General features: G+C 45.8%; 2 protein-coding genes and 1 pseudogene across 6 annotated transcripts in view; 2 read left to right on the forward strand and 1 right to left on the reverse strand.

Annotated features, from left to right (window-relative positions):
- Positions 1–25,232: 25,232 nt before the first annotated feature.
- Positions 25,233–89,370, forward strand: Ncapg2 (non-SMC condensin II complex subunit G2). 3 transcript variants are annotated; one of them, XM_021653071.2, is made up of 29 exons: positions 25,265–25,360; positions 26,609–26,733; positions 26,960–27,080; positions 33,219–33,407; positions 33,880–33,994; positions 35,554–35,708; positions 36,570–36,704; positions 39,503–39,597; positions 41,157–41,226; positions 43,258–43,344; positions 44,811–44,903; positions 45,961–46,086; positions 46,615–46,794; positions 47,628–47,780; positions 49,825–50,047; positions 50,241–50,344; positions 53,358–53,531; positions 55,670–55,740; positions 56,476–56,629; positions 56,742–56,915; positions 57,569–57,685; positions 57,769–57,909; positions 58,290–58,389; positions 62,144–62,331; positions 63,709–63,849; positions 66,143–66,246; positions 69,458–69,558; positions 71,098–71,197; positions 82,452–89,370. In XM_021653071.2, exons 3-29 carry the CDS (start codon positions 27,003–27,005, stop codon positions 82,501–82,503), a joined length of 3,420 nt encoding a protein of 1,139 aa, XP_021508746.1. In that variant the 5' UTR covers positions 25,265–25,360; positions 26,609–26,733; positions 26,960–27,002; the 3' UTR covers positions 82,504–89,370. The 3 variants fall into 3 exon arrangements, with proteins under 3 accessions (XP_021508748.1, XP_021508746.1, XP_021508747.1); XM_021653072.2 differs by lacking the exon at positions 25,265–25,360 and adding an exon at positions 25,377–25,743; XM_021653073.2 differs by lacking the exon at positions 26,609–26,733 and having other exon boundaries at positions 25,233–25,360.
- Positions 89,371–95,733: 6,363 nt separating this feature from the next.
- Positions 95,734–95,856, reverse strand: LOC132655521 (U6 spliceosomal RNA; annotated as a pseudogene).
- A 7,603-nt stretch (positions 95,857–103,459) lies between these two features.
- Ptprn2 (protein tyrosine phosphatase receptor type N2) overlaps positions 103,460–143,121 on the forward strand; it is a 695,760-nt gene continuing 656,098 nt past the window's right edge. For all 3 annotated transcript variants that reach the window (XM_060388289.1, XM_060388288.1, XM_060388285.1), the window contains exon 1: positions 103,460–103,702. In XM_060388289.1, the coding sequence (XP_060244272.1) occupies positions 103,594–103,702 (109 nt within the window). In that variant the 5' untranslated portion in view covers positions 103,460–103,593. The remainder of the gene's footprint in view (positions 103,703–143,121) is intronic.

Consider the following 143,121-nt stretch of genomic DNA (forward strand, 5'->3'; position numbering starts at 1 on the left):
TACTGTACACACAGTATGCAATGTGTCCATGCGCGGTATTCAGAATGTGCACATTAGCCAGTACACAACACTCCAAATATAACACACAGCATATACATAGCATAACATACCAAACACTTCAATTCAGCATACGTACAACACAGCATAGATATAATACATAGCAGAGATGCAGCCACACATAGTTACTGCTGCACGCACCACGCCACAATGAAGCTGAGCATTTTGACATCTGAGACCTCAAGCTTGACCTATGATGTTAGCATGCTACATGTTAGAACCAATATCAGCCTTAGCCCTTTCCCACTCATCCATAGGTGCTGCTCATGCATTTAGTGGTCTATGACTTTTTTACATCGAGTATTTGCATTTGCATAGCCAAGGTCTCTATCAACCCCTGTGCTGCATAAGCTGTTTACTGCTGAGACTAGTATCTTTGTTTTTTGTTTTTGTTTTGTTTTTTGTTTAAAAAAAAAAAAAAGTGAAGGCCTCTCCAGAGCCTTGTATAGTCTTTATAAATGAGGTGGATTCCACCACCACTACCCCCTTCCCGGGCTCCTCAAGCTCTTAAAGCCACTAAATGACATTGTTTTATAGTGGCATCAGTTTTTGTATAACAGCGTAACCTTAACCCAGCAACCGATCTTTTATATTCATTCGCCTCACACTATTTCTCTTAAATATTCATGGCTTCTTCCCGCCACCATGTTAACCACTGCAACTGCAGACTGGCCTCTAGTACAGCTGTTGGGAATAATTCTGTTTTGAGTATCCCAGTTATTTATGGTTTGTTTCACATAAGCAAGTGCATCCATATGAAACCATGCCCTCTTTAAAACGCCTCAGATGGATGATTTTTCTAGGACTCCATCCTATCTCCTCATTACCATGTTCCACATCATCAGCGAGCTTACGCTGTAGGACTGTGGGAAAGCTGATGGTGATGATCTCATGACCAGGCCGCCCTCTTCCCACTTGGATGGCACAGCTGGCTTACTATTAACCCTTTCTCTAAAAATGGGCTGATTCATTCGATTGTTCTGTTTTTTCAGCTTTTCTCGGACCCGACTCTCCAGTGCAGTTTCTTTCCCTCTTCCTCCTGAGACAAACTCCTGCTGTCTTGCTCATTCACCGGGACTGCACCTTTTTGTTCTGTTTTCCAGTGTTCCTTGCCTCCTCCATGCAACCTCTCTAGTTGCACTGAAAACTCTGCAACTCTTTCAGAAAAGAGAGTAGTGTGACCCTTCTCTACTTTAGCCATTTTCCTCCCTTAGGCCCCTCCATTTCCACCAGCAATTTTCCAGCTGCTCAGCAAGTCTTTCAAACTTTTTTGAAACAAAATATACAAAGAAGAAAAAGAAAAAAACAGAAAACCCCTTCTGGAAGCAAAGCAGGGGCTACCCCAGCAGTAGCAGCTGTTGGGGAGTCATGCTGACTCAAGCAGCCAGGAAAGCCTTCCCTGCCTTGCACTCCCTCTGTAAACTTTGTATACTTTGCAGGAAAATGTTCAGGTCCCCACCTGAGGAGCCAGGCTAGGCTGCTTCAAGTTTTGCCCCGGGGCACCCCGTCCATCTTTCCCAGGGCTCTTCAGCCATTTTGGGTGACACCTCCCTGTAGTCCCGGAGAGGGGTGCTTGAATCTTCAGCCTATGCTGCTGGCCACCACAGAGAAGGGACTGCACCTCCCTCCCCCTGAGTTTCCTGTCAGCGGCCACAACTTGGTTTCTCCGGGCATCTGATCTCAGGTCCCAGGGCTGTGGAGACCTGAGCTCACCTTAGCTCAGCTGCTCTGTAGTCTGAGGTGTTGCTGTCTGGAGCTACCAATCCCTGAGCAGAAAAACATACCAAGCTCAGGACTTGAAATCCCACCAATCCTCGCCCTGGAAATCGCTGCCCTAGAAAGCTCCGCCCACTAAGAAATTCTATATAATGGCTGTGCCTGCTCAGTTGTGTGCTGACTCCTCCCAAGAACAGAGGCAGCCAACTTGGGGTTCAACCATGCACTCCCTGAACAATAAACCCTTTATTTATGGTGTGACTCATTGGAAGAAGTCAGGAGCAATGGAAAGAAAGAAGTGGAATGTGGCTGGGGCTCCTGAACTTCTTACCTCAGCCTGTGTAGCACCTCTGCTGAGGCCTTCCCTCAGAGCTGTGTGGTTCCTGGGCCCCTGTGTCTCAGGTGCCCTTCCACTGGGACAGCTGCTCATCTCAGAGCTGCATGGTTCCTGGGTTTCCCAAACACCTTCCCATCGAAGCAGGAAGGTCAACAACAGCCACAGTAAAGTTTTTGCTGGGCTCGAAAAAGAAAATATTCCTGTGTGCCCTGCCATTTCCTCTACAGCATTTGAAATCAAAATTTCCATTTTTATTCTTAAACTTTTGAGCCCCACATTGGGCACCTCTTTGGTTCTTTTTCCCATCCTTGACCTCCTCCCCACACTCCAGTTCCTGCCCCTATCACTAGACAGAGAATGGATAGAGGTAGGGAGAAAAAGAGATCTGAATTTAATTTCTTGTTTCTTCTTTGCTTATAGCTAGCTTTGCTTATAGTGGGTTCTTCTCTTTCTCACCCTTTATCCCCCTCCTGTTTCAACCCCCATCACTAAATAGGAGAGAAAGAAGAATAGAGGGGAGAAAAAGAAAGCTAGAGATCTGTGAGTCTAGTTTTTTCTTTTTGTTTCTTTTGAGCGTGACTACCAAAACCCGCAGCCAACCTCCTGAACAACCACCGACAGCCAGCCCCGCCCATGGGGCTCCAGCATTCAGACCACCTCCAGAGCGTTCCCAGAGCTTTAGACATTTCACAGCCACAGAGACTCTGCGGCTCTGGAGAAAACAAAGCCCAAATACCTCTCAGAGAGCACAAGGCAAACCATAGCCAGTGGCTAAAGTCGTCCCATATCCCCGTACCTGGGATTAAAACAGATACTTTTATAATAGTCCTGTGGGCTTTTTTTTTTTTTTTTTTTTTTTTTTTTTTTTTTTTTTTTTGTCTGGTTGGTTTGAGGTTGTTGTGTTATATTTTTTAATTTTTTTGTTTTGTTTTGTTTTAGTTTTTTGAGACAGGGTATCTCTGCATAGCCTTGGTTGTCCTGAACTCTCTGTAGACTAGGCTGGCCTCAAACTCACAGAGATCCACCTGCCTCTGCCTCTGCCTCTGTGAGGGCTGGGAATACAGGTGTGCATCACCGTGCCCGTCTTATTTCTGTGTTTTTTTTAACAAAACCAGAATTCCAGAATTATCACTACCCCTATCTCAGCCATGACTGTGGCTTCTGCTGGACCAACTTTATTTATGACCATCTCAAGCCTCAGTGAAACTCAGGCCAGGTTGGGAATCACCTCCCCTGGAGGCCCATCAGAAAGTCTATGAGTGATATTCACACAGTTCCTCATTTGTGTGAAGAACTTGTCACTTTTCCCCTCTGGTATATAATCAGGCTGTTCAGTTTACTTTCCAAGTCCCTTTGTGCCACCGCCACTGTCACATTAGATAGGCTTCTCCAAGTGGGCTTTTCTTGCCTGCTTTTGAGCTTCTTCATTAGTGTGGGCTGAGCTGGTAACACAAAGAGATGTCTGAAGTGGAAGTAAAGAGGTAGCAGTGGTGGAGGTGATAAAAGCTGAAGCCACAGAATGCCTGAAGAGTTCCGAAGAGTTCGGGGACAGAGATAAAGGGGAGCAGAAGCAATAGAGACAATAAGGGATAGTGAAAGTAGAGAAGGTTAGAGCGAATAGAGAGCCAAAACTGACAAAAGGTTAGAAGGCTATGAGAAGGCACCAAAAAAACAACAAACAAACAAACAAATTCTGCAGGCCTTAGTCTTTGGGTGAGTGCCAGAAAATCACCAAGGGCCTTAGACACTCATGACCCTAAAACTGTGACACTGGTTGTCCTGAGATAACATGCCCCAAGGTCTATCCTGAGTTGCAACACTACCAAACACCTGCTGCTGCTGCTGCCCCTGAAAACCATGGGTTACAGCTGCTGCCAGATGCTACGGCTTCCAGTAGATGCAACAGAGAGCAATGTTCCTCCAGCCTGAAGATCAAAAGTTTCTAACTCTAAAGCCTGGAACATTGGGCTCGTACCCTTGAGGCTTAACTCTGTAAGCCTCTGTGGGTCTTCTCATCCAGCCCATAGGCCTTAGTCACCCAAGAACATGGGCCGCCAATACCACAATACTCTTGTGCCTACTCAAAATTTCTAACCAGGGAGAGTAGGACTCCAGCTTACTCGTTATATATCCATTCCACTGGCGTTCCATGGGGCTCAGCTGTACCTTTCTGCTTCTCTGTCTCATCTTTCATGCTGATTGGAGCCAAAGAAATGAGTAGAAGCAACATCTCCACTCATGGTGAGCAGCTTCCTCTCATAGACATTGATACATGATCTGCAACACTTCCAACTTTAGCTCCGACTCTCATTTTCCAGGTGAGGCTCCTACAAAAACGGATTCTATCAAAAGTCTCATGACTTCTTATAGAATAGAAGAATCTGTTAATTCTATGTGTTTTAGGGCCCTATTGGAATGAAACAATGACCTAGTAATATAAGTTATATACTGTAGGCACAATCATATCTAAATGTAGTTGCAGCAAAGTTAACCCTCTTGTGTAACAGTTTCCTCCCAGAATGAAATAGTCTATCCTTCGGGGAAGCTCTTTAAGCAGGAAAGTAGACAACTCAAAATAGCATCAGGAAGTCCATGAAACTGACTTGATTCACTAGGCCCCTCTCTGCCAGAATAAGCAATAAAAGCTTCAAAGAAGACTCAAACAAGCCAAGCTGCAAAGAAAAAGTCTCTTGAGACCAGACCAACTGTTTGAAAGAAGTGGAAACCAGTTGAGTGATTTAAACCTGAGAGTGATTTAAACCAACTGACTCATTTGGAAAAGACACTCCAGCCCATTGCGCGGCCTACAGGCTGTGGAGTGTAAGTCCAGGCTCCCAGCTGCCACCTGTGCTCCATGGGCTTTGGTGACTCAGCTGTCCTTGAAGCATTTCTGCTTCTGTAATCCCTCACCCATATTTCTGTTAAGTAACCCAAATAAAACTCATTGGTTCACCAAGTTGAACTTCGGTGGTATATATACTTTGTTCTGTCGTGGACCCCCTAGCTGGGGTAAGTGGATGTGTGTTGTGTCTCCCCAGAAAAAGTTTTGTCACACAATGATCTACTCACTCATCTGCTTCAGTAAGGATGTCAAATGATGTCTCAATATTATGAGACTATTTGGTCATGCCTACAATTTACTTATTCAGTAACTACCAATAATGATAGTTTCTGTACTGTTTCATAAAAAAAAATATGAAATGGGAAAAAGAATGTAGGAACAAGACAATATGTATTATAAAATTGTAATTGAGAAAAGATGGTACTTTTTATTTTGAAGCAATCTCTGACATGCAGATGAAATACACTTCTAAGATGCACATTCCTGAAAATGGTAGAAAAGGCACACTTTGCTTTTAATTAGAGAATACCATTGAAGGAGTGCTGGTACCTTCAAGTGGTGTAAAAAGATCAGGAGTTTAAGGCCAGCCTCAAGGAATTAGTTTGAGTCCACAATTAGTTTGAGGCTAGCCTGGACTACATGAGATCCTGTCAAAAAAAAAAAAAAGCATATAGTGACACTAAATTACAAGTCATGTTCTCCTACAGCTTCTTTCTGGCCTCCCCTCAGCCCAGTACTGGGCTGTAATCCGACATCTTCTTTTAGACAACTGAATGACTCAGTTCTGTGAGCCTGATTGAATCCTGGGGGCTTTCAAGAAGAAACAGAGACTAAAGAGATGTGCACAGATGTGCACACACTGCTTGCCTCTTGACGTTTGCTACCCTGGGCTACTTCAGGACTTGGCTTGCAAGCGAGAAAATATTGTTGGGGAAGTGGAGAGCCATCTCAGCAGGTGCAGACGCCTGCTGCCAAGACTAGTGATCTGATCCCCAGAACGCACATGGGAGAGGGAGGCAGCCGCTCTCGCCAGTGGTCCTCTCAACTCCACATGCACATGGGTGGTGTTGCGCTCTCTGCCTGTCTGTCTCTCTGTCTCTGTGCGTCTGTCTCTCTGTTTCTGTGTGTGTCTCTCTGTCTCTGGCTCCCTCTGTCTCTCTGCTTCTCTCTCTGTCTCTGTGTGTCTCTGTCTTTCCGTTTCTGTGTGTGTCTGCCTATCTCTGTCTGTCTGTCTCTGTGTCTCTGTCTGTCTCTCAGTGTCTGTCTCTGTCTGTGTCTCTCTGTCTCTCTCTAGAATAAAAATTAATCAGTGCTAGATGTAGAACCTTAAACCTCTTTTCAAGTTAACCCACCTGAGAAGTATTTTGTTACAGTAAATTCAGACTAATAATACATGTGAGCTAAAAGGAAAAGGAGGATGTGAAAGGAGAAAGAAAGGAGAAAGGAACATGAATTTTTGTAGCACATGGTAGGGGGATTCTGAGGTCCTGGAGTGGTGGTACACACCTTTAATCTCAGCACTCAGGAGACAGAGGTATGCAGATCTCTGAGTTCTGCTTAGTTCTGTTCAGGCAGTTCTGAAGTTGAGTCAGTGAGTTGTGAGCCAGGCTGGAGTTTGTTCATGTGTTCAGTGCAGGTCAGCATAGGTAGTTGAAGGCAAAGAGCAGCACAGAGAGAAAGAGGAGGCAGTTTTTTACCAGGGGAGTTTTACAGAGAGAGATTGAAAAAAGAACAAGCTAGACAAAGGTGAAGACAGAACAAGCCAGAGAATGAAGATCTAGAAGATTAGAACATATTTCTAGAGTTAGTTTGAGGCCAAGAATAGTAAATCAGTGAAAAACAGAGAGAGAAGCCAGATTGAATCAATCAGTTTGGAGAGGAGTTTAAGCCAGAATAGCTGAGTTGAACCAGCCAGCCAGAGTTCCGAAAGAGCTAGAAAGGGTGAGCTTATTCAGCAGTAAGTCTCAGAGGTTGACAACATCCTAGGCCTAGATTAGATTGTTCTGAGGCTAGAAGCTTCCAGGACTAGGATGGATGAGCAGACAGTCCCATTCCCCATTATAGGTTCAGATAACATTGGCGCATCAGTATGTTCAAGCTTCCCTCATCCACATTTTCTAAGATGGTTCTCTGTTACTTGAGATTAGAGCGTCCTACCTCTCCCTGGAAGCTGTGGGTAGGACAGAAGTCAAATATTGCTCAGACACTGTTAAATACTGTTGCGTCACTGTTAATGTTAGCAATATCCCTTTATTCTAATTATCCTTTTTTATATTTATTTTTCTCTAAATATCTAAGATGTTGGGGGCCGGCTAGATGTTGGGGCTAGTTAACAGCTGTAGATCCTTCCTTGGTGCCCTGGCTGCCCAGCCAAGAAGCCATGTAAACACTATCATGTACTATCTGCTTTGAATATACCATAAACACCTTGAGGAGGCCACACTGCTACCACTGATAAGAGTAAAATTCTGGCTCCCAAAAACACAACCTGACTTTTTGCCATCACATTGCAGATATCCTACTAGTATTTTCTGCCAGGTCACTCTTCTTCATGGTCCAGGAATTGGACTGTTGCTACTGCAAACAGTTCTTCATTTGCATAAAAAAATGTGATTGGTGGAAGCACAGCAATCATTTGCATAAGGAACTCCTCCATCATTGGCACAAACACTGTTCATTTTTTACAAGACAGTCTGCAATAATTGGTATAAAACATGCTCAGCCTTTCTGACTCTATAACCAGGCTGCTTGGTTCGCCCTTTCAGTACCTGAAGCTGGAGCTGCTGCTGTTGCAACGTTAGGCCAAAGATAAGGCTTCGCATGCCTGCTTTCGATCACCACCATTAGCAGAGCAGGGTGACCTCTTTGACAGCTGCAAGGAGTGTTGCTAAGTTACAGCCACCAAACAGGCCTCGCAGGTTGGGATTTCCTGACAGCTTCCAATGTTTCAGCTGTAACAGCTGGCTGCCGTCTTTGTTTTCCCTTTCTTCACCAAGGCAAGAGTAGTGTCGCTGGCAGAACAGCAGTAGTGGCAGGGGAATCACTGTGAGTGGTGATAGCAGTGAGAGAGGCAACAGAGACAAGGAGGGGTGGTGGAAGTGGACAGAAGACACTGGATACATACCCTGCAAGCTTTTGTCTGTAGGCTCAGGGCCTACAACAGAGTGTCAACACTCTTTTTTTGAAGACAGGGTTTCTCTATGGCGCCTGGACTCGCTTTGTAGACCAGGCTGGCCTTGAACCCACAGAGATCCCCCTGCCTCTTGCTCCCTGTGTGCTGGGATTACAGGCATGAGCTACTATGCTCAGCTTGAGCTGCAACACTTTTGCCACCTCCTGTTGCTGTGGACACAGACATTCATAACATAAGCACTTGTTCCTCCTAAAGACAGAGGCCTCATCATCTGAAGTACAAGTCTTTCTCCAATAAGCTAGTTCTGACAAGCCTCAGGACACTTGGCAGTACTGTTTGTGGGCTTTATGAATATCAGATACCAGGAGACAACAGGGAAGACAGGCATTGTTGTGGAAACCAGGTATGAGAGACAGACATAGAGTTTGATATTCAGTGCTGGACCTGATAGGTCTGTCTTCACAGAAGGGGGAGAAGTTAATTTAGGAGGATCCCACGACTGATGGGTTTTGTGGCTTTGTTGGTTCTGTGGTGGGGTCTAATCCAAATGAGCTAGGAGGATCTGGATGACTTAGACTGGCATGTAAACAAGGTTTTTTAAGTTGCTGAAGCACTTAGGAAGGACTGGAAAATGGAAAAAACAAGTGACAGTTCCCTTTACTTTTTTAAGGCAAGGTCTCATGTAGCCAGGTTGGCAGAAAGCTACGTAGCAGAGGCTGACGTCAGTTTCTGACTCTCGTGCTGGGGTTATACGCGTGCCCCGCCACCTCCAGTTTGATTCTAGGCCATCCCTAGTATCAAAGTACCCCAGGGCTTCGTTCATTGTAGGCAAACACTCCGCCACCCAGGCTACATCGCTAGCACCCTGACAGCGTTGGCGTGGAGGACGATGATAAGAAGCCAAATCCAGTGCTTGGGAGCCTCTGGAGAGCTTTAAGTCTGGCCTGCCGGTCCACTGATGGCGTGAGTGATGGAGCAGTGCAGGTGGAAAGTCCTGACAGTAGGAAAACGTCCTCCCCACGTAGACTGTACCGTGTGTGTTTCTTGAAAGGAAGTGGACTGCTGGTGAAGACTGCTCACCCAGGCCCCTTCAGAAGCTGGTGGCTGCAGCATGAGCTGAAGAGTGTCACACTGAGGGGGCGGGGGGAGAAGGAGCAAAGCAAGCAATAGCCTAGGTTGTCAGGCTTGGTGGCAAGTGCCTCTTCCTGCCAAGCCACCCTGCTGACCCCCAGTGATCTTAGTCAGTCAGTACAAAATCATGGTTTCAGATTTTTTGTAAGAAGTTCATATATTCTTGTGTACAGTACTGACTGATTTTTTTCCCCTTAGGCTGTCTTCTCCTTAGAGCTAACCTCTTGTGAACACAATGCCTTAGCTTTGAAGCGGTCTCCACAAAAGACCAGGAAGAACCTGAGTAAATGCAGGCTCATCGTTCCTCATGAGCCTTTCAGGCCATTTCTAGGAAGGTCAAGAACAAGAGAAACCACAACATGAAGAGGAAAGGATGGGACTTATTTGTGTGGCCACATTTGAACCTCAGCACTCAGCCCTTCCCCATCTCCCTATTCCTCTCAGCTGAGAAGTGGGTAGTCTCATCCATTCTTGTACTCTGAGGATCTGTTCTCCATATTTACATTTTCCAAGATCAGTTTTATTCTCTGAAACAGTATAGCATGAAACCACCAAAGGGAAAGAATGTTTCTCTGAGGATTTCCTGATTGGGCAGGAGTTAGGAGCCTTTCTCAGAATCGATGACTCATCATTTCCAGGGTTCTGTTCAGCTCTGGATTCTCATAGAAGGCAGGCACCCTTGACAGCCACCCCACACTTCCAGGTTCTGTCCAGAACGGCTTTGAAGGACTCACTTTGATTAGGATTTATTGGCTCCTACCTGTTACTAGGTTATGGTTTTAGCCATTTCCCCAGGCACAATTATGATGAGACTGTAAATTTTGTATTTTTCTTTCTTTAAATCTTTTTTTTTTTTTTTTACAAGGTAAGTTCCCTGTATGTAGCTGAGGCTTACTTGAAAATAGCTACCTTCCTGCCTCAGCTCCCGAGTGCTGGAATTAGTCATATGTTACCATATAGTTCAGTGAGAATTTTGGTGTCTTTAAAGACTTGGTTTTGTTATGTGAATATGTTTTTGTTTTAATCCCAGGTGTGGAATTTGGGGCAGCTTTAGGTTTCCACAGCTGCTTCACAGCCGGTGACTGATTTGCCTCATCATCTCCTTGCCACCTGCAGATAGTTTTTGAGTGTGTGATGTTTGGAATTCTTGTATTTGAATTTCAGAGGGGATAAATGCCAGACCTCTGCCCGCCCCCGGAGGGGCTGGAGGTGCTCTGAAGAAAGAGCTGCTGCCCCCGCAGCTGCTGTTTGCTGCCCTGCCGTTGTGAAGTGGTCTCTCACAAAGAGTAAAGGAAATTGGATACCCTGTCAGTGAAGATCAACCCTGACCCAAATAACTTGATGTCTCTAATCATCAGAGAGTGGTATAAAGAGATCTATGTCCCTTTTTCCCTCTAACCTTCTTTCTCAACTAGCATTGAGGGTTGGGAGGGATTGAGATAGAGAACCGTGGCTTTGTATTTCACTTTTGGTTCATTATTAAAGATGTTGCCGTTATCAAAGCTATTACTTTAGTCAATTTCAACTCTTTCAGTCTGTTTTGTAATTATTTGCTGAGGTCTGATTTTAACTCTGCCCGTTCTCGTTAGTCACTTTGTGAGGTTTTTAAGAACAGAGGAGACTGTATACATTCTTTCAGAAGGCTGTTTTATAGTCTGAAGTGTGCTGGGCCTTGAGCTGTGGCTTAAATGAAAGAAGGACTGCGGGGATCACTGAGGGGAAGGGTGGTGAGTGGCGACGGAGCCCACACAGAATCCCGGGAATCAGACTAGGAGACCAGACTCAAAGGTGCGGGTCTAATTTTATTGTCCAGTGTAACAGCCTTTAAATGATTGACCAGCCAGTCAGACCATCCCATGCTCGCCTCAAGCACCAAACCAGTCAGGTTGGTACAACTATAAGGAAATGGGGGGGGTCACCCTAGAAGGGGGAGGCTGTCACCGTCCTGGCCTCGGATCCATTTTGAGGCTTCACTGGTGTGTTGGGAGTTCCTAATGGATCAGCACTGTGTGCCGTGGATCAGGACTTATCGAGGAGCCTTAGAGTGGCTGACGCTGAGGATGCTCCCAAGCTCCCAACCCCCACGCAGGAGTTGGTGAAAACGGCTTTTAAAGTCTAACACCTAACAGGAGTCTTCCCAACAGGCCCGACTGCAGGAGAGCCAAGCTCCAAGCCCCAGCCTCAGCTACTTCCCTGAGGGAGCTGTTTCAAATTCCCAAGGCACGCCCTGCCGGCTGCCCGCACCCTGGCCACCGGAAGCCCATGCGGGCTTGTCCTCCGTGCCCAGTCCTGGAGGCCCCGCCCCGCCTGCACAGGCACCGCTGACCCTTCCAGCCCTCGAGCTCGTTATCCTGGAGGACTGAAGGCTCCCAGAGGCAGCGACCTCTTTCACCCTTGCCGAGCCCAGGGTAACGCTGCAGGTAGCAGGAAAGTCCATCTCCTTTCTGATGGACACTGGGCTACCTTCTCTGTTTCAACCTCACGCTGGGGTCCCACGGGCCCATCGCCAACTTTTATCACGGCAGGGTGGGCTGGGGGTTGGACAGAACTTCCTTTCCACCTAAGACCGTGCCGCTCCCCTCCATTCTTACAGGATGGTTGTGCTCACCTTCTTTTCTGGTCATGCCTGTCTGCCTGGTTCCTCTACTCGGCCGGGATAGTCTCAGCTGCTTGGGGGCTACCCTCTCCCTGGTCCCCATGACCTCTCATCACTGCCATCTTTTTCTTTCCTTAGTGGCCTTACAATCCCCATCCCAGGCTGCCCTACCAGTTGACACCAGGTGTGAGATCTCCTCACACCACTGATGGCTAACCCGCCACTAGCAGGTCCCCATCCGCCTTAAGCACCCCTCTTCCTTTCCCTCCAGACCCCAGTTTGCCACCTCTGAAGCCCACCGCTAAGGTCTGAGGCCTGTCATTTCCCACCTCCTATCGCAGGGACCCCTAATTCCTAGGACTAGCCTTGCAACACTCCCGTTCTCCCAGTTCATGAGCCTTCCAAGGCCTCCTGATTAGTACGGGACTTCTGTCTCATTAAAGAGGCAGTCTCCCCACCCCACCCCACAGTTAGCAACAGTTACACCCTCCTCTGTAACATTCCTCCTACAACCTTCTGCTTTGCCATCCTGGACCTAAAGGATGTCTCCTTGCTGTCCCCGACACCCTGACTCGTATTTTCTCTTTGCTTTCACCTGGAAGGACCCTGATACTGCAGATCAGCTCACATGGAGTTCTCCCTCATTCCTCTGGGCTCAGTCCTCATTCTTTGGCCAAGCCTTGGCTATGGACCTCTCCTCCATAGACCTGAATCCTATGTCTTACTCTGCAGCCCTCCCCAGTCTCTGCCTCAGAAAAACACGCTTCACTCCTCAACTGTTCTGATTCCCTGGGTTTCTCCCTCTAAAGCTCAGCTGTGTTCTCCTACTGTCGTGTACTTGGCCATCTGACTCAGCCCAGGGTCTGAGACCCTTACCTCCGACCAGGTGCAGGCTCTGAACAGATCTACAGCCCTCAACTATAGCAGACCAGATTCTTGGGCCTGGTGGGGTTCTTCAGACATAGGATCCTCTATTTTACTGTTACAGCTAAGCCACTGTACCAGGCGACCAGAGAGACACCCCCCTCACCCCCCTCACCCCCGTCCATGGTCCGCTGTCACTTCTTTTTACTTTGGGATGCCCTCTTAGTGGCCCCTGCCCCGGCAATTCCCAGACTCCTACCACCCCTACCACCTCTTTACAGACAAGAGGATGGGGTGGCCACAGGTGTTTTAGCTTAACTTGTTGGGCCCTCCCACTGGGCGGTAGCGTTGTTCTCCCACTGTATGTGATGGCAGCTCTAGCTGTCTGAGAGCCCTAGCAGCAGCAGGACTCACCTGGGAAGCTCCCAAGATCACCCTCTTCCAGCCTATCACTGTATACCCGACCTGCCGCCTCTTGAAGAGCCTTCTGGGCCTTTCCTCCCTTTCCCTCCTTGGGCCCTCATGGGTCTAGGCCTTTCATCTTCTGTTTCTAGAAAACCAGCAAATTACCCTAACCTCTAGTCCTGCCCTACAGCCTGCAATCCTTCTTACCCCATCTCACTCCTACCCAGACGCTGTGGGGGCTCTATACCCACCCTAGCCCGGGGTTCTAGACCAGCCCCTCACAGACTCCAGCTCTCCCTCTTTGAGGATGGGAGCTCTCTCACAGATAGATCGGGAAACCAGCGTCAACGGACGGCCTACGCTATAGTCACCTCCACTGAAACAGTTGAGGCAAACCACCTCTCAGGGGGCCCCTTCACAGAAGGCTGAGTCAATCACCTTAACTAGGGTGCTTGAAATAGCCAAGGACCAATGGGCTCACATCTACACTGATTCTAAGTATGCTTTTTACTAGCTCAGACCCACTCCTTTGGAAGGAAAACGGTGTTGTGCCCAATTTTTGAGACCCCCAAAAGACCACCAGGAGACAAGTCCATTGCAAAACACACAAGAATCTTATTTGCAGCTCCACCTGAGACTCTCACAGACACTAAGGCACTGGTATCCAACTGAGAACCTGAAGGTGATTTATAGGTATCAGACCCTCCCAGGGCACCCAAAGCAGGGGAATTCCAGCCTGGCAAGTGTCTATTGGTTGAAACACAAAAGAGGATGTTGCACTTTAAAACTGCCTGCAGTGGGAAGCCACAAAAACGTTAAAGGTTCCGGCTTCCTTTGCTTGGCTGTTGCTAGGGGAGAGGGGTGATCTGGGTCACTTTCCTTGCAACAGTATCTCTAGTGGGTGGGAAGAAATGCAGCAAGGCTGGCTCCTCCCCACAGCTGGCCAGACAGGTCTCCAGTGCCTGACCGTTGTTCAAGCAACATTCATCTCTAAGGGCTTCTAAGCTGTTTTTACAGGGCACTGCTGTAAAAACAACAGATCCAAGCCCCTTCTGTTTGCAAGACTACTTCTGCCAGGGAATTAAAATTTTCTAAATGGGTGATTGAGTTTTCAAGGCATTGAATATCTTTATCAATATCTGCCTTTAAGCTGTTATAATTCTGGTTTGTATGGCCAGTGCTGCAATACCAGTTCCTGTTCCAGCTAAGCAGGTCCCCAAGATAATAGCTAATGTCACAGAGCCTCTTTTGACTTAGCATTTCAGCCTGTTAGGTAGGATAAAAGCTGATGAATTTCTCTTTTTTTGTAACTTAAGGCTGACATTGGGGTGGAGATATCGGGGACCTAGGAAGGCTGAAAGGCTAGTCAAAAGCTAGGCAACGGAACACCACCTAATTAGCGATCCAGTTGACGAGACAGGGAGGTATCACATTGGCTGGACTGGACTGCTTCAGCTTTCAGCAAGTCCAGGTTTCACTTGCAGTCCATAGCTGAACCCTGAATGGAGTCTGTCAGCCAGGTGAAAATTTGCTGAGACAAATTCAGAATAGACAGAAGTTAAAATTTGTCTAGTAAATAGGGGAAGTGAGGAATCCCAAGACCAAGGGAAAAACTCACGCGGGGTCTGTTTGAGCTATGGCAGATCCAGGTCTTCTGACTTTTTCATTTCCTGAGATTCATATGAATTTTACTTTATAAATGGAAGTTGATTAATATCACCATTGTATTGAGAGCCATACTTTAGAAAAAGCAGGTAACAAGTGTCTACAAGACACCAGGAGTAGACTCATGTGGAGAGCCAAACTCTGCCGCGCCCTAAAAATGGTGCTGGCTTCTGCCTCTGGTAGGTAAAAGCTCTCGGTAATCAACTCCTTAATTGGTTGTGTATAGGCTATTTAATTGGCGGGTTGGGCTTCCCGAGAGTCAGAAGATTGTTCAAGGTTCCTGAATAAACTGCACTGAGAAGAGTCCAGTGTTGCGTCTTCCTTGCTGGTCGAGGCGGTCGCGACAGACTCATGCCATTAAGACCTAGTAAAAGCTATGGCTTTTGGGTGAGAGATACATAATGGACAGAGATGGTTTTAGCATAATCAGAAGAACCTTTAAGTCTATCTCTAGAAGACAACCAAAGAGAAGTTAAAATCTTGAGCTTGTGACTGGATAATAAGCAGTGATCCATCAGCTTATCAGAACTATATTGATCAATGTCATAACTCTGAACCTTTGAAATCTTATAACAATATAAGCACAACAATAGACTAGAAGGGGGAGAAATCTGAACTATCTCCCATTTTCAATATGCCTTAAATTACTTTCTTATATCATTACAACTTGTAGCCACATACCTTAAAACACCTTTTTAGACCCACAAACATTTTACAACTTGCACTTACCAACCTTAAAATACCTATTATGTAGTCGCCGGCGACCACCAATAGTAACCACCTGCACAAGGGGCTGGGAATTAAAAGACAGAGAACACAAAGGAGTGACACCAAGACAGTGCTCTGATCAAGGTGCCATCTTTATTACAGAGTAAGCCACTTACATAGGTAAACCACAAGGAACTTTCCAAGTAAACATAGCCAAGCCAAACAGGAGGCTTAACCAAGCCAAACAGGAGGCGTCTGCTGGAAACAACAATAGCAAGCCAGCAGGACTTGCACGCACGTGACCACCTCAGGTCCAGTGGGATGGCTACCACCTCATATTTAGACTCTCCAATCTTCCTTGCATTTACCAACTTCGAAGCATCTTCCTAGACCCTCAATTTTTTAGATGCTTACAAGTTAAACTTTCATATCCTCAAACCTGACATAAACTTTATATCTTTCTATCTAATTATTCACCATAAGACACAGGCAATTAACATGAAGCCTATGAGCAAGGCAAACCTGTTTGCCTTTCTAAATAAGAGACCTAGTACCTAGTGGTTCTAACTAGCTAATGAATCGACCAATGAACGAACAGTGGATCTAATTGTCTGCTCTTTAGCTGCAAAACTAAACTCTAGCTTAGCTTGGCCATCAATGTGATCAGAGACCTGAGAAGGATAAATTAAAAGCTAAATAAATGTACCAATCTATGTACTAATCAAAATGACAGATGACTAGTCAGTCCACAACCTGGGCAGTTGTCCTTCGCTTCTGTGGTCTCATGGCATCACGAGCAGAGGAAAAAGAACATGAGAGACTGAGCCCACCTTGCCCTCAGCAATGTGAAACAATGACTCTCCAGGTATCCACAGTTTTGTCCACAGTTTAGGCTGAGCCCTAGTGGTGGGCCAGTTGGGGCAGCTTTGCCCAGTGGTTAGCATGCCACAATCCAGAGCTGAAGTCATCTGTCGTTGTGCTCAAATCTTCTCGGAGACCTTAGGAAGCTACTGCCAGGATTTTGGGACTCTCTGTCATAATAAAACCTACATACATTAGATGCCATATTCATCAGATCTCTGACAAGCTTGAGAGCCAGCATATCTGGGTTAGTCTTTGTCTTTAGTTATCTGCTCTAAACTGCATCCTGTAAAATGAGAATGTTATAATCTCTAATTCTGGCATATTCCTTAGATAAGTGTTTTAGGACCGTATCTATTTCAAGTAGATCTATATAGGCAGTCTTGTAGCTACCCATCATAGGCTTAACCTTGAAAACCTAAAGCTCAATCTTGAAACCAACTGCAGTCATTAGCATAACTTTAATTTTATTTCTGAACTAAAATCAAAGCAAAAGGAGGGAGGATGGGATTGAGAGGGGATGGGGAGGGGGCTACAGCTAGGATACAAAGTGAATAAACTGTAATTAATAAAATAAAATAAACAACTTTCAATCAGATACAGTTCATAGAGGGGCTAGCAAATCTTGCTAATCCTACCACACTGGCCTGTCATTCCGCCAGACCAGAGACTGGAGCAGCAACATGTCTGTCGAGTTCAGCCAGACCAGAGGCCAGAGAGCAGTGGCCAAGCTCTGCCAGACCAGAGGCCAGAGAGCAGTGGCAGTGGGGTTCTGCATACTGTAGTCATCCTTTGTGCCTCCCTGCCTCTGTCACCGGAACCTGTGGAGCATGGCTGGCCTCCCTGAAATGGGCAAGAATTAAGTCTAGAAAGTTAGAAGCAGTCTAGCCCATGTCTTTTTGTTGTCTGAGTCCCGTCCAAAGAAATGAGAACAGTCACCACAGACAGCCAGACAAACACAACGCCAAACAACAGATTCCACCAGGCAAGGGGGGAGGAACCCAAAACCAGTAGTTAACAGCACTTCTTGTCTCTGTGGGAGAGACCCACTTTCTTCTAGGTCTATCAACCCGACGGGACCCCAGGTCCCTCACAGTGATTTTGGTAATCCCTGTCCCCACGTCCCCTGGACGTCTCCCAGATCCCCATGGCGGGAGGGAGGGGGTTGTCTTCCAGCTCACCAGCTAGAGTACTACCAGCACGACCACTCACTGTGTACCACCTCCGACGTACTTTCTCTGTACTTTCAGCGGAAGCCACCCTCACCTCTTGCCCCTCTGACGATTGCTCTCGCCAGTCCATCTACGACAAACCTACGCGAGCAAGCTGTCTGCACTTCTCCCTCCCTATCTTGCGCTGCCCACCGCCGCTCAGAAGCACGCTCGGTGCCACCACTGCTGCCGCCACACACTCTGGGCAGGGGGTCGGGGATGGGGCAACGCTGGGCTACCCCGCCCCCACTGGCGCCTTGGCAGGGGCCAGACCTGCTGTGGATGCGAGCGGGAGGAGACAGGTTCTGCTCCAGCACCTCCACCGGCGGGTCCCGCCGCTCCTGAGGTGTCTCTGTTAAATTTGATCAGAAATTCTGCTCTTCTTTCCACGAGGAGCAGCTCATGGCCTCTCACTCCTCCCCACTCCAGAAGCTGCAGGAGCCCATGAGCACGCTGCAGGGCCCTCTGTTAAGAAAAACCTAGCCACGTACAAATGGTTCTCCTAATACCTAATCCCTACTCCTATCTCTAAAACTATACTTTCCAACTCTTGAAAACAAAAAAATTCTCTCTCATTTCTTTCTCTGCTCTCAAAAAATGTCTTAATATTAAACTGTAAACTTTAAGATGACTATATGATATGAAAACATTTTAAAACTTCTTAACCATAATTAACTCTTATTTTATCTCCTTTTAGACTGAGAAAGCAGCAAGTCACATTTTAAATTGGTACGGATTTTTATATAAGCTGCAGACCTTTTTATAAACTAATACATACAGGAAAGTATTATATTCTCTTTATGGACTGTGCTTATGATTTTAAGGCTCCATCTTAATAGGGACGAAACTTAAAATCGTAGTCTTTAATGCAGATATATTTGAGATAGACATGGTCCTCAAACACCTATTTGGAGAATATGGTGTAAATATAGATCATGGTGTTCTGTTTTATGTTTATACGGTGTAGTTTAGAGCGGATATAATACAGAGAGAGTTGCTTGACTGAAATATACTGGCCTTCAAACCTGTCAAAGATCTGCTGAATCTGGCATCTAACATGCATAAGCTTATGAGAGACAGAGAGTCCCATATCCTAACAGTGACTCCCAAGGTGGTCTTTGAGGAGATTTGGACACACCAACAGATGACTTCAGCTCTGGATTGTGGTATGCCAACCACTGGACAAGACTGACCCAACTGCCCAGCTGCTAAGGCCCAGCCTGAACTATGGACAAACTGGAACCGGACAGTTATCGTCTCACATTGCAGAAAACAAGGTGACATCCATTTTCCACACGTTCTCCTTCCACAGGAAAAACTTCTGTACCTAGTGCGCAGACTGTCTGCCCGCGTTGCCATGGAGACCTGGGACCACCGTCTAGGTGGTGGACTATGACTGACTAGTCATCTCTGTCACTTTGATAAATACATAGATTCATTTAGATTATAATTTATCCTTCTTTGGGCTCCTGTTATGTTGACAGCTAAGACCAGGCCTTAAGCCTCACTCCTAGAGCTGTTACTGTCAGGTCTAGATAGACCCATTACCAGACTCAAAATGGGCCTCAGATGTAACCTTTTACCATTCCTTTAGCTAAAGGACAACAAATGCTCACAGCAGTCTCACCTACGTCTCGTGTTAAATAGGAAAATATCTAAAGATGCACAAGTTTAAGTTATAAGGAAAAGCTTCTAAGAAAATTTCTGAGGCTATAAGAAGGCGTTTAAAGGTTGGGTAAGTGCAAGTTATGAAGTTGGAAGGTCTAAGGTGATTTAAAGTACCCTAAGTAGATAAAAAAAACACTTTGTATTTCTTCCTATTGCTATGCTATTATGGCTTTAACTGTCCAGGGCTTTGACATTTATCACTAGATCTCTGATTTATTAATCTAACTCCTGTTAAAAACAAAACAAAAGGGGCTGGAGAGATGGCTCAGTGGTTGGGAGCACTGTCTGCTCTTCCAAGGGACCCGGGTTCAATTCCCAGCACCCACATGGCAGAGTACAACTGTCTGTAACCCCAGTTCCAGGGAATCTGACACCTTCACACTAATGCACATAAAATAAAAAAATTAAAAAACAAAACAAAACAAAACAAAAACATTCCACTATATGATCCACTATCATGGTTCAAGATTTTAAATCTCCTTTGCTTTGTCTTTCAAGTATAGACTTAAAAATTGTCTCTCATTGTGTTAAACTTCTGGGTAGAGGGATGAAGTCCTTCTTTCATGATGTGTACTCATGCTAAAAATTAAGATCAAGTGAGCTTTTGCCCTTTTGGAGGTTGGTCTAATGCAAATTACTGGCCCTCAAGATCTGGTTACTGCCCACCCAATACACCTATCCTTGTTTGTGTAAACCTGCCTAAAACATTATACCTGATTGGTTCATTAAATTACCTAGACCTGGGCAGGGCAGAGTGGAGGAGGTTTGGCTAAGGTTCCCAGGGCTTTGGAGGATGGAAGAATCAAGAGAGAATCACGGGACGGATATGGATTGGAAGAGAGGAAGAAGGACAGCACAATGGGTTAGCCTGGAGGTTAGTCTACATTCTCCTCTGGGATGTCTTCTGAAGATCTTCAGGTTCCTACACCTAGCTCCTCCTGCTTTAAGAGCTTCTAAATGTATACGCCTCTGCAACTGAACTTGGCCTCAATATCCCATAGATGACAGATCCAAAATGAAACTTCTTAAATTATTGCCAACGATCGGGTAAATGGAGGTTCACCGTGTTTAAGCTTCTTCTCTTCTTCATTCCAAACTTTTTCTTTCTTCTTGCTCTCCCAAAAGTTCCAATTCCCCCAGTTTCTCTCACTAAACTATTTAACTTTGTCTTTGCCTGTGTGTGTGTGTGTGTGTCTGTGTGTATTTCCATGTCTTGCCAGGTGTCTTCTACGTCCGTGACAGTCAAAGCAGCTACTCACAGGTGCTCTAGTCTGATCTCACAGGCTGTGTCAAGCCAGGCCTGCACTTTTCTCACACATCCTAGACAGCAAATACAGCTCTTCCTGGACTTGGCTAACAGTTCAGCCTTTTGGCTTCCCTGCCCCGGTGTCAGTAGCCAAAGATGATTGATTTCTTTACCTGTTATCCATTTATCATCAACAAAAGGATGGAATGGTGTGCTTCGGATCTAGGACAAACAGTTCCAGGTCCTCCCAACATTCCTCAGACCCTACCTGCTGCTGGGCACAGCTGGCAAACCCCATCCTCTACCCTGAACTTTCCAGGGAAGGGACTTCCCCTTCACCATATAACCTGGACATCTTGCTCCCTCTCTTTCTCTGCCCCTTGTATGTGAAGAACTTCTTCCATTTATATACTTTATATACCTTAACTTGCCTTGCATAAGAAGCAGTCCAATGTCTTCATTCCTGCCTCACCACCCCTCCGTAGCTCGTTTTTTAATTATAGGAAAAGGGAGGAATGTTAGCATATAGGCAGCCCACCTCTAGGTTGCTAAGCAACCTGTGACATCCTCAGCTGTTACCGAGGGGGAACCAGAATAAAAGACCCCCCTCTTTAACCCTAACCCTAACTCCATCTCTTCAAGGTCATTCTCTCCACTCCTAGGGCAGTAAAGATAGCTGTTGTCACACCATGGATCTTGGTCACCCAGATTAAGAAAGGAGAAGTTCAATAAAGATGTTGCTGCCAAATGGATTGTCTCTGGACTATGGACCGATTGAAATCAAGATTTTATTGAGCTGGCTCTTCCACTTCCTGCCCCTTTACATCCTACTGAGGCTTTGTTTTGCACTATATGGGTGAAGAAAGGATGTGGTTCCACCATGCTTGCCCACAGGCATGGGCTGGAAACTGAGGAAGACAGATGCAGGGAAAGTATTAGCTAGTGTGACTACAGACTAGCAATCCACACTCCACCTTTACCTTTACTCCTAGTGCCCACTTAGGACAATTGTGGCAATTTATCTTTTGAGATAGGAATACAGAGTTAACAATTCTATGCATGTCCTGTAGCTGGGCCCCTAACTGCCAGAAATCCACTGCAAAAATTGGGTTTGTAAAACTGAGTAAGAGGTTTTGTCCTCTAACAAAATGAGCCAGTTCAAATCAAAGCATAAAGGCAGGTTTATTGGGGGCAACTCTTGGGGGGGACTGGTCCCAAGGAACCAAGGAAGTCATGCAGAGGGAGACAGAGAAGAGCAGGGAGAGAGAGAAAGCATGTGCACACACAGAAAATGCAGAGAGGAGGGGAACCAAAATGACAGGATTCTATAGGGCAGTCCCGCCCCTGAGCTGGAGAACTCAAGGTAGAGGGCGGTGTATACCAGTCATGCCCTGTAACGTGTAGGGACAGAGGGATGCTGGGAAAAACAGGAGGCCAGGTCCACTTAAGTATGTTGAAGAGGCACCTCGGCTGCTTGTCCTGGGTCTGAAAAGGAATGCTCAGGCTTTCTGAAATTTTTCTTTAAGAAGATTCTGGCCTTCTTCTTGGCCAGAAAATGGGAAAAAACCTGGGAATCAGTCTTTATGCCACAGGAAGAGACCCCTGGGGAAAGAGTTGATCATTTTCAGCCAAAAATCAACCTGGATTGCTGGTTATGCTTAAACACCTGCTATCCCCCCCCATTACATAAAAGGAACAAAGGAACTAAACAGACTGTCAGCTCTTTGAAAACAGTGTGACTGGAGCCACCCCCAATTAACGCTAGAGGACTTAGAAAAGACTACGACTTGTCTAATGTGTAAAATCTTTAGGCCAGACACTTCCCCTTATTCTGACACCTGCTGTTCTTTTTATGGACTAATTCATATAACAGTAATACTATCAAGTCCCCGAGACTACTTGGAGGGCATGTACTAATGGTTTGACTAAATATGCCTGTTTTGATGCTTCCAAAATAACTAGTCTGGTTGATCAGGACCTAGGAATATTAAAAGTTTGTTTCTGAAAACAACAGATTTTCTTGCAGAAATGACTTTACAAAATTGGAGAGGCTTAGACTTACTTCCCATGAGATAAAGGACACTAGGTCTGGCTTTGGGAAAAACCTTTCATTTCTAAGTGATCAGGAGTAATTAAACAGGAATATTACTGTGGTTGGGAGGGGGGGAAAAACCTCAAAAACTGAAAGAGACAAAGCCATTAATCAGATAATTGGTACAGTCTGTTCTTTTGGTCCCCTGGCTAACTAGTCTATCAGCAATGGATGGAACTTCCCATTCTGACTGAATTTGGCCAATTATGTATCAGTTCAATAAAACTACTGGTCCTTAGGACCAGCTATACCTTTTTAAATTTTTTATTTATTTAATGTATGTGTGCTCTTTCTGCATGTACACCTGTATGCCAGAAGAGGTCATCAGACTCCAGTGTAGATGGTGTATGCCAGAAGAGGTCATCAGACTCCAGTGTAGATGGTTGTGAGCCACCCTGTGGTTACTGGGAATTGAACTTAGGACCTCTGGAAGAGCAGACAATGCTCTTAACCACTGAGCCATCTCTCCAGTCCCAGCTATATCTCTTGAGAATAGAATGAGCTCACAATTTGACTCATTGACCAAGACCAGTGGAATACTGAGCAGGTCCCCAGACCTTAGCACAACTGACTCCATGATGGAAGTGCCATTCTGGCTATAAAACTTAGCAGGTAGACAGCACCATCTGCATAAACTAAAACAAAGACCTAATCCATCAAAGTCTATAGTTCTAGGAAAATTTCTTAAATGTGCCAACCTAGCTTTTTGGTTTTATACTTTTGCTTCTACCTGTTCTTGTTAACTAAATTATGTCAACACAGGACATGAGAAAGGCTCAGGGCTACACCAGGATCCAGTTTTAGTATAGACCCAGGCTAGCTAGTAAAGATTTTCTATTGGCTTAAGCTCATGTCTGAGGAGTCTTCTCTGGTGGATCCTGCACATTAGAGGATGAGCAGATACTATTACATTTCTTATTTTTGAGAAAGGATCTCATTTATCTCAGGCAGGCCTTGAACTATGTAGCCAATAATGACCTTTTTTCTCGTTTCCAGTCGTGGAGTATTGGGATTTCAGGTGTGTTCCATTTGTTTACGTAGTGCTTATCATTGAAGCTAGGGCATCGTACAAGCTAGGAAAACATTGTACAAACTGAGCCACTTCACTAGCTGAGGTCTCACTTTGTTGTTATTTGCTTTGGGGGGAGGGGTGTTTTTGAACACATTGCAAACCAGGGAAGCACAGAGTTGTTACTGGCATAAGTCACTAGCTGTGAATATTCAGAACTCACTGCTAAACTCATGTTTTTCTGTGTCTTAGCATGAAGCATACCAGTCAGTAATGGCAAAGTGTGTGAAGGAGACTGAGACAGAGGAAAATGGGACTTCTTTTGGACAAGAGTCAGATCTGAATGGGATGGGCAGGAAGCTCAGAATAGCACATGGCAAGTCTGAATGTGGGAGTCCAGCCTCAAGCTGTTTATTCATACCTTGTAGATGGAACAGAGGGTGCTAAGGTGGGTAGGGACAAGGGGCTGGAGAGGGAGGCAGTCAGGAATGGGAAGTGATTCAAAAGGTGGCTGGCTGTAGGTGGGGCTAGGTGGGCTGCCCCTGCCTCTGCGCTCTTACACCTCAGAGTTCCAAACTGACCCCACTATCATTTTATACTGTTGAGATTGTATCTTTGCTGTATCAGGCTAAATACAAATTATTAAAATCATTTTGACCTTCCTGGCTGCCTTTTGTTTCATAGTCAATAGACATCCTGTCCTATGTTGGGTAAGGTAAACATCTAACATTCAATACAGGCAACAGAACTCATTCTGGACACTTTGACCATGACAAAGAAATAGTGAAGGAAATACTCGTGAAGGGATTTTCCAAGAACTGACAACAGTGACTTCATTTGGAGGAAAGCTGGACAGGGAATGGGTATTGGCTGAGGGAGACAGTGGCCAGCAGGGTGGAAAGAGGCCAGAAATAGGGGTAGGGATGTGGGCTGGAAGAAGGGCTGGCTTTGGTTTCCACGTGCAGGAAACCCCAAAGGCCACGAATGACTATGACCAGGCTGGGGAGGGCTGCCCAGTCCTGGCCATGGGCCTGAGCACCATCTGCTGTTGAATCTTGGGAAAGGACAGGCTAGGAGCTGCCATCTTCCTCAGCAGGCTCCTCCCATGTCTTCATCTGTTTTGTACGGTAAGAAAGCTCCACAGATGGGTGACTTGTAAGCAACATACACCTATCTTTTCTCATTTCTGAAGCTGGGAACTCTAAGCTCATGACAAGGTTCCTGTAATGAACCTTGGGGTGCCTTAGCATCACACTCCTTCGTCCCTCCTCGGCCTTCTGCCTCCTGTCTTACTGTGTAGCTCTGCTCAACACGCCCCAGTCTCTTCCTAACCCTCCACTTCCCTTTCCCGTTTCTTTAGTTTTCCTCCCCTCCCCTCCTCCTGCCTCCCCGTTTTCTCTTCAGCGCCTCCATCTCTCTCTCCTTCCTCTCCTCCTTTACTTCTCCGGCTCTTCATAGTCTCCCCTTCTTTCTCTCCCTCCTCCGTCTGCTCCGCGACCTTACGCGGAGAAGCGGGTAAATCGCACAGAAGCAACGGCAGCACTGACACAGAAGAACGGGGTAGGAAACAGCGCCGACAGCTCTGCGCGTGCGCGTTCCGTGGCGCGCGGAAACGACTTCCGCCCGAGGCTGAGTTCCGCCCAGGAGGCGGTGCTTGGCCGGTGGGGGTGGAGCCTGCCGCTTGGGGGCGTGGCCCGGAAAGCGTCAGATCTCGTGAGAGGGGCGACTGGTGACGGGTTGGAGGGCGGGTGCGTCCTGGGCGCGCGCGCAAGTGTTTGAATCTGGTCCGAGCGCGGGAAACTGTGGGTCCCCTGGTGAGGTGAGCGCGGCGCGCCCGGGTCGGACGGGTGTGAGTGGGATCCGGCGGCGAGCGGGGCGCTCAGCCCGCCGAGGCTCTCCTGTCCGCGGCCGCCGTCGGTGTCGGGCGCTCGTGCAGTGGGCGAGGTGCGGCGGGAGGACGGAGCGGGACCCTCTAGGTCCCCGAGCAAGACAAGGGCTCATCAGCCAGCATGTCAGCCTGGGACGCGGCCTCTCGGGGAGGAGCGCAGGCCAGGACCTCGTTCTGACGAGGGAGGACTCCGGAAGAGGGCCCGGGTGTGACTGGAGAGCACCCCAGAACAGGACCTGGGCTCACCAGGGAGGGTGGCAGAAGGATCTGAGGCAAAGACCCGCGTCAGACCGACAGGGATCCAGGTGGAGTAGGTAGGACCAAAGGTCCACACCCGGGCTGACGAGGGAGAACCCTGGCCCAGAATGTGACACTTGGGGAGGTCTCCGGGCATGGCCAGAGAATGACGTGGAAGATCCTGGCACAGGGCCAGGGAGCTGTCTAGGGAGGGTCCCAGTCTTGACCCTTGTCTGGGGGCCTGTCGAAGTGAAGGCGCTGGACTTGTGCTTGGGCTGACTATACGGAGGACCCCGAAGCTACGCCTAGGACTGATCTAGGGAGGACAAACCCAGAAATGGAGTAACAGTTTGTAAGTCCAGCAGATGTAGACATTATATGGCAGACGAAGTTGACAAAGGCATGTACTTGAGTAAACACAGTGTTTTTAAAAACAGAATTTAAAAAGTGTTCCCATTGCTCGCGTGCCTTTCCCTCTCCATTTTTTTTTAACAGAAAAAAGTTAGGTTTCACTGTTCAGCCATTTGAATTGGGGAGTGAAGTGGCTGTATTTAAATGTACTTGTGTGAAGGGCTGTCAAATGGAGATTTTCTACTTTTATGCAATTTGGAATAGGAATATATATTTACTGTGACTCACTGTATAGTTACTGGCAGTAATTTTACACATTGCTGTATTTTAAAGGCGTGGAGGAATTTGCTCTATCACTTGCTGTAACTGTGTTGCTGGGGTTATGTTTTGAACATGTCCTGGCGGCAGGTGTGAGGAAAACTGGGTTTCCTAGGAGATGCGGGGGGGGGGGGGGGAGTGAGCCAGGTCTCCTGAGCGCTCATTAACCTGAAGGTGTGGAGAGGAGGGTGCGAAAGTGGGAGCTCCCGGGTGACCTCAGGGCTGTTGTTGAGGTTTTCACTCCCAGTAACAGTCCTTCATTTGAAAAACAAGGGAGGATCGATGAGTGGGATCTTCTTGGAGGAATGGCCCCTTAGAAGTGGAGTCTGCTGAATTCAGCTGTGGGGATCTGCCTGAACCTGCTGCTGAAGTCAGACCTTCCCAAGGCAGCAGTGCAAGTAAGATTAGAGGAATTTGAAGTTTCATTGAAAATTGGTAATAATATGGATATTTTGTTTATAACGTCAGTAAATATTTTTTCAGATTATTACAGTTTTGTGTCAGAATGTTGTTAGAAACTTATAGTGGTATAAGCATTTCTCACTCTTCTTGAATATTTGTATCAAATGAAAACTTACCGGAAAACGTGCACATTTAGATTCTGGTCTGATTGTATCCTACCAGGGTTATAAAGCAAGCCCCCTTAGAACAGTCTCATCTGTCTGTCATGGAAAAACGTGAGGCTTTCGTCCAAGCAGTATCTAAGGAGCTGGTTGAAGAGTTTCTGCGGTTTGTTCGACTTGATGTAAGTTGTGTGTTTGAATTTTATTGTATTTTTTACTCTGGATATAAATAATATTCTAAAATCATGTCACTAAGTGAAATACAATTCTCTTGGTGAGTCCTTGGGGGTGAATGTTTATTTTTAAAAGGATAAGTAAATTCTTTAGAATTGAATGGACCCGCTTTTTGGCTGAGTTAAAAAGTAGAAAATACAAAAAGTTAACCAAAGAGCCCATTGAACTGAAGCAGATCCCTAAGGACTGGAGAAGGCAGGTTGTGTTTTAACCTGAAGAGGTTTGTTGGGGCCAGAATGCAGTGACAGACACAAGGGGGGAAAGGCAGTGGGGGGGGGGGGAAAAAAGGGAAACTATTACTTTTCTATTGCTGTGATAAAACATGACCAAAGCAATTTATGTAAGACCTTATTTCTGGCTTTATGCGTCCAGAGGGATAAGAGTCCATCATGGCGGGGAGGCATCAGCGGGAGCAGGAAGCTGAGAACCGGCATCCTTAACTGTAAGCACACACATAGCAGGCTAGAAGGGGGTTACCTGACTACTGACATACTTCCTCCATCAAGACTGTACCACTTAAAGCTCTCAAAACAGTGCTGCCCACTGGGGACCAAATGTTTAGATACCCAGTTCCATAGGGGGCATTTCTCATGCAGATGACTGCAGAGACCTTCTTTGCGATTTTAGAAAGCTCAGAGTTTTCCAGTGGGTAGAGAGTGGCCAGCATGTAGACAGGAGAGGAACCTCAGTGGAAGAAAACTAGAACAGAAGACAGTGAGAAGACGGAAGCAAGATTCGCCTCTGGGAATGCTTGTGTGCCTGCATGCATGGAGCGGGTTGGGGGACCAAGCCTGGTAGCTGGAGAGTAAGGTACTGCTTATCATTGGTAGTGGATTTAGGTGAAGTTGGAAGCCTTCAACTACAGGGACAGCAGTGCAGTTGGGTTACATATGATGACGATGACACGGCCTCGGTGTAGGGAAAAGATGACCATCAGGAGGATGTGTTCAGGGTGGTGGCCATGAGGCAGTTTGACAGTCTGTCTGTCTAGGCTGGAGCTAGAAAAGGAGCCATTAGCTGTAGGTGGGATCTTCTACTTTGGGAGTGTACGGTAGTGGATGGTTATGTATGGTAGTATAAGGTATGGGAACAGTGGAGAGAGCTAGAGTGGAGCTCTGCACTGCTGTTTTGATAGTAGTTAATGCTAGGTCAAGAGGTAGAGCAAGAAACCAGCTGACAGGGATTAAAGGGTAGGAGGGACTTTGAGTTGAGGGTTTTTTAACACAGCATGGGGAAGTATGAGGAGCTTTAGCTGTCTGGCTTTTTGGGCCTAAAGATGTGTGCTGGAGTTGGCTGAACCACACCATATTCACCTGTTTACAATAAACAAAGTTCTTGGAGTAAAGGTGTGTGATAGGGCTCAGCCACACCTACCAAGAAGCAGGGTTTTACAGTTGCAATTTTGGGGTTTGCAATGGTATCAAGTTCCTGCAACAGGAAGAGATGTGCATTTTGCTATGACACATTCAAGATAGGAATCTAATAGAACACCATGACACAAATTGAGTCACTAAGATACACAAATGCTATAGGAAGTGTGATTCGTCCCCTTGAGAAAGAATGGGAGTTTATAGTTAGAAGTCAATGGTCAGCTTGCACAGCCCCTGCCATTCTTGTGGGGAAGGGAAAAGAACAAGAGAGCAGAAAAAGAAAAAGATAAACTAGCTCCAGACACATGGAGCATTAGTGCTTAAGTGTGCAGTGTAGTGGTTAGTGGGTTTGGGAGGTAAGGAGTTGTGGTCCATAGGGGGGTGGAGCTAATTAATTAATTAGTTAATTTTTTAAGAAAGTACGTTTGTGTTAGGAAAGTGTACCCTGATAGAGTCACATGCCTATAACTCTTGAATGATTCCAAAATAACGAATGATTCTAGGACAAAGAATACAGCCACTGAAGCTGGGCACAGTGGTGAATGCCTGTAATCCCAGCACTTGGGGAGGCAGAGGCAGACAGATCTCTGTGAGTTGGAGGCCAGCCTGGTCTACAAGTCGAATCCAGGACGGTCAAGACTACACAGAGAAACCCTGTCTCAAAATACAAATAAACAAAATGCAGCAGTTGGTAAGCACTAAGTCTACACTGAATTATTCTGTGTGTGCTTGACCTTGTGTGTGCGCATTAATGTTGGTGCACATGTGGGGTCAGACGGCGGTCTCAGGTGCAGGTCTTCGGTTGCCTCCACCTGTTGTTTGAGACAGGGCATCTTGTGAGTCTGGAACTGTGGCATTGAAACTCTTGTACTAGCCAACAGCTTCCAGAGATCCTCTCGTCACCCACCTCAGAAGGTGGGAGTGCAGTCAGGCTGCCATGCCCAGCTTCTTCAGGGAGTTCTGGGACCCAAGCTTGGATCTTTACAAGCACTTGACCAAATGAGCTCTCTCTCCACCCAGTGTTCTCTTGAAACTTGTACTTAAGCATGCAGTTAGGTTTCATTATGCTTTTTTTTTTTTTTTACCTTAGTTTCTTGTTTGTTTTTTTGTAATTTTCTCTCCTCTCTTTCCCATCTCTGTGCCCCACTCCCATATGCTTCTACTCTTTTTGCATACACATCACACTTTTACTTTTGTGGTGCTCTCTGTTACTCCCCACACTGCTTTTTGCCCTTTCATGGTCTTTGTAGTTTAACAACCTATACCCACTTTCACACCCACTTAAATATGCATAATACATATTGGCATTAAAAGTTAGGATCTGCATGAGGAAGGATAGGCAGTGTCTGATGAAGCTGGGTCACCTTCATTAATGCAGTGCTATGTAGGTTTTCCTTCAGGTTTCATTTTTCTTTACAACTAACTGAAATTACATTGTGGGTGTGTTAATGTATGCATTAAGATCCTCAAGACATGAAAGTTTAACCATTGTTGTCAGTACATGCTTATGTTTTATTTCATGTGTATTGGTGTTTTGCCTGCAATGTATATCTGTGTGAGAGTGTCGGATCCTATGGAACTGGTCTTCTAGACAGTTGTGAGCTGCTTTGTGGTGCTGGGAATTGAACCCAGGTCCCCTGGAGAGCAGACAGTGTTCTTAAAAACTGAGCCATCTCTCCAGCTCCCACATTCACGTTTTAACAGTTATCACAATATTATCCTTTATAGTCATGCTTTTCCTGATCCAGGATGCAGCCAGGAACAGACTTTGTCTTTAGTTGTCACATCTTTTCAGAGCTCTTTACTCTGGGAGGTATTCCAGCCTTCCTGTGCTTGTCACAGCCCTGGCAGGTCGAGTGTCTCCTTTTCAGCAGGAGCTGCTTGGAAATGCCTTTCAGGATGGCCTTGTTACATGGGGGTCACTAGGTGGGTGCTTGCACTCACCCTAGTAACTTACTGCTTTCTCTTTGTAACCATGGGCTGCCTGAAGAAAACATAACTGTGCATGAAAAGTGTACTTTTCAGAACACTTCCACCAGCTTGTTTTAAGATCTGTGGAGAGTTCTTACCAGAGTCTTTTACTATGATGGCTATAAAATTGTTATTTGTGAACTCTATACTTCAGGATTTATTCATTGGTGCCCTCAGCATGCCAGTGCTACTAATGAATGATTTGTTATTTATTATTTATTTGTTATTTATCGAAGCTGTGAGCTATAATCTGTTTTTGTCACTATACCTGAGCGTAGGTTGTTCCAGCACAGCTGCAGGAAAGTCCCTCGGATTGGGTTTTGTACCTTTTTGATAATACCTGTTTTTACTCTGTCAGAAAGATGCGGTCAGTCTGCCCAAAGTGAGAAGACAGTCTAGCAAGTGGGAGTGGGACTTGGGGGATTGGGAAAGGACTCTGATTCAGGAAGAGGTTGCGTCAGGGCTGAGAAGCGGTCGTTGGTAGCATGAAGAACTGGATGGGAGGGAATCTGACCCTTTCCAGTATTTGTCTCCAATATAGTTTTATTTCTGATGACAGGACATTTGAATTGATAATGGACATTTGAATTGATTTTAGGGTTGAGTACATGAAATTTTAATCTTTAAAGATCTGGTCCTTAAGGGAAAAGAAGTAGAAGAGAGATTTGATGCTTTTTGTTTGGTAATTTTGTACCTTTTCCATGTTAGGAAAGGATTTAAAAAATAAGTCAAATACTTTGCTTTGCAGAAGTTTTTCAGTTTCATGAGGTCCCATTTACTGATTGTTGATCTTAGAGCCTGTGCTGTTGGTGTTCTGTTCAGGAAGTTGTCTCCTGTATCAATGAGTTCAAGGCTTTTCCCTACTTTTTCTTCTAACAGGTTTAGTGAATCTGGTTTTATATTGAGGTCTTTGTTCCACTTAGACTTTAGTTTTGTGCAGGGTGATAAGTATGGATCTAATTGCATTTTTCTACATATAGCTATCCAGTTAGACCAGCACCATTTGTTGAAGATGCTATCTTTTTCCATTGTATGATTTTGGCATCTTTGTTAAAAATTAGGTGTCCATAAGTGTGTGGGTTTATTTCTGGGTCTTCTGTTTGATTCCATTGATCCACCATTCTGTTTCTATGCTATACCATGCAGTTTTTATTACTGTTGCTTTGTCATCTGAGCAAAACGACATCCTACAGATTGGGAAAGGATCTTCACCAGCCCTATATCTGACAGAGGGCTAATATCCAGAATATATAAAGAACTCAAGAAGTTAAACAGCAACAAAGCAAGTAATCCAGTTAAATCCAGAGCTAAACAGAGAATTCTCAATAGAGGATTGTGTCAATAGAATTCTCAATAGAGGATTTAAGTGTCAGAGAAACACTTAAAGAAATGCTCAGCATCCTTAGTCATCAGGGAAATGCAAATCAAAATGACCCTAAGATTTTATCTTACACACATCAGAATGGCTAAGATGAAAAACTTAAATGACATACATGCTGAAGAGGATGTGGAGAAAGGGGAACCCTCCTCCATTGCCAATGTACAACCCTCCTCCATTGTACAACCACTTTGGAAATCAATCTGGTTCTTTCTCAGACAATTAGGAATAGTGCTACCTCAAGATCCAGCTACCACTCCTGGGCGTATATCCAAAAGATTCTCAAGTATACAACAAGGACATTTGCTCAACCATGTTTGTAGCAGCTTTATTTGTAATAGCCAGAAGCTGGAAATAACCCAGATGTCCTTCAATTGAGGAATGGATACAGAAATTGTGGTACATTTACACAATGGAATACTCCTCAGCAATTAAAGACAAGGAAATCTTGAAATTTGCAGGCAGATGGTGGGAACTAGAAAAGACCATCCTGAGTGAGGTGTCCCAGAAGCAGAAAGACACACATGGTATATACTCACTTGTAAGTGGATATTAAACATATAGGATAATCATACTAAAATCTGTACACCTAAAGAAGCTAATCAAGAAGGAGCATTCTGGGTAAGATGCTCAGTCTTTATTCAGAAAGGCAAATGGGATGGACTTCGGAAGAAGGAAATAACAGAGAATAGAACAGGAGCCTACCACAGAGGGCCTCTAAAAGACTCTACCCAGCAGAGAATCAAAGTAGATGCTGAGGCTCATAACCAAACTTTGGACAGAATGCAGGGAATCTTATGAAAGAAGGGGGAGATAGAAAGACCTGGAGGGGACAGGAGCTCCATAGGGGAGAAAAAAATTGGGACACAGGGATCTTTTCTCAGACTGATACTCCAGCCAAGGACCATGCATGGAGATAACCTAGAACCCCAGCACAGATGTAGCCCATGGCAGCTCAGTGTCCAAGAGGGTGCCCTAGTAATAGGAACAGGGACTGTCTCTGACATGAACTCAGTGGCTGGCTCTTTAATCACCTTCCCCTAAGGGGAAAGCAGTGTTACCAGGCCACAGAGGAAGACAATGCAGCCAGTCCTGATGAGACTTGATAGAAAAGGGTCAAATGGAAGGGGAGGAGGACCTCCTCTATCAGTGGACTGGGGGCAGTGGCATAAGAGAAGAAGAGGGAGGGAAGGTGGGATTGGGAGTGAGTGAGTGAGGGGGCTGCAGCTGGAATACAAAATGAATAAAGTGTAATTAATTAATTAATTAATTAAAAATATCTAATTTATTAAGCTTTTCTATTAATACCAGTATGAAAAGAATACAATTAATTTTTCATATTTTGTGTTTTGTTTTTTATTTTACAGAAAAATTCTTCTGATCCTTTTAGCTTAAGTGAGTTACTAGATGAATTATCAAGGAAACAGAAAGAAGAATTATGGCAAAGGCTGAAGGATTTACTCACAGAAACGTTGTTGGAGAGTCCTGTGGATGGGTGGCAGACAGTAGAAGTCCTGGGTGAAACTGAAATGGAGTCAGAGCACAGTCCAAAGATGGTATTTGCCTTCCAGAAATAAAAATAGTTCCTCTTTACTGTCTTAAGAGATTGTTTATTTGAATAATAGAACTTTCTTTTTGAGACAGTCTCACTGTTTGTCATGGCTGTCCTGGAATTCACATGAATGCCAGGCTGGCCTCAAACTCAGATCACCTACCTCAGCTTCCTCAGTGCTGGGATAAAAGGTGTTCACCATCATGCCCAGCTTAAATATTTGAACTTTTAAATTGAGAAAATGTGTAATATGCTAGTTCTGTTGATTGTAATTTTACCTGCTGCCCAGCCGTGCTGCTGCGGTTCTACTTACTCCTCAGTGTTACAGTTCTTTTAGGGCATTTGACTTATATTAAGTTTGAATCTACCTTTTAGAGGTGGCTTCATTTTGGAAATTTAGACTATTTGATTTTTTTTAAAAAACAAGTTGAGTGTTAAGTTCCTTACCGCATTATCTTCTGATGTTTAATTTCTAGAAAAAGAGCACAGAGATAACATACGCAGTTGCAACTGTAACTCTCGCTTCTGTCTCTGTAATAAGTGAACATGAGGACTATGGGGCCCTCCTGGAGTGTGCTGTTATATTGAACGGTAAGTGTATATTTGCTAGTGGCCACCAGCATGGCATGTTTTAAAAAGAGATCACCTATGCTCGCCAGCAGGGTGGCAATCTGAAACAGAAATTTAAAGACATGTCTTTGCACTTAAGTTCTCTTCTGTCAGGGCACTCTGAGTAATTCAGTTGCCCAGGCTCCGTTTCAGTGTTTCAGAGGATGAACTGGTTGTGAGCTGCTACTGCTGCTGCTGCTTGCAGCTGTTTTAGGACAGTTTACCTGGGTTCACAGGACTAATGATAATAAGTGCTTGTTTGAAAGGACATCTCTGACCACAGATTTCTCAGTTTGTGCTATTGCCACAGAGCCCAAGAGTCAGTGTCATTGGATTTTTTCTTGCGGGATGACCATGTGGAGTTGTTGATTCCCATGATTCTTGTTAACTTTTAACTGAACCTGTAAAGGTGTTTTTATTAAACAGGTATAATAGTCTGAATTAAAGACAAATCAAGTTATAAAGTATTTATACAAAATTATTTTATAGATATAACAACAGTTTTATTTTACAGATCTTTTAAAAATTATTATGTACACAATGTTCTGTGCGCATGTGCAGAAGAGGGCGCCAGATCTCATTATGGATAGTTGTGAGTCACCATGTGGTTTCTGGGACTTGAACTCAGGACCTTTGGAAGCGCAGCCAGCGCTCTCAACCTCCGAGCCATCTGTGCAGACCCTATGTGACGGGTTTTAAAGAGCTACCATTTGAGTACTTGGCCCACGTGGGCACTGGGCAGCTTCCTATCAGGTTCTTAGTTTTTGCACCACTTGGATCTTTTATGTCTTTAGGATGCTGCTTTAGTCTGATTTCTTGAAATTAGTGTAGTTTTCACTTTTTAATATTTTACACTTTTAGTATGTTTTAAATCGAGATAGAATTACATCTCTAATCCCTTCCAGCTACCCTCTCTCCAACCTCTGTCTTTGTTACCACCCCAGTTAGTAGTGTCTTTTCTTTGATTATCTTAAATTACATCAGTTTCCAAGTGCTTTTTGAATTTTACTACCAGTTTATTGATCTTCTCCAAATACCTGGTAAAATGAGTGCTGTTGTAGTTGCTTCCAGACTTCCAATGCCTCTAAAAACTTTATATGTATATAATGGTGTTCAGGTACCTGTGGGTAATTATGAGCACACTATTATTTAATCATTGAGCCTTTTTGTTTCTAAAAGCAATAGTTCTTATATTCACTGTTATTTGCTTTGATTGTCTTCCACCTTTGAGCCTAGACCTGAGGCTAGTGTGTGGAAATTGTGGTGGATTGTGGTCTGGACCTGTCCTACTGGTGGTGATCTTGTAGTGATATATTGGTCTGAGGCTTCTAGGTCTAAAGTTCTCTGTTTTGTTGTATATATTTTTATAACACATGTCTTCTTTTGGCTAAGTCCATAAATGATGTTTATTTGGCAAATTAAACTAATATTTGCTTAGCAAGGCCTTGTACCAAGTCATAATACTCTATAGTTTTGAGTTTGAATTGGTAATAATCTTCTTAATTACAGAAATTAAGAAATTAATTTATGCTGTGTTTTAGGCATTTTATATGCATTACCTGAATCTGAACAGAAACTCCAGAACTCTATTCAGGATCTGTGTGTCAGATGGTGGGAAAAGGGCCTGCCCGCCAAGGAGGACATGGGAAAGACTGCGTTTATCATGCTGCTAAAGAGAAGTCTGGAGACAAAAACAGTATGTTTGCTTCCCTCAGGCCATGCTTAGTGAGGGGTGGATTCGGTGGAAAGGATTTGGACTCTAGCTTCCCAGTTTATGGGCGTTTCTTACAGGGATGTATAGAGGTCAAGGGGGATGCACAGTCCACAGCCAGATTTAAATTTGGCTTTTGTTCTTTCCTCATGCAGTGGCTGCTGTCCTCTTTGTCACTTCATGATGCCCCACCTCCAAGTCTTGATACTAGTTCTGCAGTGGAAAGAAAGCAGGGGTCCAGGAGGGCCAAGCTTTCTCAGACTAGCTGTGCTGGTCGATTTTCTGAGTTGTTGATGGAGGGTGGAAGGAGGTGCCTGTGACTCTGGTTTTCCGAGAGCAAGACCAAGCAAGTAGTCAGGGAGTGTGAGTAAAAGGCAGGGGTGCTTCAGGATTCCTACGGGAATAATTTCATTTACTGTGGAGCCTTAGGGAAGGTGTGGCTGGGATAAGAGAAACAATTTTGAAGTTTGAGGCCAGCCTGGGCTGTGTAAAGCCCTATTAAAAAACAAAGAAATAAGTGAAAAACCAGAAAAAAAAGGTAAAAACTATTTTGTGAAACTAGACAGAGATTTTGCAGGGTTTCACTGTGTAACCTTGGCTGTCCTGTAACTAGTTCTGTAGACCAGGCTGGCCTCGCACTCACAGAGGTCCTTCTGCCTCTGCCTCCTGACTGCTGGGATTAGAAGCATCACTATTTTCATTTGTTACTAATTTTTGATGATTCTATAATCTTCATTATTTATGATATAAAATAATTTTTTAGATTGAAATACAACTTCACAGAAAACAAAACAAAACCAAATAAGTTTGACATTGTTCTCTCTTGTGTCATTGTGTCGTTTCCAGGGTGCGGATGTGTGTCGGTTATGGCGCATCCATCAGGCTTTATACTGCTTTGATTATGATTTGGAGGAAAATAGAGGAATTAAAGACATGCTACTTGAGTGCTTCATAAATGTTAATTACATTAAGAAGGAAGAGGTAAGTAGGTTTTCTTTTTGTTGGAAGCTCTCCTCAAGTTCATGTGGCTGTTGTTTGTACTGTGCTGTCTGAGGAAAGCCAGCATACTTGGTAAGAGCTGGACCTGGTGGCACATACCTTTAATCCTAGCACTGTCCAAGCAGAGGTAGGCAGGTAGATCTTTGAGAGTTTGAGGCCAGCGTGGCCTGCAAAGTGAGTTCTAGGATAGCCAGGGCTGTTATACAGAGAAACTGTATCTCGGGGGGTCGGGAGAGCTATGAACTTACTCCCATCAGCTCACTTCGATGGCCCCAATGGAGCATGTACATCACAGGTTGTGCCTTTTATTTATCGTTACACTGGATAGGAATTAGCTCAGTTGTACAGTCCTGGGGGAAGCAGAACTTCACAATTCCACCCAAAGATGAGTACTATATATAATCCATATATAGTATCATCTATATTACACATACATAGACACACGTAAATGTGAGAAAGCATATTCCTGTGGCTGAGATCTGTCTGTCTCTTACTTCTACAGGTTGTTTTGTGGGTGTGGGTGTGGGTGTGGGTGTGGGTGTGGGTGTCCTAGAGTTTCTGTTGCTGTGATAAAATACCATGTCCAAAAATAGCTTGAGGAGGAGAAGGTTTATTTTACCTTACAACTGTCTGGTCACACTCCATCACTGAAGGAGATCAGGGCAGAGACTCAAAGCAGGAACCTGGAGACCAGAACTAAAGCAGAGACCATGACGGAATGCTGTTTTCTAGATTGTTTCCCATTGACTGCTCAGCCTGCTTTTATTTTATTTTATTTTTTTTTTGGTCGTTGCTGCTGTTGTTGTTTTGTTCTTTATTTTTGGAGATGGGTCTCTAGTTTGTAGCCCTGGCTGTCCAGGCCTCAGGTTATTCTTGCTTGAAATGTCTCTCTCTCTCTCTCTCTCTCTTTTTTTTTTTAATGGAGAAGGGTTTTTTTGCTGGCCTGCACCTCTTTGTAAACCAAGCTGGTCTTTAACTCTCTGAGATCTGCCTGCCCTGCATCCCAGGCATTGGAATTAAAGTCATGCACCACCAAGCCCCCTCATCCTGCTCTCTTAAACCACCCAGGACTACTTGTCTGTGAGTGTCACCACTAGCAGTGGGTTGGGCCCCCACATCACCTGTTAATAAAGAAAGTGCCCCACTGGCTTGCCTGTAGGCCAGTCTTATGGAGATATTTTCTCAGTTGAGGTTCCCTCTCCTCAGATAACTCTAGATTGTATCAGTTGACAGAGTACCACCGCATGGGGCAAGGAGGGGTGTATATGCTGAGACTTGAACTCAGAGCTGCATGTATGCTACGTAAATGCTCTACTACTGAGCCTCCCCTGGCCACATAATTGTGTTTTACTGACATATACACAGAACTATCATACACCTCCATTTCTCTTTTCACTTTTCAGAAAATGAGGGGCTTCTGGCCTGTTGGACTGCTCATGGTGGGCCATTCCCATGAGTGAACTGAGCAAGTTCAATTCAGATAGCCAATTCCATTTCAGATGTGTCTTAAGTGTAAAGTGCCATGGACTAGAGAACTTAGCATGAAAAAAAAGAATGTGTACTGCCTTAATAACTTTTTGTGTATTTCTTATACTTAATATAAAAGATATTAATATAAATGATATTTTGTAAATACTCCTTTGTACAAAATATTTTTAGTAGGGCTGGCTGGGGCTATAGGTAAGTGGTAGAGAGCTTGGGTAGCATACATGAGGTCATAGATTCAATCCCCAGTTCTGGCAGGTTTAAAAACATGTAAATAAACATAATCTTTTATCAGTGTCGTTTGTAGAGAGTAGTCCTGCTCTGTGAGCTCATGATGTAACCTCATGAGCTCAGGTTATTGAGTATGGACTGTGTGCCCTTGCTGGGGTGCAAAGTGACCATAAGGCAGTGTGTTTGGGACATGTCTCTGCAGCCATTTCTCATGAAGCAGTATAGAAGGCTTCCCAAGAGCTTTCCCTAGGGTGTAAGCTCTTAGAAAGTCTGGTCCCATGGTAGTCTCCAGTCCCCAGCCTATAGAGCCTATGTGATTAGCCCCAAATTCTTTGGCTTCACCAGAAAAGTTGGCCTGTAACCCTGCCGATTGTAGGGAGGGCCGGCACTCTGAAATGTCAGTGTTTTTTCCATAGCCGCAGTAGCAGGTGCTCTTTCAGACTTCTGGGAGGAGCACATGGTCTTGAGTGAGGCAGATCTCTGAGTTCAAGGCCAGTCTGGTCTACATAGTTCCAGGATAGTCAGGGTTCCACAGAGAAATCCTATCTTGAAACACCATACAAACAAACAAACAAACAAACAAAAAGAACTTATGATGGGTCAGACAAAGATTTTAGGGTTTTTTGTTTGTTTGTTTTTGTTTTTATTTTTACATTATTCACTGTCGAAGGTAGCCAGATTAAACTGTTTATGGACTTGTGGTGGAGATCTGTATGGCTTTGTCTCTGAGCTCCTTGAAGATAGATGCTCAGTGCAGCCTCTGCTCTACCCAAGGGGGGGGATGTCTGTAGCCCCACAGGTCTCTGCTGTTAGAAGGGCCCCTATGCAAACATGCTAGCGTTAGGAACATGGGCTTCATTTATATGAGTAGTTAACGCTGGATCTGTTAAATGCTTAACTAATTGTATTAGAACAGTTTCATTTAGTTGCAGTTTATTTATTATCTGAGATGATGTCTGTGTGGCCAGGTTGACCTTGACTTATATTCTGTCTCAGCCTCCCAATTACCTGGGATACAGGTGTGTGCTACCATGAATGGCTTATCCTCAGTTTTTCATTTACAGGGAAGAAGATTTCTTAGTTTTCTCTTCAGTTGGAATACAGACTTTATTAAAATGATCCATGAAACCATTAAAAATCAGTTATCTGGATTACAAAGGTAAGTATTGCAGGTCTTAGTCTGACTTTGAGAGGTTCTACTACTTATTGTAAAAGGTGTCTGTGTGTGTTGTGACAGGGTCTTTCTGTGTAGCCCATCTGGCGTCTCATTCCACAGCAGTCTGACTGCCTCAGCTTCCAAGCCACAGTTGTGGGCTGCCACCTGTTTATCCAATGAACACTGTAGAAATGACATCTTTTGGTTTGCTGCTGCATCATTAGCTAGTTGTCTTCTACTAATCGTTTCTGCAGCCTGAGACTGAGATTTTAACTTGGAGTTCTCTTTATTTCCCGTGGGGTGCAGAGTTTGCTGCCAGGTTGCTCTGTAGTCCCTGGACTCACGGGCTGCTACTTCCTCAGTCTCTGCAGGAGCTGGAACAAAAAGCAGGTGGTGGTTCTGTAGTCAGATGTATGACAGTTGTGGCTTTGTCTCACTTGCGACAAAGCCTGTTCCATTAGTATTCAGGGGACATTTTGAGTATAATTGAGTGTGGGCTGAACTGTGTGGTTGCTGTGAGCAGCCCTGTGGTATAAGGAAAAGCCAGAGGTATGAGGTTCTAGCCCTGGTACTTTATTTATCAGTCAAAGCTGACATGCAAAAATTTCGTAGCTATTTTATTTTTGAAGTTATTCCTTACTGCTGAGGTAGGCTACAGTTACTAAATTTCTTAATGTCAGGTATCTATGGAAGCACCAAGTGGGGATTTGATTCTACTCTGAATATAAAGCTCTCACTATATTCTTTTTTTATTTTAATTTTGATTAATTACAATTTATTCACTTTGTATCCCCCCATAAACCCCTCCCTCCTCCCTTCCTAATCCCACCTTCCCTCCCCCTTCTCCATCCATGCCCCTCCCCAAGTCCAGTGATAGGGGAGGTCCCCCTCTCCTTCCTTCTGATCCTAGTCTATCAGACCTCATCAGGAATGGCTGCATTGTCATCTTCTGTGGCCTGGTAAGGCTGCTCCCCCTCAGGGGGAGGTGATCAAAGAGCAGCCAATCAGATTATGTCAGAGGCTCTCACTATATTCTTGATTGCTTTCTCAGATTTTCTTGTTTTTAAAATGCTTATGCTGAACTAATTTTAATTTCTAAACTTAGATGATTGTAAAGTTGAAGCTATTGTACGTTTTCCTCTATGAAAGCAATTAGTGTTTAAAGTGTCTGGAATCTTTTTACTGTGTGTGTGGGGTAGGCGTTGGTCTGGGCATGCCACGGCACATCTGAGGAGTGAGAGGACAACTTGCAAGAGTGAGCTCTCCTCCACCAATTTGAGTCATTGGACTTGACAGCTAAGCCATCGGAGCACTCTACATTTAAAGTTTTTGACTTGAACTTAATTCTGGCCCTATGTTGTTAGGGTCAGGGTTTCTGGTGACATTAACCAAGGAGGAGTCTTTATTCCAGCTCCTGTCTCCAGTTTTGTCACCTTCCTCTTTCCATTTCAGGTAGGTAATATTGCAGTTTCCTCTTCCTGAGGCAGGAGAGTAACTGAAGTGTGGTATATGGTAAAGGTGTAATTATTTAAATATGTATTAACATCTTTTTTTTTTAATAGGTCTTTGATGGTACACATTGCAGAAATTTATTTCAGAGCTTGGAAAAAGGCTTCAGGGAAAATGTTGGAGGTATTTTCATTTTATTCAACAACCACTATATTCTGGTTATTTAAGTGTCCAAGGGTAGGCTAATAAACTTGCGAGTAGTCAATCTGAAAATAAAGCTAATTAATCTTGCTGATAGAAATGTGACAGGCTGCCTCATTGTGGCCCATGTGTTGAGGCACAACTCCAGGTGTCACCTTGCTGGGATGTGCATTTTCAGAGAATTTAGGGGTTTTGTGTTCCTCATTTTGTTGTCTCTGGGCCTAGACTGTCCAGTTACCTTGGGCTGTTGTGATGTGGCTAGTCAAAGGGAGACGAGTTGCAAGCTGGATGTACTGGTCTGAACAAAAACATGTACAGGTCACATGTACCTGTCAGCTGTCTGTCACCCCATTGTCTGTTCCTCATTCTACATTTTCCAAGAGTAAAACCTTTACTCGTCAATCCAAAAGTATTCTGGCCTGACTTTGCTTTGGAGAACTGTGGTGGCTGGTGCCTGTGGGCAGACTTCCACAGGGCAGGTGGACTGCAGGTGCTGGTGTTCCTGCAGTTTCTGTCCACACTGCCTTCCTGCCTACTTACACTTGCTCTTTATTGCTAGTGTTTGCCATTTTCTTCCACATCTAGACATCAAAAGTCTCTGTATTCCCCTGTGCACAGTTTATAAACTAGTTTTTTTTTTTTTTTTTTTTGTCTGTGCAAGGGTCTCTGTGTGGGCTCATTTACATTGACTTTCAGGCCCATGGAGGCAGGAGGCATTGAATCCCCTGGAGCTAGAGTTACAAGAAGTTGTGAGCTGCCTGCCTGACATGTGTTCTAGGAATCAAACTTGAGTCCTGGAAGAGCAGTACTTATTCTTAGCTACTGAGCCATTTCTCCACTTCCCCCTACCTCCCTTTTGTCTTTTGAGTTTAGGTCGGCCTTGAAGTCATGGCTCTCCTGCCTCAGCCCTCTTAAGTGCTTAAATTACAAGTTTGTTTTAGTGTGCCTGACTTTTAATATATGTGTGTATATATATATATATATATACCATTTTTTAAATTCATACAGACACGTGTGTGTGTGTGTGTGTGTGTGTGTGTGTGTGTTTGTGTGTGTATTTAAATATTTTGTATTGTAGGTGTACGTGTGCTGGTCAGAGGAGGTCAGAGGACAGCTTTCAGGAGTCACTTCTGCTGCCATGTGGATTTTAGATATGAAACTCAGGTTGACTAGCTTGGCAGCCAGTGCCTTTTAATCATATATACAGAGTTGCCTCATGGCTTTGCTTATTGCCTCCTCTTAAGTCTGTGCCATTGGTGTGTTGGAGGGACCTGTAGAAGGGAATGTCATATTCTGATAGTTGTAGCTCTTTGTGGCACGTGTAACTTCTAGGACTGTGGCAGAGCTCCTGTCTCATCATTTGTCAGGTAGCGTGTTCATTCAGAGACTTAGGGCTCTAAGGAATGTACAGTCTCAAGATGACATTGACAGCAATACCTGTCTTCTTCTTAAAAGCCATGCAATCCTGTGCCCTGGTGTAGGGTAACACATAGTCTGTAAGGCATAGCATTTATTTGTCTGACCTTATGGCTCTTTAGCATTGTGGGTTGTCAGGGAGGTTCTCACACATTTCCTCTCCAGCACTTGTCAGAGGTAGCCCTCCATATTTCATTCAAATGTCAAGTTCTGGTCTCCACTGTAGAGGTCATTCCACTGCATTTTTGGGAAGGTTCTTGAAACAGGTTCAAGCTTGTGATGCTCAGCCAGGCCTCTGTTTGTCCTAGTGCCCTTCTTTTTCCAGGGTCTGTGTTTTGTCTGTGAGCTGGCTTCTAATGATCGTGGGAGCTTATCTCACTACATTGTTCAAATTCATTCTTCCTAGATGAACTCGAGGTAGGTAGGTGTGCTCTTTGCTATGGAAACTAAAAAGAGTGAGGGGAATGGATACAGAGCAGCTCTGACACAGTAGTGGAGGTTCTCTGAACCAGTGGAGCAGAGTAGGTGCTGGATCAGGAGTCTTGCCTGCCTCACTGCGTGTGGGATGGATGCCTGTCATTGCCCTTATTGTTTCAGGCCATTGAAAATGACTGCATCCAGGACTTCATGTTCCATGGCATCCACCTTCCACGGAAGTCTCCAGTGCACTCCAAAGTACGAGAGGTGAGTAAGGCAGCTGTAATCCACCAACTGTGAGCAGTTGTTGTTGAGGTCCTGTTTTAGCCTTTCTGTTTGTAGGTAATTGTTTTTGCTACATTTAAAAATTGATACTTTCACCCTATCAGTCAAAAGGAATTTCCTGGAATCTTGACATTTGGTGTCTTGGCAGTTTGTTTCTGTACCAGCTTTGTGATGAGGAAAGAAAAGGTACACTGTCATTAGGCAGCTGGGACTGTGTGCTTGAATAGTCATTTTATGGCAGTGAATTGTGCTTCTCTTTTATGCTGCTTAAAGTCTTTCTATGAAGTGACAACATCACCCATTCCAAAACATGATAACGTTGTGTGCAAAAAGAAAACTCCACCACCTCGTTAAAAATAAATAATCAAACTGAGTGTGATGTTACCTAATTCCATTGATCTGGAGGATCATGAGTTGAAGGCTAGCCCAAGATACATAGTATGAGACATTTTCAAAGATTTAAAAAGAGAATGAAATCCTCTATCAGAAAACCTTATCCATGCTGTAGCTCATTCAGTGTTTTCAGTAATAAATTTTCTGGAGGAGTGGATTCCAGTAATGAGACAAAATTGAATGTTGCTGGGTTCAAGCGTTTATACAGAATTGTGAGGCAATTCTGACTATCAATGAAAAGGGAAGGTCTATTTCTAACTAATCATAAGTTTGGAGAGAAATGTATCTCAGGTAAGCTAGTGTTCTAAAGATCATTGAGTAGAAGCCTGTTCACTATGCAGTCTTAAGATAGAAGCTGAAGCCTGGCAGTATTATGCAGCAAAGGGCTGAAGCCGGTCTCTGGTGGGCAGCAGAGAGTTGAAGCCTGTTCCTATTGGGCAGTAAAAGGCTGAGCAGCAGAGCCACCAGTAGGTTTAATGAACATTTGAGCCAAAATGAATCGGGCAAAGTCCTGTTCATGCTCCCCACTTCCATTTTACCTTTGTAGTCAGAGCTCTGTGGAGGTTGTGGCTCTTGGTAGACTAGTAAGACTATAATTTTTATATTATTTGTTTTTTGAGGTAGGGTCTTGAGAGTTGTCCTAGATGGCCTAGAGTTCCTGGGCTTAGGTTTCTCAGCTCCTCAGCTTCTCCCTGTGACAGCAGCATTTATCACTGGATTGGGGACATTAGAACCCAGGTGCTATTAGAATTCAGGGCTGGTGATCGTTATTTTGGCTGAGGTTTCTTTTCTGTGGTTTGTTGTATTCAAGGTTGTCTTATGTCTGTTGTAGGTCTTGCCAAAGAATATTGCAAGTGTCACAGAGGTGGGATGGGGCAGAGTAGCCTTTCTTCCTGTTCCTGTAGTGTGGGTTTCTTTTGAGATGTGCTGTTAAGTAGCCCAGGCTGGTTGACTCACCACCCTCAGCCTCCTGAGGGTGCACTACTACATTTGACCCAAATGCTTTACAAGTAACTCTGGACCCTTTATTTTCTTCCTCTTTGTTTGGCCTTTAGGTGCTGAGTTACTTTCACCAACAGAGAGTGCGTCAGGGAGTGGAAGAGATGCTGTGTAGGTTGTACAAGCCCATCCTGTGGCGAGGACTGAAGGTAATGCCTCACTGTGTTTCCTAGTGCAGGGTGTGCTCGGAGCTGAGCTGTGCTCATTCAGACATGCACCACGCAGCTGAAAGAAGCCTGCAGACAGTGCCTTTTGGGATTTCAGAGCACAATTTCTTATGTTTTGAGCTGTGCTCTCACTGTGCTGCTCATCCTAGCCACCTGGGCCCAAGTGATTCCCCTGCCTCAGCCTCACATATAGATGGGACAGACATGTGCCACTGTTCCTGGCCCTCAGTTTTTGACGCTTATGAAGAACATTTCTTTGATCCACTTAACTGAAGGGAGATCAGTTTTGTACTGAGTAAACAGTTACTGCGAAAACCAGTCCAGAGGGTCACTGGGGGTGTGCACAGATGTCAGTGAGGCTGGGTAGAGCAGCAGCTGTGCTGCGTGCTTGTTCTCATACTCGTGCCTGTGATGAGGGTGGACGGCACAGGCGCTCTGGGTAACTTTCTGGTGAGCACCTAGTTCTGCACAAACAACTCTGGTGTGAATAGAAGGCAGTAACATCTCTTAATAATAAGAGTTTTCCCTCTTTCTCTCTAATAGTCCCAAAATTGAAAAGTTTAAGTGCATCTTTGAAGTGAAAAAACTGATCTTTTATCTGTTGACATTGAACTTAGAGTTTGGTTTATTTTTAGGATATCCTTATAAAGCTTGACTATTTACTTTTATGATGCCAAGGCCAGAGCCTAGGCCTCCACACATGCTAAGCGTGTACTTTGCCACTAAGTTACACCCACAGCCTGGTTTTGCCAACATAGAGGTTAAATTTACCTTTTTATTTTTATTGCAATTTATTTATGAATTAGGCAGTTGGAATATATGTGGAGGCACAGTACAGCGTGTAGAGTCAGTTCTCTCTACCATGTGTATTTCTGGAATTGAACTCAGGTTGTCAAGTTCAGGGGCACATGCCCTTGTCCTCTGAGCCTTCTTGCCAGCCCCCAAAGTTGTCTTAATTTAATAATATTTAGGAAATTGTGGAAGTATTGATCTGGGAACACCGGTCTCTGGATATCTAACAGTACACATGTTTTTATAGGCCAGAAATTCTGAAGTTCGATCAAATGCTGCATTGCTGTTTGTTGAAGCATTTCCTATCAGAGATCCAAACTTCACTGCCATTGAAATGGACAGTGAAATTCAGAAGCAGTTTGAAGAACTATATGTACGTATTACGTGGAGGGCATTTTTCTAGTCACTCTTGAAACATTCTACTTTGTATTCAGGTAGTTTTTCAGGGGTGTAGCTGGGCATGCTGTGTAACCGGTAGACATGCGTTAGCACTTTGACTTACAGACTTGACTCTACTGAACTCCCACTTGATAGCTTTGTGGCTTTGGGAAAATCATTGACCTTTTCAAATGTCTTTATCTGTGACATTTATACGGACTGAAAATATTCAGAACAGAAATGTGCAGGTTTTGTTCCATGCTGTCAGTCCATAAACAATACAGTAGAACAGCTACTATTGTAAACCTTCTGTGGGAAGCACGGGTTGAGGCTTTATTTATATGAGCAGCTGCAGTTTGAATCCTGGAGCTGGTTTCCTTCGGAGTACCTAGGGACGTGGACTATAAGGCTAGTATCTGCAACTTTTAAGTATGTTATTAAGGTTTAAATTCCCAGAGGATTTAATATGTAACACAAATAATAATTTAAAAGGTGTAACCTTTTTCTTCTCTCCTACTTTTAGAGCCTTTTAGAAGATCCTTACCCACAGGTCCGTTCCACAGGCATCCTTGGTGTTTGTAAAATAACTTCTAAGTACTGGGAAATGATGCCCCCCACCATTCTTGTTGACCTCTTGAAGAAAGTCACAGGGGAGCTGGTATTTGATGCAAGCTCAGCTGATGTTCGTTGTTCTGTTTTTAAGGTAGGGTTTTTAAAGGTATAAAAAGAGCATTCTCTTGTAGGATAGTAGAACTATAAGGATTTCATAGAAAAAAGAAGAAAATTATTAGAAAATTACATATTATCCTACTCAGAAGGGAAAAATGTGACTGATACTATGGCTGTTTTTCTATATTAAAACTATACATTTTTGGTAATTTTTTTCTATTTTTAAAATACAAAAATTATTTTATGTGTATGGATGTTTTGGCTATATGCTATGTGTGTGCCTGGTGCCCATGGGTGCCAGGAGAGCGTATTGGATTCTATGGAACTAGAGTTACAGATGGTTGTGAGCCTTCGCTAGGACGTGAACCAAGCTCCTCTGCTAGAGCAGCCAGAGGCTCCGGGACCTGGTGTTGAAGGCAGTTTGTGAGGTCCTTCTCATAGTTGGTGGAAACTAAAGTTGGGTCCTCTGCAATATATAGCCAAGACCTATAATAGCAGAAATGCTCAGGAGGCTGAGGCAGGAGGATTTTGAGTTTGAAATGTGCACGAGTTACTTAAAGACCCCGTTTCAAAGAACTGTGTTTTCTCTATAAAATGTTTTGTTGCCTTAGTACTAGTTTTGGGTTGGGTGTACTAGTTTTGGGTTGGTTAGTACTAGTTTTGGGTTGGTCACCAGCTCTCTACAAGTCCTCCTGTTTGTCTGTGTGGAATGTCTTGCTGAGCTGTCTCACCAACCCCAAAGCATGCCTTTAATGTGCAGTTTCACCTTTCAATGGCAAGAGTAGACTCAGCATCATCTAAGATGCCTCCTGCCTAAAAGTGTTATTGATGTGTTCTGATTTTGGGATGCTTTCTCTCTCTCTGTAGTGTTTGCCGATTATTTTGGATAATAAACTGAGCCACCCATTATTAGAACAGCTTTTGCCACCACTCAGGTATAGTCTCCACGATAATTCAGAGAAAGTGAGGGTGGCTTTTGTTGATTTGTTGCTGAAAATCAAAGCTGTGAGAGCTGCAAAGGTAAGTAGCACATTCTTAGAGAATACTGAAATACATAAAGTACATTTGTTACTACCCAACAGAAAGACTTAGTTTTAATTCTAGGAACCTTTACAATTAAATTTTTTTTTGAGTTTTAGAAACATGTTTATTTATATACATATACATTATATGAACTAAGCATCCACTGTATCATTTTTTTTATTAATTACACTTTATTCACTTTGTATACCCCCATAAGTCCCTCCCTCCTCCCCTCCCGGTCCCACCTACCCTCCCCCTTCTTTACGCATGCCCCTCCCCAAGTCCCACTGTTAGGGGAGGTCCTCCTCTCCCTCCTTCTGATCTTAGTCTATCAGATCACATCAGGAGTGGCTGCATTGTCATCTTCTGTGGCCTGGTAAGGCTGCTCTCCTGATAACTAATGTATTTGCTAGATTTCATAAAACTTTGTTTTGTGATTTTCATGGAAGGTTCTAGAAATAATTTGTGCTTTTTTGGAAAGACTAATTTAAGAAATCAACTTTACATGTTTTTAAATGTTATTTCTTGTGTGGTGGGGCTTGTGTCCATAGTCTATTTGTGGAGGTCAGAGGAGAACTTGAGAAAGTTGGTTCTTTCTTTCTACTCTGTAGGTCCCAGGGATTGAACTCAGGTTGTCAGGCTTGGTGACAAGGACCTTTATCTGCTAAGATGTCTTGCAGGTCATTCCCCCCCACCTTTTTTTAAAGATTTATTTATTTTATAGATAGTGTTCTTTCTCCATGTATACCTGTACGCCATTCCTGTGTAGATGGTTGGGAGCCACCGTGTGGTTGCTGGGAATTAAACTCAGGACCTCTGGAGGAGCAGCCAGTGTTCTTAACCTCTGAGCCAAAAAGTAAATATTTGATGCATCTATGCATATTTACCACTTAGTAAGAAGTTAAATAGTCCTTGCAAAGGTTAGCTGAAAGCCATACTGCTTTAAAAAAAAAAAAAAAAAAAAGGCAGTGAATTGCTTGTAACATGGTAAGTATGCATTGGGCATGAGCCAATTTATTGGCATAATCAAGAAGACATAAAAGTTGCCCTCTTCCCAGCTCCAGTTCAGGGTCCTTCTTCCCCACCCCCTGCCCCTCTGATACTGGAGATTGGACTCAGGGCCTCGTGAATGTTGGGCAGGTGCTCTGCTATTGAGAAGGAGTTCAAGGCTAGCTTAGGCAATTGATCACACGTAGTGCCTGACCGTGTGCCTTGAACTCACGTAGAACTTATCTGGACTTGGGTTAAGGAGGGTGTGTGTGAGTTGGTAGGGATGGACTCCTGTGTGGAGGAGTTTCCCAGGTGCGAGAAGCCTGTGCTTGATTTGGGGCTGTAGCTTAGTTGGTAACCTGGGCTCATTCCCTGGCACAAATACATGTGGTGCTGTATGCCTACAGTTCTACCATTCAGGAGGTAGAGGCAAGAAGACCAGAAGTTTAAGTTAATCTTCAGCTACAAAGTGGGTTTGAGGCTGGCCAGGCCACTTGAGTCCCTGACTTAACACAGAGAAAACAAACTGCCACTAAATACAGTGCTTGTGTCTGTCTCTGGTGGAGTGTGTGGTTATGGGAACTTCTGAGCTGGACAAGGGGTGCCCACAGTAGAAGCAACAAGCCAGCCGTCCTAGCATGTTAAGGAGGAGTGCTCTGGCTCTCTTAAGAGAGATGGGTAAGGTGACCACGTCAAAACTATTAACCGATTTAAAAGCGTCTTCCAGGTAATAGATCAGTTATTGGATCTACAAATGTAGAAATGATCAGCTTGATTAATTGGAGCTATCATTTGTGCATTAGTCATGCATAAGCACTCATAGTTGACTTTTCCACAGCCTTGTGCCATATCTTACATGTTACATTTCTTCAAAATGTAGATTTGTTACTTTTGTTCACAGAAAAGTCAGATTCTGATAGAGCTATTTGAAATGATTTTTCTTGAAGTAAAAAATTAGTTCTTTGGTTATGTTCTGGAAACTTCAGCAGTTTTCAAGATTATAGGAGCCACTGATTATTTCCTTTTGCCTGTTTCCATTCCAACCCCCTAGTTTTGGAAAATATGCCCCATGGAGGACATTTTGGTTCGCCTGGAAATGGATTCTCGGCCTGTGTCTCGGCGCCTGGTGAACCTCATCTTCAATTCTTTTCTGCCTGTGAACCAGCCGGAGGAGGTGTGGTGTGAGCGCTGTGTCACACTGATCCAGATGAATCGTGCAGCTGCCAGGAAGTTCTATCAATATGCCCATGAGCATACTGCCAGCGCCAACATAGGTCTGAATCCTTGCTCCCCTGTGTTCTGCCTCTCACTTAGCAAAGTGTATGCTATAGATGCTCAGTACCTGTCACTTTAGTAAGCCTGGGGTTCTCCTGCATCTTTTACAGTGCCCTTTAACTGTATTTGAGATTATAGTTTTCTAATTTTATAGAAGACACATGTGTTTGTTGCCTATCTTAATCACTTTAGCCAAGCTCATCCACGTCATCCGTCACTGCTTGAATGCCTGTATCCAGAGGACTCTGAGAGAGGAACCCGAGGACCACAAGGAGTGCGAGAAGGAAAACGTCAGCGTGAGTGCCTCTCTTATTTCACGCTAATGACAAGGAGGGTTTGTTTTGGTATTATTTCTATTTGTTACATTTTTGTATTTCCCACTTGTTTCAGTAAAGATACTTCAGTTTTCAAAAAGTCATGAATTACATTTTTAAAAAATTGTGTTATTTCTTTTTCACTTAAATTTTACAGTCTGGTAGGATATTGTAAAAATAATATTGTTACTGGTGACATTTTGCCCTGGGCCTCTCTGTGTTTGATTCCTCTTGGGTGTAACACTGTTGAGCCAGAATCCGGACGTGGGGCTGGTGTCTGTCTGAGGCACTGACATGATGCTCTCTAGAAACATTTGGCGGTGAACTTCTGGATGCAGACTTTCTGTAGAATTGTCTTTAATCGGCTGCTCTTTCATTAAAACCCAAAGTGCCCCATAATGGCCAGTTAAGACTCAACACACCCACTGCTGACACACAGTGTCCTACGCTTGTGGGATCACCTCCATAGATTGCCCCCTTCCGTCTTGACAGGGAACTAGCTCCGCCCCTGAGTAGATGCCCTTCTCTCTTCGTCCCTGATTTGGCTGGTCTGTCTGAAGTTGGTCTGTAGGAGCTAGTGAGGAGATATAAGGAAGCAGATGTGCAGTGGAGGGAGACAGTAGATAGAGCATGGTGACTTTACCTTCCTCCCTTGGCTGAGCACTGCCTTGTCCTGTGCCCAGAGCTATCTCAATGGTAAGTCTCTACTCCTCTTCCTGCACTGGAGATAGTGTGTAGGAGGCTTTTCAAGGCGACGTAGGTGGGTTGTCATGTAGCTTTTGTGCTGTGATCAGTAGGTGAAGTACTTAACAGCCTGGCACTTGAGGTAGTTGGCATTAGCAGAAGTGGGTAAACACCCTGCTGTGGGTCACTGTGCCCTTATACTGGCATTGAAAATGACTTTGCAAAAGAGAACATGGATTTGTTAATGTACTAGTTGAGAATTTGTTACATTTTCTAAATATTGAAGACATTTCTTAAAAATTATTTGTTTTTTTTGTTGTTGTTGTTTATTACGTATACAGTGTTCTGTCGGCACGCCAGACGATGGCACCAGATCTCATTAGAGATGGTTGGTTGTGAGCCACCATGTGGTTGCTGTGAATTGAACTCAGGACCTTTGGAAGAACAGCCAGTACTCTTAATCTTTGAGCCATCGCTCCAGCCCTTTAACCTGATTATTAGTAGCTTATTATTAGTATCTAGATTACTTTATGGTGAAAGCCTGCAGTATCTTTTAGGTTAAGTATTGTATCATTAGAAGAGAATGATTTTCATTGTACCCTGTGTACAACATACGTAATTTGCTAGGTTGACAGGGGTTCAGAATGCATAACTCTACTGGAACCCATGTTAGGAAAAAAAAAACCACGTAACTTGCATATAGGTATTCTAAGATCACATATGTATCTAAAATGTTTTATTGTTGCGATAATCTCACTATGTAGCCTTGGCTGTCTTGGAAGTCCAACTGTGGCTTTGAACTTAGGGCGTGTCTTTCTATTGCCTTTCTGTTGCCTCCTGACTGCTGAGATTACAGGTTCTACCATGCCCAAGTTTTTAAAGAAGTCTTTTAAGATTTTCTCATGTTTGGCAGACATGGAGGCATACAACTTTAATCCAGGACTCAGGTGGTAGAGGCAGATGGATCTCTGTGTGTTCAGGGGCAGCCTGGTCTACATAGTGAGTTCCAGGACAGCCAGGGCTATATAGAAAGACCTTTCTCAAACAAACAAAACAAACACTTTCTCCTGGCTATCCGTTAACATCCTAAGATGTTCTTCACGAAAATAAAATACTAGAAGTGTTACTTATAAGCCTAGCGATGCTGAAGTGTTGTAGCTACCCTCCTAACGTAAGGAGCCATTACTTAAGAAGCCAGTACATTACTCAAGCGTTACTCCAGGGACCTGTGGTTCTTGTACATTTTAATGAGTCTGCTGTGCTAAGAGACTGAGCCTCTGTGGCTTACTTTACAGTGAATAAACCTACTTAGGTTTCTAGGCTGGTAAAACATTGTGATCACCTGCTGGAACGCTCAGTGTGTCTAAGTGCGCTCCATCCAGTAACTTGCTTTTCTGTTCAGAGTTAGAGCACAGAAAAGGGAAGGCAGACTTGGATCAGTTTGTCACATTATTCTTCTGGTAGCGTCCAAGCCACCAGCAGGTTGCTTTATCAATCTGACTGGCCTCGTTACATTCCAGAGTATTTTGTACATGCTGACATAGCTTCTAAGGAGGAACTATGCTTGCCTCTTTGTGTTTTTATTAATCAAAATGAGTTTCGTACTCACAGTTGACGGTTAAATCTACACAGAGTCCTCCTCACCTCAGCGCTAGGAAGTTACTTCATCGTGTGTGTCTGTTCAGCTCCAAGGGTCAGCCACCAATGTGCAGGTCACAAGCCAGGTCTAGTCTCCAGCTCTGGAGGGAGGGATTTTGGAATACACATTTGATTTGCACTGAGCATTCTGCTGTGGGGTCATTGTGTACTCCCGGCATAATAGGAAAATATAAACAGGTTTGTTTTTCAACAAACCAAAGGAACCTATGATTTTAGTGGTTGTTGGCTATCGTTAATCACTATGCATCGGTGGGTTGTACCCTGCTGGATGCAGTGTCTAGCAGCAGTGCCTGCTGGGACAGACCAGTGTTGTACAGCCATGCTTAGCAGTTGCCTTGTAGTGCAGTGTGAACCCGTTTGCATGGTGTATGTGGTGAAGATGGCTCGTTTCTGATTTTACAAAAGTCTTAATTTCACATAGATGGTTTCATTACATGGGGCTAATGTAGAGTTTATTTCCTTGGATGGAATTTGGAAATAAAGCTACATTCCTGATAGAGATAGGTTCTAAAGTAGTGAAGAAAGTTCTATTGGACCGTAAAAGTTGACGTTCCATAATTTATGTGGTTTTGTGTCTGCAATTCTGAGACAGTGCTTCTGTCTTTAACACTTGTTACTGGATCCTTTCACAGTAGCATTATTTGTGTCCTAGGTACTCGACAACACCTTGTCAGTGAATGACACCGCGTCCATGGCAGGGTTACTGGAAATCATTGTGATCCTCTGGAGGAGCATCCATAGGAGTTTGGAGAACAACAAAGAAGCCAGAGCTTACACCATCAGTAAGTTTGCATCTGTGCTTCCGGAGTACCTGAAGGTGTTCAAGGTAAGTCTGGCCGCTCTTATAAGTAAGGTGCTTTGGGATGACAGCGGTGTCATCTTCAGTGGAAGCTTGGCAGCATACCCATTTAGCAAAAGCGAAAGCAGGGGCTTTCGACCTAGGACTTGTACCTGCACCATGGTTGTGGGCCAGTTGTATAGGACGAGGAATGAAATCAGTTCCGTGCAGTAGGCCTTAATGCAGTTTTTCAAAGTGATTGGTTATCTCCACAGCAGTCATGCTGCTATTGTGCCAGTGGGGACATCCTGTCTGGCTTATACGTAGGAACTGTTCTTTCAGCATCTGCTGCAGGGAAAGACCATCAGTTACTTCGTCTCTAACGGCTTGCAGAGGAGGCTGTTCTGAAAGAGGAAGTGTTTAGCTCAGTCCCCACTGGATTTCTCTTTGACCCTCAATCAGAGCTCGTAGTGTGTTCAGCGACTATAGATCTTACCATCTATGTGTGGTAGGCAGCAAGAGCTGCCTGTGTTATTTTACTTTCCTCTGGGGGCTCCCTTGTTGAGAACTCAGGAATTCTAGGCTTGGCACTAGGATTTTCTAGGAGTAGCATTAGCCACCTCTATTCAATCACCATTAAAAAGAAACATTATATTTTAAATTAGTTTACAAAGTAGTGAGTTTCTATAAGGCTTTTAAATACATTCTTGATTTTAGTTAACCCTCTTCTTTATTTCCTTCTCCCTTTCTTCCCCCTCCTCCCACCTACACTAAACCTTTCTACCCTCAATATTCTCCCTGTTTGCTTTTGTGAAACATGCACAAAAAAGATATTTTTAGTTGATAGATACAAATTTTATACTGTTTTTAAAACATTTTTTGCAGTATGTGTAACTTGTAGGATGGTGAAATTGAGCTACTAAGTGCATTGCCCACATATTTATCACATTTATACTCTGTTCAGGATTTTCAAGAATATTTCCTGGTTATTTAATCTTGCCATCATGTTTACTATAGATATTAGGGAGTTAGGGTAGAGTTAGCCACAAAATTGAATGCAGGTGAATAATACATCTCACTTGAATTTTTGTTCTTCATTCTGTGTTCACGTGTATTTTTAGGAAAATTATTTTTTTTTTTGGGATCCTCATTCTCTTAGCAAAGAATTTTGTTGTGTTTTGTTTTTGTGTGTGTCTGTATGGTATGTATATGCATGATTGCACGCTTATCTGTGTGTGTGTGTGTGCATATTATATGTATATATGTTTGTACGTTTGTGTGTGCGCGTGTGCCTGTGTGCATGTGTATGTGTGTGTTATTCATTGAGGAATGGTCTGTTAGCTCAGTCTATGACGCATCAATATGGCTAGTTTAGCTAGCCAGCTTGCTCTGGGGATCATTGTCTCTATTCTCTGACCACTGGAATAACAGATAGGCTGCCACCTTCACCAAAAAGTCTATGTGGCTTCTGGGAATCCTAACTCAAGTCTTCAGACTTGCATAGCAAGGACTTTTGAGCTGAGCCACATTCCCAGCCTTTATGTGGCACTCCTGATGGAGTCGGAGTAATTAAAATCTGCTCAGTTTACTTTACAGTTGCAGTACTAATACCAATTAAGCTTCAGTTTATTGCACTAGGCGCACTTTAGGTTCCCCCGTACCCACTGTCTTGTGGTTTGGTTCTTTCAGTCTTTAATAGCACTCTGCCTTTTAGGAGGAAGCTGACTGCGTTTAAGCCCTTTCCTCTGTTTTACTTGGTTCAAGCTCTTAAGTATAGGATCCAATTAGACTGAGATTTATTTTGTAGCTGCAAAACTATAATTCACACCATCTGATTCATCTTTATAATACTATCTGAATAGCATAGTCCTCTTAAGAGTTATGTTCAAGATAAGTAATTAGTCAGCTTTTTCCTGTCATCCTTGTTTTGAAAGTAAGTACAGCTCCAAGACTAGACTTCCTGCTGCTAGTGTTTGCTCAGTAGCGACGGTGGTATAGAAAAGTCAGGATACATGATTCAGGTAATCTCAATTTTAAATTGAAGGGAACCTTTAGATTTGATTTTTTTTCTAAGTAGTGAAAGAATTACTGGAGTACATTTTGAGCAATTATGGAAATAGGTTATTAGAGAAAATATCCTATTGTCAAGTCCTGTGTTAGCTTGATGTTCCTTTCTTTGTTCACAGGATGAGCGCTGCAAGATTCCTTTGTTTATGCTAATGTCCTTCTTGCCAGCCTCTGCTGTCCCTGTGTTCAGGTATGCTGCCACAGAGCAAGAATCTATCCTTGACTGGGGTTTGCTGTCACCTACTCTGTGTTTCTCCTCTCTGCCTTCCCCTCTATATGGAAAGATTAGGATGGGATATCAGTGGGCTCTGAAGTTGTTAAAGAGAGACCATGAGGATCTCAGCTATGATGTCATCTGCTGTCTGGGTGTTACTCTAATATCCAGAGCAGTAAGCTTTAGAGCCTGTGGTTACTGCTGACCACACATGGCTCCATGTACTTAGAATGTGCTGTAAGCACAAAATACACACATGAAAGGAAGCATGTCAAATACTGAATACATGATAAAGTGTTTTGAAGAGGAGGATTAAGTAAGTTGTTGAGGGCTGGACGGATGGCTCAGTGCTTAAGAGTATTGACTGCTCTTCCAGAGGACCTGGGTTCAGTTACCAGTACCCATATGGCATCTCACAGTCACCTGCTTCTCCAGTATCGGGGGATCTGATGCTCTCTTCTGTCCTCTTCGGCACCAGGCATGCAAATTAGGCAGTAATCTGACAGCTGGCTTTAGAAACAGAAGGAGGTGTGGGCCATGTCCTTTTGCAGCTGTAGGCTAAGGCTTTCATGGTGAACAAGTACCAGTGGAGCTGTGAGGCCTGTGTCCCCTTGATGCAGTCAAATCATGTCTTGGTTTTCCTCACCTTGTGGGAAAGTAGGGGCTTTCTGTAGAAATCCTAACCTAGTTTTCTGCACTTGGCTTTTTCAGCTGTGGTGTGATTTCTGTCCTGAGAAATCAGGAGGAGAGTGTTACAGGCAGGAGCTACTGTACCTTGTTGGACTGTCTGTGTTCCTGGGGCCACGTGGGCCATGTCTTGGAGCTCATTGTGGACTGGCTGCCTCCAGGGCCACTGCAGGCCAAGGTGCGTATGCGGCCATGCCTCTGCAGTGTGTAGAACAAGGGCCTCTGGGAACAGTGCAGCCTTCTGGGACCTAAAGCTCTGACTACCTCTTTGTTTCACTCTTCTCCTTCAGAGTAATTTGGCCTCTAAACGTAAAGTGCAAATCAGTGATGTGTGCCCAGTGAAGCCCGAGTTAGCACTGTTGTACATGGAGTACTTGCTGACCCATCCAAAGAACCGGGAGTGTCTGCTCTCTGAGTCCAAGAAGAAGCTTAACCAGCTTTTAAAGGCACTTGAGAGATCCAAGGTAACTACATATTCTGGGAGTTAGCATGGCCTCATGTGGTAGGAACCATGGTACAGTGAAGCCCACGCTTGTCACGCTGTGTTGCTTGTAATGTTTTCGACCTGGAAAAGAACTGACAGTGAACTCTAGACTCTAGTGGACAGCTGAGGCAGGAGCAGAGCCACTTCCAGGACCTGTCTGCTCACAAGGTCCTCACAAGCAGTGTTTAGAGCCCACCTTTCTCCATGGTTTCATGTGTCAGGGCTCCACTTTCTCTACTCCAAGACCAGGTGTCAGTGAAGAAGTACTAGCTCTCGTAGGTCTTGGGCAGTGTTTTCTAGGAATTCGTTGTTCCCCAACTGGCCCTGGCTGCCTCCTGCAGGGTTCTCCACTGAGCAGTCCTTCTTGATACCACCCAGGATGGAGGTTCAGCAGAGCCTGCCCTGAGGGAACAAACCGTGGTCCTTGTGTGTGGTAGTCCTGGGGCCCTGTGCACCTGCTGACTATGCTGTGTGTGTGTAGAGCCCGCTCAGCAGGGCGTGTCAGGTGCAAGGCTGGCAGCAGGAGCCGCACTGCTGTTCACCTTCTGCTGTACCTACAGATCAGGGATCCCATCTTGCTGTGGTGGCGTCATGTGTCATTCAGAATGCGGACCCTGGGTTGTAATTTTACAGGCAGATCTGGAATCATTTCTTCAGTCTCCAAGTGGGAATCCCCACAACTTCAGTAAAGCAGCTGCCCTGCATGCCTTTGGTCTTTACTGTAGGCTGAGCGTCCATCTTCAGTACAAGGTATGCCGTCTGTTTCTGTGGTCTGAGCATCATGTATCAGAGCTGCTTTTGTTACTCACTAGCTTCTTTATTGTGTTGTATAGTTCTGCTCAGAAGAGAAAATTCATCTGTCCATCTTGAATGACACTGGGTCTTGGTTAGAAAATAAAGTTTTACCTCTTCTTCAAGATCAAGAAGAGGAGTATCTGAAGCTTCGGAGGGATGTCTATCAACAGATCGTCCAGGTCAGCGTCTGGGACACAGAGCTCGTTTTCTTGACCTTATGCTGTTTTTTCAGAATGGCTTATTTTGTTGTAAAAGTGGTTTTAAAGCTTGCTGTAGCTTATAATACCCAAAATTGCATTATGTTTACAAACACAATCTACGTAATTTTAATTCATGTTAACATGTTGCACGTGAATGGTTTTTTTTTGGTTAGGTGGTGGAATTTCATACAGTGTCTGAGAGTTCTTACGGAATCAATAAAAATGTATGTATTTATGGAAATTTCTTTAGCAATATACTTGGAGACATATGCTTATAACCTCAGCAGGTCACATCACGGAAAGGCTTTGTAGGCTTGATTACCTTACTTGTTACTGATGGAGCCATACATGTCTTACAGACTTACCTGGCTGTGTGTAAAGATGTTGTCATGGTGGGCCTTGGAGATCCTAAATTTCAGATTCAGCTTTTACAGAGGAGTCTTGGAATAATGAAAACAGGTACCACCACATCACTCATCCATTAAAGGATTGTTTAAAAGTAATGAGTATTTATAGCCGGTCCATGCTTCCTTCCCTTTTCCTTCCCTTTGTAGATCAGAGTATGGCTTTCAACAGTTGACATGTAACACATCCTGGCTTTAGCTAGAACAGTTGCCTATGCTGATGCAGCTAGCAGTCTCAGAGATGCTGCTGATGTCAGGCACATTGCCTCATTTCTGAAGGGTTCTTGGGGTCTGGCTCTCTGGGTCTGCCTTGTGGGTGGGCAGACATTTCCATCTGGCATCTGTGTAGAGACCCTCCCAGAAGAAGGTTGAGTGATGTGGCCAGGAGGATGGCACTCCTGGAGCCAGAGCCAGTGATGCCTCTGGCACAGTGTATGCTAAGAAGAGTCCTACTGAGCTGTGGCCTTGGATCTTCCCAAGCCGCCATCATCACATCCAGATGCACTGCCTCTGTGCTCCAGATTGTTAGTAGTGGTTTTTGCTACACAGTCAGTTACTGAGCTCTATGGAAATGTCTGTCCATATTTGAAATTTTCATTTTTAAAGTCCAGTAGTTTGCTGAGAGAGGCTGTCCTTCATTAAATGTAGCTTAGCAGTTTACTTTGACAAGGTTAACCATTGCGGTCAGTGGTGTGGATGATGTAGCTTGGACTCACTCTTATAGCTTGGACTCATACCTTCCAGGTAGGCCTGAGTGGGGTCCTCTCCTCCCTGTGCTTCTGGACACTAGCTGGCAACTTCAACTATAGCAAGATACTGTGTTGGTTCACACACTTAGCTCTTTTTTTTTTATAATAATTTTTATTTTTTTATATTAATCACAGGTTATTTACTTTGTATCCCAGCCATAGCCCCATCCCTCATTCCCAATCCCACCATCCCTCCCTACTCAGCTCTTTTTAATCATATAGTAAGAACTACATTCTCTACAAAATGATTTGTTTTCCTGTACTTCGTTTACCACTTAGGAATTGTTTTCCTTAAGGGTGAATCTTCTTTTAATTATGTATAAAGTTGAGTCTTGTACAACTAAACAGATTTTGCTCTCCAGTTAGTTCGTTTTATAATTTGGTGGCACCCAGTCTTTTTAGCTCAGGTCTAGAGCTGGGCCTGCATCCAGCAGCTTAGGGAGCTGAGACCTAGAGTCTACTGGTTTTTCAACTCTTCGCTCTGCTTGAAAGAGACAAAGTGAAGAAGCCGTTTTCAGAAGTTACATGTCTTAGTTACTTGTCTGTTGCTCTGATAGGACACCATAACCAAGCAACTTAGAGAAAATAGTTTATTGGGAAAGTGAGTCCCTGACTTGCATGTCAAGGAGCATGGCAGTAAGCGGCAAGCTTGGAGCTGGAGTAATAAATAGCTGAGTGCTTACAGTTGACATAGCCACCAGGCAGAGAAAGAGGGAGTTCACTGGGAGTGGCATGAGTTTGAAACCTCAGAGCCTGCCCCAGGTGACATACCTCTTCCAACACAGCCTTACCTCCTCGTCCTTATCAAACAGTCTACCAATTGGGGACCAAGTATTCAAAATAGAAGCCTCTGGGGGCCATTGTCTTTAGATGACCACAGTATGTCAATATTAGTTATACCCAGGTAGATATTCTTTATAAGCCCAAGTACATACTCTAAAGAAGCCATTCCCAAGACACAGTTGGGTGGCCAGATGCATAAGCCAAATAAATAGGGTTTAAGTTTACGAATGTTAGTTGCTTCTATTGTAATACAGTACACAGGTTGTGGAGAATCAGGCACCAAAATAACAGGGCTGTGGGAAAGGAATTCTTACTCAAAAATACCAGTCCAGTTAAAAAGTAATGTTTAAGTTTTAAAAGTAAAGACTCCTGGAAATCTTAAAGAAAAAGGCTCCTGATAAAGAATGATGTAAGATGGCTGGGACTCCAGCATCTCAGAGATTAAGACTGTCCCACAGAGTTTGGGTACTGTGCAGGAGGTCGCCCTACAGCTTGCTTCCATGTGAGGCTGTCTCTGTAGCTTGCTGTCTTTGCTGAAATCGGAAGCTTTTTATTCGCCAGCAGGTCCTTGGCAAGCTAATACAGTGGTAAGAGCCATGGAGTCAGTGCTGCTTCAGTTTCAAATTAATGGCCTTCTTGTTTCTGGCTTTGAGCTGTACACTGGAGAGGACTCCCAGCACTGACTATAGATCAGCACCTTTTTTGGCTGTAGCTATGAATCTTGGACTGTTGTTAGCAATTTGTTCTAACTAGCAAGTTTGGTTTGTAAAGTATACACACCTAAATAGAATGAAATAACTTAGTTATTTTTAGCTTTCTTAGGTTTTTTTTTAGCTTTCTAAGCTTCTTTTCATGTTACTGAGACTACTCTGAGGAAGAATGTAAGGGAAAACTCTGTTGTCTGTTATGAGGTAGGGTTCTCTAAAGGATAACAAATATATCTGTAAAGGGGATTTCTTAGAATGCCTTACAGATTTCCGTCCAGCTATTTCAACAATGTCTTCCAACAGAAGGTCCAAGACGACCATGAGGCTGGACATCTCAGCTGGTTTTCAGTGTATGCTGGAATCCCAGAGGTAGATCTAATGCCTGAGGGAGTGGATGTGCCTGTGATGTGAGAGGCAGAGAGAACAAGCTTCCTTCTTCCATTTCCTTCATACAGGCTCCCAGCAGAAGGTGCATCCCCACCTCAGGACACCTGCCTGCTTTTAGTCAGCAGTATCTTGGTTTAAACAGTTTCTTGCCTGTCCCATCAGTGGACATTCCACATGACAACTGTACATGAGGAATGAGTTCTTCCACCCTTCTCTGAATGAGCAAGGAGTAGCTGGAAGTTTCGGTTGTGGTTTATGATTTTACACAGCTGCTTATTGATTCTGGCAGAGTCTGAGACCTAGAGAGGATCCATAGAAAGCCTCTGGGATGGAAAGTCTGTCGTCCCTTAGCACAAAGGTTTGCGGTGTAGTTGAGTCTAGTCTCTGGCAGAGCTTGCTAGATCTTTGGTCCATTTTGTAGCTGAATTGCTTTCCCCTTCATATGCAGACCCGTTCTCTGGGCAAGTCCTTGTGGTCACTTGGACAGTAGGCTGTCTGTGAGCAGCATTATTGCATGCTTGTTTTACCTTAATGCATCTTGTACCATGGGCTTGGCCAGGAGGCTTGTTGTCCAGTGAGCTAAGGGCGAATCAGCACCTGAGCCGTGTGTTAGAGTGGGGCAGGTGATATAGTGTGCCCTTGATGCCTACTGGGAGCAGATCCCCCTCTCTGCTTTTGTATCTTTCACTGGAGAGATTTATTAGAAGGAAAAACAGAGGAATGGTGTTATTAGGCTTATTTACAGAGTAAGTTTTCCCAGATTATGTACTTAGGCAGGGAGGTAATGGAAAAAACAAAGGGAACCTATTATTTACTACCAACTGTCAGAAATCTGTGAGGCCATCAGGTGATACTGAGAGATGTGAGGTTGGACTTCTTTTGCTGGTTTTTATTCTGTATTAATATAAGAGAAAGTCTGTTTTCTAGTTCAGATGTCATAGGAGTCACATCACTAGTTGTGCCCTCGCAGGGAACAAAGGTCTTAGTTTACTGACAGAGTCAGCTGTGCTGTTGCTGTTGGGGGACAGATGTGTGTGTGCTGGGTTCTCCTTCGGATTGCTCTGATCACCATGTTTCTGCTGACTCAATAGTAATAGGTTCTCCAGTTACTGTTATGTGCATGTATTGAGCAACTTCAGTTAAATCATGTGCTTGGGTAATTGATGGTTCTTTCTTTTTCTAGTGAAGGGATTTTTTTACGTTTCATTACTTCTTGGCATTCTGAAGGAGATAACTGGAAGCTCCATGATTCACAGAATAGATTCAGATGAAGAAGTCACAGTACTTTTTGACCTAGTCCAGGAAGTGTTTCAGAAGATGTTGGAATGTGTTGCCGGGACCTTCAGGAAGCAGTCAGAAGAAAGTCTGCCGGTATTGTACTCGAATGGGCCAGGTTCTTTGAGGGGGTGGGGGTCAGGGTATTCTCAGTGTGGCTGGCTTAGCTCTGTGGAGGCTCTGGCTGCTTGCATTGGCCCTCACTATGCTATCTGCTGAGGGCATTGAGTGATGGTTGAGACCAACCTGAAAGCTAGGCACGCCTGGATTCTTTGGGGGTATTTAGACACACAGGCTTAGCTCAGCGATTGAGGTCCCATGAGTGACAGACAGGACTACGAGCAGAACTGATCCCTGCAGCCCGTGAGCATCCCAGGTAGAGTAGATTTGTGAAGATGCTCATTTGAAGAGGGACAGTGACTGCCTGGGAAAGTGCTGGCTCCGTTATCTGCTAATGTCCCCATTTAGAAGGATCTTGAAGGGACCAGGGTTTTCTGTTGATTGTGGAAAGCTCATAGACTGAGATAATTGAGGAGCCAGGTCATAAAAATCAAAGGGCCTAGACCTGTTCCTAAAATGGTGTAAAGGCAGTTCCTGAATAATTTATACTGTTAGAGAGAGCCGGACTTTTTCTGTCAGTGAGCTGTTGTTTTAATTTTGAAAAATGTTGAAATGGGAGGCTGTTTATGAAATATTAAAGATTTTATTCTAGCCTTAGCTGATGGAAATATCTGAAAATTGTTGAGTCTGTTTTTCCTAGCTCAGTTCATGGTTGTTTCAAGTGTCTGATCTGTTTGTGTAGTCTATGCCTATTCTTAGAATCCCTGCCAGCTCTCCCACCATCCGCTATAGTGTCATTCCAAATACAGTGCCTGAGCTGATGATGTTATTTTAATACTGTCAATTGCCTTTCTTTCCTTCTTTCCTCTCTCCTTACTATTGATGCTCTTCATTTTACTGTTTGTTCGTTAGGTTCTTTCTACTGTGGAGCTCTTAGCTCTGGCTGTCCTTGTAATCACAGATACCTGCCCTACTCTGCCTCCCAAGGCATGTGCCATCATGCTAATCAGCCTTTTTCTTTCTTTTCTTTCTTTCTTTCTTTCTTTCTTTCTTTCTTTCTTTCTTTCTTTCTTTCTTTCTCTCTCTCTCTTTCCTTCCTTCCTTCCTCTTTCTTTTTTCTCTTTCTCTTTTTCTCTTTTTCTCTTTCTCTCTCTCTCTTTGTCTGTCTCTCTCTCTCTTTCTGATAAGATCTCAGTGTTGTAGCCTAGGCTGGACTACAACTCCCAATGTAGCCCAGGCTGGCCTTAAACTCACCTCAGTCCTCCTGCCTTAGCCTCCTGCTTGCTTGGATACAGATGTGAACCACCACACTTGGTGCTTGTTTTTTGTTTGTTTGTTTGTTGTTTTGTTTTTTAATTGTGATTTAATTTAATTTTTAGCTGTACTGACAATGACTGATATGTTTTTTTGTAGCTCTTTCATTCTATTCAGACCCCCCTTCATGAATTTATCAGCACTGTCCAGTCCTGGCACAAGGACACTGCAGTCCACCATGCTGTGCTCTCTACTCTGATCGCTGCACCTGTGGTCGAGATAAGTCACCAGCTGCGGAAGGTGAGGCACACTGACTGAAGCTGCCATGTTTCCTGACTGTTCTGCTTCCAGTACATGGTTAGGTGTTTGCTGTATAAGCTTTTGCTGAGGACTGTTTTGTCAGTTCCCAAACCTTGCCATTTAGCTGTTTGAGCCATGTGGCAGCTGTGCAGCATATGCTAAGGGTATTGTCACTCCTGACTGAGATGGATCTAGGCTCCATGATGTGGACATGTCTGTTGGCTCTCATACTTTTGAGTGAGTTGATAGTTTCTCAAGACCCTTCTTTGCTGGAGAGGAGATCAAGCATAGTTGGGTGAACAGTGCAGGACTGCTCTAGACTGTACTGGTGTACAGTGACTCACATCTCTGAATACCTTTTTTTCCCCTTTCATTTATAAATATAGGAAACTTGACTATTTAAAGATGTATGTTTCACTGGGTAGTGGTGGTGCATGTCTTTAATCCCAGCACTTGGGAGATAGAGGCAGGTGGATCTCTGAGTTTGAGGCCTGTCTGGTCTACACAGTGAGTTCCAGGACAGCCAGCGCTATACAGGGAAACTCTGTCTTGAAAAACAACTAGAAAATTGTATTTATCATGTATAAGTGTTTTATCTACATGTGTGTATGTGTATTATGCATAGCTGGTGCCCACAGAGGCCAGAAGAGGGTATCGGATCCCCTATAACTGAATTTACAGGCTGTTGGCAGCTGCTTTTGGGGTTCAGCGGACTGAGCCTGGGTCCTCTGTAAAAGCAGTGCTCTCTTGGCAGCTGAGCTAGTCTTGTAGCTCCAGAAACTTGAAGTTTTGGTATCCATCCTCCTGACATAGCTAGAGTGAGTGAGTGGAAGACTCTTCTTACACAGATTTAGCCTATGTGATTAAAGATTAATCTGACCAGGGGATCGTTTGAGCTAATGCAGAAAGATACTGTATCACAGAGAGCAAGAGAGCATGCAGTATGGTCGTTTTCTTCTTCAGCTCCGAGATGTCCCACACGCACATAGGAGAAGTAGCACTGGGCTCTCTCACTGATTTGCATATACTTACAGGTCATGTACTGCTCAGCCGTGGGTGTTCTAAGAAATGAAGCTTTTACTGCTGTTGCATTTTATCTTTTCTGTGCACTGTATCTTACTTGGTTTCTCAACTTGGGGTGGGGCGACCTTTTCACAGGGTCTCTTAAGACCATTGGAAAAACACAAATATTTACATGACTTTTAACAGTAGCAAAATTACAGTTAAGAAATAGCAATGAAATAATTTGTGGTTGGGGCCATCACAACATGAGGGACCGTAGGTAGCATTAGGAAGGATGAGAACCACTCTAGAGGTTTTCACTGTGCGTGAGTTTGTCACAGTGTCTCCATGAATTCACCTCACCTTAGGCCTCAGGGATCTCCTATGAATAGTCTCCCTACTAGAACCTCCTGAAAAATCTCATTGTATTTTAAATTGTGTTAATGTAAAGTAGTGCTTTCTCTCAGTGTGTCATAAATGTATGCCCAACACTTATTTTGAGGTGCTAAACCTTATAATAATGATGATGATGATGATGATGTAATGATGATTGTCTTGAGTATCCAGATGTGTTTTGTAACCCAGCAGAGTAATTTTAGGAGTCCTGTCTGCTCATGCGGACATGAAATCCCCAAGGCAGCCAAGACAGGCAAGAGACAGGGAGGGAGAAATAAAGTAAGATGGGCACACTCATGCTGTGGTGATTATAGGAGAAAATAGACGTAAGCCTCCTCTGGTAATAGGCATTACAAATTACTTCAGGAACTGTTTCCATGAGGAATTTACTCACCAAGGTGAATAACCTGCCTCTCCTCAGAGGTTTGGTAGTAAAGGGCAGGGTGTGTCCTTTGAGGGTGGGGCACATCAGGTTTAGGGGATGGTCTGTCAAGCAAGTGGGCAGAGAGGCATGGCATGCTGCTCCATGTCTCTACCCTGCCCATTGTACCACAGGGAAGCCTGACCAAAACAGCAGCATTCTGAGACCAAGGAGTTGTAATGTGGGCTGAGAATGAGGACTGGTTAGATTGGCTGAGCAAGAGAGGTATATTGTTTCTAGAAGATAAAGCCAAGTTAAGGAAAGGCCATTGATAAAGGCTTGCTGAGTGATAAGTCCTTATTTCTGTTTCAGTGAGTGAAACGTCTGGGTAAAACATCACATAACTCCTTATACTGAATAAAGCTTGTTCTTTTTAGTTTCTGGAAAGCTTTGCTCAGGTAGAAGACAACCCAAATCTGTGCACCAAGCTGTCAGTCTGGGTTTTTTACAAGCACTGATCTGAAACTTCTCTAGGTTTCTGATACAGAGGAGCTAACCACACCACAATGTCTGGCTGACCTTCCTCCACTTTCAAGGTGTTTGGTGGGAGTAATAATGAAGTCTTCGGATGTCGTCAGGTAATTGTCTTCTCTCTCTGATCTTGGTACAGCCTTGTCTATAATTGTTCTCAGTGCCTTGTGCTTTAATACCTTTTGCTCTCAGGTTTTCAGAGGTATTTTTGCCCCTGAGAAAAACATTCCATAGTTTTGTTTTTTTTTATTTTATGAGTGATGGAAAATGTTATAAAATTTTCATAAAGATGACCATTACTTTCTATAAACTGCTATATTCATTTAAATAGTTTTTAGCTATGCATATCAAAACTAAATTCTGCTAAGGGGAAAAAAATGTGTGTACAGAAATACTTCTTGCTGGGAGGTGGTGGTGCAGGCCTTTATCCCTTTGCGAGGCAGAGGCAGGCGGATCTCTGGGAGTTTGAGGACATCCAAGGCTACACAGAGAAACCCTGTCTTGAAAAACCAAAGCCAAAAACAAAACCTTAGTGTGTGTTCAAGTTTGCTTCTCTGTTGCTTTGATAAAACACTAACCAAAATCAGCTAGAGGAAAGGATATATTTAGTTATATTCTGTCATAGAGAAAACCCAAGGCAGGAACTGAAAATTGAAACCTTTTAGGATCGCTGCTTACTTCTCTATGACTTGTTCAGGCGGCTTTCTTAAAACTCAGGACCACCTGCCCAAGGGTGGCACCAACCCAGTGGGCTGGGCCCTCCCTCATCAGTCTTAATTGGGGAAAATGTACCATAGACACGCCCACAGCTCAGTCTGGTGAGTGATCGTCTCAGTTGAGGCTCTGTCTGCCGGGTGACTCCAGGCTGTGCTAAGCTGACAAATACTTAGCAGCAAAACTGACCCATTGTCATCTTGACATACATATCACTATTAAACCATGACCTTTCCTGTTTATTTCCAAGATATCATGTTAATATCATAATATAAAACGTAGTTTAATTTTAAAAGTCCCATTGTATTTAAAAATTTCAACACTATGAAAGTAATTTCTTCCTTGAAAAAAAACAAAACAAAACAACATTTCTTTAACTGTGGACTTCTGAAAAACAAAAACCAAATTATATACTTCTGTTATTACAAGGGTAAAGAAACAAGGCATAAAAACAGTAACACTTGAGCAAAAACCAAAGTCTACCAGTGAAACTCAAATCTTGTGACTTAATATCTGACACATGGGATTCACCTGCGTTTTACCGGGCTCCAGAGCACTTGGGTGACTCCGCATACAGCGTGTCTAGTAGCCTCCAGCTGGCTCTTCACAATACCTGCTGCCTCCTGAACAGTTATCTCGAGGGCCTGGCCTCTCCAGTATGTTGGAGTCTCCTTTGCAACTGAGGCTTTACCTTCACCAGTGGCTTCCTGGCCTCTCTGCGGGGGTCCAGCTTTGATACATGACCCCAAGCTTCAGCTGTTCTCTTAGACCCTTCATGACTTCAAAACTGATTCCATGTGGGAAACCCGACACCTTACCACGTTTGGCACCCAGTGTGGCTTATAGCCTTGCTCCAGCTCTTCCCTCCCCAACTGGACCCCAACTTCTGTATGCTGACCCTTTGGAAATACTTTGTAGTTTTCACCTTAGCTATGCTAGTCTCTTACTAATCACACCTGATTCTTTGGCTCTAGCTAAACAGCAGCTCAGGTAACCAACATCATTTGTGTCAGTAACCCAGATTACTTCCATAGATTCTTAATTCACAACTTATCACATAACCAACCCTGTAGAATTCTTACTTTCCTTCTGAAATGTCACAAACAGGCCTTCATCTGTGTCTTTCTCAACAGAACAGAAATCTGTTTCTTCCCAGAACAGTTCAGTATGCTCTGAACACTCAGTGGCCTCTTTAGTCCAAAGCTCCGAAATCCTTGCAGAACTCTCCCACAAAGCAGTATCGTCATGTCCATCATAGCAATATTCCACTCTTTGGTATCAATTTCTGCCATAGTTTTATCTGTTACTCTGATAAAACAGATCAAAGCAGACAAGGGAGGAAAGGGTTTATTTGGTGTACATGTCCAGTTACATTGTATCATTGAAAGAAGCTGCAGCAAGAACTTGGAGGCAGGGACTGAAGCAGGGACCTGGAGGAACACTGCTTGGCAGCTTGCTCTCTCCAGAGCTTGCTCAGCCTGCTCTGTTGTGTAACCAGGACCACCTACCCAGAGGTGGCTCCACCCATAGTGGGCTAGGCCCTCCCAGCTCAATCATTAATCAAGGAAACATACCACAGACGTGCCCACATAATTGGAGGCAATTCTCAGTTGAGGTTCCCTCTTCATAGGTGACTGTTCACTTTATTTTTATAAAATTGTATGTTTAACCCGGGTATCGCCCAAATAATTGAGACTCATTATAATATTTGTTCATCAAGCTTTACAGCACAGTACCAAGCAGCTATTTACTTTTAACTGTCTAAGCTAGTTGACCTTCCCAGTGTGTATCCCAGAGACCCGTGCACTCTGTGGCTTTGTCTGCTTAGCTGCTCTCTTCTGCGCCCTTCCGGACCCCTGCCCTTGGCTGAATCCCCTACTTCTCTAACTCCTGCCCTGGTGGATAGGAAATCCAGCTCTGCTCTTTCCCCTGCTCAGCAATTGGCTGTAGGTGCTTTATTGGCATATCAGGGGACAATTGGGGAGCAGTGTTTACACAACACTGAGACAGGAGATTCTCAGAACAAGGATTGCAACCAGATATGATGAGGGGTATAGAAATCAGTATTTGAGTAACAGTAACCTGTGCATGCAGGTGACTCTAGTTTGTTTGAGCTTAATACAAACTTAAGCGCATTGTATTTTCAAAAGATGCAGATGAAATACCAGTGCAGGTTTTGTGCAGCACTCAGAACTTCGTTCCCCAGCCCATTTATCACTTGACTGAGATCCTAGGCAGAGGAAGACTAAAGATAGAGGGATTTGTTTCTCAGACTTTGAGCACTTGAGGCACTGCATAGTGTAGACGGAGTTCGTGAAAGCTTAACTGCATCGTTTCGAGAGCTATGGACCAGCAGCATACTAAATCTCTCTCGTGTACACTGGCTGTGGAAAGTAGCGAGTGTTCCCTCCTTTGTATACCATGTGGTTTCAACATTTTGCCTGCAAGAACTGACATGTTTAATACACACAGGGGAGGACATCAGGGATTTTCCCGTGTTACCTAAAAAGTGGTGTCAATGATTGTGGGTGAACCTTGCCTGTGTTTATTCTTGTATAACATATTGGGATGTGTAGTCAATTCAGATGTTTGCTGATTTTATAGGTCGTTTTTGGATGAACTAAAGGCATGTGTAACTTCTGATGATATTGAAGGCATTGTGTGCCTCACAGCTGTTCTGCATATTATTTTGGTTGTTAACAAAGGTTGGTTACATTTTCTCTCCTTCATGTGTTGCTTTACTGATTATGTCCTTGTTTGCTCCTAATGTTAAGGATACTTGGGAATTTGGCCCCTGTTTCACTTCCCTCTGACAGGACAGGCTTCCCACAGTCTTTTTACGCTTATTCCCTAGTGCTCTCTGAATACAGTGCGGTGCACTCGGCCTGTCTTTGCATGAGCTTACCTGTTCTGCTCCTGTCTGTCTCTCACTTGCACTGTTGGATGCATGTAAATATCACTCTCTGTACTTCAGAACTGGATCCTTTCCTTCTTCCTTTTTCCTCTCTTTCCGCTCCTCCTTACCTCCTTCCTTTCTTTCCCCTTTTCCTCCCTCCTTGCCTTGCCCAGGCTAGATAAGGGCTCTATCACTGAGCTATGTTACCAGCTTCCCTTTCAATTCGAGACAGGGTTCGACTAACTTATCTAGGCTGGCCTTGAACTCTCTCTAACCCAGGCAGGCCTTGAACTTGGTGTTTTCCTGCCGTAGCTAGGATTATAGGTCTGGCCCCCTAGGCCCAGCTCAGAATTGAATTTCTATTTCTTTGCCCTGTGTTAGTTATGATTAAAAATCTGGGTAAACCTGGCAGCACAAGTCTGCAAGCCCAGCTACTCAGAAAGCCGAGGCAGGAAGTTTGGAGCAACATGAGTGAAACTAGTGGACATCTTGAATACGTAACCATTGGAAGTGGTACTGGAAAAACAATTGGCAATACCTATAAGATGTGAGCCTCTAGGTCAGGTAAAGTGATACCCTTGTAGGCTGACTATGTTCAAGTTTCCATATTGTTGGTCAAGCTTTACTGATGTTAGAAGTTTTGCAATTCTAGTACTTTACAGGGAACAGTGTCTCCTATCGCATGATGTGGGATACCTGCCACATCTGTAAAGATTTACAGTGGTTGAGTACCTTTCACCCATATTTGTGACAAGAATTCTTTCAGATTTGAGAGTTTATAGGTTTTGTTTGTTTGTTTGTTTTGTTTTACTCTTTATGTAAAATATACTGGTTGAGAATCCCTGAATTGGAAAACTTCAAAATCTGAAACACATATAAGTGGAACAAAAAGTTCTGAATTTTCAAATGTTGGTGATTACAGATTCTGGTGTTAGGGTGCTAAGTCTCTGATGCTTTAAAAAAAAAAAAAAGTTAGGCCCAGTTTGACACCAAAAAGGCTCATCTCTAGGACTTGCGTAATTGAAATGAGCAGAGTACCTGTGTTCTGAGGAGCTAAGGATGTGCCCCATGAAGAGATGTAAGCATGGATGTGGGGTGCTGAGTCCCTGTCAGGTGTTTAAGCAGCAGGTAAATCCAATTTGTGCTGGCTTTCATTCTTTTCTGGTGGTTGCATTATTACTCATAGCAAATGGGCTCTCACAGCACCTCTGTGGAAGGATAATTGTCCTGCAGCCAGACAGGTTTATTTGTGGGGGGAAAAAAAAACAAAACAAAAGTGAACAAAAAACAAGGAGCTGATGCATGTGCAGTGATGTTGTGATCTTTCCTCTGTCGTGCGATCTTACAGGTAAACATATAAGTGCAAAGGTAAAGGAGGCAGTAGCAACCGTGAACAGAAAGCTAAAGACGTTTATGGAGATCACTTTGGAAGAGGATAGCCTTGAGAGGTAAGTATAAGACTTACTCCAGCTGAGAACTGGGAATTGGGTATGTTTGGGGTTGCTCTTCTGTTGTGTTCATTGGTGCCAGGTGATTAGAAGCCTGGAGTAGAAGGATGCAGTTGTGGTGGTTTGAATGAGCTTATGTGTTGGAATCCTTGGTCCCCAGTTGATAGCACTGTTCGGGAAAAATTAGAACGTTTAGCCTTGTTGGAGGAAGTGTGTCTGTCGGCTTTCCAAGCTATTTCTAGTTAGCTTCCTCCCTGTCTGCGCTTGTGGATCATGTGTAAACACTCAGCTTCTGCTCCAGTGCCGTGCCTGCTCCCTTGGTTCCTGCCATTATGGACTCTAACCCTCTGGAACTGTGAGCCCCCAAATGTTTTTCCTGTGTACTTGCCCTGGGCATGGTGTTTTGTCATGGCAATAGAACAGTGACTAAGACATATGTTTCTACTAATTCTTTTCAGAAACAAGAAAACCGTCATTTTTGAAATGTTTGCTGTAGAAAAGAAGGACCATTTACTCCCTCATAATTTTCAAATGACATTGTTTTGGTGGTTTGCTTTATTTAAAAGCTACAGGTATTTCCCAGGTATAAATGCAGGTACATCTTGGAGTGTCAACTTTGGTGATATTATGGGGTGCTCACCAGTGAAGACAGTTCAGATACAGTTTATAGCCAGTTGAAAGTCTTTATTCCAGCTGGCTGGGACTACACTCAATTATGTGGGACCCAAATGTAGGGCCAAGTGTTTAGTGTAAGGGGTTTTTAAAGGCAAAAGCCCCATCCTGGTAGCTCCCTCTGCAGTTTTAGGGGGAGTCCTGCACAAACAAGAAGTTTCACAAACATTAAGTAAGTTAGCTAGGGTGTGTTGACCTTGAGTTCCTAGAACACAGTTGGTTAATTTTCTTCCTGGTGTCTCATCAAGGAGGTCCAATTTTACCTGAAATGGCCTTAGCAAGAATACAAGATGGAGGAACCTCTGTACTGTCTTGCCATGTCACAGTGAGGTGCATTTTCTTTCTTCCTGGGAAACTTATAGTTGCTCAGACTGCTGTTGACAAGCACGTTCCTGGGCGGTCTCCTCCCCAGGACATCTGGGTTCCCTGTGCTGTCTTTGTGTGAAGCAAAACAATCAACTGTTAACAGGCACTTCAGTAGGCAGTCCTAACAGGAAGCAAACTTAGTGAGATGGGACTTTGTTAGCGTAATTGGGAATGATCCATAAAAAAATGAGAAACAAAATTTGTTTGTTTTGCAGTTTATCATTTTTTATCTTGGTGGTGCTTGGGATTGAACCTGGTGCTTTTGTATGATATGTAATACGTTAGGTCTCTGCCACTGAGTGAAGTCTGCAGCTCATTCTTAGAATGTTAAAACCTTTGTCTTGTTTTTCCCAGTCATCGGAGTCTTAGGCAATGGCTAGTTTAAAGCAGCACGTAAGTGTATGGTAGCTGGAGCTTGTATCACAAGCAAACACTTAAGAGTGCACGGGTGTGCCAGTAACACTGCATGTTCTGTCAGTCCAGTGAAGCCATACAAGCTGCTTCTGTGTCTGTAACACTGTGACGGTGAGCTGTGTGCTCACAGGGTCACACCCTCAGCTGTGCAGCCTTGTTTTGTTGGGTCTGCCCTTTCCAACCCCTTCTCCTTCATTTATTTCCTCCTTTTCCCACTCTGGAGTCGTTCCTACCTCAACAGAAAGAATCCCCTCCCACGGAGCCCTACCCATATGCAAGGCAGGATAGTCACGTGGAGGCAGTTAAAAACCAGTGTAAAATGTGGAAAGCTATTTCAGAAGTTTCAGAAATGTGCCAAGCAGCTCTGGGTATGTGGGATAGCATTTCAGTGATGGGGAGTACAGTTTAGGAAGTCCTTACTGCTCCTTGCACCATAGGGCCTGTTGCTTTTATAAAAGTTACAAATAAATGATAACTGAGGAATTTTAAAATACAAAACCATTTCAAGAATAAATAGGATGGGGAAATAAAACATGAAAGTAATAGACTACATGCAACTCAGAAGCAGAGAGAAGCTGTTGGGAGGAAGGAGAACAGCGGGAGGAAAGCAGGGGGGGGAAGAGGTGAGGAGGGAACTGGAGGGAAGATAACTGTGAAACTGCTGTGGGGAAGCCCATCACTTGTATGCTGATTTTAAATGGCACTTCTGGGGTTTTGGTCAAGTTGGGGTATACTGAAAGTATGCTGAGGTCATTGATGGTCAGATCCTTTACATAAATGCTACAGTAGAATTCGTGTGTAACTTATGCATACCTTCTTGTGTACTTTAAAATAAATCACCTTTAGATTACTCATAATGCAGTGTGGATACAGAGGGCTTTGAGCAGTATTGCAACTACAACTTCTCCTTGCCCCCATTCTTTTTTTTTTTTTTTTTTTTTTTTAATTTGAAGCCTGTGAAGGGCAAATTGTATTGTCCATCTACTCTTGGGAGTGGGGCCTGCTCTGAAGTGTGGTCAGCTTCCCTGGCATAGAAGGGTTATGCCATTAAAGAAAATTGTCTCCTAGCACCAACCCAGTGCCACTGGCTCCTCAGCTAGTGGAGGGTTTCCTTGTCTCCTCATTGTCCCCTTCATTTTGGGGTTTCTGTCTGGTTTGAGCTTATGCATGCTGTCACAATTACTGTTGAGTTTTATGGACAGCTGCTTTGTTGTGTCTGAAAATCACTATTTCCTTAAAGTTATATATAGCACTCATTTTAAAAAACTCTACTTTATTTGGGGTGTTTAAGACCCTAATCTCCCTTCCAAACTCCTACCCCTACATAGGAGAGAGAAGGTTAGTGGGGAGGGCGGGACCCTTTACTTCTCCAGGATGTTTAGGGTCGATGGGTTCTTTCAGGGCTCTGTACCAGTCTCTATCAACCACAAACACAGCCAGCAGTCCAAGTCGCTGTGCCCTGAAGCGTTTCTCTCCCTCTGTCTGCTCCAAACCACCACACCATTTGTCTCTGGTCTTTCCAAACTGCTACACGCCACAAGCTCTCTTTCTGGGCTCTCAATTTATATCCTCCAGAGCCATAGACCATGGCCCTCTCCATGCTGCATGGGGCATGCCGTTACCAATTGGCAAAAACCATGCCCCAAATGGGATAATTAACAGGGATTTTAGCCCATCTAAAATACCAAACTTGGAATTAAAACAAAAACATGTACATAACTGAGTTTACAAAGAAACCCAAACTTCCATTACAGTTATATAATCTATATTTTATATAATCTTTCTTCCCACTTTATTTAATCCTTCTTCACTAATGATCCCTGAGCTTGAGGGAGAGGGGCTGTAACACGTATTTTCCATTTAGGGCTGAGCACTCCAAAGTTTCTTATTCTCAGCTTCTTCACTAGTTAGTTGCCATCACTGCGAGAAGCAGCTTCTCTGATGTGGCTTGAGAGATGCACTGAATAAAGAAATCATTTGATGTTGTTCTAATGTTGTATCCTTTTAGCAGAATGGTTTTAGGTTTTTCCATAGCATCTGTAACCTGTCTAGCCACAGGTTCTTGGTTCCCTTAACAAAGCTAGGTTTGGCTTTCATTTTAGGAAGTAGGCTTTAGATCTAAGTGCAGAGTGGCTGGTTATTCCCATAACATTCATGTCACTATTCCACCAGTGAGCAGACTTGTCAGGGCAGTCCTTACTGTAGCTTTCAGAGTTCCCAGCTGGATAAATTAATGTTACTTCCATCTTAGTAGCACGCATAGTGCCTTCTAGCACCATGAAAACCAGTCAGAAGGGATAGAGTTTCCAGTTAAGTACCAATGTGTGGTCTCCATGGTGTATGATTCAAGTATGGGTTATTTTCATCAAGAGAGTCGTAAGGCCAAGTTCTGGAGGCTAACCAAACCAATAGCCTGCATTTGGGAATTATGGGCCCTGCTGGCCACCAACTCAGAAGGAGGTAGCCCATTCTTGGTTCTGAGATTTTTATTTGCTAGCCTCTGGTATTTAGTTAAGGTATTAGTCCCCCCATCATAATGTAACTCCATTTATTATACATACATATCTATGTTTAGAAAGTTCCATGGGCTGCTAAGAAGAGAGTTTAGGTAGAATATTCCATAAATGACCATGACTCTGTTTGATTTAAGACATCAGCTGAGTGTAGTGGTGAACTTTTACTCCTACTGGAACTCAGGATATAGGAACAGGTGAGTTTCTAAGTCTGAGACTAGGCTGGTCTCTGTATGACATCCAGGGCTACATAGAGAGACTATGTAGAAAGATTAAAAGAAAAAAATCCAGAGTTTTTCTGTTTAATTTTTGTCTAGATGAGCCTGTCTGTTGGTGAAGTGTTGGGTGTTGAAGCCATCCACTGTAACTCGGTGTGGCTTTAGATGTGGTGCGTTTCTTTTTATAAAAGTTGATGCCCCGGGGCTTAGTGCATACTTAGAGTTGAAATGTCCTCTTGGTGGAGGTGGATTGTTTCCTGTAACGCGTATGAAACACCCTTTCCTGTGTCTTCTGATTTCATTTGTTTTGAAGTTTATTTTGGCAAGTATTTGAATACTTCCTCTTGCTTGTTCCTTTGTTCTCATTGCTTGGAATACCTTTTTCTATCCTCTTAGTCCTCAAGTGTGAGGTGTTTTCCTTAGAGGTAACAGAAAGATGGATCTTGTTCTGCAGTCCGTTACCTGTGTCCATGTCTTTGACCTTGTTCTCTTTTCCTTCTGTGTGTGCTTCACAGATTTAGACTTGTACAGTCCCAGAAGTCCTCCATGTTCCATTCCCAGAATGTTTTTGTTTGATTGTTTTTTGGATTAAGCTTTTTTTTTTCTTTTTCTTTTTTAATTTTTTGAGACAAGGTTTATCTATGTAACCCTGGCTGTCCTGGAACTCCCTCTACACAGCCCTCCACTGTGGCCTCAAACTAAAAATCTGCCTTCCTCTTGCTTCCCAAGTGCTGGAATTAAAAGTGATTAAGCATTTTTTAAATGAATGATTCCTTTCATCCATCTTCTCTTCAGCTTCTCTCTCCTGTCTTCCATTTGATGGATGTTATTGGTGAGACTTTTCCTGTTTACTTTTTGTTTGACAACTTGAGTGTTTTTTTTGTTTGTTTGTTTGTTTTATTTTTCAAGACAGGGTTTCTCTGTGTAGCCTTGGCTGTCTTTATACCAGGGTAGCCTTGAACTGAGAGTGTTTAATTTTGAGGCTCACTTTTTAGCTTTCCTTCAGTGAATTTTTTTGTAGTAAATTTTATTTATGTTTTAAATTTTTTATTGTTTTATTCAACTGTGCCTTCACAGCCCTGATGTAGCCGTTTGTTCATATTCTCCTTGAATTCCTTGGCCATACTTGTAATTGCTCTTTTGCAATCACTTGTCTTATGCATTAGCTGAGGTGCTTTTCTTGGGGAACATTATGGTGAGGGCGCCAAAAACTGGAGCTGTTTAGTGTATTCACGGCGCCTCTGCTTTTGCAATAGGATCTTGACACCTGGAGTTAGGTTGCTGGTAGTTGTTCTTGGGGTGCATATATGACTCACCTTTCTTCACTAAGTTTTTTGGAGTTGTTGTAGTTATTTTTATAAAACTGTTTCTTGGTCTCTCTCTTAACCTGGCTGTCACACAAATAATTGAGATTCTATTATTTTAACAAGCTTCACAACTGAGCAGTTATTAATCTATTCTTAACTCTCTAAGATTAATCTGGTTTCCTTCCAGGCCGCATTCCAGCGATACTTGCATTCTGTAGCTTTCCTGCTCCAGCTCTTCTCTCCTGACATTTCCTGAATCTCTCCCATTGCTCAGTCCCCTGGCTGAATCCCCTACTTCTTCTTCTAACTCCTCCTCCACTGGCTGGCAGGAAGTCCAGCCCTGTTCTCACCGCTGCTCAACAATTGGCTTTAAGCTGCTTTATTGGCATGTCAGGGGACAATTGGGAACAGTGTTTACAGACCATTGAGACAAGAGATTCTCAGAACAAGGATTGCAACCAGATATGGGGTATATAGAAATCAGCATTTGATTTACACAGTAACTTTACGCCTACATGGCATTTTGTTTGTCATGATATCAACCTGTGAGGATGTTATCAGCCGATGCTGTTCGCTCTCCACTGTGTCTGTGTGTGAATGGTGAATGGTGTGGAGTATGAGACGTGGTCTAGGCTTACTTCATAGGTGCAGCTTCTATGTTTAGATTCTTGCAGCTGGTCTTCAAAGTTTGTAGAGGACTCTGGGTTCTTGATTAGCAGGGTCTCAGGCACAGTGGTAATTTGGCAGTGCTCTCTGGGGACAGAGTGCGGGACTTCACGCTGTGCTGAGTTAGGTGACCTGGAGGCCAGTCTGGGGCCCCGTATCTCTGGTCAGGGGCGCAGAACCTTGGTCCTGGGGCATCTTGGTAAATAGGGTGGCTTATTGGCTCTGGGCTTCACCATCTCAAGTTCTGGTCAGATTCCTCACTGTGCCAGATGGGGGTGGCTGATCGGTATGTGGGTAAGAGGAATGGATTTGGAGGACCTACCTAGAGTTCAGGGTCAGTTTTCCCATGATGCTGTGTGTCGTGATTAGTGCAATGGCTGATAGGCAAGCCCAGCAGACAAAATGGAATGTCTGTTAAGAGCATTAGTCAGGCTGGCCATGGTGGCACATGCCTGTAATCCCAGGACTCAAGGAGGAAGGGGCAGGCAAATCCCTGTGAGTTTGAGGCCAGCCTGGTCTACAAAGAGTCTAGGATAGCCAAGGCTACACAGAGAAACCCTGTCTCAAAAAATCAAAAAAGAAAAAAAAGTGTTAGGCAGGGGATGGAGAGATGGCTCCATGTTTGTATCTGTCTTTGAATCTGTTTCAAAAGGAGTTTCATTATACTGGCTTATAGGGTGAGGTCTAAGTGTCCAACCATAGTCCATGAGCCTGGATGTCTCAGCTGGTATCTTGGGAGACAGCAGCTAGTCTTTAGTGTGTTTTGGAATCCTATAGAATTTAATATTGGCAGCAACAGGATAAACTTGCCGTTAGAGTGAGGGCACACAAACAAAAAGCAAAATGTTCTTTTTCTATGCCGTTTTATGTAGGCTGTTTCTAGAAAGTATGACTCTCCCTTCCTCTGCCTCCCAGTTTATCTGGATCTTCTTACTTCAAATAATCTGATTAAGAAAATTGCTCACAGGAGTGTCTAGCAGCTTGGGTTTTAATTTATTCTAGTTTGTACCCAAGTTGACAACCAAGAGCCAACTCAGCAATTAAGATCACTGGCTGTTCTTTCAGAGGCCAGAGCTGGATTGCCAGCACCTACATGGCAGCTCACAACTGTCTAATTACGGTGTCCAGGAATCCAGCACATCTATCTGAGGTAGTGTCTCATAGTCTTCACCAGAGCAGTTACCGAGAAGGAGTACACTCGGTACCCAACAGCCACTGCAGCATGGTTCACCCTGCATGGCCTGCCCTCTAGATGCATTGCCCAACGTAACATTTCCCTGGGCTACAGGTTACAGGTACATGCCCCCACCTCCACCCTGGCACGGCCTGCTGCCTCTGCTACCTGCCAGGCCAGGCTGGGTGGGGCCGAGGGTCCTCACGCTGCCAGCAGCCTTGAACCAACCCATTGCACACCAATCGACTCCTCGGTCCCCAACGAGATAAACCAAAGATAAAACATTTTAATGGAGTTGGAATAGAGGATTACTCGCTGGAGAGAAAGAACTCTAAAAATTAAGGGATGACAAGTAAACACAGTAACTGTAGCTTTAGAGGACGTAGAGCCCCATGCTGCGATCTGGAGGCCTTTGTGCTGGATGAACACTAATCAAAGTCTCCAGCTGGAGCCTGTGGGCTTATTATGTGTGGCCAGGTACAGGAATGAGCAGTCTCCAGGAAAAAAGGTCCTTTCCCTGACAGTCTACTCCCCCATGGGATTGTGTGGAATGTGTGGGTCAGTCTGAAGGTTGTGAAGGAAATGCCTTTCTTAAACTGGTGACTGTTTACCACATGATGTCAAGGCAGATACACTCTGCTGCTGTGTATTTAGAAGAAACCCAACTCAGTTCTGTGACCTTCCTATGGCTTAGAAACTTGTTGAGAGATGACAAGATAAACATTGCATTTCAGAGAACTCCTGGATGAGCATGTCTGCCAGATGTCCTGTTACCTGCAGGACATTAGGACTACAAGCTAGAAATGTTGTTTTCATGGAGTGTGGGAACAGTCGCAGCATATGGCAGTCAGCATGTTTTTGCTAGAATCTTGTTTGTGAGGATAGGGTTTTGGATGTTGAAGAATGAAGACCAAGGCCCTTCTTGCTAGTACCTTCTACCTGTACTCACATATCATGGAAGGACCTTAACAGGTTTAATACTGATAGATGCTTTGCATTCGTCTCCATGGCTTCTGCAACTTTCTGCCATCAGCCGTCCTCCACTGAACTGTTGCCAGCGGGGAGGAGCTCTATACGGAGAAAACACTCTCATTTGGCAGGGCTCAGTTTTCTCCCCAGCAGGGCTGGTATTTGGTTGTCTGGTCTGTTAGGGGCAACACAAAGTTGTTCCTATTGTGCTTTAATGGCTTCCCTTGCTGTAGAACATGGGGAATTGGGCATGTTTTCTTAACAGAAACACTAATGTTTGCCAAAAGACTTGCATTGACGTACCAAGCATGTTGTATTAACCACTTTCATAATCACTATGAGGATAGAGTGGTATGTCACTCCAAGTTATAGAAGTAGGTTAAAGTCTGTGTTACATCATGGATGCTTACCAGTGAATTAATTGATGGACTAAGCCTATGGCAAGCGCGAACTTGCCAGTACTTGTGTGTGGCTACTAGCACCTTTGCTGTGAAGGTCTGGAAGCAGGGTACACTGATCAGTGGGCATTGATTCATTTATTTTCCTTTATAGAAGTGTAGTGGTCCTTTTAAAAGATTATTCTGTGGCAGGATGCTTTCATAGCTTGTTTAGAAGTGTTCCTTTCACCAGTTCTGAGTAGACATGTGTGGATAATTAAAAGCAATTCATTCACAATTACTTCTACTTTTTAATAAAAGTAATATTGTTCTTCTGTCTTTCTGTTCCATGTTCCTGGCATGTGGTATTGCCGGGACAGAAAGGCTGTGTGTCCTCCCTGCTGGTGCTCAGACTGAGGTGTCACATGTTCGCTGGGTCACTTGTTCAATGCCACACTTGCAGACCCATGGCTCAGGAGTCTTCTAGTCTAAGGTGGTGCCACTGCCCTTCTCTTCCGGAAACCCGCATCCCCTCTGCTTCATCCTTTAACTGCCCTTATTGTGGCTGGTCTGTTTATGCTCCAGAAACACAGGGAACCAGTCCTAGGGACAGCAGTCTCTGGCATTGGAACAGTTATGCCAGGGTGATCTGTGAGTCAGGTTGGCCTGTGCAGGTCCTGCTGGGTGTCTGAGCTGTCGAAGGCGGTAGAAAGGGGTGGCACTGCCGTGAGGCTAACCTAACTCTTCTCCCTCCCATAGCAGGCAGTGAGACTCATGAAGGTGCCAACATGTGCTACTCTCCCTGTCTCAGCAGTGGATCCTGGGCTGGCATTCTGTATCCCCTGAGGGCCTGCAGTGGGGCAGAGGATCCTGAGTCAGTAGTGTTAGAATAATGGTGTGGACCATGTCCTAAAAAGCTGACGTGCTTCTATGTCAATACCATGTACTTTTAATTTTTCCATATGATACGGGGGAGAGGGCTCCTCTTTTCTGGGGGAAAAGGGAGAGAGGAGGGGGAGAGAAGAGGGACTGGGAGGAGAGGAGGGAGGGTGCGCCCTTGGGATGTAAAGTAAATAAACTAAAATTAAAAAAAAAAAAAGCTGACCTGGGGTAACACCTTTTAAGCTTTGCAGTTGGGAGAGCTTTGGGCCACTTCTGGTATTTACAGCACAGGGCAGCTACCTTCTGCTGCCTGTGAGATCCTTGCTTCCTCTGCTCCATCTCTACCCGAGAAGTGTTCGCTCTAGGTGGGGCTGAATCCTTGTGGGTGCCTCTCAGGGGACAGCAAGAGCTCTGAATGCAGGAACATGGTAAGTATGCAGTAAGATACTAATGTGAGTGAGTCTTTCAAAGACAGTCTATTTGGCCGGAAAGGGCGATCTGGGTGTCTGTTCCCCAGAGACTGTAGAGGTACCCATCACATTCAGTACCAGGAACTGAAGAAACCTTGTGAGTCAAAGGGAGAGGTGATTCCAAAGACCTCCTGACATGGACTCTGCGGAAGAGTGACTTAAAATATACAAGTGCCTACATAAAATTCCTGACCCACAGGCAAGGGGGAATATAGTAAATCCCTTTTCTAGGTTTTGCTGCTTTTGCAGGGGCTGCTGAGCATGTGAGTGGCGGTGGGTAGCCAGTGCCAGTGGGTAGTCGTGTCTGGTGGTGACAGCTGATAGGTAGTGCATCCATTTGATTCAAGAGGTATTTTGAAGAGGCTCTTGCCTGTTTTCTTTCTGCTAATGTTACTGTGTGAAATCCGAAATATTACCCTTCTTTGTTTGATTATAGACAGGTGGTCAGTGCACCAGGCCGGGGGTACTGGCCATCAGTCTTCTCACAAGGGACAGTCACATGACTTCTGCAGGCTCACGATGTTAATTTGTGGAACTTTTGGGGTTGGCTGGGGTTAGTTTGAGGATTATCTTAGGAGAGAGTACTTGGGACCAAACCACATATGCCAGTGGTAAGTAGGAGTGTCAGCTGACAGGGAGAAGAGGGAAGAGCACAGAACCTTGCATTTTGTAAATGGGTATGTTTATATTTGCAGTGACAAACTGCAGTGATTTACAGAGGAGCGGCCTGTCCCTGGTTCTTAGATTAGAATAGACCCCTGAAAGGGAGGAGAGAGATGGTCTTAGTGTTCCCATCACTGAGTTTTCAGGCAGCTGGAGGCAGAAGGGATGGGCATCGTAGCAGAGTATGATGGTAAAGGTGGATGGTTTTCATTTTCCTTGTTTTCTCATATTCAGTAAAGAGTCAGGACTAATGCTGGGTGGGAGAAGCCACATTGTGTGTTGTGTACCTAATGAGGAATCGAATTCAGAAAAGATTAGTACTAAGCAAGGCATTCTTCGCTGGGTGCACCAGGTGGGCAGGCGTTACTGAGCCTGTGCCTGGGCGCAGCTACCAGGCCCCATGGTACTGGGCTCTGCAAAAGTATGGAGCCTGGTACTGTACCGTGCTCTGTGCAGGTCAGAGGCTCATAGATCACGGCTGTTTTTAAGTGTGTCTGCTTGCACACCACTTCTAAACTCTGCTCGTTTGGAGGGAACTGAATCTGTCTTTCTTTTTGTTTCAGGTTCCTGTATGAATCGTCAATGAGAACGTTGGGAGAATTTCTGAATTCATGACAAAACCACAATCTCTGGGGGTGTAGAAACAGAAAGACTCTCGGAAATGAAATGTGTGTATCTTCCTTGCCTTTTTAAAAGATTTTGTCAGACGAAGCCTGGAGGCCTGAGTCTGCTAGGAACACAGCCAGGTCAGTAGGTCAGTAGCTACCCAGAGATGGAGCCCAGTACAGCCATGGTGCTCCACCATCCAGTACAGCCATGGTGCTCCACCATCCAGTACAGCCATGGTGCTCCACCATACACACTGTGCCTTTAATCGACTCGCAGAGACAAAGAGGGGGAGAAGACCGGCAGGCAGCACAGCGTTCTCCCCCAGGGGCCTGGGCAAAGCTTATGGAAACTGTGGCATGGGGCAGCTCTTGAGTCCATTGGCCTATGACTTACCCATTATTTATTATTTGTGATGAAATTCTCACTGGAACAGATTTCTCTTTGGCTTTTCAGCAGGGCTGTCGTTAGCCCACACAGGACCTTTGTTCAAATGATGAAAGAATCCCTTCGTCAAGATGTTTTGCTGCCATCTGCTGTGCAGTTTGTAACAAATATACACAGTATAGAGCACTGACATGAAGTGTCTACTTACTGTATTTCACAGAGCTCAACTCAGCTTTACATCTGAGCTGTAAGTTTTTACCTACTCTAAAGGCAGCAGCCTCCTTCCATAAAAAGTCTTTATCAGATCAGAGAAGACTCCTTGTTTGAGTGTTGATGTGTGCCATGCACAGTCATGGATGGAGCAGGAATTAGGGAAAAGCCTATTAAAGTGGAATTGCGGAGGACCTGGGCTAGGAGTTCGTTGTGAGTGATTGTCGGGTCTCAAGGCCGCCGCAGAGTGTTGCTCAGTGGATTCACGTGCCCAATTGTCCCTGTTTTCTCTCTACAGGTCTGTGGCAGGGGCACAGGCCTTTTCCTACATTGGTGATTATAGGCGAGTAAGCAGAGAACTCAAGAGCTAAATAACGGGTAACGATATAAAAGAGGAAAAGGATCTGGTTTAAAAGTGACATGATGTGAACCACACATAGGCAATGACAACAAGTTTGTGTACTTCATTTAACATTTAGCAAGTGGTCCTCTGTGCACATGTGGAGAAGCCATGGCGCCAATACCGTGGTAGAAGGCTCTTTGGAGCCTCACAGCAGGACTAGGCTTCGAAAGCCTCTTTTACCCCCTCAGCAGCCTTCCTTCCCTCAGCAAAGACTGGCAAGTGGGCTTCAGTGGCCTGAACTCAGGGTAGAGAGCTTGGGGATGAGTGCATTGGGGATGGGAGATGTACGCAGGAGGTGGTACAGATATAAAGTAGCCAGGTAGAGGAGAATTTGACATCACACGGGATTAGACAGTTAGAATTGAACCAGTTTGTCTTCCAGACAGCTATAATGACAAATTGAACAAGGATTTGCAGGAAGTTGGCAAACTAACAGAACTTGCCTGTTTGAATGAAATAGCTGTTGTAGTGTGCTGTTTGGAGGATCATTTGCAGAATGAGAAGACTTTGCATGATGACTAGCATGTCTGCAACTTACTGAAGACCAGGATTAGGAACTAAAATGTTAGTGATGCTTTTGACAACATGAGCAGATCAACAGTGAAGGAAAGATTTTACAGGAAGTTGGCTTTGAGATTATTGAGACAAGAACAACCACTACAAGAAGACAGAGCCTTCGGTCCTCACGTGCTTCAGAAAAAAATGTCTCTTCTGGACAGAACGCAGATACACAAAACACCTCATTACAGTTTTTTTGCACTTGCTTCTGGCCAAATAAATGAGAAGCCATTGATTACCCTCCACCTCTTGGGACTTTTAAAAATAATCATGTTTGGATTGTTTTAGTTCTCTTATTTTTGTGAGGTGGTTCTGTTGAAGAAAGAAGGAAGACATAGTGAAGATGTCTGGTCCCTGAAAGTTAGCTGTCAGATGATTTCAAAATTATAGCTGGGGCTAGAGAGATGGGTCAGAGGTTAAGAGCACTGGCTGCTCTTCCAGAGGTCCTGAGTTCAATTCCCAGCAACCACTTGATGGCTCACAACCATCTATAATGAGATCTAGTGCCCTCTTCTGTCCAGCAAGCATATGTGCAGGCAGAACATTGTATAAATAATAAATCTTAAAAAAAATGATAGCTGATTTCTTAAAATGTTCTGCTTTTACATTGATGGGTGGGACCTACAATACTGTACATTTTAAAAGAGAAAAGGAACATCAGTAATATCTTGCTTAATTTATAGAGCAGTTTAGTGTATTCGTGGTACTTTGAGGTTTTTAAGGATTGTTGAATGCTGATCCCTTGACATTGACTTTACCTTCAGTCTGAATACTCTCAGGAGTTGAGTTGCACTATTGTTACCCTTGTAAGAAGTAATAAGATTAGGTTTTAAAAGCATTTTATTTCTGTGTACTTGCTTATGGATGGCACAGTTCAGATAGGTAGTGTTATTCCTTGGTCAGGCTATTTCAGTTAAATATTAAGAATGGGTTGGCATTTACAGGCTTATTTTTCTTGCTATTAATCTTGTTGCTAGAGACATGTAAAGAGTGTGGGCTGGTAAGATTAACTTTTAAAAATATTCCCCCTAAAGACATGGCTTTAACTACCTAAGAAATTGGTTATTCATTTCTTTTTTTTTTTTCAGTACATTAAATAATAATGTAGCTTTAAAAATGGAGTTATGTCCATATAGGCCAATACACTCTAAACAAACCTGACATAGGTGTTTTCTCTTAGGCATAAGAAAAATACATTAAAAAAAGGAAAAAAAAAAAAACACCAAAAACCAAGAACAACAACAACAAAGTGTAGATGGACTTGTGGCATGCTAACTGTGGTTAATGTCAGCTAATACAGATTGTTAAACTTGTGGCCACTAAGCATGTGACAGTATATGGAAATCTCTAGACACTGCTCTTGAAAAACAAGCTCACTAATGCATTCGCTTATTTGTTGGAGAATATCCTAGATTTGATTACATTCTGAGCCTATAATACTTAGATTAAAGATTTGGAATGAATGGAATTATTCAGCCAATGTTCCCTCTGTTCTTAGAAAGATAGAAGCGTAAATGTTAGCGCAAATATTTCTGCGACCTCCTACTGACAGGTCTGGTTTATGCCAGATCATTTTCAGGCACTTACGTGGGATCTCTGACAGGTTGTTAACTTTGTAATGTGTGAGACATGTGAAATGCTCATATTTTCTCATATTGTCCCATCGCCAATACGTACATATTGTTAGATTGTCAGAAGTCATCAATAGCTCAAGAAATATTTGTCTTAGACTTTAAAGCAGTACAGAGGGTATAGGTTTTTTTTTTCCCCTCATTGGACTTTTAAGTGAAATTTGATTTTTTTCATGTAAAATTGTATAAAAATCTTGTTGAAAATAGGTTAAATGGCAAAGTTATTTATAAGAGTTTTGTGAATACTTTATAACATTTGAATTTTTATTTGAAATTGGAAAAGTACAAAATAAAGTGGACTTCAACAATCCTGAGTGCCAAGAATAATATTTAAAAGCAACATGGTTGGTGAATGCATTTATAGAATTTAATACTGATATAAAAATGGTATAAAGTATGTCTTTAGGAGTAATTTTTTGCTATATTCCTGTAGCAGAGCAATAGGTTTTCTTCTTGGCCCATGACTTACCTAGTCTTGCTTTCTTGGCCACTTTAACAGTGTCGGCCACAGGTTCCATTTCATAGAGTGGCCTTACATCCAGCCAAAAGGTAAGGTTGGTTATCCCCATAGCATTTGTGCCACTATTACACCAGCCTGTCTGCGGTCAGGTCGTTGTTGTAGGTCACAAAGTTTGTAGTGGTGTGATATAGATGATTGTCTTTCTCCTCTGGTTGTGTGCATAGTGCCTTCCAGAACCATATGTGCTAGTCAGTAGGGGTGGAGCTTCTGCTCGACTTGTCTGTGTTCAATGATATGTTGTCTTTATCAATAGGGCTGTATCGTAAGGTTGTAGAGAACAGCGAGTGGTGTTGGAATCATGGGATACCTTTGGCCAAGTACTCAATAAAATGTAACCCGTTCCCAGCACTGTTCGTTTTAACTTGCTAATACAAGATTTCTAGTTGGCTCATTGTCTCCACATTATATGGTTAATTCCATTTAACTTTCTTTTCTGTGTCTGTATATATTTACAGTAGTAGATTTACATATAATTTTTAAAAATGTCTTTGATGCTAGTTTTTCCTCCTTGTATTTCTTCCTTTACTTTTGTTTCTCATTCCTCCCTTACTTAATCCTCGTATTCTAGTTTCCCCCTTTTTCTCTCCATAAAACTATTCAACTTTCTTCCTTGGGAGAGTCTCTCCTTCCCCTAGTCTTTTTGGATAAAGCAGCACACATCCTACAGAATGGGGAAAAAGTCTTCATTAAGTATACACCTGATGGAAGATTAATATGTAGAGCATATAAAGAACTAAGAAAACCGAACATCAAGAAAGCAACCCAATTAAAAATGAGATACATAGGACGTTGGAGAGATGGCTCAGGTTAAGAGCACTGGCTGCTCTTCCAAAGGTCCTGAGTTCAGTTCTCAGCAACCACCTGATGGCTCACGACCATCCATATTGAGATCTGGTGCCCTCTTCTGGTGTGCAGGCATACATGTAGTCAGAATACTATACATAGTAAATAAATGTTTTTTTTTTTTTTTAAATGAGATATAGAACTAAGCAGGAAGCTCTCAAAAGATAGAACACAGATATCTGAGAAGCAGTTAAAGAAATGTCCAACATTCTTAGCCATCAGGGAAATTCAAATTAAAACTGCTTTGAGATAGCATCTTACACCTATCAGAATGGCCAAGAACAATAAAACAAATGACAGCTCATGCTGGATGTGGAGTAAGGGGAGCACTCCTCCACTGCTGGTGGGAGTGCAGACTTGTACAGCCATGTCTTCAAGTGTGCACTAGTGTGTTTGTTCCTTGGGAAGCTAGAAATACATCTTACAAGATCCAGATATACCTCTTTTGAGCATATACCCAAAGGTTCTATATCCTACCACAGAGATAACTTGTTTATCCATGTTCATTCCTGCTTCATTCATAATACCCAGAAATTGCAACAGCCTAGATGTTCATCAGCTGATGAACATATGATACATTTATGTAATGGAGTATTAGTCACCTGTTAAGAAAAAGGAAATTGTGAAATTTGCATCCTGCTGGCCGCGTGCTGCTTCAAGGCATGGTTTCTGTTGCACCCTGCTGGGTGTGGAACAGTGACTCACATGACTGTGGTTTACACTGCCCAAGGCATGTTGCTGGGTATGGGTGTGGGGTTCATGGATTTGGCTTACATTACCATATACAGCCTTCTGGGTGTGGGTGGTGACTGCGGCGCCTTGGCTTTGCACTGCCTCATGTTTGCTGGTGCACCTCACCATTCCTGGCTCTTGGCAGGGGAGATGGCTTCTCTGAGCTCATCGGTTTTCTCACACAATGGCACTTTATGTCTTGCTGCATTTTCTGACTTCTTCACATGCTGGGTTGGGTCTAGCCCTCCTTTGTTTGTGTTCCTTGGTGCCCCCTTGCCTATTCTTGCTCTGGGAGTTTTGAACTTGTGAGCCTCCTGCTGCTCCCTGGCTCCCACCTTCCAGAACTACATGGCCCTGGTCTCTGTCTCTGACTGCACGTGAGAACCTGCCGTCTAAGTTGTAAGAACAACCGCTGACAGACAGATTGATACTGAACATGTTTTGACAGACAAGTGGATAGGTGGATGGATGGCTACTCAAGTAGATTGCATCATCAGTGAGGACTGAGCCAAGCCCCTGGGACACTCAGGTGCTGACTGTCAGCCCCTGCTATACATATTAGGTGGTCATAGATAAGCTTGCCGGGACTGCTGCGTCCATCCCAGCGCCAGCTGTTCTCTGTGTGGTCCAGGTGAGGATGTCAGACTCTTTCCTTTGTCAGGTGTTCAGGAAGTTCTGAGGCTTGATTTACTGGGTGTGCCTTTAGTGCCCCCATGGGCTCCCAGTCTACTTTGCTAAGTGGCCTCTGTGGTGTGAATGAGCATCGCCCCCAGAGCCTCCTTAGTTAGTGGAACTGTTTGGAGGGGTGTGTCACTGGGGCAGAGTTTGAGGTTTCAAAAGCCCAGTTCCCAGTTAGCTCTCTGCCTCTGAGTTGCAGATCAAGATGCGAGCTCTTTGTTTCTGCTAACATGGCTTTGTTGTGACAGCATGGATTCTGACCCTTTGAGACTATAATCCCAATTAAACACTTGGTTTTAGACGTTTCCTTGGCAATATTATTTTGTCACAGCAATAGAAAAGTAACTGAAATAGGTAAGATAAATTGTCAGTATGCACCTTCTGGTGGTGTGATGCCACATAGAGGTGTGTGTGTGTCTACACCCTGCATCTGCAGCTACTCTCAAGTTGGAGTCAAATGTTCCATGTAAAATGGAATCGTGAAAGGTAGGGTGATCTCAAAACAAAACAAAAAACATTTCATGCAACATGGAATAAGTTGGAGCAGGGCACACAGCCTGACTGCAGTGTCCTCCCAGCCCTGTGAGGGTCTTGGTACCCCGGCTGCCTGTTTGCTCCAGTGGACTACATATTCCCACTTGTCTTACAGTGACTTGGCCATCCCACACCACTGAAGATATCGTGGAAACCTTCAGGTCTGCCGTAGTTCTGACCTTAGAACACATCCCAGCCTTGTTTTCACTTTTATTATTTTGCTTCTGGCATATAGTCACCAACTTGTGGGCATTGTTTTAAATTTAAATTGTCTCTTCCTATAATTATGTTTACATGGTATCAAAATCAGATTTTCAAAACTGGTATAAGAGTGTATTCTAAGCATACCACTTACTCTTATTAAAAAATAAGCAAATGCAGATTTTCTGGTGTCCCTTGTCTCAGATAAATGCAACATACAGATGCTTCTTGCTTTCTTTAGCTTCGGATTCCTGTATCTGGAAAGCGCTTTGCAGCAGAGCGGAGCGTGGCTTGCACCTGTGTGGCCACTTCCTGGGTTGTGGGGCTCTGTCAGATGTCCTAGCAGGAGGAGGATAGTGGGCAGCCTCCTACACATTCCTTTCTGCTTGTCTGCTCTCTCATTGGGTGGATTTCTGAAAGGTTGCCAAGCAGGAAGGCAGACTCCTCCTCCCTCTTGTCTCCTTCCCCCTCCTTATTCCATCTTTTCCTTTCTTCCCTGCCTCCTGGGCAGTCTCTTACTAGGTAGTTAAGGTTGGCCTTGAACTTTACAACCTTGCCTCATTCTCCTGAATGCTGGGGTTGTAGGTAGGCAGTCTGGTGACTGGGTTTCCGGTGGTGTTTACTTGCCTGATTCCTGTTCGGTCCCATCCAGCCACCAACAATATGTGAGAATGCCTTTCCCTTAACCTTGCCAATGCTGTGGTGTATTACCAAGTTTGGAGAAGAGTGAGGAAAGGTGCATTACCTCGTTTTAATTTGGGCTTATGGGCCAGTTGGTGCATTTTCTGAACACTGGATGCCTCTCCTCAACCTCACTGCTGACTTCTCAGTGGCTTGTGTTGCTGCCTGTCCTGGACTGGGTGGAGGAAGCCAGGTGCTTTTCCCTTCCCTCTTCCAGCGTGGCTTTCCTTGGTATGTTAAGGTATACCCCTATACATTCTGATTTCCATCTTTTAAAATATATACTTTCTTCAGTAGGATTCATGCCTTTTAAAAACATGTCTTCACCTTAGTTTTTCTGGTCTTTGAGCAGTAGAGATAAGTCCCTCATATAATCTGCCCTTTAACCATTATTTGTGAAAAGCAAACTGACAGAGGGCCCATCCAGAGGGCCAGCAGCTCTGGGAGGGGCGCATGTTTCCTGATGTCAGTCAGGTTCACTGAGCCGCTCTGCCCCCAGTCACTACTGGTCAGTTCCACCATTCAGGTCTGGGAGTAGTATGGCTCCCTAGGTGGGTCCTCTCACTTGGGCGTCAGATGAGAAAGCCTAGTGGAGGCTTAGTTGGGGTGCTTCATGCTGGGAGAAGCCACATTTCATGCTACTCCAGAAGGATTTCTGCAGCCTCTTTCATTCACAGGAACGGTTCTCCAGAGTCTTGCTTCTATGTTTTATGTCAGGAACCTTCCATGAGCCTCACAGAGGCACTAACGTGCCCTAGGAGTCAAACTCAGAAATGACGAAAGGACCTTGTATTCATTCCTGGGTTTTACCTTGAGTTGTGAGTGTTGCAAGGAAAGGTTGCCTCAACCGTAATGTCAGGAGGAGTTCAGCCTGACCCCGCTGACTTTGCATTTCCTGTCAGCAGAATATAGAGGCGTGCTTGTCTGATGTCACACATCCAGTGACAGACTCCACACAAGGTGGAGTATAAGGTCTTCCTAGAGGTGGCTTTTCTCTGTGGAGAGTAGTTTCGTAATGGGTTTCACTACTTCCACGGTGTTCTACTTGATGACAATGTTGGGGTTATTTTGAAAGGGAAAGTCCTCAGATTCTGGTTTTACGTGACCCATGTCTGGAGAGTACCACAGAGTTCAGATTCTAGAACTCAGTTGTGACCATAAGGGATTACATGACTGAATGCGGTGTAACAATCAATTTCTAAGAGCGCAGTGATGAAACGTGAAAGTGACTCTGAACGGGGTATTCCTGGCTCCACTGCCACAGGTCTGAGCATCTGTGCACATGGCACATGCCACCACATCACAAGCAGGCCAACAAACTGATACACCTTGGCACAGATTCAAGACTTATATGCTATGAATTTTAGTGTTTTTACACTACGTACTAATGTAAAAGGAATGAATTCTTTGTATATTAATTAAAGCAGGAAATTAATATAGAAGCAGGTTTTTTTGTTTTTGTTTTTCGACTTTCGAGACAGGGTTTCTCTGTGTAGCCTGGGCTGTCCTTGAACTCACAGAACTCTGCCTGCCTCTCCTCCCCGAATTCTGGAATTACAGGCGTGCGCCACTGCGCCCAGCTGGCAGCAGTTTTCTTGGACCAGCTAGTTCCCCAGGGATTGACACAGACTGTGGTTTATTATTAAGCTGTAGGCACTGTGCTGGGCAGATTCTGAGCCATTCTAATCCTCATACCTTAAAACCCACATAAAAGCCAATCATGTGCCAATCTGATGATTCCCAGGCGGCTTCTGTGCCCTCAGTCTGTCCTCATGACGCCCTTTCCTTGACCTTGGAGGACCTTGAAACTGTAGGAGCAGCTGGTGATGAGCATGAGACAGATGTAGGAATCTCATGATACTAACAGGCCTTGCCACAGTCATATAAATGAGGGCCTGCTTGGTTTAATTCATAAAGTCAAGGCTAGATAGTCAAGAGGGCTTAGAAGTTGTTCCTCAGGATATTACAGCCTGCAGATGCCTGCAGCACACTAGTGATCAAAGGGCCAGGTTCTCTCCAGGAAGACACTGTATATACGTCATCCATAAGCCATCCGCACAATACAGGTAGAGGATCTGGAAGGCCCCCGAGGTTCCATCTGTTGAAGGGTTGGTCTCCTGGTGGTAGTCTTGGCTGGTCCCGGCTTGCCTTGTAGACCAGGCTGGTCTCAAACTCAAAGGGATCCTCCTGCCTCTGCCTCACTGAGTGTTGGGATTACATGCATGTGCCACTGCACCTGACTAATTCTTAACCTGATATTATATAAATAAAGGACACAGAAACCTGTTAGATTTGTACTAGACCTTAATGCCCTGGGGCTGGGCAGATATTAACCGTCTAAGCTGTCTTGTCTGCTCCTGAGCCTAAACCTCCATAAATACTTGCACATGTTTTCCATCTGAGCTGCTTCTCTCCATCATGCCAATCCTCAGAGCAAGCTCCTCCTGGCCACATGCTTCTAGTTCACACTAACCCATGTAGACCTGCTGTCCTTTCTTCCTCCTTCCTCTGTCCTCTTTGTGGTCTCTGCTACCCACAAGCCCGCAAACCTTGGCTCCACCTACCTCTCTGCCCAGTCCTGGCTGTAGGCAATTTTATTTAGCCACTCAGGAATAATTTGGGAGGCAGGGTTAGCACCATGTCATTTTGGATCAGTGACAATTTGCTCATGAGGATCTTGGGGGGGCAAACAGTTAACATTTGAACACTTAATAGCTGCAGATCAGTCCCAAGGGGATCTATGTTGGGGTTGGGGGTTGGGTATTGAGGATATGCCCTGGAAGGAAGCTGTGAGACCTAGCCCCTTCTCTTTTTCACTCCCAGGCTTGGGAAGAGCTGAGTCCTTTGCCCTGTCGTGAGTCCCACCATGATGTGCTGTCTTGTCCCAAGCCCAAAGCTTCCCAGTCACCCAACCATGGACCTCTAAGTCTGTGACCACAAGAATCCTCTCCTTGTAAGTTGATTATCTCGGGCATTCATTTTAGTGGCAGAAAACAACACAGAACGTTCTACTCCCCTCCCCAAAGCCCCAAGCTCCTGTTTCCCAACCCATCCATTGTCAGACCAGCCGTCTGTTCTCTGTCACAGCACATCAGTTCAGATTGCCTACACTTCTGTTGAAGGGGCCATGTGGCACATCCTCTTGGAAGCCAGTGTCATGTGAGCATGTCAGTTGTTCACAGCTTCCTTTTAGGACATGCCCTGAACCATTGTCAGCGATTAGCCTGTGTCAGAACAGAGACCTGCACCCAGTGCCATGTCCTTCCGTGGAGAAGCCTGTGGGCTAGACAAGATTGGCCAGGTGGACATGCCATGCTCTGGGATCTCAGGGACCTGGGCATATTGCCTGGCTCCAGTGGTGCCTCTGCCTGTAGGTTTGATGTTCTGGCTTCAGGAGAAAATCTGATTTCATGTTTGATCAATACTGCTGCCATTCACACTTGTCATTTTCTTGCTTTTCCCCCTGCGTAGTAAATATTAGATTAATCCTTGTGGATCTCCTTTAGATCAGACTCAGCGTGGAGTGGAATTTGCACAGGGATCAACCTAATATGAATGACTGTGACATAGACTGCCAGCTATCTTTGGCATCATGAAAGTTAATCTTACTTGTCAATTTGATGGGACCTAGAATTACCTTGGAGACAAATCTCTGGGCACGTGTCTAGCAGTTTTTCATACTTTACATATTAGTGATATTCTGTGTGCTAGGGTTCTGGACTGTATCAAAAGGAGAGTGAGCATTTCCTTCTGACTGTAAACACAATGTGAGCAGCTCGATTACATTCTTGCTGCCAGGCCTTCCACACCCTCCTGGATGACCCCTTGAACTGTCATCCCAAATGATCCCTTCCTTACATCGCTCAGGCCCAGTGTTTTATAAAAGCAGTACGAAAACTAATAAAGGTATGGACATGCCCTAAAAGCCCTACAGTTTCCAACCTCTCTTGACTGAGACTGCAGCAACCATTTGAAATAGCGAGGCCCATGAGATTTGAGGAAATGCAATGTGCCTCCTGGAGTGGTGCCTTCTGCACACAAGAGTGGGAATCTGGAAATCACAGCTCTCAGCACAAAAGGGCTGGGGTAGCTGACAGCACCTGGCCCTGGTCAAGCAGAGCAGTAAGCAGCTTCCTGCCACTGCCGGATTCATGCTGCACAAGAAAATCAAGAAATAAATCCCTCATTTGTTGAAACTGCTGTTTTGTTTGTGTTGCTTTGCCTTGTTTTTGTGAGCTCCGAATCCCGTCTTTGACAGGTTGAATTGTCCTTGCACTCCTAGGGAAAAGGCCTTTGCTCACGGCACTTTTAAATGAGGAAGCTCACACTTTCAGATGTGCAGGAAAAGCAAAGACTGTTTTGAGCAGCTTCATTAAGCTTCCTTTTTGTCATTTTTTTAAAATCATATTTTACAGCAAACCTCAGGCTTTGCACAACTTACCTCATAAATTCTCTGAATGTGTTTCTAATCACTCAGCTAGCTTAAGTGAAATAAAACGATCACTATCCTTAAAGATGTGTCGGGCATGGTGTTACATGCTTGTGATCTCAGCACTTGGCAGGCTGGGCTTATTTCAGAAAACATTCTGGACAGCAAGACACCTTAGCAATTGGAGCTCTCGGCACAGAACAGTGAGAAACTGAGTTTGATCTCTGGAATCCACATACAGATGGTGGTGATCCAGCTTCCAAAGCTGCCCTCTGACCGTCACACGTGTCTATGTCACACACACAGCACCATTAACAACAAAACCCTTCCATTAATGAGCTAAAACGCTAACATGTGAAACAAAGCTGCTTTAAGTAAACAAACCTCTTTTCATGCCAGACTCAAGGATGTTGGTATTATTAAACTTGTTACCTGATATATTTCATTGTCAGCTAATTCTGTGTTTCTGTCTGAAAATGCATTTTCACAGCTATTTTCTTGAATCTGCTTTCAAACGAATTAATTCATATGTTCTTTAACACTTTCAATATTTAACAAGTTCTTTTCTCTCCCACAGGAATCTTTTGAAGACACTGGGTGATTTGAGACACTTTGTACATTCACCATGCATTTTAATTCCTATTTGTCTATCTCCCGTTCCTACTGTAGATAAATAGAGGCTAGTTAAGATTCGTATTTCATTTTCCTCAGGAACACTGAGTGCTCCTGTTGTGTTGTGGGTTTTGCAGGTGCTTTAATGTTTCCTGTGAGTGATCAACAGTCTTAATGATTGTTATCTAATTGTTTTATTAATTCTTTGAGAGTTTTATACAATGTATTCTGGTCATACCCTCTCCCTCCCCTGACTCCTCCCAGATCCTCACCCACCTTCCTACCCATCCGACTTCATGTTTGTTCTCTTTTCCTCTCTCCTCTTCCCCTCTACATTTGTTTTTCTCTAAACTCATCAAGTCCAGTTTGTGTAGGCTGACTGCTCCTGGGTGCGAGGCCTGCCCTGGAGTGTGCTTGAAATACCAGGTGTGGAAAAGTGATTTCTCTTCTTGCAGCAATAACATACTGCTAGCTCCTCAGCTGCCGTGGGGCTCTGTGCTTACATCCCTTTCTCTTGGCTGGAATTTTGTCTGTCTTGAGCTTGTGTATGCCATCCTAGCTGCTGTGAGTCATGTGGGCATCTTCCCTGTTGCTTCTAGAAAACACTGTTTTCTTGAAGCCACACACTACCTCTGGCTCTTATAATCTTTCTGGCCCCTTTTCTGCATAGATTCCTCATCCTTGTGGGGACATCCCATTTAGGGCTAGGCACTCTCAAGTTTCCTGTTCTCTGCATGTTAACCAGTTGTGTGCCTTTGTGTTAATTTCCATCTACTGCAAGAAGAAGCTTTGTTGATGAGGGTTGAGCATGTACTGGTCTAAAAATATGGAATCCTGCAAGGATTTGCATGTACAAGGATTTGCATGTAATCCTTGCTCAGGGCTCAGGCCAATCTTCTCTGTTTTGTTGCGATTTTAGTATATGTGCTACCAAAACAAGGACATATACATTATTTTTATACTATGAATAAGACTTTTTTAGATAAGGATTTTTTCTAGATCCATCATTCTTTTGTATTGACCATGTACACTTTTATTATAAAGAAAATTTTTTTCTTCAAAAATCATTCAGTGACTCAAATATCTGATGCATCAAGGTCAAGAATAATATTTTGATTCCTCCACTGACCAGCTTTTAAAAGAATGACTTGGTGCCAGAATCCTTTTGTTATCAGGAATGTTTTCTTTTCTTTTCTTTTCTTTTTTTTTTAAGATTTATTCATTATGTATAGTGTTCTGCCTGCATGTACACCTGCATGCCAGAAGAGGGCACCAGATCTCATTATAGATGGTTGTGAGCCACCATGTGGTTGCTGGTAATTGAACTCAGGACCTTTGGACAAGCAGACGGTGCTTTTAACCTCTGAGCCATCTCTTCAACCCTCAGAAATGTTTTCTAATATCATTATGAGTAAATGTCTCTTTGTCTTTCTTTCCCTCCCTCCCTCCTTCCTTCCCTTCCCCCTTCTCCCTTTTCTCTCTCTCTCTCTCTTTTGTTTTTTCAAGACAGGGTTTATTTGTGTATCTCTGGCTGTCTTGAAACTTGCTCTATAGACCAGGCTGGCCTTGAACTCAGAGCTGCCTCTCTCTAATCCCAAGTGCTGGGACTAAGGATGTGCACCACCACTACCTTGCATGTCTTTGTACTTCTGAAACACTTTATTACATGTTGGTCATTATTTTTCTTTTTTGATGCTCAAGTTTTTTCATCTTTAACTTCTTCAAGTTTTTTATTATTTTGTTTTGAGACAGTCTAACTTTTGATCTTCCTGCCTCTGCCATTGAGTGTTGGGGTTACAGGTGTGTACCACCATGTGTGGGTAAAACACAGATTTGCTCCTATGGCCCTTTACAGGACCCCCCCCCCCCCATCTCCTGACAATGTCTTATGCCTGGATTCTGTGCAATGGTCATGGCGATGTCATTCAGTATTTAAGACCAAACCTAAATCCTTTGTTTAGTCTTTTATTAGTGATGAAACTTATAGACTTTCAGACTTACTTCTCATCTCTCAAACTGCTACTACCCATCTCACACTGACAAAGACCACATAGGAGGTGTTGACATGTAGCCACAGATGCTCACTAATAATGCACAGACCACCTATGTGAGGGAGTGTGTGCCTGGGTGCTGCAGTAGCACACAGGAGGCTCATGCTTTAACATGGGGACAGTACATGGTACAGTCTGGGGATTTCTCTTTCATCCCGGAGCCACTTGATTCTCAGATGCCACACAGTGGAGACCCACAGTCCAAGTCAGGCGCAACGCTCTTTGACTCTGGTGAGAGATACATCCTTAGGCCTAGGAAGTAGGCCCAGCTCCATTGTCAGAGATGCAGACTTCTCCACAGACCTCAGGAATTTAGTTAAGGCTTTTTGTGTCCTTCCTAATCCTCAGGCTGAAAGGCAAATTGTACATGAGGCCCTCCCAATTGCTAATGAAAACAGAAAGCCTCCCTGTAGGAACACCAGTGAACTGAACACAGCCCAAAAAGGTGAGGGATAGCACACCTGGGCTCATGCAGCTTGCAGGCTGCCCAGAAAGGAGCTGGTCAGCAGACCACAGCCAGCGCCTACAGGAGAACATGGTCCCAGGCAGGCTGGACTCTTGGCTCGGTGTGCCATGGGCGTGCCAGAGGCAGCATCCTGGCTGGGCAGTTGGCTGGCGATAGAAGAATGCTCAGGATGTGGGCATTCCACGGTATTACTTTATTGCTTCATCAGACCATAGAAATTGTTACACCATTTTGGGGGAATGTGGCTGCCCTGGAGTGCTGGTGTCAGACTGATGGCTGTAGTTTCAGGTCTCCTCTCTCTGGAGCCTTCTCTTTGGGAATTCCTGCTCACCAGGTGTTCTGGCCTCCACCCTGGGCTGGCAGTTGGGTGGTATCCTGGCTGCAATGGCCGACCTTACCCTGATGAAGGTTGAGTGCCGTCTGGGGAGCTGACTGGAGGAGATTTTTTTTCGGTGTTAAGAGACAGGGTCTGTCTGTGTTTCCCGGGCTGGTCTTGAACTCCTGGGCTCAATTCATCCTCCTGCCTCCAGCCTTTCAGGTATCTGGGTGTATTCTACCATTTCCTGGCTGGGGGAGGGACCTGGAAATAAGGTTGAGGACTCAGGTGTAAGTGAGGCCACATGTACCCCAGCTTAGCTTTGATATGCAAAATTTTAAACCGAAAACAATATAAGATTTTCTTTGAAATTAAAAAAACTATAACCTGATTGGTGCTTCAGGAGGTTCTAAATGTTTCTTATCATTAATCACTTGTTTATTAGTAAGGAGTTTGTGACAACATCTCCCACCTCTTACCGGGGATGCCAGGTTTCTCAACCCGGTGACTAAAAGCGACCACCAACTGCAGACCTCATTAGAAGGCAACTGGCCAAGAGTCCAGGAAATGATGTAAACAGGGACACTACCTGGAGCCATGAATATTGTGTTGGCTAGACTTAGGACAGTCGACACAAACTGTAGTCATCTTTGAGGAGGGAACCGCCAATGAAAAAATACCTGCGAATGATCAGGCTGTGGGCCAGCCCACTGAGTATTTTCCTAATTAGTGATTGATTGGGGAGGGCCCAGCCCATTGTGGGTGGGGCCATCTCTGGGCTGGTGGTCCTGCATTCTATAGGGAAGCAGGCTGAGCAAGCCATGGGGAGCAAGCCAGAGAGCAGCAACCTCCATGGCCTCTACAGCAGCTCCTTCCTCTGTCCTGACTTCCTTCCTGATGAGCAGTGACATGGAAGTGTACACTGAATTAACCCTTTTCTCCTCAACATGCTTTTTGGTCACAGTGTTTTGTGGAAGCAATAGAAACCCTGAGACAAACACCAAGGGCTGAGTCTTGGTGCTGTCGGTACACGGCCACATCAGCCTCATCCTGCCTAACTGTCCACTCAGGCCCACAATCCCAGGAAGTGGTCCATTTGGAGTTGCTTTGGTGTGCAAGACTTGCTCATGACCACTCAATGGACAAGCATTCACGGAGGAGACATCCTAAAGGAAGAGCAGCGCTCACTTGGCTATGAAGTGGGGGGTCTGTGCAGTCAACAGCAGCACCAACACTTTGTCTACTCCCTCCATTGTCACTACCACGGCCATGACCACCACCATCCCGTACAGTCACTACCTCTGTTATCTCCACTGTCATAACCACCAGCATTGCCACCACCACTCTGTCTCCACCACCATCGCTATCCGCATTATCACTGTAGCCTTCATCCTTGCAACAGTCACTGTCACTGCTTCACCACCACTGTTACGTATACCCTAAGCATGCCAATAGTTTCCACCAACTCACCCCACTATCACCAACCCAGCATCGCTACCCCTATCATCTACACAGCCCCGTGACTGTGTGTGTGTGTGTGGCCCATGGAGGACAGGAGCACCAGATCCAGGTGGAGCTGGAATTACAGGCAGTTGTGAGCCTACCAAGAGTGCTGGGAACCGAATTCAGGTCTTCTGCAAAAGCACCATGTGCTTTCAACCTCTGAGCCACCTCTCCAGCTTTGTGACTTTTTAAAAAGCAGGAAATCAGAGGCACAGCAGACCCATTTTGGTTTCTGGTCCTTATTGCACACCACCACACTTCTGGTCAGCTTTGGTGTAATCCAGAGCACTGACAAGTGCAGTGAGGTCATCAGACCAAGAGTCTACAGAATACGGATATGAGTCTGTGACCAGGAGCAGATGGGGCCTGTGAAGGGGCTGTGTGGGCCAGGGCCTGAATCCTTGATTTAGGATTCAGGTTGTGGATGAAATGACACCACGGGAAAACAAAGACCTTGATGACCCCAGACGTGGCACGTTGTGAGCCAGGTGCTTATCAGCACAGGTGGCAGTATCTGACAAAAGCAAACTAGGACATGGAGGTTCATTTCATAGTTTCAGGATGCAGTGCAGTGGGAAAACGTGGTGGCAGGACCATGAGGTCATAGTGAGCTCACAGTGAGGAAGGTGAGAGAGAGAATGATCGTGAATGCTGGTACTCCACTTGCTTTCTCTTTTTCCTTCCAGTCCAGGACCTCAGCTCATTAATTAATAGAAACTCCCACACACGACCGAGGCTTGTCTACTTGGTAGTTCTAGGTTCTGTCAAGTTGACAATATTTACCATCACAGAGGCCCTTTCCCATCAAAGGGTTTGGAGAACAGCAGCAGGTTTGAAAGCTGCATGTGTCAGGTCAAACACACAAGTCCTAATGGTGACTCCCTGATTGGCCAGCATGGCCTTCCCTTCTTTCCAAGCTACCTCAGACTGCCCCTTGCTGCTCCTAACAACCTCGCTCTTCCCCGTCTGCCTTCTGTGTTCTCTGTCTGTCCTGGTCAGGGTGAGGAGCCCGGGCCAGGAGGAGCAGGTGGTGCAGGCTGCACATTCTCTTTACACCTCTTCCTAGCTTTTATTACTATTTTCCCCATGGTGTAGGTGTGTGTATGTGTGTATTAGGAGTGTATATGTGTGTTTGTGTGCATGTATACCATGGCATGGAGGTCAGAGGAAATCCTTGCTGTCAGTGCTTGAAGTATAGCTTGAGGCATGGTCTTCCTTTTGTTGTTTGCTATAGCATATGCCAGGCTAGTGGGCCCACAAGCTTGCTTCCGGGTTCTTGGCTTCTTCTTGAAAGGATCACACAGATTTGCAAATGTAGCAAGGTCATTTTTATTCACAGTAAAGCAACAGTACAGACTGAAGAGGGATCTGTCCTGGTTGAGAGCTGGCTGCGAACGAGGGTGCTCAGGGACCCAATTACTGTTGGGGGCTTCCTTTTGTGGAGCTCAAGACGAGGAGGAGTCTGGTTCTTATGGAGTCCAGTGGGGTGCTTTTCTGTTTTGATGACTAGATAAGGTCATCCTCTGCATACCTCACATGATTTTACTTATATGCATACTCAATTGTTCATAGATAGAACATAGTAAATAGAGTCTTCCTAAAAGTTCACCTGAGGACACAGTTTTCTTTGTTTTTCCCTATTGCACATGCACCCAAACCAGTTCAGGCTGCCCCCAAGAATGTATGAGGACCACATTTGGATATAAACTGTCCAAGTCTGATGGTCATTACGGGGAGCAGAATTTTATCCTACCGTTCAGAGCAGGCTGAGGTCCAAGGCTGGAGGCGCACTGTCCTCAGAGAAGGAAATGTGTGCACAGAGCAGGTAAATAAAGGAGCCAGGCTCCGGAGCACACGTTAGAAGCAGGAATGTGTGCAAGACTTAAACAGGTTAGCGAACTCTTCCCTATGCCCGACTGCCTCGCTTCTGGCGATAATCCCATCTCTGCCTCTCATCTTTCCCAAGGAGCGGGTTTACAGACACTGTGCCTAACTTTACAAGGGTTCTGTAAACTCAAGTCCCACACTTGGCTGAGAACTGCTTCACCTACTGAGCAATCCCCCTCCTCTACCCCCCCCCCCAAGGCTGTCCTTGTTGATAATCGTCGCAGTCCCTCCTGTGCCTGTGCTGTTTTTACTCTTCCTCTTGGGTGTTTTCTTCTACCTTTATGTTGACATTGGGCTCTGAAGTTCAGGGCCATTGCAGTGAGATAGGACATTACTCAGGAGACTGTTAAGCAGCAAGTCAAATACTGGAAGGACAAACAATCCCAGCCTAGAGTCTGCTGAACAACAAACAAGGCTTAGATGAGGAGAGAGACACACAGCCCAGAACAAACAGCACTCCAGGATGTAGGCACCTGCCGCCCTGGTGAACTCCTTTGGCCTTCCTGGTACTTAGCTGCCTATGGCTGCGACAGATGGTGTGGGCTCTGTACGTCACACCTGGGTCAGTTCAGTGTGGTCAGATCTGGCTGTGGGGAGTTGGCCCTTCCTCATGGAGATGTTCTGCCTCTCACTCAGGTGAGTGCCAGGCTACTTCGCTGTTCCTCCGTACTGGAGAAACTGCACACGGCATTAGGAAAAGCTGAGAAAGCGTTCTGTGAAAACTCCCTGAACAGACGCGGGCCCCCAACCTTGGTGTCCGAGTAACCCTGTCATCAAAGACGGAGCCTGTTGTCTGTTTTCTTTTCCTGTTGCTTTTGTCCCCAAATTCATGATAAGACTGTTAGGGTCTCGGAGGACGCCTCTGCCCACCCAGGCTGTCAGGTGTCACTCCGCTCCTTCATCCTCCCGCGCCCCTGAGCTCACTCGTGTTTTGGCATCCTGGATCACGCATACTCTAGATGGGCTGAGGCCTGACATCTGCAGTGGTTCTTGGAGTCTGCAATAGAATCAGTCTCATAGATGTCTGCTCAAGAGCCTTATACTGGTTGCAGGTAGAGTGCTGGATTCTAATGCACAGCCTAGGCTACTGAAAATGGCAAGTAGAGCCAAAGCGTGTATTGGGCTTACCATCCTTCCACGAGCGGCAGCTCTGTAGAGCACCACGTTGCTGTGAAATGATGTCTCTGGAGGACGTGCTTTTTCTCCCAAAGTGACCTCTCGCTCCCCTAGTTGGCAGCACAAGGTCTGAAGGAGAGGCTGAGACAAGGGAGCTGGTTATGGGGAGCAGAGAGACAAAAGGTTTGAAAGGTGAGTCGGGCTCGGCCCGACAAAGGTGCCAGAGCTGATCTCAGGATGGTCAGACCCAACACCTAGTTTTCTTAGCTGTAGAAAGGCTGGAGGGAAATATAACTCCCTCACTGCCATCCTGAACCCCCGTCAGACCAAATAGAGGCCATCTTTCTCCAAGGGAGATTGTGGCAAGGAACATTGAAAGGAGGGATGGATGGAAGTGGGAAGGCCTGCCAAACAGGGGAGGGCAAACGTGAGGGTGGCTGGGGCTCCCAGCCATGCCACAATGCCACGAATGGGGACGAGACCATCTCTGTGGACGACGTGATGGAGGAAGCGGGCTGTTCCCTCACACGCAAGCTTGCGTCCTTTGAGACGGTCACACTCAAAACAAACCCGCTCATGCACACACCCTCCCATAGTCTCCGGATGCCAGGGGTACCGGCCCACCGAATCCTGTCTATGGGTCTTTTGGAAAGTGGCTTTAGAATCTGCACTTGGTCCCTCAGCCCTGGCAGCGAGGGCCAAGGCTCCACTGGCCATTGCAGCGACAGGCTGGACTGCGAGCATGGAAGGACCCCAGGCAAACAGGTCTGAAATCGTCCTGGCTCCACTTGCGCTGTCTGAGGAGGCCTGGCCCTTCCACCCCATCAGCCTCCTTTCCAGGCCCTGCACGATGTTTTCCCGCCGAGGCCTAACTCTGCCTGCCTTGGGCTGTAGCAGGCATGGAGCCCCGTGCATCCACGCCTGAGCACCCCACAGCTGCCGCCACTTACTGCGCAGCTGAGTGCAGACTCCAGCGAGGAAGGCGGAATTTGGAGTTTGAGCAGCACAGCCACACTTCCGAGGGTCCTCGTCGTCTCGGCACTGCAGCGTGACCCCCGAGGGCCCCGGGCTTGCGGGATCGGCCCGCTTCTCGGGAGCGCGCACCCCCGACCCGTCTCCGCGAGGTGGGCGTGCCCGAGCGCGCATGGCTGGCGGAGGGCGTGGCCACGGGCGTGGCCGGCGGCGGGGGCGGGGCCGGCGGCGCTGTCCGGTGCTGAAGCTCGGCCGGCGCCGCCGCAGGAGCGCCGCGAGCCGCGCGAAAGGAGCTGGCGCCGCCTGGCCGGGTCCCCGTCGGCCCTCGCTCGCGCGCGGCCATGGACTGAGCGCCAGCCGGCTGCGGGGATGGGGCCGCTGCTCCCGCTGCTGCTGCTGCTGCTGCTGCCGCCGCCGCTGCCTCGCGCCTTGCCCGCCCCCGCGGCCGCCCGCGGCCCGCAGCTCCCGGGGCGCCTGGGTGAGTGAGGGGCGCCGGGATGGGGGCAGGCGTGGGGCCCGCGCGCCCGTGCGCAGCCGCGGGGCCCGCGGGCCCGCCGGGCGCCTTCCGGTCCTCGCCAGCTACGTGGGGCGCGTCTCGCTCCCCCACCCCCCACCCCGCCTCAGTTTCCCTCCCTGGGGACCGACCCCACCCCCTTTGGCCACGGGCTCCCGCGTCCGGCACTAGGGACCAGGGACAGCCCAACCATCGGGTGCCCACGCCCCGTGTGTTTGTGCACCCGAGCGTCCACGCTCTGCGCGTGCCCCAAGTGTCTATGAGCCCTGCGTGCTCTCGTGTTCCCTACGTGTCCGTGTGCTCCGCGTGCTGCCTAAGGGCCAGAGCGCGGCTTGGTGACCGGCTGGGCCCTCCCGTGGACCTGGCCTCCTCTGCTACCCGGCGCTGCACCTGCCTTTTTCTTCGCAGAAGGCAAATCCTCAGTCTGCGGGTGGAGGCTGCACCGACATTTTCCTTCCCTGACACGCGGAAGGAAAAGGAACGGCGACAGGGAGGGAGGGCGCAATCGGTGGCCTTTCTGACATGGCACCTCCCTTCTGCTAATCTTGTCTGTTAAGGAGATTTACCACAAAACCAATGTTTGTAAGAGGCTTTGGGGCCAGAATTACCACACATAATGGACGAGAACAATCAGTGTTAGGGGAGGGAGCGTGCACGCCTGTGGCTGGCAGGCGGAGATGGGTGAGCTGCAGCCCTGGCCTGAGCTCCCCTCAGACTCACCTCCTTCCTCCCGCCTCTGCTCTTCAGGGGTGTTTCAACCCTGCAGAACTCAAAGGAAGGGACCGCGGGGAAGGGAAGGAGGAGGCTTTGCTTTCCCAGCTCCTGCTCTGGCTTAGGGCTGTTCCCGGGCTGCGCTGGCTCGCTTCCTGATCTCTCACTGAGGGTCTACTTCGGTTTGCAGCTGGAGGACACACTTGCCCACCACCTGAGACTCCCTGAACAGGTCTTTTCCAGGCTTCTTGCCCCAGAACCAGTTCACAGGCCCCTTATTCCTTCCTGGGTGGCTAAATGTGTCCTGCTTTCACTGTGTGTGTGTTCTGTGGTGATGCATTTGCCCTGTAGTTCACCCCAGATGAGCCCGGTAGGCTAAGATACCCATCAGTTTTCTCTCCTGTATTCCTTTCCTACTGGCTGGAAATTGGCTTGTCAATTCCTTTCTTACTGGGAGACCGGATGGCCCAGATGGCCAGATGTCACCCTTCACAGGCACAAGGCTGGGAGCAGGTCAGGGAGAACCAGGACAGGGTGGTGGGCCTGCATAGCGTGGGAAGAGCTGCCTTCCTATGTCGCTGCCAGCTTATAGAGCTTTGCCAAAACCACAAAGAAAGGGAAGAAGCCTGGGGGAGAGCTAGCAAAGGAGCCCTGAGGGTGGAAGTGTTCAAAAATAAGTTACTGGGCCGTCCTGGGCACCTGCCTAACACAGCAGTCTTGACAACAAGCAAAGTTGAGCCATGCTATCAAAAAGGTGTGGCCCGCCTGTGAGCCACCCCGAGCGCAGCAGTGTTGTCTGATGGCTCATCCAGGAGGGTCAGGTCAGCCGCTATTCCCCCGTCCGTGCTGGGGTGGGTGTGCTGCCACCGACGCGACACCACGGTTCATAAGGCGGTCTCAGGAGCGCAGTTCTGTGGGGCGGCAGTGCAGACCCAGGATTTATCAGGAAGACTTTGGAGCCTCAAGGAAATGCTGCCAGCCTCTCCATTCCCAGGCCCCTGGACCTGGCTTCTGCAGTCTGCACTGACCCCAGCATTCCCTTCCCTCGGGGCTGACCACATGACTCTCCCTGAGTGCTGCCACCATTCTCAGTAAACCAGAGACTGTACAGGGCAGATAGCCTTGTGAAAGGCAGCAGCTGCTGTGTTCTCTGCGGTCTTGTCTTAACAGCCATGACGATTGCCTTGACTCAAATAATCATGCATAACTGAAGATGTAAAAGGAGGAATCTGGCAAAGCTGAGGCATCTGTTGTCTACTTCTCATTTTATCTTTCAGTGCTGGGGATCGAACCCATGGCTTTGTGCATGCTAAGCAAGCACTCTACCACTGAGCTACACCCTAAGCCCCAGCTTCTGTTTCTTTAGCTATTAACACTTGCTCCTGGGTTGAGGCCTACAGACAGACGGTTGCAGGAGAGCCATGTTTTGTTTTTCTCCATTGCATTAAGAAGCCTTGTGCTTACTGTGGGTTAGAACCCGGGCTAGATGCTACGAGGGTGGAAGGACTGATTCTTCCTGTATGACTTGATAGCTTGAGAGGGCAGGCCCAGGGCCATTGGAGTGGGTTGCCCTCCACACTGAGCCACACCCCAGGAGGCTGGCTCTAGCCTCCATCCTGCATGGCTCCACGCTGCTCTCTGCCGCGCTTCAGCTCTTGCACTGGGGCCTCCCCTTCTGCTACATCTGTGGCAGAAGGGGTCCCTGATGACCTCAGTGATCTATGAGACTAGTCGAAGCTGAATGGGCCGGGGGGTATCTCATGGCAGTCCGTTGACTTTCTCTGCATATTCTCCCATTTTTGGGTGTTGTTGCTCCCCAAGTCCCCTGCCCTCTGTCTCTGTATGGAATTTCAGGGCCTCATGCTGTCCAAGTTCTCAGGGCTTCTTTCTGAGGTGTGACTTGAGCTATCATTCTGAAGTTCCATGCAGGCCTGTTTGTAAGTTTGCCCCCATACCGGAAGCCATAAAGGGCCCTGCCGAACCTTGGCTGAAGTAATGGGCCTGAATTTGCCAAAGCTGGAGCCCACCTTTTACACAGTGTTCATTCTGACCCTTTGTTCCTGCCTCCCCCCTTGCCCACGCATGCTTCCATTCACCAATGAGCCCACGCAGAGCTAAGATGCAGAGCTGGCAGAGACAGGAGTCGGCTGGCTTTGTGAACTGCATGGCGTGATTGTTTATTTTTAAATCAAAAGATCCTTCCTCCCACAAAAGCACAGATCCGTGTTTGCCTCACAAGGCCTGGAGTTTTTCATTCTGTTGAATTCTACAGAAATGAGCAGCCCACCCCTACTCTGGAGCTGAAGCCTGGTGTCTGAGCTGGTTCTCCTGGTGACTGACTGTTTGTCTGCGTCGGCCTCAGGTGCTGTGATCTAGGCAGGACTGAGGTATGCGGAGAACTCTTGTCGTCCAGCAGAAAGAGGTGCCAAGAAAAGGGGCTCTTGGCCAGAACAAGACACCCCAGCATGGAGCTGTGAGGTGGTTGTTCCCTCTGACCAGAGAGGACAGTTCCGTGTCAGTCTGTGAGGGGTAGGCGAGGAATAAAAAGGTCTTCTGAATGCTCCTCTTTGCTGAGCCCTGCTGTGTGTCTCAACACCTGCCTGCAGCGTTAGCCTCAAAGCAGACTTGCTTGTCAAGGTTATGGAGTGAGGGCCAGGTCAGCTGTCCCTTACCCTCCTCCTTACTCCCCCACCCGCCCCCAGGAAGAGGCCATTTCATCTGTGTCTGCTTCCTGCTGCGCAGCCTCCGGCTCATCCTGCACACACTCCTGAGGCAACTTTGTACTTCCAACTGTGTAGTTTTTATTTTGGTCTCCTATTCCCTGGGAAGAAGACCAAGGTTGTGGTCTGGGGTCAGTCAGAGGGAGGGTAGGAGGTATTGTTCTGTTCAAGGCCTGGTGCGCTAATCAACCTGGGGTTCTGCAGATTCTTTTATGTGGCAATTTTCTTATTTGTTTGTTTATAATGTTCTATTTTTTTCCACACACATTATTACCTGATTTGTGAATCAGTCCAGGTTTTTTTTTTTTTTTTTTTGAATGTGGGGTAAGAAAGAGGAAAGTAGGTAGGAGGGATGGCTCAGTTGACTTTCCCTCTCCAGGGTCTGATTAAGAACTGTTGTTGCTGGCTGTGGTGGCAAATGCCTTTCATTCCAGCACTTGGGAACCCAAGGCATGGTGATCTCTATGAGTTCAAGGCCAGCCTGCTCTACATAGTGAGTTCTAGAATAGCCATAGCTACATAGAGAGACCTTGTCTCAAAAATAGGACAGACAGACAGACAGATAGATAAATGGAAGAAGTAAAAAGCTGAAGAGAGGTTGTGACTATTGCTTCTTGGAGTACCCACCTAGAATTGCGAATCCTCGGTGTGCTGTATAGATCTATGTCAACCTCTCATAAGCTAGAGTCATTTGGCAAAAGTGAACCTCAAATGAGAAAATATCCCCCCCCCAGACTGATGTGTGGGCAAGCCTGTGGGGCATTCTCTTGGTTGATAGTTGATGGGGTAGGGTCCAGCTCACTGTGGCTGGGCCACTCTGGTGGTCTTGGGCTGAGCAAGCCATAAGGAGTGGCCAGTAGGCAGGTTCCTTCATTATTTCTGCTCCACTTCCTGCCTCCAGGTTCCTGCCCTGACTTCCTTCAGTGATGTAGTATGAACTGAGATTTGTAAGCTAAAATAAACTCTTTCATCCCCAAGTTGTTTTTGGTCATGGTGCTTAATCACAATAGTAGAAACGTAATAGAAAAGATGTTTTTAGCTAAATGTGCCCTAAGCTAAATCCAACTCTGGTTTTGGGAGGCAGATACTTAAGGATTGCTTGAGTGTGTGCAAATCTCAGTAGCTTAGGATTGTTTATGTGTGGAAGGCACGTGAGTGGTGCAAGAAGGGGGCGGAGCCTTCCCCTGGTCACACCTCAGACAAAGGCACCCAGCCTTTGCTGTCCAGAAGGCTGTCTTATCTCCTCTAACAAGGTGTTCTGTCTCCCACAGACAGCTGACCACGTGGCTGACTCTCAAGCCACTCAAAAGCATGTGGCAGCTGTTTCCACAGTACTGGAAACTGACCTTGGTAAGTGCAGACCCAGATGCACTTACTGTTTCTGATTGGGGCTGACAGAGAGCCCCACACAGCTGTCTGGAAACGATGCAGAGAGTTTGTCCACGGAAGGGCTTCTGATTTTTTAATTTCCTTGAATCCGTGCTGGGTCTAACAACCCTGCCAGCTGCTCTTTAAATACCCAGGGCAGGAAGTAAAGTGGGTGAGGCTTCCAGGAGCACCTCCCCATTGCTGGAGTTAGGAACCTTTCCTGAGGTAGTCATATCCAAACCTATGCGTGGCCAATGGCGACATGTCCAAACGTGAACTTTGAGCTGGGGCCTTTATCTCTGTAGTTCTGGGCCCTCGTTAGGAAAAAGGGTAGGCAGCAAACTGGCTCTAGTGCATCTCTGTTATTGCTGAGGCTTTGCTGTCTCCCGTCAGAACACTGCCTGATTTAGGGAGCAAAGGTTACTTCTTGTCTGCTGTAGAGGGTGACGATTGATCCAGTGAGAGAGCTGTCACACTGGCGGAGAATAAACTCCGAGTTATAAAACACATTGTTGAGCTTTGCCTCCAAATTCAGTTCTAAAATTATCAGGGGCAGGAGAAATGGCTCAGTAGTGGACCCTGAATACTGCCTTGTAGAGTTTGGTTCCTGCACCCATATTGGGTGCCTCACAACTGCCTGTCACTCCAGACCCAGGGGATCTTATGCCCCTGGTCACCACAGAACCTCTGCACATACTCACAGGCACACAATCAAGAACAGTTGTTTTGAAAGAAAGTCACCGTGCCTGGGGGTGAGAGCGGCTTAACGCTTTCCACTCAGTCACGAGCTGCTCTCAGAGTCCCACAACCCAGGTAAACTCTCCCTGGGGATATGGTGGCCCTCTGACCCCAGTGCTTAGAAGGCAGAGATTGGGGATCCCAGCACAAGTTGGCTGGCTAGACCACCCAAACCTGCAACCCCTGGGTTCAGTGTCCCTGTCTCAACAAATCAGGTGGAGAGTCATCAAAGACACGAGAGCGTCAGGCCTTCGTCAACAAGCACACAAACGTGCACGTGCCTCGCCACAGGCATCCGAATGCAGGAGAACATGTTCACGTGCACACGTGTTAAACACCATCTGAAAACATCTGCCGTATGGTGCTGCTGAGTTTCTTTTGGTCCTCAGTTCTGCACAGGACACAGCACGATGACCAGCTGCCCCCAGGTCCTGCCACCAGGGCACTCCTGACACAAAAGCACACCCTGAGCCTAGAGCCCGAACAAGCCCTTTCTCTCTTAAGGTGCTTTATCATAGCAGTAGGATGGGTGGCTAACACAGGTGGTGAAGGGACGCACAGGGACAGCGGTCGGCCTGTACCGTCACCCACATGGGTAGCCACAGCGCTGGGGAGAGCGCCTGTCTTAGGACACGGGCCCTTAGAAGAACTCCGTCCTCCAACCGAACAAAGCTTTTGCGCCATGGTCGGTGTAGTGGGACGGGCTCAGCTGTTCTCCCACCCATCTGTGAGGTGCTTAGAGTCTGCTGGCCACCGTCAGGACTGGGCCAGGGCATTGTCCAAATGCTCTCAGGTCAGGTGTGAATTTTCCTTCGGGTGTTATATTAGTGAGCAGATTCCAGTATTTGGCTTGCTTTCAGAAGTTTCGATGTTGAGAACAGATGGCTTGCTTTTGAAAGCTTCAGCCTTTCCACGGTGGCAGGAATGCGGAGGAGACCTGTGCAGTGGGCTCGCTGCAAAGCTGCTTCCCCACACGCTTGCCGTGTTTCTATCAGAGGGCGCAGTCTCCGAGGGCACCCCGCCTCGTCTTCATAGAGCACGGGGAGCTGTCGAGGGAACCACCCTGTGTCCACTTGCACCAAGCGCCAGGCTCACCCCACCTGTGCTCACCTTCTGCTCATGTCCCTTATTCTGAAGTGTGCATGGAAGGCAGGCACAGCCGCCCCATCGTGCCACACAGTGTTCTGACCTTCAAGCCCCGGGGGGTTTTCTGGTTTCTGAGCAGAGGCCTGCAGGCAGCTACAGAGCGTGTCTGGGAGTGGCTCTGGAAGAGAGGCACAACGCTTTTCACAGGGAAAGGGCCTTCCTGGGTGGTGCAGGCTGGTCCTGGCTAGGCGGCACAGCAGCTTGTGTGTGACGGAGCAATTGTCTGTGCCGGCTGTGGCTGCCAATGCTGCGCAGCCTGCTGATGCCCTGTCTGCTCTGGCAGCGCTGTAGCCACGGCAGCAGCTAGGCTGAGCTGTGACTTGGGGCCAGCTCAGCTGCCAGCATTTTCTCCGAGTCAGAGCTCGGCAAACAAGAGCTGGCGCTCCTCATGGAGAAGATGGCATGAAGTTCGGGATAAGCAGCCTGAATGCAACCAGACGGCTTCTTACCTCAAGTCTACTACCAAGAGCCCTGGAAGTGCTCCTGCTTGCCGGAAGCTAGCTGTGGTAGACCTAACTCAGCCTCTACCCTCCATCCCCCAATACTGGGGAATCCTAGTCAAAGATGGGGCTGAAAGTCACCACGGGACACACAACTCCCTGTGTCCTCACACCTGAATCCTCACACCCGCATCTTCTTCAAGCCTCAGCTGCCTCAAGCTGCATCTTTATTCCCACTCACCCTACACAGATGTTCTCATACCTGTATCTCCACCCAGCCTCCCCCGCCTTCCCACTCCAACATTTTCACACCTGCCTTCTCACACCTGCCTCTTCCCACCAGTCTTCCCATGCCTGCACCTTTACACCCGCACCCTTACACCTGCACCCTTACACCTGTACATTTACACCTGCAGCCTTACACCTGCACCCTTACACCTGTACATTTACACCTGTACATTTACACCCTCACCTTTACACCTGTACATTTACACCTGCACCCTTACACCTGCACCCTTACACCTGCACCCTTACACGTGCAGCCTTACAGCTGTACATTTACACCTGTACATTTACACCTACACCCTTACACCTACACCCTTACACCTGTACATTTACACCTGCACCCTTACACCTGCAGCCTTACACCTGTACATTTACACCTGCACCCTTACACCTGCAGCCTTACACCTGTACATTTACACCTGCACCCTTACACCTGTACATTTACACCTGCACCCTTACACCTGCACCCTTACAGCTGCACCCTTACAGCTGCACCCTTACACCTGTACATTTACACCCGCACCCTTACACCTGCACCCTTACACCTGCACCCTTACAGCTGCACCCTTACACCTGTACATTTACACCCGCACCCTTACACCTGCACCCTTACACCTGCAGCCTTACACCTGCACCCTTACAGCTGCACCCTTACACCTGTACATTTACACCCGCACCCTTACACCTGCACCCTTACAGCTGCACCCTTACAGCTGCACCCTTACACCTGTACATTTACACCCGCACCCTTACACCTGCACCCTTACACCTGCACCCTTACAGCTGCACCCTTACAGCTGCACCCTTACACCTGTACATTTACACCCGCACCCTTACACCTGCACCCTTACACCTGCACCCTTACAGCTGCACCCTTACACCTGTACATTTACACCCGCACCCTTACACCTGCACCCTTACACCTGCAGCCTTACACCTGCACACTTACAGCTGCACCCTTACACCTGTACATTTACACCTGCACCCTTACACCCACACCCTTACACCTGCAGCCTTACACCTGCAGCCTTACACCCGCACCCTTACACCTGTACATTTACACCTGCACCCTTACACCTGCACCCTTACACCTGCACACTTACAGCTGCACCCTTACACCTGCAGCCTTACACCCGCACCCTTACACCCGTACATTTATACCTGCACCCTTACACCTGCACCCTTACACCTGCACACTTACACCTGCACCCTTACACCTGCACACTTACACCTGCACCCTTACACCTGCACACTTACACCTGCACCCTTACACCTGTACATTTACACCTGCACCCTTACACCTGTACATTTACACCTGCACCCTTACACCTGCAGCCTTACACCCGCACCCTTACACCTGCAGCCTTACTCCAGCCTCCTTGCACTCACACACCCACCTTAGCCTTTCACACTTCCAATTCACTACAAACTCTTTACCCCGGTCTCTATACCTTGTACTCTTGAACATGTATCCTCACACCTGCATTTTTTTTTGCGCATATGCTGTCTATATCATGCTCACACCTGTTTTATTATGGTGCCTCGTTCTTGGATCTATAAAATAGATAGTATTAAGTTGTATAATTGGGTTACAGAAACTGTGCTGTTCCACTGAAATTAAAACTGTATTCTAGCTGGTCACAGTGGGACACTCAGGAGGCAGAGGCAGGTGGATCTCTGTGAGTTCAAGGCCAGCCTGGTCTGCATAATGAGTTTCAGGACAGCCAGAGCTACATAGTGACATCCTATTGCAAATACAAACAAACAGGGAAACAAACAAATGTATATCCTAACAAAGTAAGATCAGGTGGAATTTGCAAGCATGGTGTAGTGATTAGGATGGGTAATGGGCACAAACCATCAGGAGATAATTTACAACATAGAATGGACCCCTGAGCGGTTGTCCTGCTTCTCAGCCGAGGGATCTTAGCATACTGTGCCCGTGTGTGAGATCAAGAAAAACAGGAAGGCCTTATTTTACCCCTGAATGCATAGATAAACCAAACACCCCGTTCTTCATGCTCTAATTCCAGGGCTACCTGGAATTAGGATCCAGTAAGTCAGATTCCTGGCAAGTCTGAACTGTTGCTTCTAGAAGCTTTGTTTTTCTAGCTTGTGCTGAACTTGGTGGCCAGATGGGAATGTTGTAGCTGAAGGTAATCTTAGGTTGGAGAGTCAAGGCTTCAGATGAATTCGCTATTGGGATTGTTGCAATGATGTGATCATTACATCTTAACTAATTACGGTAAGTTATATTTTAAAGAGGTATATTTTACAAACAGATGCCTCCAGTTAGCATACAGACCTGACTATATAACCAGATGAGGATAATTAAGAGTGATGGTCACACTTGGTATGTATTTCATATCATCAGCTTGGAGCTCTTTAATATAAGAAATATGGCTTCTCTGATGGTTATACAAATTTCTCCCAATCTTGAGTGAAAAGCAAAGCAGATGAGGTATAAGCATATACTTTGTTTTTAATGTGGGTGTTTTGCTTGCATGTCTGTCTGTGTCCTACACAAGTGCCCAGTGCCCACAGAAGCCTGAAGAGGGATCCTAGTCTCTGGAACTGGGGTTGCAGATGGTTGTGATCCAACGTGAAGGTACTGAGACTCAAACTCTTCCCATGGAAGAGTAGCAAGTACTCTTAACAGCTGAGCTGTCTCTGTAGCCTCCAAGCACACCATCTTTGCAGATAAATGATATTTACTGAAATATTTTATTAATATACCTTTGATGAAAGCAAAGTTTGAAATAACTGTAGAAGTATGTTTGACATGTCTAGATCGGACTGCTTTTGGGCAGTCTAATATGGCCTCTGGAATGGTCCCAACATTCTCTACTGTACTGTCATGCAACCCAGCCTGGCTGTGCTTGCTATGGGCCACGGGTGGAGGTGACAGGACTTGCTGGCCCGTTCTCACATTGGGGATGCCATGGCGAGGGAGGCAGCCCAGTAGGGACCTCCTGAGGAGATGCAGCTCTGCTTCAGGTACATTACATCTCTGTTCCTGCTTCTTGCTTCTTTCCTTCTACGGCCCACCTTTCTCTTAAAGCTGAGAAAGAGAGAGTCAGCACTTGCCTCACTCTTCTGACTCACAGGAACCCTCAGGGCTATGGAGACCAGGCACTTCATGATGAGATGCTGGGGTCTGGACAGGCTGTGCCTCTCTGCCTTAAACCAGAGCTGCTTTCTGCCCCGCCCCCCATCAGTTTGAAGGTCTGTGGTACTGTTGCTACTAGTCAGCCTGAGCAGCATATGCCCAGGGGTCATGTCTTTGCAGCTCAGAGGCACAGATGAGGGTTGATGCTCCTGTAGGGACTGGCAGTGTGCTGGATCTGGGAAGTGGGTGCTGGGATGGGCTCAGGGCTAACTCAGCAAGAGTAAGTTGCTATTTTCAAACTCAAGGCCGTAACATGCAAACAAACAAACAGTGCAATGTGTGTGCGCCCGCCCACATGCACGCACGGTTGGTGTGCACTTCCTCTTACACCACTTTATTTTGGTTCTTATGTCTACCACCCTTCTCGCCTTATCCACCCTCATCTCTTACAAGCCCCTCTCCCCACTAGGTAGGACAGAGAGAAACTTAGAGGGGGAAGAGGGCATAGGTCTTTTTAGACCACTTCCTGCTGATTAGGTCATTAAGAGATCCCCAAAAGCAGCCAGGAGTGGGGGAGGGTGAAAGGCAGAGGGAGCAGCAGCTAACCTCCTCTCTTTCTGCGCTCTGGCATTTATTCCCTCTCCAGAGTCCCCAGAATTAAAATATTTGCAGCTGGCACATACCACGCCCCTGCTAGTGCTGGAGCCAACCATAGTTAACGGCTGTGGACAAGCTGGGGCACCCCGTACCCTACACCTGGGATTAAAACAAGGACAGGCGCACACAACATAGCTGGGATTTAAAGGAACCAAAGCCCGCACTGCAGCACACACACATGCTCATGGAGGCTAGAGGCCAACCTTGGATGCTGATCCTCAGCTGTGTTTTCTTAGGAGAGTCTCCCTGGAACCGGAGGGTCTCTGTTTTGGCTTTGATGGCTGCTGAGCCCCAGGCATATCCTTGATTTTGCCTCCTCAACACTAGGATTATATGAAAGAGCTACGATGCTTGGCTTTTTACATGGCTGCTAGGGACTGAACTGAGGTATTTCTCCAGCACTGGGCCAGGTAACTTCTAAGTAGAAAAAAAAAAAAAAAAAAAGAAAAAAGACACATTTCTCAATAAAGATCGGATTTTTAGTGTAGTCTGGCAGGAATCATGTTCTCCTAGCTTTCCAGTTTTTGTTATATCTCAAGCAATTGCCTGTCCTTAGCATGTAAAAATGCCAAACTGCCTGTCTGTAGTCACTGGTGGCTGGCACAGCACACAACAAATAACCTGAAGTGTGCGAATTGCATTACCGGAACCCTTGTATACAGCTCATATGACACGGCCAAGGAAATGCCAAGAGAAGTCTGTTTTTTAAAATACAGGAGCTTCAAGGCATGAGGCAACACCTAAAACTAGCAAGGAAGCCAGGCCAGTCATTTTTGTTCAGTGTCTTTGAGAAGTAAGATACAGATCATTTTTTTTAATTGTCAAATTTATTTATTTTTTATTTAAATTTTTTTATTATTAGTTACATTTTATTAACTCTGTATCCCATCTGTATCCCGCTCCCTTATTCCCTCCCAATCCCACCCTCCCTCCCTCATCTCCTCCCTGCCCCTTTCCATGTCCACTGATTGGGGAGGACCTCCTCCCCTTTCATCTGACCCTGTTTTATCAGATGTCTTCAGGACTGGCTGCAAAGCCCTCCTCTGTGGCCTAGCAGGACTGCTCCTCCCTTGTGGGGTGGGGAGGTCAAAGAGCCAGCCATTGAGTTCTTGTCAGAAATAGTCCCTGTTCCCCTCACTATGGGAAACCAATTGGTTACTGAGCTACCATGGGCTTCATCTGAGCAAAGGTTCTAGGTTATATCCATACATGGTCCTTGGTGGAATGTCAGTCTCAGAAAAGACCCTGTGCCCAGATGTATTTGGTCCTTGTGGAGCTCCTATCATTTCCACATCATACTAACTCCCCTTCTGCCGAAGGTTTGGTTATGAGTCTTAGTATCTGTTTTGAAACACTGCTAGGTAGAGTCTTTCAGATGCCTTCTGCAGTAGACTCCTGTCATATGTCCAATGCACATCCCATTTGTCTTTCTAAGTGAGGATTGATCATCTTACCCTGTGTCTGCTTTCTTGTTTATCTCCTTTAGGTGTATAGACTTCATTATGTTTATTATATCTTGTAGGTCTATATAAGCGAGTATATACCATGTTTGTCTTTCTCCTTCTGGGATACTTCCCTCAGAATGATCTTTTCTGGATCCCACCATTTGCCTGCAAATTTTATGATTTCCTCATTTTTGATTACTGAGTAGTATTCCATTGTGTAAAAATACCACAATTTCTGTATCCATTCCTCCGTTGATGGACATCTGGGTTGTTTCCAGGTTCTGGCTATTACAAATAAAGCTGCTACAAACATGGTTGAGCAAATGTCCTTGTTGTAAAGATACAGATCTTGAAGAACGTCTTGGTTCGCTGTTATTCTGGAAAGTAAAAAATGCAATTGACCTAAAATTTTGGATATCTATATGGATATTATGCCTGTCCTTATTCTTCACAGGTTTTTGAGGGAGTGATGTAGATGTAAAACCCTTTTAGGGTGTGAGCAAATGACATTATTGGCAATGTCAGTCAGTGTTAAATGGTAAGGAGCAATAAGCTTGCTCTAAACTGGCACTGCTAAATAATACCTAACATTCGTTCAGCGACGAAATGTTTACTGTAGGAACTCTGAAAGAACATAGGATACACAGAGTTTAAAGTCGGGGAGTATGCGGGAGCAGAGTGTTTCGGATTGTTCTAAGTAACCTTACATAAAATGACATTGAACTCGGGGCCAAGGCTCTGTTTGAACAGCACAGGCACTGCTGCTGTGTTCTGCACGCTAGAGTTCTTTCAGGACCCTGAAGGGCGCTGCTTTCCGAGTGAAGGGTGTGACTGAGTGGGCAAAAGCATCCCCGAGGAAAGCACAGTGGCTCATTTCAAGTTGTGACCTGGTCCTGGAGACATCCACTTCTTTTGAGAGGGCTGAGCCCGGAAAGTGTGGGGAGCAGAAATGCCCCTCAGCACCCACACTGGGCAGGATGGACCCCTGAGGCCTGCCCATCAGGAAGCGGCAACGCTTTGGGTTAGCATGGCTGATGAAGAGCGAGCACTTCAGGGGTGGTGTTGGCGAGGCTGCGCTGTGTGGCAGCAGGGAATGGCCCGCTGGTGGGGCACAGGCCCAGCAGGAGCGAGATGGCGACCTCAGTCCCCACTGCTGGGCAGCGGTGTCCTCTGAGGCAAACACGGCCTCTCGGGGGGAAACAGTGCGGTAGCTATAGGATATCACCAAGCTGAGCAGGCTCTCTTGGCCTCCTCCTCTCCAAGCAGATGCATGATGCCCTGTATGGCCTGCATTTGAAGAAGCATTATGAGGAGAAAAAGACTGAGCCTCCTTATTGCTGCCATGGGTCTGCTTGGTGGAGGTTTATTCCTGCCTGGTGTGTGCAGAGAGCTGAGCCGGGAAGTCCCGGCCACTAAGTCACCTTCTCTATGTTGGCATCACCAGCCTGCTGCTTTCTTGCCTGGAACTGAGTTAAGCTGACCCCTGACCTGTGCATCTTGCCACAAGCTGCAGAGAACCATGAGTCTGAGCACATGTGGGTTGTCCACCTCATGAGAAGAATAACCTGTGGCAGGCTCCCAGCAGGGCTGCTCCTTTGTGAGTGATGCTAAACATGCTACCTCAGAAACATAGATGGACGAATTTGTGTTTCTTCACAGTCAGAATGTTGCTTGTTTTATTAGTTGTAATTTGCCAAGTATTTCCAGTTTCTCATGCTAGCTGGCTCTTGGCAAGCACAGGTTCTTTTATTCCAATCTTTTTTTTAAATTGTGTTCTATTTTCAGTTATGTACTATGTGTGTCTGGGCACATGTGAGTTCACATACCTGTGGAGACCAGAGGAGGGTGTTGAGTCCCCTGCAGCTGGAGCGACAGGCACTCGTGCTTTGGTTGGTGAGGACTGAACCCAGGGCCTCCGCCAGAGTAAGCAGTATGTGCTCTTAACCACGGAGGCGTGGTCTGCTCAGCTCCTACATTAAAAGTTCGTCTTAACTTTAATTCGGTGTGTATGATTGTTTCTGTGTGTGTGTGTGTGTGTGCTTGTGCGTGTACTGTTAGTCCATACTCTCAGACAATACATTGTACATCCCACAATGAATCCCTGTCTGTCTGCCTGCCTGTCTGTCTGTCTCTCTGTGTATGTGGTGTGTGTGTGTGTGTGTGTGTGTGTGTGTGAGAGAGAGAGAGAGAGAGAGAGAGAGAGAGAGAGCGAGCAAGAGGGAGTAAGTGCAAGTGCGAGTGAGAGCGAGAGCACAAAGGGTTGGGCAGAGCTCACAGAGTCCAGAGCTTCACTGGGCAGAGAAGGATGCTGCTAGTGATGTGATGAGTGGGGGCGGGGTGGGCGAGCAACCCTGTGGAAGCCTCCCAGAGCGCTAGTGCACACTCACGAGTTTGAGCTGAGCCTCAGGGCCGAGCTGCAGAGACAAGACGTAGGGCTGAGTTGAGACAGATGCACACACTGGAAGGGAATTTGAGCAGACTCCATCAGGCTGTGAGGACCAAGCCAAATGAAAGCCCCTAGAATAGCTAGGAGTTCTCTGCCTGTTGGTGTTAATGTGCACGTGTGCGTGTGCGTGTGTGTGTGCGTGTGTGTGTGTGTGTGTGTGTGCGTGTGTGCACGCGCTTGTGCACATACAGGTAGTCAGATGACAGGATGGGATTATTACCTTCACTTTGTTTTCTGGGAGTTTCTCTTTTCTTTGGTCTGACGTGTTCAGTACTTGTGCTTTCCTGATGGTTTAAAGATAACCCTGCATTCACAGGGCCCCAGTCTACTCTGATGAGTTTACACGGTCACACTTTGTGGTGTCTGTGCACACAGTGGGGCACACATTCACCCTGTGTCTGTCCAGCCAAAAGCTGCGTGTAAAGTAGCGTCTCTTGTTCAATGCAAGGTGAGGCCTGAAAACCACGGCCTTACACCGTTTGGAGGAACTTAGGGCATGGCACAAGCGGGCCTCATGGGTGAGTGTGCTTGTGGGGAGATGTCTGTGCCTGTTCTTGATAACTCCTGCAGAACACGCCAACTGTCAAGCACAGGCGTCGCGTGCTGGGGGAGGTCCCCAGGCCGGCGTCATCAGTGTGTGGGGCTCAGACTGAGGTTTGTGGAATGACTTGCCGCAGAACTGACCAAACGGGGCTCTGAAGGTCACATGACTGTGGGTTGGTGCTCAGAGGGTCTTCACAGAGAGACTCCTGAGAGTGCGTGGATATGGGCTCTAACCACAACCTCTGGGGCTGGAGTTGACATTTGTATGTATTTCTGTCTGTCTGTCTCTCTCTGCCCTCCCTCACCCCTGTATGTGTTTATGTGAGTGTGTGTGGAGGCCGCCTTTGTGACAGACATCCTCCTCAGTCATCTCTCCACCTTATTTCTGAGACAGGGTGGCTCACTGGACCTGGAGCTCACTGATTTGGCTAGACTGGCTAGCCGGGAAGCCCCTGGACTCCCCCGGTGTCTGCCTCAGTGGTGCTGAGGTCACCGGTGTGAGCCGCCGCGCCCAGACTTTTATGTGGGTGCTGGGAATCGTAACTTCAGTCCTGTGCTCATACAAAACTGCTCTGCCATTCCCTAGCCCCGGTATTTATTTCTCAAAAATGATTCTGAGGAGTGCAGAATAGACCAACTGTGTCTAGGAATTGTGATGGCTTTACTGGCTCCAAGCGCTGGCGTTTCTGCATTCCAGGGCGGGGTCTCTCTTTACCCACCTGAAATTGTTTGGCTAGTTCCAAAATGGTGAGCGGAGCATGGGGTGCTGGCTGCCAACAAGGCATGATGCCAAGGACAGTGGCTCCGAGTGTTTCTGTGACGGCTGCACTGTGCAGAGGTGCTTCTGCACTGAGGCACAGGAGGCGCCTCTGCCGTCCATTACTCTAATGTCCCTTTTACATCCTCCGCTGTCCATCACACTAACGTCCCTTTTATATCTGGGCTATGATTCTAAGGATGTCTCAGAATGTCTTAGCCATCCACTCTTTAGCCCAGAGATTGTCAGGTAACGACACTTACTTATCCAGTCAGGGAACAGCATAACCATCCAGAAAACATGAATACACGGTCAAGGTTCATGGTGGTGCTGGCAGCATCGTGGGCTGGTGGTCCAGTGTGCTCTCATCTTTATTTAGAAGATGGCTTCTCCTTGTCAGTGTGGTCACTGCTGAGGGCCAGAATGAAGCGGTTCTTATGCTGAATTCCCTGGCAGAGCTCTGGGACTGAGAGTGCGCTCTGGGATTTGATGACCCTCTCCCACAGACAGTGCCAGAGGATCTGGGTGGGTGTTTAAACATTTACAGTATGTTAGTGAGGAGCTGAGCGCGAAGACCCAGCAGCAGGAGGTAGGCGACAATGGGTGTGTGGGGTCATCTCTCCATGGAGGGGTTACTCGTCCTGGGAGGCATGGATAGGGTCCTGCAGGCCACATGTCCTGGGCAAGGTGTGTCTCATGCCTGAGTGGGGAAGGTATAGGGCATACACAAGGTGGCTCTCGTGCAGAATGAGCTGGTATTGGCAGCTCCATTGCCATAAGGATTAGGGCCAAAGGGCCTGCTGGGATCCTTAAACACCAGACAGCGTCATGAGTGTGCTGTACCCACAACACAGAGCAGCACACTGTCCTTCCAGTTTCAGAGTCTATAAGGTCAGTAGGGTTCAAGCTTCATTAGGTTCACTGACCCAGGGACTCCTGGACTCGCTTGGAACAATCATAAATTCTTTGTCAGTGTCTGTAACAGTAAGTCACACTTCAGTCACAGCCAGATGACAGGAATTTGGAAGAGGATGGAGAGTTCACAAAAGTTGGAAGCAAGCTGAAGAGTCAATGCAGTGGCCAGGAATCGATTTCCAAACCAAGCATGGAGATGCTGAGACAAGAATTCAGTACCCTCGAAGTGGCTACACCGACTGAGCCCGAGGATGGTTGTGGCGTTGTCCGGCGGTTTCCCCAGCAGAGGCTGTGATTGGCATGGTCCATGAGGGGGTGTCGGGGTGGCCGTTGCACCCTGAAGTGCTCTCCTTACATGTGTCTCTCTGTCTGTGTGAGGAGGGCTTTTCACTTTTACAGACAGGTCCTTCTGACAAGTTGTTTCAGAACTGTGCTGTTTCTGCATTACTCCATTCAGCTATGCTCTGTATGGAATGTAAGGTGAACATCGGGAAGACATTTGCATATGTAGAGATTTCATTTAGTGCCCTGAGGCATTTGCTGAGAGGAAATAAGATCGTTGACACATCTCGCTATCCCTCACCACGGACTAACAGTACCACTGTCCTATAAAGCAGATAATCAGCCCCATAGAAAGACGCTTCTTCAGTAAATGGAATACCAGTACGGGCTGGGCCTTTGGGCACTGTGCGGTAGACAGGCAGGCCCTTCCCCCAGAGTCTCCCCTCCCAAGGCCTGCCCTGCCTTCAGAAGGTCACCAGGGCCTTTCTGTCCAGTGCGTTCTCTGCCGACCGTTGTGAGCACGGCTAACTGGCTTGGTGCTGGAGGACTTCCTGTGCCGTGCACTTCCATCCTGGTTTGGGACGTTCTTCCTGGCTCTGTGAGAGAAGTCTGGTGAAGGCCTGTGACGTGAGAGGCTGGCATTTTCATCACAAGGGTATTCACTTGGCTTTTTATAACTCTGGACAAGGAAAGCAAACAGTGCCTCTGAGGCCGTCTCCTCTGGGACCCTTAAGTGAGATACTTTTCATTAGGTGTGCTGATGGTGAAAGAGAACACACCAGGAACATAAAATCTCGAATAATCAACTGAAGCCACTGGCAGTCGGTGAGAAACCAAAGCTCCCTCGGGCCCGGGGTGAGCACTGCTTGCTCTGTCTGGGCTGTCTGGATGCCCTGGGTCCTGAGGCTGGCATCTGGCATCACATTATGAACTGGATCTTTGGATTGTTTTCTATCACTATGAGAAAATACTGAAGATGAAAAACTCATAAAAGGAAAATGAGATTAGAAGGAAAAATCCTGAGTGGACTTGCGTGCAGGGAGGAGGCAAGAGTATCTATGATCTTGCTTCAGGCTGCATTTACTGGCTGCAAAGCTGGTAAATTGCCTCATAGACATGGAATAAGAAATCCCTAACCCATAGCCTAGACCCCACAGTCGGGGGTGAAACTGGAGTGACTCCTCCAGGGGTTTCATCTGGGTCTGGGGTCTCTGCGTCTACTGCTCCAGTTTCTAGGTTCTAGGTCTGCCCCAGTACCTAGCTGAGCAGCTGGAAATATCCAGCACTGCAAAAAAAATTAATAACAATATAATGATTACAAAGATGTGGGAGGAAACACTTGGAATACGCCACAGTGTGCAGGGGAACCAGGCTCAGAGGCCAGCTGAGTGTGTCTACAGCTCAAGGGTGCAGGTGCGATCTTGGAAAGGATCCACCTGAGACTCAGTTTCCTCACAGCCCAGACACACGTGGAGCTCAGCAGTCCAGGATATGTTTCTCTAGAGAAAGCGGTGAGCTGCCATTGCCCAGTGGCAGAGCTCTTGTCCCAGCTGGTGTGAACTCCGGGGCTCTGTCCCAGCATCTGAACAGCTGTGTTCCTCCAGACCTCTTCAGAAGAGTCTGCTCCAGGGGCTGGCTTCTCCTGGCTGTCCCCGCTGTGAGACACAAAGCAGGTGGAGCATCAGCCTTTCACAGAGAAAGCACTGTCCGTATGCACCTCCCCAGGTGCTCAGGACTGTTGGCCGTTTCTTCTTCCACGCCAGGGTTGTAGAACTGCAGGTCGGGTTGATGATTACGTCTGCTCCTGTATTAGAGTTCTCTGTCTCTGTCTCCGTGTGTGTGTGCTCTTGCATGTGCATTTGAGTGTCTTAGTTACTTTTCTGTTGCTATGATAAAACACCATGGTAAAGGTTGGCTTATGGATTCAGAGAATTAGATTGCATAATGGCAGAGTAAAGACACAGCCAAAAGCTCACATACTGATACACAACCACAAGGCAGAGAGAGGATGGCATGAGCTTTTGAAAGCCCAAATCCCACTCTCAGTGACACACCTCTTCCAAGAAAATCACACCTCCTAATCCTTCCCAAATAGTTCCACCAGCTGGTGGAATTCAAATGTGTGAGCCTATGAGGCTGTCCTCATTCGATCTACCACAGCGTGTACACGGTTCATTAGACTGACATACAGGATGTCGTTGGCGTAGGCCAAATGGGCTTTCTCACACAGTCAAGACGAAGCATCTCAGTCCTTGAGACCAGATGTCTCAGAAGTCCCAATCTGGGACTAACGGCCTGGAGGTTTCCGAAGAGCTGCTGCTCTCCAAACTGTGTTGGAGGTCTGAAGAAGCTCTTTCTAAAAACAGTAAAGCAACGATGCAGCTGCATGATAGATGAACCTGCCAGCAAGAGTGAAGGAAAGCAGGCCAACAGCAAAAGTCTCCCCACTGCATTTGCTTCTCGCACACAGGGGACTTCTGCATTACAAACAATCTGAACAAGAAAAGTCCTCACAGGAGTTCCCAGATACTTGCATTTTAGTTGTTCATCACATCCCATATACTTGTGTGGCCCAGGTGGACAAGGCTAGGGAGCTGGGGGGCTGGCCTCCCTCAGCTCTTTCTGCCCCCAGGACATTTCCTGCGGGATAGGCGTCACATCTAACCTCTGCAGTGCCTCTCCTAAGCTCCTATCTTTATGTCTATTCCTTTTCTAGCTTCCACATACCCTGCTTAGCCTCTGTCTTTTCAAGAGTAGATCCTTCCTCCTTGCTAAATGACTCTTGGGCTCACTGGGGACCTGCTTGCCATGGCCCTTGTGTGGCAGGAGGCTCCATGCCTGTTAATGAGCAAGAGCTAGAGTCCTGGGCAGACATGCCAGGCCTTGTCAGGCCTGTGGGTCACAGTGACGGGACAAGGTACGGAGTACAGGAATTCTCTAGCCTCCTCAATGGTACAAACCATTTAACCACGGGCAGATGTGGCATCAGGTGCCCTGCAGTCTGGGAACCAGGAGAATCCCTCTCTGATTGTCTCCGTGTCTGGACAGGAGCTGAAGATGTGGAGAGCTGAAGCAGAGGGCAGAGGCTATTTTCCTAGGGAAAGGGTGCTCTTTTTTCCTTATTATTATTATCACTTAAATTTATTCATTTTGTATCCCCTCCCTCTCTCCTTCCCGTCTCACCCTCCTTCACTCCCTCCCTCTTTCCCCCCTGTGCCCCTCCTCCAGTCCACTGATAGGGAGGCCCTCCCTGCTTCTATCTGACCCTAGCATGTCAGGTTTCATCTTTAAGGAGGTTCTTGATTCAGTGAACATGTGCAGCTGCTGGGGCTGCTGGTCTGGCAGAAAGGCGCCGGCTGAGACCCATTGGTGTGCCTCCCAGACTCCGCCTCGCCTCTCACTCCTGCTTCCGCTGGCCTTTCTGTGCCACAGACATTGCTAATTCATAATTTCAACAAACGCCCTGAATAGTCCATCAGATTCTTATACCTTCCGGAGTGACCGGGATGCTCTGGCTCACAGAACTGCGAGCAGTTACCTCATGCCCTGCTCTGCCTGCACTTTCTGTATTTCAGAGATGCCTGACTGGCCAAGTTTGTAAGGATTGGGCCAAACCAGAACCAGGAGCTCCAGATTCGCATCCCTGACCTCAGGCACGGTGGGCTTTCTGTAAGAGCTGCCTGTGCCCTTTGTACCTGAAGCTCTTCCCACCCAAAGAAGTGAGAGGCCGGTGGTACCCTGGGGGCTACCTGAACCTGGTCACACCAGCCCGAAAATTCTTGGTGACCAGGTTTACCCATCCTCACTGTGCTCCCCACTTTGTGGTGTTCTCACATGGCAGGCTCACCTGTCAATCCCTCGTGGGGTTCACAAGCACAGTTGGAAAACGCATGAGGTAAAAATTAAAATATGCATGTCCCTGAGCATATTCCCAAAAGATCTGGAAGCAGGGACAGAAATGACATGTGCACAGCTGAGCTCACTGCAGCACTGCTCAGAGAGAAAGGCAAATGGTCTTCGTGTCCATCAGCACGGGAGAGCGAAGGCGACCTAGCCATCTGGTGGAACATTGCTTCACTTCAAGAAATGCTAGTTTTTCATTTTTTAATTAGCTAATACAATTTACATTTCAGTCATAGGCCCCTTCCAGTTCCTCCCTCCCACTCCCCTATTCCTCAGAATATGGAGTTCCCATACCCAGACACCCCAGCTCTTCTATTCACATGAGGTCTTTCTCCCCTGTGGTGTGGTAGGGCAGTCCCTTCAGGGGGAGATGATCACAAAGCAGGCAACATAGTCCATACTAGCTATATCCCCTAGCTAGTGGGCCCACATGAAGCCTAAGATGCCCATTGGCTACTTACAAGTAGGGGACCTGGGTCCAGTCCATGCATGGTCCTTAGTTGGTGCTTCAGACTCCATAGGCCCCTCTGGGCCCTGGTTGACTGGCTCTGGCGGTTTTCTTGTGGAGCTTTGGTCACCTCTGGGTCCATTTATCCTTCTGCCCTCTTTTCCAGTAGACTTCCTACATTTCACCCAGTGCTTGGCTGTGTCAGTGTCTGTTTCAAGCCGTTGCTGAGTGGAGCCTTTTAAGAGGGCAACTCTGGTAGGTTGCAAGAATATCAGAGTATCGTCAATACTCTTCCATGGGGTGGGGTGTAGGGTTGGGCCCAGCATTGGTTGGACAGTCCCTCAATCTCTGCTCTCTCTGTTCTGTATTTGTCTCTGCAGGTCTTGTAGGTAGGGTGGTTTGGACTGAGGTTTTGGTGGGTGGGTTGGTGATCTCGCCTGTCCACTAGGAGTCTTGTCTAGGTAAAGTGTCCTCTTCAGTCTCCATGGCCGCTGCTACTAGGAGTCTCAGCTAGAGTCCCCCTCATATCCTCCCAGAAGCCTATTCTGACTTAGGTCTCCAGCTTGTCACAGAGATGCCCCAACCCAGTATTTCTCTTTTCTCTGCAGGTCTTCTGCCTTCCTACCCTCTCTCTCCCCAGGTCTGATCTCCCCCTTACTTCTCTCTGTGCTTTCTCTTTTCCCCTGTTCCCTCTCTTCAACCACTTCCTTTGTCTATTCTATTTCCCCTTCTGAGAGAGATTTATGTGTCCTCCCTTGGGTCCTCCTTGTTACTTATCTTTTTGGGGTCTGTGCATTGTAGTATATGACTAAAATCTGCTTATAAGTGAGTACATAGCATGGGTGTGTCTCTGTATACGATCAAGCAGGCATGATTTTCTTTTCTTTTTTAAATTTTATTTTTGTGTTCATTGGTGCTTTGACTGCATGTATGTCTGAGAGGGTGTCAGAAGCCTTATAACTGGAGTTGCGGACATGTGTGAGCTGCTGTGTGGGTGCTGGGAATTGAACCTGGGTAGAAGAGCAGCTAGTGCTCTTAAGCTGAGCCATCTCTCCAGCTCTGACAGGCATGGTTTTCATTGCAAATGAGGGCCACATGGAAGAGAGCTATATAGTCTATACAGTCAAGCTCCAGGTGAGAATTCATCCTATGGAAAGATACCCACCTAAGAAAGAAACCTCAGCAGGTGGAGCAGCCCAGCCCAGCTTTGTCTCTGCTAATGCACTGGGCTAACTTGGCAGCCATCTCTGTCTTTATTCTACAAGCAGGCCCCTGGAGGACAGGGCTGAGAAGTGAGCCCAACCATCCCAAGCCTGGCAGGGACAGCCAAGATGGCCCCAGCCACCTGTGCCACTCAGGCTGGGGTTGGCTGACTTTCCAGAAAGGAGGACACTCAAGGTTCAGCAGCCCCTGGCACAGCCCTTGAGAACAAGTCAACCCTCCTCTGCCAAGGCTTTGGCTCTGCTCACCCTGTTCTGAGTCCAGGGCCGCCCCGCCCACAGAGTTCATTGTTTTATTTAGGATTCTGGGAAGAAGGCCCAAAGACAATCAGCACTCCTGCCAGAGCTACCAAGGCCTGTGGCACTCGCCAGCTTGCCCCACAGCTGTTCAGACTTGGTGGCCCTTGTCTCTGCAGAGCCCGCCAGGCCCCAGAGTTACTGTCAGAAAAGGATATTGTACCCCTGGAAGCTGCCGCTTAATCACAGGAGCTGCGGGAGCCTTCCCCAGAGAGGCGTTGGCATAGTTAAACATCCGTTTGGCACTGCAGGCCGCCTGTGGAGCAGAATGTGGTTGCTTCAGCTGCCTCTGGGAGGTGGGTGTAGGCTCAGAGCTTCCAGACCAGGAACAAGGCAGGAACTTCACTGTCCACCCAATCTGCTGGCACCTGATTACAAGCTGACCCAAGAAGAAAGTGGCAGAAGTTGGGAGGGCTCACCACATTCCAACCAAATAAAAGAGTGCTGTTCTGTGTCTGTGTGTGCTTGTCTGTCTGTCTGTGTGTCTAGATGTCTATGTAGCCTATCTTTCTGTGCCTATATGTCTTTGTTTGTGTGTGACTGTGGATGTATCTATATCTATGTGTCTGTCTTTGTGTATCTGCATGTCTGTGTATCTGTATGTCTTTGTGTGTTGGTGTATATGCTTGTCTGTATGTTGTCTGCATGTCTGTGTGTTTCTGTGGCTTGGTATGTATGTTTGACTGTATATTGTCTATGTATGTGTATGTTTCTGTGTTGTCTGCATGTCTGAGTATGTCTTTGTATGACATATATGTCTGTTTTTGTGTTTGTGTATATCTGTTTGTGTGTCTTTGTCTGTCTGGGTATGCAGCAGGAGCTAGGGCAGATGCAGTCCTTCAGGAAGTGGCCATTATGGCTGTGAACCAAAGGATGAAGGTCAGGGTATTTTCTTTTGTTGTTGTGATAAATGCTTAAAAGAAATAATTTGAAAAAAAAAAGGACTTCATTTGGCTTATGGTTTCAAGGACAGCTGGGTTTGTGGCTTTGAGCTTGAGAAGAGGCAGAACATCATGGTAATGAAAGCATGTGGCAAGGTTCCTTACCTCATGTCAGCCAGGAAACAGAGAGAAAGGAGGTAGGCAAGACATGTCTTTCTGGCCTACTTCTTCCAACTAGGTCTTATTTCCAATAATGCCAGTAAATCCATTGTATTGATTCTTGGGTGAGGTTGGAGCTATCTTGGTCCCATCATCTCTCAGTGATTAAAATGGCCAGCTGGGAACTAAGCTTCCAACACACGAAACCTTAGGGAACCTTTCATATTCAAACCATACAGGTGAGACTTTCAGCCCCTTCTTAGCTGATGACATTCCCAGACACATCTGCTGTTTGCTCTTCTCTCTCCTAGCAGACCAGGCACATAGATCCTGGGCCTGGCTGGTCTGTCTATGGGAGTGGACACTACTTAAAAAGTTCATCAGTACTTTCATTTGCCTAGTCCCAAATCATGGCAAATTTGATCCAGACAACACTGAGTCCCACAGACATTCTGCCTCTTTCTGGGCTTCCCATTCTGGGCTTGGGCTGCTCACTCACCCACAGTTGGTCTCACTGAAGCCTTCTGAAGTCATGGCCCAACATGGATCCAGTGATGCCCTAGGAAGTTCTGCCAATGAGGTGCTTGGGGAAACTTTACAGATGGAGGGCCTGCCTTTATTAAAGGTCAAACTAGGCAGTAGGTCACACTGCACACTTCCAACATACAATGATAGAGAATAGACATTACCATTCCAAAAGGGAGGAAAAGGAGCACAGTGAGGAAATACTGGACCAAAACGAGACTAAAACCAAGCAGGGAAAACTCCAAATTCTGTCTTAGGTGGCTCCCCCAGTCTCTCACTCCATCCAGCTTTGCTGACTGTAACCCATTTTTGGGGACTGATTCTACACCCCATCTGCAGCTCTCCTCAGTAGCTAACTCACAGCTCTGGCATCGCCAATATGTTGGGGTCTCTAACATAATTTAGGCCCTCATAGCTTCACACAGTGGCCTCTGGATCACAGAGGGACTTTGCCTTCATTTGGGCTTCAGTGGCTTTCCTTAACTGTAGAGGAAGATTCTACAACCCCTTTCCTATGTCCTGTTGACTCTTAAATCCAGGACCACCACATCACTGGAGCTGCCAAGTTATGCTTCTTTTAGGATAGAACTGTCCTCCTGGGACAGGAGTTGACTTGTTGGTGGTTTTAAGGTGGTTTTCCTTCCCTTGCAGGGTTACATGGTGGGGTCTTGCCCAATGTTCATTCAGCATTGGGTTCTTCTTTCATAAACTTGAGCACAGACTGTGGCTCCAACATCACATTTCCTGGTTCTTTCTCTTTTTTTCTCTCCTCAAACTGTACATTTTGTGTTTTCCTTGCTGCATTTGCTCCTGTTCATTGTAGTTCTGCATTAGACTTACCACTGATAACCATGTGACACAGCCAGTACTAGGTTGGCTTAGCATCTCCAATGCCAATGATATTAATCCAGAAACCTTCAGTTCAGCCTCAGGCAGGTTTTACGGGCAGAAAGCAGCCACATTCTTAGCCAAAATATCACAAGAATGGCCTCCAGGCCAGTGATAATGTTCTTCCCTTCTGATTCCTCTTGAGCTGGGCTTCCATAGTATACATTAACTACAGAAGAACCATCTTCCATATTCCTACTAGCATGGCCTATTGAGTGCTGACAGCACTCAACCACCTTTCTAGTCAAAGTCCCAAATTCTTCCATATTTCTCCAGACACCAGCATGGTCAGGCCTGTCGTGACAAAACCTCAGTCCCTCATACCAGTTTTTCTTAGTTACTGTTCATTGCTGTGAAGAGATGCCATGACCAAGGGAGCTTATAAAAGGAAGCATTTGATTGGGGGCTGGCTTAGGTTTCAGAGCATGGCAGTGAGCACAACAGCAGGAAGGGTACTGGAGAAATAGTTGAGAACCCACATCTGGTCCTCAAGTTTCAGAGAGTGAGAGAGCAAGAGCAAGCAAGAGCCAGCAAGTGAGAGAGAACAAACATGAGCCTGGGCCAGACATGGACTTTCATGGACTTTGTAAAAAAATTATTTTATTTATTATGTAAACAGTGTTCTATCTGCATGTACACCTGCATGCCAGAAGAAGACACCAGATCTTATTATAGCTGGTTGTGAGCCACCATGTGGTTGTTGGAGATTGAACTCAGGACCTCTGGAAGAACAGGTAGTGCTCTTAACCTCTGAGCCATCTCTCCAACCCAATTCATGGGCTTTTGAAATATCAAAGCTTACCTGCAGTGACACATTTCCTTCAACAAGGCTACTCCTCCTCTGGCTAGACCACAAAGCTAATCCTTCCCAATTTGCTCTGCTAACTAGGGACCAAGTGTTCAAACATATGAGCAACATTCACTAAGATTGCAAGATAAAAATTAACATAAAATACAGTAGCTTTTTGATAAATGTATGATACATTTATTGAAAAGGAAATTAATAAAGCAATCTCAATAGTTATAAAAATATTTCTAAAAATAGAGTTAACCTAAAATAGGATGCTCTCTGTAGATGAAAGTTAACATGTATGAAAAAATTTAAGGAGGATATTAAAAATAAAAATATCCCATAGTCATGAATTAGAAAAATTGATATTTTTAAGAATGTTCATATCTATAGATTAAATGAAATTCTTATTAAAATACCAATTATGTTTTTCACTGAAATAAAAAAAACCCTCCCCAAATTTATATGGAACTATAAGGGCTCCAAATAGTCAATCCTGAGCAAAAAGTACAAAGCTAGAGGCATTAAAATATCTGATGTTAGAGCAGGGAATAAACTGGAAGCAGCCAAAGCCTCCCGGAGTGCTGGGATACAGGTGTGCACCACCACGCCCGGTAATGGCTTTTCATTTTGTCACTATTGATGTAATGGGAATACATTGTAATAAGTGGAATAAACCGTGCACATTCTCCTCCACAAGTGCATATGATTACCATGTGCCTATGAAGAGTGAACAGAATCTATTAAAATCATATGAAATTATTAAGATTCTATTTTTTTCCCACAGGAGGACATTTCACAAAGCAAGCAGTCCCAGGTTGGTCCTTTCTTGCTCCCAGCAGGAGCATATGAATAGGGTGACCTTGCAGCCTCCCGGTGCTGGCATTGCAGGCATGCATCCGTAAGCACTCCAAACAGCTGAGCTACACCCCATCCCTTATATGTACGTACCATAGCACATGCAAATATGCTCAGAGTTCTGTGATCTGCAGGGGACAAGCTGAAGGGCCAGTCCAGGCTCAAGTCGGAAGTCAGGAGACCATGTCTTAGCTTTCAAAAGGGCACAGAGAGAACCCCTCCTTTTCCAGCTTTCTTATTCTGTTCAAGTTGCGCAGTCTGACCTCATGCAGGAGGACAACACTTCCCTTAGCCTTTCCATCCAGGCTTTGATTTCATTCAAAGCACACTCACAGATACACCTAGAGCGACTGTCAAATGTGTAGGTGATTAGGTTTCTTCAGTTGACGTGGGGTGAGCCCTGGTGAGACCAAGGGAGAGTCAGCTGCAGGAAGCCTGCCAGTGGGTAGCTTAGATCTGGACTCATCCAGAAACTGAAGGCTGTAGTTGCTTTTTAAACATGGCAGAGCTCCTAAGACCTGGGTTCAGGAAGGTGGTCATGCGAACATCAATGCCAACACTCTCTGTCACGCTCCAACTTGTGTGGAGGACAAGGACTCTCTCAGGGTGTTCTGTCCTCTTTGTTGATGGTGACATCTCTGGCTTGGATCAGGGTTTGGGTTCCAGAAGCTTTGAGTGGGGCTGTAGGACTCATGCACACACTGTTGCTGTGGAATGTCCTACCCTGACCTAACACACCTCTCTGATGGCTTCTGGGGAAGGATTCATGTTGCCCATCTTGGTCTCTACTAAGAGCAATGGTCCACTGCTCAGGCACCAGCAGCATGCCAGCTCTGCCTAGGCCCATTCTCTTCCAAGCTCGGTGGCTTGCTTATTGCAGGAACCTGGAGGCTGAGGCTGACCTCAATCCCTTGCTCCCCAGGCTCCTCCATGGATAAGAGCACAGTGGAGGATCTGCTTCCCTGTGGATGTTGGTGGAGCTGACTGGGCCTGGTATAGTAGTGTCTAGCTCAAAGTGAGGTGACAAGAACCTATGGGAGGCCGAGAGGCTGCTGCTTGAGGTCTGCTTCTTGTCTGGAGCCAGCTGTGGTCTGGGCTTAGACCACAAGACTGGAAAGGCCGCCTGCTTGACCCATGGGCTTGCCTACATTTCCAGCAGGCATGCAGTATATCTGAGTTTAAAGGTGTTCTGTTCTTTGGTGTTCCCTCGGACAACTATTGCTTATTTTGTTGTTCTTCAGTCTGCCGAATGATGAATGAATGAATGGACTTTTGAGACAGTTTCAGCAATTTAGCTCTGGCTGGCCTGGAAGTCACAGAGAGCTTCCTGACCCTGCCAACACGCAAGCCCCTGCTCATTCTTTTTTTTTTTCATGTTTTTTTTTAATTTTATTTTTTCTTATCAGTTACATTTTATTAACTCTGTATCCCAGCCGTGTCCCCATCCCTCATTCCCTCCCAGCCCCTCCCTCCCTCCCTTCCTACCTCCCTCCCTCCCTTCCTCCCTCCTTCCCTCCCTCCCTCATCTCCACTGTGCCCCTTTCCAAGTCCACTGATAGGGGGGGGACCTCCTCCCCATTCATCTGATCCTATTTTATCAGGTATCTTCAGGACTGGCTGCAAAGCCCTCCTCTGTGGCCTAACAGGACTGCTCCTCCCTTGGGGGGTGGGGAGGCCAAAGAGCCAGTCATTGAGTTCCTGTTAGAAATAGTCCTTGTTCCCATCACTTTGGGAAACCAATTGGTTACTGAGCTACCACAGGCTACATCTGAGCAGAGGTTCTAGGTTATATCCATACATGGTCCTTGGTTGAATGTCAGTATCAGAAAAGACCCTGTGCCCAGATATATTTGGTCCTTGTGGAGCTCCTATCCTTTCTGTATCAGACTAACTCCCAATCTTTCTTATGATTTCCTGTACTCTGCCAAAGGTTTGGTCATGAGTCTTTGCTTTGAAAACACTGCTAGTTAGAGTCTTTCAGATGCCTTCTGCGGTAGACTCCTGTCATACGTTCAATGCACATCCCATCTGTCTTTCTAAACGAGGATTGATCATCTTACCCCATGTCCACTCTCTTGATTATCTTTTTTAGTTGTATAGATTTCCTTATGTTTATCATATCTTATAGGTCTATATAAGTGAGTATATACCATGTTTGTCTTTCTCCTTCTGGGATATTTCACTCAGAATGATCTTTTCTAGATCCCACCATTTGCCTGCAAATTTCATGGTTTCCTCCTTTTTGATTGCTGAGTAATATTCCATTGTGTAGAAATACCACAATTTCAGTACCCATTCTTCCGTTGATGGACATCTGGGTTGTTTCCAGGTTCTGGCTATTACAAATAAAGCTGCTATAAACATGGTTGAGCAAGTATCCCTTTTGTGTACTTGAGCAAACTTTGGGTATATACCTAGCAGTGGTATAGCTGGGTCTTGAGGAAGCACTATTCCTAATTGTCTTAGAAAGTGCCAGATAGCTTTCCAGAGTGGTTGTACCAGTTTACATTCCCACCATCAGTGGAGGAGGGTTTCCCTTTCTCCACAACCTCTCCAGCGTGTGTTGTCACTTGAGTTTTTCATCTTGGCCATTCTGATGGGTGTAAGGTGATATCTCAGGGTCGTTTTGATTTGCATTTCCCTGATGGCTAATGAGGATGAGCATTTCTTTAAGTGTTTCTCTGCCATTCGATATTCCTCTGTCAAGAATTCTCTGTTTAGCTCTGTTCCCCATTTTTTAATTGGATTACTTGGTTTGCTGCTTTTCAGCTTCTTTAGTTCTTTGTATATACTGGATATTAGTCCTCTGTCAGATAAAGGGTTAGTGAAGATTCTTTCCCAATCTGTAGGCAGTCGTTTTGTTTTGATGATGGTGTCCTTTGCTTTACAGAAGCTTTTCAGTTTCATGAGGTCCCATTTATTGATTGTTGCTCTTAGAGCCTGTGCTGTTGGTGTTCTGTTCAGGAAGTTGTCTCCTGTGCCAATGAGTTCTAGGCTGTTCCCCACTTTTTTTTCCAATTGATTTAGGGTATCTGGTTTTATGTTGAGGTCCTTGATCCACTTTGACTTTAGTTTTGTGCAGGGTGATAGATACAGATCTATTTTCATTTTTCTGCATGTAGACATCCAGTTGGTCCAGTACCATTTGTTGAAGATGCTGTCTTTTTTCCATTGAATGGATTTGGCTTCTTTGTCAAATATCGAGTATTCATAGGTGTGTGGGTTTATTTCTGGGTCTTCTATGCAGTTCCATTGATCCTCCTTTCTGTTTCTATGCCAATACCATGCAGTTTTTATTACTGTTGCCCTGTAGTACAGCTTGAGATCAGGGATGGAGATACCTCCAGATGATCTGTTGTTGTACAGGATCATTTTGGAGATTCTGGGTTTTTTGTTTCTCCATATGAAGCTGAGAATCTTTTTTTCAAGGTCTGTAAAGAATTGAGTTGGTGTTTTGATGGGAATTGCATTGAATCTGTAGATTGCTTTTGGCAGGATGGCCACTTTCACAATGTTAATCTTACCAATCCATGCCTGCTCATTCTTTTAAAGATGTCTTTCTTGAAAAGAAACCGCTGGGAGTGGCTCCTGTCCTTGGTGCTGAAGCTGGGATCCTGCTTTGCTGCTTAAGGAACCTGCAATTTCTTGTCAGTGTGGTAAAGATGCTTGCCAGGGTGTTCAGTCAGAAGCTAATCTCTGTGTTGCCTCTGCCATTCTCGCCTGCCTTTGTCTCAGTGTCTGTGGCTCAGCTGCTCCCGTCATCTGTTTGTTACTTGTTTGTATCCATCTTCATTGATCTCTATCTCATCACCATGATGGTGTTCATATTTCATGTTTACCTTCTTTTTGTCATCTGTGACCTCCCGCTGTGCACATGTCCTCTCTGCTCCTTCCACTGTTGGCTCTTTGAAGGCAGGGTCCCATCGGGGGAGCACTGGCTCTCTGTAGTGGGCAGTCTAGTTGGGCCCATAGGATTTACACTTGAGAAAGACATGGAATTGAAGCAAGTATGGCCTCTGCTTCACCCTTTATTTGTGTGGGGGAAGGTGGCTATCAGGACAGAATTTAATGGGGTGTCTTCAGCCTGGCCTGTGACCAGCCAGATAATCTGAACATTGACAACTCCTAGCCTGCCTGGTGCAGACAGAGTGAGGAATCTGTCCCTTCCCTAGGTGGATGTTCTGTGAAGCTCCTAGGTGATCCCTCCTTGTCGCACTGAGGACCTAAAACCTTCCTTACTATCCTCAGAGAGATTGACACTATTGCAACCAAGTGGCCCCTCCAGTTCCATCCCCCATGGTCATCTGCTGCTAGCCAAGGCATCCTGTCCCCATGCTGGCCTGACCTTTTCAGTCCTCTGCCTTTTAGGCACTTGGGTGTTCAGGGTTGGGGTCCTATGGTTTCTCCCTGTGTTCAGTCACATTACGTTCAGCAGAGTCTGCACAGAAGTGAGGGTCAAGAAAAGTGGTGTAAGGGACTGGCATGTACCCAGCAGAGCCACAAAGCCCCTGTGCCTTTATGACACAAGTGTTGCAGAAGTGGGAGCAGGTATTCGTTAAACAAGAAACTCGATGAGAATCTGAGAACAGGTGTGAGGGGGAAGAAAGCAGGACATCCTCTTCTCTTCCCTGCTCTCTCTAGGTTTTGCCTACCTGGATCATTTCTTTGTGGTTGCAGGATCCTGGCTCTCTCTGCCCACCTATAGGAGAAGGGTGCTCCCCCAGATCCTCCTGCTGTCACCTCTAACCCCGAGTCTGGGGGCTTCATACTTTTGCTGGTGTGTGTCTATAAGCTGTTTTGCCAAATATTAGTTCAGGAAATAAATGAAGGCATTCTACGATAGAGTTAGCATTTGTAACTCTAAAACTTGTTTATGGAAGCCCTCTGCTTTCGCAAGCCCTACTCTTATGTTGGGAGACAGGGGCTTTGGAAATTCCTGAGCATTAAACGAAGCATGAGACCACAACTGAGGACAGTTTCCCAAGATGCGGCAGTGGAAAGGAAATCCAACAGGCGTGGTGCTTTCCCGGGCAGAGGGCCTTTTGCCAAGGCGCAGCCATCAGGGTTGTGTGCTGACCCTGCCCTGCTCGTGGGTTCTTGGCCAGAATCTGATGTTCTAGAGACAGAGGGACTAGATGAGCTCAGGCTGGGGAGATCTGACGTCATCACGTGAAACTTTGCGGGCGCTGTCTGCCTGAATCTTCTGTATGAGAAGTCCTGGAGGAGACAAGGTGGAGTACAGCTTTCTTTTGCCTGGTTACGACTTTGTCTGTACAAGGATGGCCTCCTCCTGTGGAGACCAGCCTCACCTCAGAAGGCTTTCACTAAGTTCACTAACTCAGTTGCAAGCAGAGGTGTTTTTTTTTTTTTGTTTTGTTTTTTGTTTTTGTTTTCTTTTTCTTTTTCCATAAGAAAGAAACCTAAGTTGGGCACAGTGGCACACTCCCATAATCCCAGCGCTTGGGAGGCAGAGGCAGGCAGATCTCTGTGAGTCTGAGGCCAGCTTGGTCTACAAAGTGAGTCCAGGACAGCCAAGACTACACAGAGAAACCCTATCTCAAAAGAACAAAACAAAACAAAACAAAACAAAACAAAACATAAAACAAACAAAAGACAAAACAAAAAGAAAGAAGCCTAAACTCTGAAGGAGATTCTACTTAGCAGACACTTCTCTTTCTGCCACTTTCCTGATTTCTGCAACTTACCTGCACCTTTGGTAACCTCCCGTGCAGGCCCCTCCCATGAGGGGCTCTGGTTCCCCTAGCCTCCCATGTAGGGCCTCCACATGGACATAGCAATGAGCACAGGGCTGAGGTCAGAGAGGAGCAAGGCATGTGCAGCTTCCAATAACTCTGTGGGGCCGCTGTTTGGTGGCTGCTGGGTCCTCTGTAGCTGGGGTGTCCTTGGTGATCGCGGTCAGCCCTTCCTCTCTGAGCTCTGCCCACTTCAGAACAATGATTTCACCTGCTGCTCAGGAAGAGTGCTTGGTGGCCTTGAGGGCAGCAGAGTCCGGCTTCAAGGGCTTCTTCAGGTGGCTGGGGGCAATTCACTGAAAGACTGCTTTAACCAACCAGGCTTGCCGTGTGTCTACGCACACGCAGGTCCACACATCCTGCCTGTATCTTCCTGCTCTTCGGGAGCTGCTTCAAACTGCATGGTGAGAAAGGCAAATGGAAGTGCTTTTTCAGGGTAAAGATTGGGAGATGGGAGGCTCCAGGACTTTATACCGGTTCCTTTGTTGTGAAAAAAGGCACCCAACAAAAGCTGGAGAGCTGGAATTCATAAAAGCCCAATGCACGTGAGGGCCATCTGCTCAGTAGTTCCCCGGGCTCAGGCAGATCCTTCCTTGTGAAGCAGGGCTGAGAACAGGTAGGTCTGAAGCTTCCAGGGGAAGAAAAGGGAGGAAAGGGCAGGTGTGTGGGGGAGTGAGCATGGGTGTGTGGGTGAGTGTGAGAAGGAGGACAGGAAGTCTGCCGCCACCAATGAGCACATGGGTGATGGGGTGCATTGTGCATCTGCTCTGCCTCACAGCTGCAGTGGCGCTTGGCCTCTGGCTTAATCTACACAACCCCAGCAATCCTGGCTGTCTGGAAACTCGGACTTGAGCAGCTCCCGGGCACGTAGGCTAGGCAGACGCACACTGTGCTGGAGACACCAGCGTCCTCCCTGGGCCCTGGCCTCGGCTCAGGTGCTTCGTCTTGAGGAGGGGCACATGCAGTCAGGTGCTCCGTCTCGAGGGGGGCACATGCAGTTTCAGTTCAACAGTTACCGAGGCTAAGTGGGGTCGAGTCTCTGGGGTCTCTGACGGCCTGCCGGGGTCTGTCCTCATTCCTGAGCCCTTGGTAGGGCCACAGCGCCCAGCCACTCCCCTAATTTCTCAACTTATTTCCTGAATCTTCGGAGACTAACATGCTTCAGCTAGGATTATTGCCTGTCTTTGTGTGGTTATAAGTATGTATATGTGTATGTTTGTGTATGTGTATTTTTATGTATGTGTGTGTGTGTGTGTGTGTGTGTGTATACATATGGATGCCAGAGGAGAATTTAAGGTATCATGCTTTAGGCTCTGTTCACCTTTATTATTTTATTTTATTGAGATAGGGTCTCTCACTGGCCGGAAACTTGTAGGCAGGCTAGGCTGGTTGGATGTGCCTGTCTCTGCCTGCCTAGTTCTGGGACTATGAGTGTGTACCACATCTGGCTTTTTTGTTTTGTTTTGTCTTCTTCTCTTTTTAAAATTATTATTATTTAGATTTTATTTTTGAAACTAAATTATAACTACATTTGTGTGGCCCTAAATACATAAATGCAACCTGCTCAGTCCGTACATCGTTCTTGTATGAGTGTGATTTCAGGGCTGACAATTTGGGGGGGCTCTTTCCTGGGGCTGTCTTAGTTCTTCTGCTCTCAGCCTGCCCTGCTTTGCAGTCAAAAGAAAATTTTTCCTTCCGTGTTAGCATGTCTGTCAGTGTCACTCTTGTTCAGATCTTGTGTAGGCAGGCATGTTGTTGGGACTTCATGTTAGCATGTTTGTTGGTGTCACCCTTGTTCAGATCTTGTGTAGGCAGGCATGTTGTTGGGACTTCATGTTAGCATGTTTGTTGGTGTCACCCTTGTTCAGATCTTGTGTAGGCAGGCATGTTGTTGGGACTTCATGTTAGCATGTTTGTTGGTGTCACCCTTGTTCAGATCTTGTGTAGGCAGGCATGTTGTTGGGACTTCATGTTAGCATGTTTGTTGGTGTCACCCTTGTTCAGATCTTGTGTAGGCAGGCATGTTGTTGGGACTTCATGTTAGCATGTTTGTTGGTGTCACCCTTGTTCAGATCTTGTGTAGGCAGGCATGTTGTTGGGACTTCATGGGCATAGGAAGTCTCAGGAACACTAACTCAAAATGGGGCTATTCATGTCTGGTGTTGATTGTTTTTTGTTAGATAGTCTATGATTTTGGGGGGGGGAGGTATTGCCAGGCAAGATGGGAAAATTTTATTTAAATTGTGCATGTATATTTATACATGAACATATGTAATTTTAGATGTCAACAGTATTACTCTTGATGACTTTTTCAGACATCTTGCTGTTATTTTATCCCCTCCTTCCATACTACTCTTCCTCCCTTTCTCAACTGACCCTCTATTTTTTCATTTCCCCCTTCAAATCACTTGCACCCTGATACTTATCTCTTTCTTGCCCCCTCCCCCATGATCTGCTCTTGCTTTCCTGGTTTCTGAGTTTCTCCAGGTTATATACTCACATCTGGAGATTTGGGGTTAGGGACTTCAGAAGGTAGACACGCAGTGTTTGTCCTTCTGGGTCTGTTTTCCCTCACTCATATGATCTGCCCATGTACCCAAAATGTCATGATTACATTTCTTCTTTACACATGGGTAGTATCCCATAGTTGCATGTCCCACACATTCATCATCTGCCCATTAGGTAAGGGCAGTTAGGTTGTTTCCATGTCCTGGTGGCTGTGAAAAGAGCAGCCATGAACATGGTATCTGTGGAGGAGGATGTTGAGTCCGTGGCTTACATTAGGGAATGTAGTGGATTTACCTTCAGACTTCTGAGGGGTCTGCACACTGATTTCCAGAGTGCTGGACTAGTTGCAATCCCACCAACAAGGAATGAGGGGTTTCTTTCCCCCACACCCTGGCAGCATTTGTTGTTGGTTGTTGTGTTGATCTTGTCATTCTCATTGGGGTGAGATGAAAGCTCAGAGTTGTGTATGTTTGCATTTTCCCTAATTTCTAGGGACAGTGAGCATTTTTGGGGATATTTCTTAATCATATTAATTTCTTCCTTTGAAAACTTTCTGTTCAATTCTTAGGCCTATTTTTTAATGGGTTTTTGCTTTTTGAGTTCTTTATGTTTTGGATATTAATCCTCTGTCAGAAGTGTTCTACTTGTGAGTTACTGGTGTTGGTTCCTTGGCAAATGGAGTCCTGTTCAGGAAGTCCTTTCCTGCACCTACCCCATACCTTAGAAAGTACTGCCCGTATCTTCTGGCAGTGTTAGTGCTTCAGGTTTCAAGTTGAGGTCTTTGATTCAGTTGGGTCTAATTCTGTGCAGGGTGATAGATATGGCTCTGATTTCATTCTTCTGTATGTGTATTCTCAGTTTCCCCAGCACCATTTGAAGATGCTGTCTTTTCTCCACTGTATGTTTTGTCATCTTTGTTGAACAATAGGTGCCTGTGGCCATGTGAACTCATATTTGGGTCTTCAGTTTTGTTCGATTTATTTACATGTCAGGTCCTCATGGCTGTAAGAAAAGCATATTAGTGATTGAACTTTCTCCCAAGTCCCTCTTTCTTTTCCTTTCTTCCTCTTCTTCCCCCCATCCACCTCTTCTTTTGACTTTCCTGGGCTGGCTCTGTACTTGCCCTCCTCCTGCCCACCCTCCTAGTCTCCGAGATGACAGCTGGTCAGCTTTCCAGCAGGGCCTTCCTCTTCCTTCTCGGCCCTGACACTGGACACAGGGGTGCTGCGGAGTTTGACTCTGGGGTTGTCTGGGAGGAATGACAGACTGTAGCTATTTGTTTGGGGATGAATGAGTAGCTTTGGATCAGAGGGCAAGAATGAACTCTCTGCTAGCCTACCCACTCAACTTAGTCCCCTCATTTGCCCTGTGTTTCCTGGAGAAATATTAGAACTGGTCACAGGCATTGCACTGATACTGAGGAATGCAATGATGTGAGGTCAAGTGGTATAGACTCTGCAGGAAGTCTGGGCCTCTGTATAGGAGGTGAGTGAGAGGGAGCTGCCATCCTTTGTGAACTGGAAGAGGTCATCCTGGTGGCTGAATCCTGCCCAGGGCACTTGCATACCTATTGTGCTTTATGTAAGGCATAAGAAGCTATTGTCCAGGTGTAAAGTCACTTCCTAAGGTCCAGGACTGGGTGAAGCTCCTGAGCCCTTTCCCTCAGGGAAGGTAAGATGTGGCTTAGCCTCTATATCACTCCTAGAACCACTGGCCCATCCATCCTCTGAGCCTGAGCAAGCTTTCCGACACTTGCTATAAACATTTCTGGCATTTATGGCACTGCAGCCGTTAGTTTGCATCGTTGGAAAATGCAGCACTTACTGTAGGCCCCGCTTGTATGTTCACATCCTAAATGTGTAACTGCCACACTTTCAAAGGTGCTCCATCTCGGCACAATTGGTTCAAACAGGGTAGTCACCCCGAGTCCTGGCTTTAATTGCGAGAAGAAGGTAAAACAATATCTGAAGCACTGAGCCACGGTGCAGCATGGACACTGGGCTTCATGAGGTCAGCCCAGGCATGCCTCAGGGGCATATTGGAAGCCATGCTTGGTTGCTCAGGATGGTGTATGTCCTTCTTCCGTTTGGCCACCAGGGTCTTTAGACCCAGCAGCCAAGATGGGGCGGCAGTTGCTAACCATGGTCAGCACTGGCCACCTCCTTTCTTCAGTCTCGGGTGGTGGAAGTGAATAGACTGAATGAGGTCAGCTCTTTCTTCTTTATTGTTTGATAGTTTCATACTATCATATAATAAATTTTATTCACCTTTCCCTCCAAATTCTCCTTTCTCAACCCTTCTTTCTTCTGCTGGAACCCTTCTCAACAAGTCTCCCTCTTCCATGTAGTTTGTGTGTGTGTATTAGAGAGAGAGAGAGAAAGAGAGAGAGAGAGAGAGAGAAAGAGAGAGAGAGAGAGAGAGGGGGAGAGGGCCTTAGTTAAGTTGTTTGTGGAACAAGGGCAAGTTGTATAAGCAACTAGACCTATGAAGAAAACGCCACTGCTCCCGAACTATTCTTAAGGTTTCGTTGTCTCTGAAGGAGGCGAAGAGCCTCATGGCCCTTCCCAATCCATGAGGAAATGATGATGGACTGATCTTGTGGAGTTTTTGTGCTGTAATTCTTGAATCCAGAAGATATCTTTTTGCTCTCTTCCGTTCCTCTGGCTCTTATGCTCTTTCTCCCGATTTTCCCTTATGTTCTCTGAGATTTGGAGGAGGCGACATAGCTAAGATAAATGTTTTTAAAGTATAAATATGTGTTGTCATTTTCAGATGAAATTGGGTAAGGCATTCATTGGGAAGCTACATAATGTTTTGAAATAAGGTATTCATAGCACCTCCTAGAACCTTCTCCCATCCTAGCCCATGGCACCCCCTGGCTCTGGAGTAGGGAGGCAGGCTGCTGCCCGGCTCCCCTCACCCACCCGGTCTTCTCTAGCACAGGGCAGCTGACCCCTCGGAGTTCAGGGGTGGGTATAGGCGATGTCTGAATTTACGTCAATGCTCTAGTGAATAGGAAAGGGGCCTCCTCCACAGGTGGACTTGTTACCAACATGGGCAAATATTATAAAAACTTGGTTTTTAGATTTTCATCATGAGCATTTAACAAATGGAGAAAAAGAAATTTAATTTAGAATTTGAAGAATTTAAAGCCATCTGTTGACTTGACCGAATGAAAGCATGCTGGGCACTCAGCATCAGAGCCAGAGTCAGGGCTAAGCTACACTGGCCTTGGTGGTGTTTGGAATGACATTGACCCAGGTAGGATGCTGCTAACAAAGAGGACTTGTGCCCAAGCCACACTTGCAGAACTCCTTCACGTCCCCAGGCAAGAAGACAGCAGCTACACGGTGTCAAACAAAACAAGCTGATTTCTTTGAACATACCCAGTTTTATGTGTACAAGGCTGTAGCTCAGTCTGGATGGACATAGCTCTGGTCCCCTGTCCCTGGGGATCTGACTGGATGGGCAGACAGTTCAGTGCACTGGCTGGCAGCCCGTGAGCTCCTCTCGGGGATCTGTGTGTACTTTTCCAGTAGGCTGGACTATAACCAGAAACATGTGTGATGCCAGGAGCTGTGGCATGCCCCT

This window comes from Meriones unguiculatus, chromosome 7 (assembly GCF_030254825.1).
Source record: "Meriones unguiculatus strain TT.TT164.6M chromosome 7, Bangor_MerUng_6.1, whole genome shotgun sequence".
Lineage (NCBI taxonomy): Eukaryota > Metazoa > Chordata > Mammalia > Rodentia > Muridae > Meriones > Meriones unguiculatus.

Bases quoted from the DNA above. Each gene is read 5' to 3' on its own strand.
- Ncapg2 (XM_021653073.2), top strand. From the start codon at position 27,003: ATGGAAAAACGTGAGGCTTTCGTCCAAGCAGTATCTAAGGAGCTGGTT. The intron at 27,081-33,218 runs GTAAGTTGTGTG...TTTATTTTACAG, and splicing joins TGCGGTTTGTTCGACTTGAT to AAAAATTCTTCTGATCCTTT. The intron at 41,227-43,257 runs GTATTTTCATTT...TTATTGTTTCAG, and splicing joins CTTCAGGGAAAATGTTGGAG to GCCATTGAAAATGACTGCAT.